General features: G+C 42.8%; 7 protein-coding genes across 18 annotated transcripts in view; 6 read left to right on the top strand and 1 right to left on the bottom strand.

Annotated features, from left to right (window-relative positions):
* The first annotated feature begins 71,499 nt into the window (after positions 1–71,499).
* Positions 71,500–81,743, top strand: pfkmb (phosphofructokinase, muscle b). Its single transcript, XM_015957048.3, has 22 exons — positions 71,500–71,714; positions 73,927–74,000; positions 74,347–74,424; positions 74,597–74,786; positions 74,900–75,065; positions 75,153–75,197; positions 76,698–76,806; positions 76,884–76,979; positions 77,281–77,373; positions 77,465–77,590; positions 77,697–77,761; positions 77,859–77,922; positions 78,026–78,172; positions 78,446–78,516; positions 78,591–78,678; positions 78,784–78,936; positions 79,018–79,182; positions 80,158–80,219; positions 80,315–80,426; positions 80,531–80,630; positions 80,728–80,833; positions 81,474–81,743. Exons 1-22 carry the CDS (start codon positions 71,630–71,632, stop codon positions 81,613–81,615), a joined length of 2,337 nt encoding a protein of 778 aa, XP_015812534.2. The 5' UTR covers positions 71,500–71,629; the 3' UTR covers positions 81,616–81,743.
* A 2,426-nt stretch (positions 81,744–84,169) lies between these two features.
* espl1 (extra spindle pole bodies like 1, separase) lies at positions 84,170–102,030 on the top strand. Its single transcript, XM_015957049.3, has 32 exons — positions 84,170–84,282; positions 84,417–84,517; positions 84,678–84,980; positions 85,068–85,817; positions 85,904–86,005; positions 86,123–86,234; positions 86,323–86,450; positions 86,610–86,803; positions 86,877–87,119; positions 87,239–87,383; positions 88,659–88,815; positions 88,967–89,106; positions 89,301–89,435; positions 89,539–89,655; positions 89,727–89,895; positions 89,987–90,115; positions 90,191–90,347; positions 90,589–90,698; positions 93,393–94,510; positions 94,588–94,981; positions 95,072–95,200; positions 95,296–95,509; positions 95,597–95,802; positions 96,337–96,464; positions 96,669–96,791; positions 96,898–97,047; positions 99,163–99,330; positions 99,428–99,532; positions 99,609–99,724; positions 99,805–99,888; positions 100,459–100,623; positions 101,355–102,030. Exons 2-32 carry the CDS (start codon positions 84,437–84,439, stop codon positions 101,554–101,556), a joined length of 6,474 nt encoding a protein of 2,157 aa, XP_015812535.3. The 5' UTR covers positions 84,170–84,282; positions 84,417–84,436; the 3' UTR covers positions 101,557–102,030.
* LOC107384037 (uncharacterized) lies at positions 96,433–105,014 on the bottom strand. 4 transcript variants are annotated; one of them, XM_015957052.3, is made up of 5 exons: positions 104,414–105,014; positions 104,193–104,317; positions 103,721–103,817; positions 103,211–103,635; positions 100,979–101,234 (listed from the first exon to the last, which is right to left on the bottom strand). In XM_015957052.3, exons 1-5 carry the CDS (start codon positions 104,933–104,935, stop codon positions 101,114–101,116), a joined length of 1,290 nt encoding a protein of 429 aa, XP_015812538.3. In that variant the 5' UTR covers positions 104,936–105,014; the 3' UTR covers positions 100,979–101,113. The 4 variants fall into 4 exon arrangements, with proteins under 4 accessions (XP_015812537.3, XP_015812538.3, XP_054595720.2 ...); XM_015957051.3 differs by lacking the exon at positions 100,979–101,234 and adding an exon at positions 96,433–96,542 and having other exon boundaries at positions 104,193–105,014; XM_054739745.2 differs by having other exon boundaries at positions 104,193–105,014.
* Positions 105,015–106,629: 1,615 nt separating this feature from the next.
* On the top strand, positions 106,630–110,049 carry pfdn5 (prefoldin 5). The gene is made up of 6 exons (XM_015957059.3): positions 106,630–106,818; positions 107,014–107,116; positions 107,661–107,692; positions 107,975–108,049; positions 108,139–108,244; positions 109,775–110,049. Exons 1-6 carry the CDS (start codon positions 106,645–106,647, stop codon positions 109,858–109,860), a joined length of 576 nt encoding a protein of 191 aa, XP_015812545.3. The 5' UTR covers positions 106,630–106,644; the 3' UTR covers positions 109,861–110,049.
* A 1,206-nt stretch (positions 110,050–111,255) lies between these two features.
* larp4ab (La ribonucleoprotein 4Ab) lies at positions 111,256–124,700 on the top strand. Of its 3 annotated transcripts, none has more exons than XM_015957053.3 (15): positions 111,256–111,445; positions 115,031–115,172; positions 115,379–115,622; positions 117,653–117,789; positions 119,067–119,170; positions 120,508–120,618; positions 120,744–120,797; positions 121,339–121,539; positions 121,690–121,793; positions 122,358–122,582; positions 122,674–122,725; positions 122,854–123,015; positions 123,105–123,238; positions 123,322–123,484; positions 124,167–124,700. In XM_015957053.3, the coding sequence occupies exons 1-15, from the start codon at positions 111,443–111,445 to the stop codon at positions 124,494–124,496; spliced, it is 2,166 nt and encodes a 721-aa protein (XP_015812539.3). In that variant the 5' UTR covers positions 111,256–111,442; the 3' UTR covers positions 124,497–124,700. The 3 variants fall into 3 exon arrangements, with proteins under 3 accessions (XP_015812539.3, XP_015812540.3, XP_054595706.2); XM_015957054.3 differs by lacking the exon at positions 111,256–111,445 and adding an exon at positions 112,044–112,174; XM_054739731.2 differs by lacking the exon at positions 111,256–111,445 and having other exon boundaries at positions 115,025–115,172.
* Positions 124,701–126,822: 2,122 nt separating this feature from the next.
* Positions 126,823–132,250, top strand: atf7b (activating transcription factor 7b). 4 transcript variants are annotated; one of them, XM_015957056.3, is made up of 13 exons: positions 126,826–126,926; positions 127,375–127,439; positions 127,746–127,807; positions 128,752–128,848; positions 128,985–129,112; positions 129,251–129,376; positions 129,454–129,605; positions 129,695–129,791; positions 129,897–130,016; positions 130,210–130,359; positions 130,781–130,969; positions 131,508–131,613; positions 131,738–132,250. In XM_015957056.3, exons 2-13 carry the CDS (start codon positions 127,427–127,429, stop codon positions 131,962–131,964), a joined length of 1,467 nt encoding a protein of 488 aa, XP_015812542.3. In that variant the 5' UTR covers positions 126,826–126,926; positions 127,375–127,426; the 3' UTR covers positions 131,965–132,250. The 4 variants fall into 4 exon arrangements, with proteins under 4 accessions (XP_054595712.2, XP_015812542.3, XP_054595717.2 ...); XM_054739742.2 differs by having other exon boundaries at positions 131,711–131,863; XM_054739737.2 differs by lacking the exon at positions 127,375–127,439 and having other exon boundaries at positions 126,823–126,926.
* A 3,603-nt stretch (positions 132,251–135,853) lies between these two features.
* Positions 135,854–142,703, top strand: part of dip2bb (disco-interacting protein 2 homolog Bb) — a 56,248-nt gene continuing 49,398 nt past the window's right edge. For all 4 annotated transcript variants that reach the window (XM_070549280.1, XM_070549278.1, XM_070549279.1 and 1 more), the window contains exon 1: positions 135,854–136,105. In XM_070549280.1, the coding sequence (XP_070405381.1) occupies positions 135,982–136,105 (124 nt within the window). In that variant the 5' untranslated portion in view covers positions 135,854–135,981. The remainder of the gene's footprint in view (positions 136,106–142,703) is intronic.

The raw sequence follows: 142,703 nt of genomic DNA, 5'->3' as shown, positions 1-142,703 counted from the left end.
AACTGCAGAAAACTGAAATCTGTGAACATTGTTTAAAGGGGCATTATGGAGGTTTGACAGCCAAAACATGTATAGAAATAATACATTTCTTCTTCATACATTCTCCTGCATTGCCCTGTAGAGCCCTGCACGGGCCTAAAATCTGAGCCCGTGTCCGGCCCGGCCCGAGGGGGTGGAGCCCCAGCCCGACCCGGCCCGAAAAGGTTTTTTGGATTATCTGTTCCGGCCCGAGCCCAAGCCCGACTTTTTTTAACCAACTAAATGAAAACAAAGCGCGTCAATCCTGACCAATGTGTTAAAAGACGTGCAGGATCCGAGCGTCGCAGAAGCGCATGCGGGAAGCTTCCTCCCACTGAAGCGAGTGTTTTCCAAACCCTGTCTCTCAGAGAGACTTGTCACTTAGAAAATGTTCCCTGATTTTGAAACTTTGGCTGTTCCTGTCTCCAATGTGCGACACATCCAGGAGCCGTCTGAGGAGAAGCCCAGAATCTCACATCCTCTTCAGCTCATGAGCGCCTATGATTACGCACAAGCGTGACCCAACACGGTCTCACAGTAAGACTGGGTTGTAACTGTTCAGGTTTACGCAGACAATCTTCACATAGAATTGACTTACAGATATAAAATTAATTCAGTAAAATATAAAGCATTTTATTTAAATGTCCATTCATTATTTTACAAGCACAGAGAGCGGCAGATAGATGGAAGAGCCGCGGGTTGCCGATCCCTGCTCTAGTTCAAGATATCATTAAAATTCCAAATGTGCTGAAAAGATTAAAAATGGGGCTTTCCATGCACATACAATACATTACGGTAGCCACCGGGATCCCCTGTCTTGAGCGCAACTAATCACAACACAGATTCAGAGACGTGCGAGTTTGTCATCCAAAATGCTCCGTTTTATAACTTTTGAATGGTTGATCAGATTCAAATAATTCCAACGGTTCCTAAAAGTACATAAAAGCAGCTTTCCAACTATCTATAGCATGAAGCAATCAGAGTTAGAGAAAATATCGCTACGAGGGGAAATCCTGCTGTACAGCCTGATTGTGTCATGGCTCGAGGTAAGTGCCTTACCCAAGACATGCAGAATCATCACACAAGTCCAAAGAATAAAGTAAAATGTCTTTATTATAAACGGAACTAAGAACTGCAACAGGGAAGTCCTGTGCTGAGGAGCCAAGACGGCTCGAGTCTTTGAGGTGTCGGTGCTGAGAGGAAGTGTAGCCGGGAAGGACGCTGAGCAGAGGATGAGAGATGTCGTAGGAGTGAGGCAGCAGAGGGAAATCCGAGCCGGAACGTCGGAGGAGGACGGGACGTGTAGAATAATCCAGAATTGGAGACAGCAAGGGTGAGATGATGATGAGGTGATCCTGAGCGAGACAAACAGGTATAAGGGAATATCCAAATCCAAATCCGAAACTACGATCCAAGGTCAATAATCCAATCACGAGTTAAACAGGTTTCAAGGTTCAAGGTCGAGTGGCTGGTGCTACCTGAACTGGTACAATCATCCGGCGAAATGAAGTGTCTCCGTCCTCCTTTTAAACCCGTGTTCCTGATTAGGGAATCGTCTGCAGCTGTAGTTCCCTCTGCTCCCCACCTGCGGAGAATGAACTCAGGTTCTGGTGAGAGGAGATGATGGAACTCACCTCTGCTCAGGGACATGGCAGTGCCCCCCCCCCCCCCCCCCCCTCAACGGACGCCCCCTGGCATCCCAGCACGGGATCTGGAGGCCTCGAAGTCGGAGATTAGAGAGGGATCCTCGATGTAGGAACGGGGAACCCAGGAACCTTCCTCCGGACCGTATCCCTCCCAGTCCACGAGATACTGGAAACCCCGAACACGGGGGCGGGAGTCGAGGATGCGCCGAACCTTGTACACCAGTCCCCCTCTGTAGAGCCGAGCAGGAGGAGGCGGAGCCGGGGCCGGGCACAGAGGGCTGGAAACGACGGGCTTCACCAGGGAGACGTGGAACACAGGATGGATCCGGAGCGACGAAGGAAGCTCCATACACACGGTCGTCGGGCTAGGAACCGCCAATACTCTGAAGGGACCAAGGAACCTTGGAGAGAACTTCCTAGAGGTAGCCTTCAGCGGTACATCCCTGGAAGACAACCAGACCCTTTGACCAGGAGAGTAAGTGGGAGCTGGGCGGCGGTGTCGGTCAGCCAGTCGCTGGTTCCTCTCCGCGGTCCGTTGAAGGGCCGATCTCGTGGCGACCCAGGTGCGACGGGCCCGACGAAGGAACTGAGGAGTGGTGAGGGTGGTCTCTGCCTGAAGGGGGAACAGAGAGGGCTGATACCCGAGGGAGGATTCGAAGGGAGACTGACCTGTGGCAGAGGAGACATGGCTATTATGGGCATACTCGACCCAAGCCAAATGCTCGCTCCAGGTGGACGGGCTGGTGGCACAGACGCAGCGAAGCATAGCGCCCAGTTCCTGGTTCATCCGCTCGCATTGTCCATTGGTCTACGGATGAAACCCCGAGGTCAGGGCCACCTGGGCACCCAAGGCAGTGGCGAATTCCTTCCAGACGCGGGATGCGAACTGGGGACCACGGTCAGAGAGGATCTCTGTTGGGATTCCGTGCAGACGAAAAACATGTTTTATTAACAACTGGGCCGTAACGGCAGAGGTAGGGAGGGCCTTTAACGGCACCAGATGACAGGCTTTGGAGAACCTGTCCACCACAGTCAAAATAACAGTAAAACCACGCGACGGTGGCAAACCACAAACAAAGTCCAAGGCGATATGGGACCAAGGACGGTACGGTACTGGTAGAGGACAGAGCAGACCTGCAGGAGGCTGGTTAGAGCCCTTTTGCTGAGCACAGACATGGCAGGCCGACACATACTCCTTCACGTCTTTGTAGAGGGAGGACCACCAGAAAGATCGCCTGATCAGAGCCACTGTGCGTCCCACTCCGGGGTGGATGGAAAATCTCCCGGTGTGAGCCCAGTGGATAACTTTTCCCCATAATCCTTGGGGAACAAACAGTTTGTTAGAGGGTCCGTTACCTGGCCCGGGATCAGTCTTAAGGGCCTCCAGGACCTGGTCTCTTATGGGCCAGGTTACTCCTGCGACAATGCAGGAGGTAGGCAGAATGGTGCAAGGAGCCGTCTCATCCTCAGCGGCGTACTGTCGGGACAGGGCGTCAGGCTTCACGTTCTTAGACCCCGGTCTATAGGATAGAACAAAATTAAAACGGGAGAAGAACAAAGACCACCTGTACTGTCGAGGATTTAGTCTTTTTGCCTCCTTTAGATGGATCAGGTTTTTATGATCAGTCCAAATGATGAAAGGTAGTTCAGCCCCCTCCAGCCAATGTCTCCACTCTTCTAAAGCCAGTTTTACAGCCAGTAACTCCCTGTCCCCAACGTCATACCTGCTCTCAGTGGGTGTTAAGCGCCAAGAGTAGAAGGCACATGGATGGAGTTTGTGGTCCTCCGACGATACCTGAGAGAGCACTGCCCCAACCCCGGTGTCCGAGGCGTCCACCTCCACGGTGAATTGCCGCTTGGGGTCTGGTCTAGAGAGGACGGGAGCCTCCGTGAACTTCTTCTTAAGTGTCCGAAATGCGGCTTCTGCTTCTGGAGACCAAGAAAAGGGCTTGACAACAGAGGTTAGGGCTGTCAAAGGGGCAGCGGTCTGGCTATAATTGTGGATAAACCGTCTGTAAAAGTTTGCAAAGCCCAGGAACCGCTGCAGCTGTTTCCTGGTGGTAGGGGTAGGCCACTCCGTTACAGCTTGGACCTTATCAGGATCCGCCCTCAACCGTCCACTCTCTAAAACAAATCCAAGAAACTTAACAACAGACACACGAAACTCACATTTCTCAGCTTTCACAAAAAGTCTGTTCTCCAACAGCCGTTGGAGAACCAACCGAACGTGTCTTTTGTGTTGGGCCAAGGACCTAGAGAAAATCAAAATATCGTCAAGATATACAGTCACAAAGTCATTTATGTAGTCCCCCAACACAGAGTTCACAAGTCTCTGAAACACCGCTGGAGCATTGGTGAGACCAAAAGGCATCACTAAATATTCAAAGTGCCCCAGAGGTGTCTTAAACGCAGTCTTCCATTCGTCACCTTGGCGCACCCTGACCAAATGATATGCATTGCGGAGATCCAACCGCGTAAAAACGGTGGCATCCTGCACAGGTTCAAAGGTAGATGAAAGCAGAGGAAGCGGGTACTTGTCCTTTACCGTTATTTGGTTTAAACCCCTGTAGTCTATGCAAGGGCGGAGCGAGCCATCCTTCTTGGCCACGAAGAAAAAACCAGCTCCCAGAGGCGAGGTAGATGGCCTGATAATGCCATTGGTCAAGGCCTCGTGGATGTACTGTCTCATACTGTCCTGTTCAGGTTTGGACAGACTGTAGAGGCGGCTGGTTGGGAGCGGAGCTCCTGGCAACAGGTCGATGCCAATATCAAACGGACGGTGAGGTGGTGACGTGGCTGCTTTATCTCTGCTAAACACCTGCTGTAAATCATGGTACTCACTAGGTACCTGGGTGAGATCTGGTGGCTCCCTAATAGTCCTTTCAGAGTCCTTAGATCCAGCTGCAGCAGAGGTTAAACAGGTTAGAAGACACTCCGGACTCCAGGTCTCGACACGGTTAGACCTCCAGTCCAGACATGGGTTGTGTTCCTTAAGCCAGGAATGGCCTAGAACTATTTGGTTCTGCGGAGAGGGAAACACAAACAGTGAGGTTGTCTCTGTGTGGTTACCTGAGACCTGGAGCTGGAGTGGTTCAGTTCGGAGAGTGATGGTGGACAGAGACCTCCCGTCTAGGGAGGACACAGTTAATGGTTCCAGCAGTGGAACTGTAGACAGACCCCACTTGCGGACCAGTTGCGGGTCCACCAATGACTGTTCACATCCAGAGTCCACAAGAGCAGTCGTCTGGTAGCGACGACCGTTAACAGTCAATGCACATTCTATAAGGAAACGGGAGGTTTCTTTACCTGTCTGACTGCCCACCAGGACTCCCGGAACTACTGGTGGGCACGCCCTTTTGACGCCGCAGGGCAGGATTGCACCATGTGTCCTGGTTTACCACAGTAAAGGCACAGCTCCTTGCTGAAGCGATGATGGCGTTCTTCCGGGGTGAGATGGGTACGTCCCACCTGCATAGGCTCCTCGGAGGCATCCAGAGGAGGAGACCTATAGGATGGGTGAGGTGCTGATGGTGGTGACAGATCCCTGGAAGATGTCTTCAGAAGCTCCCGATGTCTCTTGTCGATGGAGATGCATAAGGTGATCAACCCGTCCAGAGTTGGGGGTTCGGGGCAAAGAGCCAGCTGGGGCTGTCGTTTAAAGCCTCGATGAATACTGCTTTGAGAGCTTCATCCCCCCATGATGTCATCGCAGCCAAAGTCCTGAATTCCAGAGACATGTCAACCACTGACTTCCTTCCCTGCGAGAGGCGCAAAAGTCTCTTCCTGATGTCAGTGGTGGTCTCGGAACTGCAAAAAGTGAGTTTAAACTCCTCCAGAAAATCAGAGTAGGAACCAGACAGAAAATCGGAATTTCTACTCTTAGCCTCTGCCCACCTAAGTGCTTTTCCTCTAAGAAGTCCAATAATAAAAGAAATCTTCATAGAGTCAGTAGGAAAAGACTTGGGGGATTCTTCAAACGCTAGGCGGCACTGCAGTAAAAATCCAAAACAATCCTCGAACTCACCGGAAAAAGTCGGGCATTGCCGAGGAGGAGCCGAACGGCAGTGGGTGATTTCTGGAAGACAGCGCGCTTCCTGTCCGGGTGAAACCACTCCTCCAGAGGCGTGGGCGTGTAGTGCTGTTCCATACTCCGGAGCGGCGGCTGGCGCTGGAGCGAGGACGGAAGAGGAGAGTTGTTCCTGGAGCTGCTGCAGTACGGTCTCTAAACGTTGGTAACGTTGGTTGGAGATGGTGATCTGCTCCACGAGGACGGGGAGTGTCTGCTCCTGTTGGGACATCCGGGTAGCCAGATCCGTGAGTGCTGATTCCGCTGGGTTAGCTACGTGGCCGGATGATTCTGTCATGGCTCGAGGTAAGTGCCTAACCCAAGACATGCAGAATCATCACACAAGTCCAAAGAATAAAGTAAAATGTCTTTATTATAAACGGAACTAAGAAATGCAACAGGGAAGTCCTGTGCTGAGGAGCCAAGACGGCTCGAGTCTTTGAGGTGTCGGTGCTGAGAGGAAGTGTAGCCGGGAAGGACGCTGAGCAGAGAATGAGAGATGTCGTAGGAGTGAGGCAGCAGAGGGAAATCCGAGCCGGAACGTCGGAGGAGGACGGGACGTGTAGAATAATCCAGAATTGGAGACAGCGAGGGTGAGATGATGATGAGGTGATCCTGAGCGAGACAAACAGGTATAAGGGAATATCCAAATCCAAATCCGAAACTACGATCCAAGGTCCATAATCCAAACACGAGTTAAACAGGTTTCAAGGTTCAAGGTCGAGTGGCTGGTGCTACCTGAACTGGTACAATCATCCGGCGAAATGAAGTGTCTCCGTCCTCCTTTTAAACCCGCGTTCCTGATTAGGGAATCGTCTGCAGCTGTAGTTCCCTCTGCTCCCCACCTGCGGAGAATGAACTCAGGTTCTGGTGAGAGGAGATGATGGAACTCACCTCTGCTCAGGGACATGACAGATTGAAACGGAGCGCAGCGCTGCGGTGAAAGCGGATAACCTATAAAATGACATGTTGAGGACGCAAACTCAATACATCTCTTTTATTGTGAGGTAATAATTTCTCCGAGTTTTGCGGAGTAGACATGCACGCTGCAGGTGCGGGCGGGAGTGTAACCCCCAAATTCCACTACCTCCGCTCCGCTCCGCTCCGGTCCGCTCCCGCCTTCCGCAGCCGCTCGCTTCCGAACTCAATTTTTACTGGTACCCGCTCTACAACGGCTCCGCTCCGGTGCGGAGACCTGAGGGGGGCAAACAAGCATGCGCGGGACTTTCGAGATCTTGCGATACAGTCCGAGCAATAAGGAAGTTAGATCCAAACACCCGTTGTGTGGGAGAAGCATCGGCATGAACTGTTTAATCTGCCCATCAGTTGTGTTGAGACATCAGCAGTGTTTGGATCAACAAAGTGTGACTACTTTGATAGTAGAAACTGTATTTATGGCTTAGTTTTTGTGCATTTAAACTTCAGCCGCCACTGATAGTTGTTAAAAGTTGTTAAACCTGTGCATATGAAACAAAAAACGCCTTTTGTTTATCGATTTATTGTGAAAAACGGAAATTGTGCTTGCTCCTTTTCCTGTTGGGCCGTTGTGATTTTTGTCCATTTACTGCGGAGGTGCTCCGGCGTCCGGCAAAAATAGGATCGACTCTATTTTTGCCGGACGCCGGAACAGAGGGCGGCGCACGGCGCCGCACTGCCGGAGCACGGCCGCAGTAGTGGAATTGCTCTGATTGACTAGAACGGGACCGATTTTGCTCCGGCGTTTGTGTCGGAGCGGAGCGCAGCGGAGCAGAGGTAGTGGAATTTGGGGGTAACACACACGTTGCGGTTGCAGGCTGTAATGGTCAGAAATTCAGCGGGAGCGGAGCGGGATGAAGAAAACAGTCCCGCACAGGGCTCTACTGCTGCGTTTAAGTGTTTTAATTTTTTAAATGATTTCGAATAAAAATAAAGGCGCCCGGCCGGCCCGTGTCCGAGGTAATTACACAGTCATTGGCCCGAAGCCCGGCCCTCGGGCCGTCGGGCCGGGCCGACACGAGGGCCTAGGGCTTCAGTGCAGGGCTCTATTGCCCTGGTCCTGTAGAATGAGCCCTTGCATTTTTACTGTGATTACCTGTTTCTTTGCCTGAGTTAACCAAACTAGTTAACTCTATGAAGACCTATGCATGCCCCCTCGACATCTTACCCTCTTTGTTTAAAAGTGCTTTTCAGTCCATCGGTCCCAGTGTGCTCTCTATAATTAATGCTTCTCTGGTTTCTGGTCAGGTCCCTGCTTACTTTAAGAATGCTGTAATCCACCCGCTTCTTAAAAAACCGAGTCTTGACCCCTCTCTCCATAGCAGCTTCAGACCCATCTCTAAACTTCCGTTCATCTCCAAGATCTTGGAAAAGGTTGTGGCTAAACAACTCACAGCTGCTCTTGATGAACATAACATCTATAATAGCTTCCAGTCAGGTTTTCGTAGAGCTCATTCTACTGAAACAGCTCTTCTTAGGGTCTCTAATGACCTTCTGACTCACAGTGATGCAGGGGACTGTTCTGTTCTAGTCCTGCTGGACCTGACTGCAGCCTTTGACACTGTTGACCATCACCTGCTACTGGAGAGGCTGAGAGACTGGGTCCACACGTAGCCGGGGATCTGCCAAAACGTAGATATTTTTCTACGTTTTGGCCTGTCATCCACATGAAAACAGGGTTTTTTCACACGAAAACGGATCTTTTTAAAAACTCCGGCCAAAGTGAAGATGTGCGTTTTCTCCGTTTTGGGTGTCTGCGTGTGGACAGACAAAACCGGAGTTTTAAGGTCCGCAACGTCACTTTCCGCGACAAAAAATGCTGACATCACGTGTGCGACCTGTGTTTACACTAGCCGACAGCATGGATGACCTCAGAGCTGCGCTCGCTTTATCAATTGTCCAAGTGCTTTTTGCTTGTTTGTTTTTGCAAGCGGAATTACCAATAATACCTAGCTGCGGACGTAGCCCCGGCCAAACACGCCCCGGCCAAACACATTAGCACTGTTCTTGTGTTTAGATGAGAAGTCATAAACGGTCAAATCAATAGCCTATTGTTACGTTTATTTTGGCCAAAAGGCTTGCATGTAGCCCATTAAAAATTATATTAAAAAAATTTGCGTCCATGACGTCTTCCCCCACTGCCAATAATGCTTAGTTTTATATAAAAGTGTTTCAGAAAAAAATTACGAATGCGCTATCTCTCAAACTATGTCTTAAACGTTCAAATTTCTAGTACAAAATCTTCGCAAGTTGTAAAAATATAAATCTGTCTTTACCTGAACCGTCATTTCCATCTCTTGCAACACGCATGCGAGTTCTTGTCTTCGTACATGCACGCGTGTTTTGTACATAGGGGCGTGTTTGACCGGGGGCGTGTTTGGCCGGGGCTACGTCCACAGCTAGACCTTACTCGGAATTACTGCTCCTTGCGGCAGACCACAGACGACACTGACTGGATACAATTCGGGGGAAGTACTGCCGCCTACAGGTCTGGCATGTCCTTAACAACGTATTTATCCGGGTATGTGTGGACAGAGTTATTTTTATAAACGAGGTGGTGTGGATGCAAGTTTTTGGAGGGGCGGATATTTGTTTTTTAAAAAAACAGGCTACGTGTGGACTAGACCTTAGATCCTCATCTGTGCCCCAGACAAGCTGGTTCCCAAAGTCAGAGACTCTCTTGGTCAGCTTGCTTCCCACACCAAACCTTCTGTCAGGAATCGTGGCGTGACCTTTGACCCAGCTCTCACCCTGGATTCTCATGTCAGTTCTCTTGTTCGCTCTTCCTTCTTCCATCTCAGGAACATTGCTAAGCTGAGTCCCATTCTGTCTCGCTCTGAACTTGAGACAGTTATCCACTCCTTCATCTCCTCACGCTTAGACTACTGTAACTCTCTTTTCACGTGTCTGAGCAGAACCTCCCTTAACCGTCTACAGGTGGTTCAGAATGCCTGTGCTCGGCTTCTGACCAAGTCTTCCAAACACACCCACATCACCCCGCTTCTCCTCCAGCTTCACTGGCTGCCAGTCAACTTCAGGGTTCATTTCAAGATCCTGGTTCTGGTCTATAGGGCCTTACATGGACAAGCACCATCTTACATTGGTGATCTTCTTACCCCCAAATTCCACTACCTCCGCTCCACTCCGGCACGAACTCCGGAGCAAAATCGGTCCTGTTGTAGTCAATCAGAGCCATTCCACTACTGCGGCCGTGCTCCGGCAGTGCGGCGCAGTGCGCCGCCCTCTGTTCCGGCATCCGGCAAAAATAGAATCAATCCTATTTTTGCCGGACGCCGGAGCACCTCCGCAGTCAATGGACAGGAATCACAACTGCCCAACAGGAAAAGGAGCAAGCACAACTTCCGTTTTTCACAATAAATCGATAAACAAAAAGCGTTTTTTGTTTCATATGCACAGGTTTAACAACTTTTAACAACTATCAGTGGCGGTTGAACTTTAAATGCAAAAAGTAAGCCATAAATACAGTTTCCACTATCAAAGTAGTCACACTTTGTTGATCCAAACACTGCTGATCTCTCAACACAAATGATGGGCAGATTAAACAGTTCATTTCGATGCTTCTCCCACACAACGGGTGTTTGGATCTAACTTCCGCGTTTATTGCTCGGACTGTATCGCAAGATCTCGAAAATCCCGCGCATGCTTGTTTGCCCACCTCAGGTCGCTGCACCGGAGCGGAGCCGTTGTAGAGCGGGTACCAGTAAAAATTGAGTACGTAAGTGAGCGGCTGCGGAAGGCGGGGGCGGACCGGAGCAGAGCGGAGGTAGTGGAATTTGGGGGTCAGTCCCTGCACCCCCAGCAGGTCCCTGAGGTCCAGTGATCAAAGCCTACTGGTTGTGCAGTGCACCAGGCTAAAGACCAAACGTGACAGATAATTTGCTGCTGTGGCCCCCAGACTCTGGGACTCTCTCCCCCTGAGCCTGAGATCAGTGGACTCAGTGGTCTCCTTCAAAAAGCAGCTGAAGACTCACTTGTTCAAGCTGGCTTTTGTATGACCTTCTTCAACCCCTCCTTGTTCTGCTCTCCCCACCTATTCCACCTTCCTCAGGATCCACTGATTTCCCTCTTTCCTATTCACTCTCTCTCTTTCTTAACATTTTTTCTTTTAAATCCCAATTGCCTATTTTTGCTCATTTTAAATATATTTTTAAACATTTTCTAAATGCTTTTTTATATTTTTACTTTTTTGTTTTTGTTTTTGTGAAGCGCCTCGTGATTTTTATCTTGAGAGGCGCTATAGAAATGATGTTTTCTTCTTCTTCTTCTAGTGATGAACCTAGCTACATTTCTGAGGACCCTTAGCTACTTTCTTCAAGATATTTCCTGTAAATTAGCAACAAAATAGCCATTTTCGCTCCGAACCGTTCTTTGAACGTTGTTTCAGCTGTCATCAAGGATATAAATGTTACAGATACAGAAGACATCACTGGCGCTTCAGCTCACCTAGTAAGATGTCAGACTCTAGTGCAGAAGACCTGGGTTTGATTTTGGATGTGAACATAGTTTTTTATTTAGTTTATTTGTTACATTAATGGTATGTTTTTTTTTTTACATTAAGATACCCAAAATTTTATTTGAGACTCGCCGAACGGCATTGAATTCGCAGATAAAAAAGATGTGGGTTCAACTATCATTTTGGAACAATTTTTCAAGCAAGGGAAGGGAATGATCTGAGCATGCAGGGAGACGGACTCATCTTAAACCTTTGTCGGCTGTGCTGAAGAGAAAGGTACAGAACCAAGTTATTTAATTAATTAGCTGCGCGTTCTCCTGTCCTCTGCCCTTGCCCCCCCCCCCCACACACACACACACGGGACTGTCTCAGCTGTTATTTTCGTTAAGGAGTGTGCACGTACAGCATGCGTGCCTCGTGCACGAGCCTACTATTGAAGCTGCCATTACGCTTTTGACCTGAGGGGGCAATCACGAACATACAAATTCAAAACTCCGTAAGGCCCCTTTAAAAAACTGGACAGCTAAAATGTCTAAACACTAGTTATTTCAGTAGGACTAGTTTAACTTTTATCTTTTTGAACTATCTGTACTTAAAACTAGAAACAAGTTAAATTTGATTGACCATCAGAAGGTGGGAAAGTGCCCCGCTCCCTCCCAGCTCCCTGATTGGTTGAGAGAGGTCAATCCTCTTCTGGCTAAATGGAATTACACACCCACACATGTGAGACATCAAATCGATCGGCTTGGCCTAAGGAATCCATCCATAGACATATAAATCCATACATGCTTCTATCCATCCATCTCTCCATCCATCCATCCATCCAATAAACCATCTAACATCCATCCAACAATCCATCCGTTATTTCATTCATCTAACCATTCATCCATCCCATATCAAGTCTGAACATTTGTTAATCAGTTTCAGATATCAGCAAATATTTCTAAATTCACAGTTCAGCCAATTGTAAAAATTTACCCATTAAACTATTCTCAGAGCTTTATTACACTTGTTGGTGATTTTTGCTTCTAAATCTTTAAATACATTCAGCTCATTTTGACAGTTTAGCTTGGTTTCAGCTTCACTTCAGCTATTCAGCAGCTTCAGCAATCAGTTTCTGAATTCAGCATAAGATGCTCATTTCACAGTTAAACTAAATATAAAAATTAAACTGTTAAACTAGTCCTACTCAAACAACAAGTGTTTAGACATTTTTGCTGTCCAGATTTTTAAATAATGTTCAGATTTCAGTTTTCTGCTGTTAACGATTGTTTTCTCCATTCTTCACTTTTTGTGCTTTATTTACATTTTGGTGATATTTGCTTCTAAATCTTTCAAAACATTCAACTCATTTTGACAGTTTAGCTTAGTTTCAGCTTCACTTCAGCTATTCAGCAGCTTCAGCAATTAGTTTCTGAATTTAGCATAAGCTGCTAATTTCACAGTTCAGCTAAATGTAAAAATTAAAGTATTAAACTTGTCCTACTGAAATAACAGGTGTTTAGACATTTTAGCGGTCCAGTTTTTTTAAACAATGTTCACAGATTTCAGTTTTTTGCTATTTAGGATTATTTTTCTCCATTCTTCACTTTTTGTGCTTTATTTGCTTGTTGGTGCTTTTTGCTTCTACATCTTTCAACACATTCACCTCATTTTGACAGTTTTGCTTACTTTCAGCTTCAGTTCAGCTATTCAACAACTTCAGCAATCAGTTACCAAATTTAGCATAAGCTGCTAATTTCACAGTTCAGCTAAATGTAAAGATTAAACTGTCCAACTGAAATAACAGGTGTTTAGACATTTTAGCTGTCCAAATTTTTATACAATGTTCACAGATTTCAGTTTGTTTTTTGCTATTTGGGATTATTTTTCTCCATTCTTCACTTACTTTTTGTGCTTTATTTGCTTGTTAATGCTTTTTGCTTCTACGTCTTTCAATACATTCAGCTCATTTTGGCAGTTTTGCTTAGTTTCAGCTTCAGCTCAGCTGTTCAGCAGCTTCAGCTTACAGTTTCAGCTATCCAGCATTCAAACAGCATTTCTACAATAAATGCGAAATTTTCCAGTTTATTATTATTATTATTATTATTATTATTATTAATTGAATTGAATTATTATTATTATATACAGTATACCATAAAAACAGCCATCATGAGCTGTTGCTGATTCCTGGGGTCTTTCCGGATTATTTTAGATAGGCCTGCAGCATATCCAATCTCTTACTGTATCACTCGCACACACGCATGCATGCACGCACGCACACACACACACACACAGAAACACACACACACACACACACACACTAGCACCTTATAGATGTGGACCTTAGATGACCATATGATGTGCTGACATCTAATCAGATATAAATTTTTGAAAAGTCACCTAAAATAGAGTGAGTCAGTAATTTATTTATATCCACCAGCTGCCACCACAGCTGTACCATCTACAAATGTTACTGCCCCTACAATCAGCTCACACATGTAAAGAGAAGAATCTTTAACTCTGTGTAAGTCCTCGTTCCTTGTGCCGAACTGTTCTGCTCTGTGAGAACCTCACAACCCTCACTTCCACTGCTTACAAATAGATATAGGTGAGGACTATGAAAGTAGCACAAAAAAAAAATCAGTTGGTGGAATGCACAGTTAAATAAATAAAGAAAAATAAAACACAGCAACCCGTGACGAAGGAAAGAAAGACAGCCGGGTTAGAAGAGAGCACAAGGGATCATCCAGTATGGATGACAGGGGCAACAGAGAGAAAAGAGAGAAGGGGGAGAGATAGTGAAGCGAGACATCGATGACCTTCTTTTTCGCTCTAAAACCATGCTGTTCATGCCATTGCATCACTCAGAGACAAGTACACCTCCTATACCCTGCTACTGCGACATGAACATGACAGGGCTGTCTGATACACTGGACAATGCTCTCTAACACACACTCACACTGAGGCTTTGTGTGATTACATCTACAGAAAAACATCAGCTTTTTATGTTTCTGACCCACTTCCCTCATTAGAACAGGTAAATGAGCTCAGCCTTGTGGGATAAAGGCTGGTAGACTTCCATCTCCATGTTTCAGAGTAATTCCAACTTATCAGACCTGTAAATGTGGTTTAACTTCAACAAATGTGTTTAAGTAACACAAAACAGACATAAAAGTAGAGGTAGAAGAAAAATTAACGCACCTAGTTCTTAATGCAGCCTCCTACTACACAAAATGTATAGTAATGAATAAGTTATTAATTGTTTTATTAATAATATGTCATTAAAACAATGAAATTATGTGTCAAAACTGTTTTGTGTACTTACCAACTGTTTTATTTTATTTTCGACTGACCAGGTACAGCAACATGGAACAAGGTGGTTACAATGTGTATTTACCGTGTCAAATATTTTACAACAACCAACAAAAAAAAGGGACAAAGTCACTCATTATTCATCAATAACTGATTAAATAAAGTAAAGTCATAGCAGAAATCTTTGATTCTGTCTCCTGAGACCACACATAGCATGGTGAGAATCTGTGCTTTTACTGTGAGACTAACTGCTCATCCATCATCGTTCATTTGAGGTAAATGTGAGTTCTCGCTGAGAAGCCATCTGTCTCACACTCTGGACGTCTCACACTGATCTGTCCATCTGTGTCATTAATCTGAAGCTCCTACCTGCCTTCGCTGCTGGGTAAACAAGTGCTCTGGACACAATTACAGTAACAAATCTTCCCCCTCCTGCACAGTTTCTTTTTTCTCTTCCTCCCACACAGTCTAAACCGTTCTCCCTGTTTTAAAGCTCTACCTCCAGCTCTCACGCTCTTGATCTATCCACAAACCGAATGTGCGGTGGCCTCATTTGTTTTTATCTCGCGGTTAACACCGTTTCATTTAGCGTGTGCTCGGCTGCCCGGTCAAAAGAAAACTCCTCGTTTCTCTCTGTCAGATTGGGCACGGATGGGCAGGAAATAGTCACTGCTGAGGCGTATTCATGTTTTCATGTGGTAACATGGTTCTACAGCAGTTTGTGATTCAGAGACAGAATTAATCTGGTGATTTAAACACATAAATGGAAGCATGTGATGATGTCTGCTCTGTTTTCATGCTGCAGTCTTACTCATGATTTTATATGTAGGTACTAAGTACTTAACGATGGAGGTGTCATGGTGTTGGGTTCTGGTTTTTCGAGTTACTTCTTATTGTCAGGTTTTCATTTATTTTTGCTTTGATCGGCTTGTTTCCAGCTTACCCCTTTGACTGTCTTCTTCACTGTACAATCCCCTCCTAAGTGTGGAACAGAGTTAGAAAACCAACAAATATCCAAATGTTGTGCTTGCTCCACCAATTAATAAGAGACGTTTTAATCCAGATTTTCAGACTTTTGAAACTCTGTTTAGAGTGATTGCTTTTGTTCATTATATTCTGGTTATTAAAAGGCGCACTTGGCTGTGTTGGCTTGCTTTTAGCACCCTCTGGTGTCTGTTTGGTAGAACCAAACGCAAAACGTAGCTCCTCGCTGTGCTTTTGTCTTTTTACACCTTTAACATCTGAAATGTCTCCACAGCCTTTAGTAGTGTCTACACGAGCGATTCATCACTAAATTAAACAAAACAGCTGTGTTCACAATCTAAAACATGCAGGAAACGGGCTGGAAGCAGACTGCAGCACCAGGCAGGTCAGCTCAAGTCCAACAAGTGGCAGCCCACCAGTCTGAAGTTGCAAGTGCAGTATTCTGGCCACAGGGGACAGTGGGGGTCTGAGAGACTTTTCACTGACCCTGTAAATGGTCATTTTAGCACTGGATTCAAGAAAATTATTAAAACACATGAAAACTTTGCATAGTATCCCTTTAATAATAACAGTGTGTGTTATAATCTCTGGCCTTGACTGTGCTTTTAAAACCCTTTTGCAGTGGTCCAGTTCTTCAATAATTGCCCTTGTTGCAATTACATTTGCCAAATTGTCTTGATCTCAGACCTGCTTAGAGAAATGTCCCCATATGTGGTTTCTTATTTTGCAAACTTGCTCTTTTTCCTTTCCTTTCCTGCGACTGGTGGTCGGAGGGACAGATGGAGACTGTGCACGGTAGCCTCTGTCCGAAAGCCTTTAACTTGAAATGCCATATTTCCGAGCGTCCCCGAATGCATCATCTCTGAAGCCGACTCAAGCATCGGCTGCTCCGTTCAGCGTGGTCTCTCATGGCCTGTTGACCTAATACGGAGATTGACCTTGTTTATTGTCCGGTGTGCGTTCCATGAGTGAAAAGTAAGTTTCATTAAGTATTAATTCAGATTATCCTGTTTAGTTCTTGCCTGTTTCTTGCCAGCAGGCTTAATTATCGCTCGTTAAGACAAATTAGTGTCTATTAACCTTTGTATTTGGTGAGAAATGTTATTAGTTGGTTCAAATGCATGCTACTTAATGTTGTAAAACTATTTCATTTGTGTGGGATATTTCATTTACACTGGAATGTTGTATTCTCTTTCTAATCAGACCACCCCAGTTCATCAAATAAACTGATTAAAGATTCTCTGTCCATGGTGTCCCGACCTTAAAGAACCACTACAAATCCTGATGAACAATGGTCCTTTGAGCTGGATAAGGTTCCCATAAGACACTATGGAGTCAGCTCCAACAACCAGATCCTTCATGTAGACCTAAGAGAGACCATCATCCTCCAGAGCATCTACTGCCTATTTCTCCCTTCTCAGCTCCCTGTGGCTCAAGACTCCTCATTATCTGCAGGTCAAACCAGCCCAGCAAGAGCATCAATAGTAAGGAGTGTGCCTAGTAGTCAGGTGCGTAGCACCAAATTCTGGGCCCTAGGTACAAGTCTTCTAGGTGGGCCCCCATGCTCAATTGTTTAATATCTCTCTTACACATTTTTTGTCATGCTATAAGACAAGATAATAAATATGATCTTAGTTTAACCTCTATATTGAGCAAATACAAATGCCAGCATAATAAAAATGAAATGCCCAGACTTCACATATAATTATTTTTATTTGCCAACAATGTGTTCAAACAAAAATCCTGGAATTTATTTTCCAGTAAATGCCCACTGGCGGGTCTTCATGTTAGCAAAATCATTTGTGATATCTTTAAAGTCCAATCCTTTGGCTAATTGGCTTTCAATAGATCATGAATTAGGTCACCAAAATATAATCTAACATGTCCTTTCAGATAAATCTGCTACTAATGATTGCTTGTAAATTGAATAAATTAATTGTATAGTGAGCTCACCTTGTCTCATCTCCTCAGTACTTTCTGGAGACAATGAGGGCCCTGCTGCTGCTGCGTCTAAAGGGCCATGTGGTTTATGATGTTAAGCTTTGCTAATACTGATATACACTGCTGGACTGACCATAGGGCATAGCGGGCAACTGCCCGCTGGGCCGACCCTTTCATCTTTTATGGGCCGGTGTCTGTTTTTTTTTTTTTTTTTTTTCTGGCCTCTAGTTGTTGCAGACAACTTGTCCGCGCCGCCCCACGCGACGCCTCGTAAAAGTTGGTGGATTGGCCAATTGGTAATAATACACTCTGGGCTGGACCAATAGCCAGAGGTCTGATGCACCCGCCAGTTGTTTGTGAATCTCAGTAAACAGACAGACGAGCTTTACAAAATGGAGAACAAAAAACGGAAAGGAGGAGCGGAGAAAATTCGACTAAAAAGAAACTGGCCCTTCAGGCTGGCTGATGCTGGCACATGTGTTGAAATCTCACAGTTGTTTGGTAGTGAAGGTTCAAGTAAAATCAATTTAGGAAGTGATGGAGCCTCAGCCCAGCGACAGGTTGGAGAAGAAAAGAGGGAGGAGGAGGAGAAACCCGAGCCGGTGTTGTGCCATAAATTGACTCGCTGCCAAAAAATGATTAGCCACCGCGGGATCGCGCACGGTTAGGTAATTGCATTTCTAGACAAAATTCCCCAGGATTTCGCCCTAAAACTCAGCATATCTAGCAATATGGACATTCAGAAAGCAAAGATAACCTCTTCCGGTACTTAAACAGATGTTTATCGCGGATATTAGTGTGGCAGTGTTTGTGGCACCCTGCGCGGGAGCACGAGGACGTGCTTGTGGAAAGAGGGAGGAAGATGTGGCAGTGTGAGCATCCTGTCACAATGTCTTGATTGATCTTGCACCCTGTATAGTTGGTCAAGGGGATGTTCCTTTGGCTGACTGGTTAGAGCGTATGACTCTCACCCCGAAGGTCTAGGAATCGAATACAACCCGGGCCGTCGTTTATCCACCTTGCCACGTTAGTTTTTCCAGTTCGGAAGTTGTTTTCAGTGTTGCTAATTGTCTTAAACGTTCACAATGAGGATATATTAATCCTTTTTGCAATATTTGCGATTGAAAGATGGTTTGTGGTAAGAACTGGCTTTCTTTATGTTACAGCCTTGATACTAAAAAAATAAATAATGTAAAATGGCACCCTGTATTGAATGTAAACGTTGTATAAATGTAAATAAACAATTCTCCAGCGATTTAATTTTTTCCCCTTCCTTTCTTTAGTCCACTTGACATGGAGCCACAGTTAACTAGTTTGGGGCACATTTTTACTTGGAAAAATAGTATTTAAACTGATCAAGCTTTGGCTTTACAATGACACTGTGTAAGTTGCTAAACATTACGTTGGTCTATTTAAAAGTAACAAGATAAAAGCTCTTCAGCACATACAATTAAGATTGGTCACTTGCCAAATAGACTACACCCTCCCGTTTACCTATAAGAAATGCCTCAAAATATCTTTAAATTCTTTATTGATGATTTAATTGTAGACAACTAAAATGGCATTTTACTTGCCAAAAAGTGATTGAATCGCTCAGATTTTCATGGAGGCTAAAATTGACCAAATAAGGGTTTTATGTATTATCTGTTGATGTTACTGTACTCATACTGCCTACTGTCTCGTCTCTCGTCTCGTCTCGTCTCGTCTCGTCTCGTCTTCCTCCGCTTATCCGGGTCCGGGTCGCGGGGGCAGCATCCCAACTAGGGAGCTCCAGGCCGTCCTCTCCCCGGCCTTGTCCACCAGCTCCTCCGGCAGGACCCCAAGGCGTTCCCGGACCAGATTGGAGATGTAACCTCTCCAACGTGTCCTGGGTCGACCCGGGGGCCTTCTGCCGGCAGGACATGCCCGAAACACCTCCCCGGGGAGGCGTCCAGGAGGCATCCTGACCAGATGCCCAAACCACCTCGACTGGCTCCTTTCGATCCGGAGGAGCAGCGGTTCTACTCCGAGTCCCTCCCGAATGTCCGAGCTCCTCACCCTATCTCTAAGGCTGAGCCCGGCCACCCTACGGAGGAAACTCATTTCGGCCGCTTGTATCCGCGATCTCGTTCTTTCGGTCATTACCCAAAGCTCATGACCATAGGTGAGGATTGGGACGTAGATCGACCGGTAAATCGAGAGCCTGGCTTTCTGGCTCAGCTCCCTCTTCCCCACGACAGATCGGCTCAGCGTCCGCATCACTGCAGACGCCGAACCAATCCGCCTGTCGATCTCCCGATCCCTCCTACCCTCACTCGTGAACAAGACCCCGAGATACTTAAACTCCTCCACTTGAGGTAGGACCTCTCCCCCGACCCGGAGGTGGCAAGCCACCCTTTTCCGGTCGAGAACCATGGTCTCAGATTTGGAGGTGCTGATCCTCATCCCAGCCGCTTCACATTCGGCCGCGAACCTACCCAGCAAGAGCTGAAGGTCAGAGCTGGATGAAGCTAGGAGGACCACATCATCCGCAAAAAGCAGAGACGAGATTCTCCTGCCACCAAACTCGACACACTCCACACCACGGCTGCGTCTAGAAATTCTGTCCATAAAAGTGATGAACAGAACCGGTGACAAAGGGCAGCCCTGGCGGAGTCCAACCCTCACTGGGAACAGGTCCGACTTACTACCGGCTATGCGGACCAAACTCACGCTCCTCTGGTAAAGGGACTGAATGGCCCTTAACAGAAAGCCACCCACCCCATACTCCTGGAGCGTCCCCCACAGGGTGCCCCTGGGGACACGGTCATAAGCCTTCTCCAAATCCACAAAACACATGTGGATTGGTTGGGCAAACTCCCATGCCCCCTCCATCACCCTTGCAAGGGTATAGAGCTGGTCCACAGTTCCACGGCCAGGACGAAAACCACATTGCTCCTCCTCTATCTGAGATTCAACTATCGATCGGACCCTCCTCTCCAGTACCTTGGCGTAGACCTTTCCAGGGAGGCTGAGGAGTGTGATCCCCCTATAGTTGGAACACACCCTCAGGTCACCCTTCTTAAAGATGGGGACCACCACCCCGGTCTGCCACTCCCTAGGAACTGCCCCCGATGACCACGCAATGTTGTAGAGACGTGTCAACCATGACAGCCCTACAACATCCATAGCCTTGAGATACCCAGGACGAACCTCATCCGCCCCCGGGGCTCCGCCGCTGTGTAGTTGTTTGACTACCTCAGCAACTTCTGCCCCCGAGATCGGACAGTCCATCCCCAGGCCTCCCAGCTCTGGTTCCTCCTCGGAATGCGCATTGGTGGGATTGAGGAGCTCCTCAAAGTATTCCTTCCACCGTCCGACTATAGCCTCAGTTGACGTCAGCAGCTCCCCATCCCCACTGTAAACAGTGTGAGCGAGTTGCTGCCTTCCTCTCCTGAGGCGCCGGACAGTTTGCCAGAACCTCTTTGGAGCCGATCGATAGTCTTTCTCCATGGCCTCACCAAACTCCTCCCACGCCCGAGATTTTGCCTCGGCAACTGCCACTGCTGCACCCCGCTTGGCTATCCGGTACCTGTCTGCTGCCTCCGGAGACCCACAGACCAGCCACGCCCTGTAGGCCTCCTTCTTCAGCCTGACGGCTCCCCGAACCTCTGGTGTCCACCAGCGGGTACGGGGGTTGCCACCACGACTGGCACCGGCCACCTTACGGCCACAGCTAGCAACAGCCGCCTCGACAATCGCAGAGTGGAACAAGGCCCACTCGGACTCAATGTCCCCCACTGCTCTCGGGACGTGGTCAAAGCTCTGCCGGAGGTGGGAGTTGAAGACCGTCTTGACAGGTTCTTCTGCCAGGCGTTCCCAGCAGACCCTCACTATGCGTTTGGGTCTGCCAGGTCTACGCGGCATGTTCCCTTGCCATCTGATCCAACTCACCACCAGGTGGTGATCAGTTGACAGCTCCGCCCCTCTCTTCACTCGGGTGTCCAAAACATACGGCCGCAGGTCAGATGATACGACTACAAAATCTATCATCGACCTGTGACCTAGGCTGCCCTGGTACCAAGTGTACCGGTGGGCATCCTTATGTTCGAACATGGTGTTCGTTATGGCCAAACTGCGGCTTGCACAGAAGTCCAATAACAAAACACCGCTCGAGTTCAGATTAGGTGGGCCGTTCCTCCCAATCACACCCCTCCAGGTCAAGCTGTCATTGCCCACGTGAGCATTGAAGTCCCCCAGCAGGACAATGGAGTCCCCTGATGGAGCACTATCTAGCACTCGTCCCAGGGACTCCAAAAAGGGTGGGTACTCTGAACTGATATTTGGCCCATAAGCACAAACAACAGTCAGGACCCGTTCCCCGACCCGAAGGCGCAAGGAAGCTACCCTCTTGTCCCCCGGGGTAAACCCCAACACACAGGCAGAGAGTCTCGGAGCTAACAAAAAGCCAACCCCAGCCCTCCGCCTCTCACCCGGAGCAACTCCAGCAAAGTAGAGTGTCCAACCCCTCTCCAGGTCTCGGGTTCCAGAGCCAATGCAATGTGTCGAGGTGAGTCCGACTATATCTAGCCGGTACCGCTCAACCTCTGCCACAAGCTCCGGCTCCTTCCCCGCCAGCGAGGTGACGTTCCATGTCCCAAACACTAGTTTTCTTGTCCGGGGATTGGACCGCCAAGGCTCCCGCCTTGGTCTGCCACCCGATTCGCATTGCACCGGACCCTTCATGTTCCTCCTGCGGGTGGTGGGTCCACAGTTGGACGAGCCCATGTATCCGGTTCGGGCTGGGCCCGGCCGGGCCCCATGGGCGAAAGCCCGGCCACCAGGCGCTCGCTCACGGGCCCCAACCCCAGGCCTGGCTCCAGGGTGGGACCCCGGTAACCCTCCGGGCCGGGTACTCCGACTCTTCATTTTAACCGCCATGAAAGATCCTTCGAACCGTTCTTTGTCTCACCCTTCACCTAAGACCAATTTGTCATGGGAGACCCTACCAGGGGCACTAAGTGCCCCAGACAACATAGCTCCTAGGATCATTAGGGCACTCAAACTCCTCCACCACGATAAGGTGACGGTTCAAGGAGGAGACTGCCTACTGTATCATCAAAAACACCCCAAAAATGGCAACAAAAAAAAAAGATAATTTCCCTTGCCAAAAATTGATTACAGTGTCCTGGTCACCTGTAAAGGGTTACATTTACCTAAATATTACCTTATTTATTATCTCTTGATGTTATTAGTGCCATCACAGGTTGCTGGGTCTCTTCATAAACACCTCAAAAATGGCAACAAATGATCATTTCCCTTGCCAAAAATTCATTACAGTGTCCTGGTCACCTGTAAAGGGTTAAATTTACCTAAATATTACTTTATTATCTCTTGATGTTATTAGTGCCATCACAGGATGCTGGGTGTCTTCCACATTCATAAACACCTCAAAAATGGCAACAAATGATCATTTCCCTTGCCAAAAATTGATCACAGAGTCCTGGTCACCTGTAAAGGGTTAAATTTACCTAAATATTACCTTATTTATTATCTCTTGATGTTATTAGTGCCATCACAGGATGCTGGGTGTCTTCCACATTCATAAACACCTCAAAAATGGCAACAAATGATCATTTCCCTTGCCAAAAATTGATCACAGAGTCCTGGTCACCTGTAAAGGGTTAAATTTACCTAAATATTACCTTATTTATTATCTCTTGATGTTATTAGTGCCATCACAGGATGCTGGGTGTCTTCCACATTCATAAACACCTCAAAAATGGCAACAAATGATCATTTCCCTTGCCAAAAATTCATTACAGTGTCCTGGTCACCTGTAAAGGGTTAAATTTACCTAAATATTACTTTATTATCTCTTGATGTTATTAGTGCCATCACAGGATGCTGGGTGTCTTCCACATTCATAAACACCTCAAAAATGGCAACAAATGATCATTTCCCTTGCCAAAAATTGATCACAGAGTCCTGGTCACCTGTAAAGGGTTAAATTTACCTAAATATTACCTTATTTATTATCTCTTGATGTTATTAGTGCCATCACAGGATGCTGGGTGTCTTCCACATTCATAAACACCTCAAAAATGGCAACAAATGATCATTTCCCTTGCCAAAAATTGATCACAGTGTCCTGGTCACCCATAAAGGCTTAAATTGGCATAAATATTACTTCATTTATTATGATGCTGGGTGTGTTCCACAATCATATTCGAATAAACATGAAAATATTCCGTCCGAATATCTGTTTCTTGTTATAAATATAACAGCTAGAAGGATTTACAGTTAAAATAGGAGAAACATTTCAGGAAACTATTGTCAATTAACCACAGAAATAGGGACTAATAACATCAAGAGATAATAAATAAGGCAATATTTAGGTAAATTTAACCCTTTACACTTGACTCCCCAGGAAGGGTCGTAACACCACTTGCCTCATGCACATAAGTGACCAAAACAAAGCAGCATGGAGACACTCCGTCTCCAACCACCTCTCAGGCAGCAGCCTGCACTCCCAAGTTCTACACGTCACCAGAACATAAACAACCGCAACACAATAAAAGCAGTGTTATACAAAATGGAAGGCCTGTAGTGTTTATTCTCTTACAGTAACAACTTATCAATTTTTTGGAGGAATTTATTTAAGATTTTTTGGTTTTTATTAATTGTGCAATAGAAAAATAATCGCTAGATTAATCATCTAAATAGTCATTAGAATAGTTGACTATTCGATAAAATAATCGTCAGAATAATCATTTTAAAAATAATCATTTACCCCCAACCCTACTTTTTTAGAATACCAGGATAGGAAGGATGGTGTAGGTTTACGTTTATTAGATTGATACATAAATATTACCAATAAGAAAGTGTACGTTGGTGTGTGTCAGAAACAGCGTAAGGCTTAATGTCTTTTCCAAAAAAACCAGGTGATGGGCCGGTCTCCAATCAAAATGCCCGGGCTGAATTTTTGTCCCAGTCCAGCCCTGCTGATATATATATATATATATATATATATATATATATATATATATATATATATATATATATATATAAAATACATGTACATTGATATATTAAATACATATGACATTAAATAAACCAGGTTCTCTCTGTGAATGTAATGTACTCTAAATTTTATAATCCCTGCATTATCAGCCAAATTATAAGATTGTCCATTTTCAAGATCAAATATAAAGAAATTTAAAATAGGCTTAAAATATCTAACCAAGTCAATAACAATCCTCTAACACCAGTGTCATCATGCTATACGAAAAACAGTGGCAGCTTCACATTCCTGAGATTACCACGAATCCATCTATACCAAGTTTGTCCTGGTCCATGACTGGGAAGGAGCTGAAATATCCACACAGAGTGAACCTGTTTTTACTGCGAGGTCCGCAAATTAATTGGCGGCGGCCGCCCGCGATAATAATTCTGAATAATATATATATATATATATATATATATATATATATATATATAAATTAATTAGTGTTATCACTGATAACACTAATTAATTTATATTTTATCTCGATGGTGAAGCTAAAGGCGTTTAACACTGAACACCTAACATGAATGCAGCTTCTGAGAGCTAGCTAATATCAGCTAAAACTGTGTTCTGCTGCTGCTCACCGTCCTTCTACTTGCTTCTGTTCAATTAACTTTTTCTCCTTCTCCTTCTTTTCTTTTCTGGAAGCCAGATTTCCCTTTCTTGGGAAAAGACATGACTGACTCTCCTGCCTCCAGCTCTGGCTGTCGGCATCTACGATGTCTCATAGCTGTACATGCAGCCGTGCAGCTCCTGGCCGCTGGTGTGGACTAAACCACTTTGCACATTTTTAAGGGGTGATAGATGCCTCAGAGATTATTAAGTTATTATTTTAAGGCGAAATTCTGTTTCTTAACCTCTTTATCCAGGTAAAGGGAAGTTTATTAAGACATTAAGTAAGTTGGGGGGGAAAAACAACAACAATAAAACATTTTTATTCAAACCTGTCTCAGGGCCCCTCCCTGCAGTGGGCCCTGGGTAAACGGTTCCCCCCCCCCCCCCCAGTCCGACGCCCCTGCTAGTAGTACAGGTGCGAGCTCACGATGGTCTTGACGGTTATCACTTAGTCGAAGTCTTGTAGACTGTCTCTCTCTGTAGTGCAAGCAGTTAAACTGGAGGAGAAGATCAATGGTTTAGAGCTTTCAGAACTACATGAGTAAATTAAGGCTGAAAAACAAGCTACCGTAAATCCTCTAATACAGGCCGGTATTCAATTAAAGGCTGGGTCTCCAATGCAGGCCGGTATTCAATTAAAGGCCGGGTCTCCAATTCTGGCCGGTGTCGGAGTCAGCGGAGGCAAATAATGGCCGGTCTCTTATTGTGGCCGGATGAAATGTGGTAACAAGCAAGTACGAGCGTCCCAGCGGCAGGGTTGTAGTCCCCAAATCAACCAGCAAGAGGCAGTAGAAGTTCACGCAGACCTTTTTTAGTCTTTTTCTTCAATGCTTTGTTACGCTACAGACACGATCCTCTATCACGCTCCTACCACACAGAGTCACGGTGTTAGTTAACCATGCTAATTCAACCCGCTCCACAGAACACACATCACCTTCCCTGTGGCTTACATAACACTCACACAACACGCAAATCAGCACATAGGAACTAGCAGAACGATAGGAAACACATATAACACAATACCCAGAATGCACCTGGCTTACAACCCCAGCCAGGTCATTACACTATCAAGTTCAAAGAGAACGTGCTGATTATGCTGCAGAACACTCTGGAGAGCAGCAGTAGGGGGTGTATGAACTACAGCAATCCCTCGTTTATCGCAGTAGATGCGTTCCAGACCTGGCCGCGATAGGTGAAAATCCGCGAAGTAGGGACTCGCAGCATGCCCCTCGCGGGGATTCCCTTCACGTCGCACCTACGTCACAAACCGCGGCTATAAACGGAAGTCGCCTTTCCAGCTCACCACTCAGTCATCGTTTCTTCAGATTCACGATCAGAGTTTCCAACCTACCGATCAATCCAACGAACTATCAGCTCATAGTAAGTTATCTTACTTACTTCTGGAAAGCCCGGCATTTCTGTGTCACTTCGTTGACGCTCGAACGCTCGGGGGTTTCCTAGAGCACCGACGCTATCACTTCCGCGTCTGTGAAACCACGCTCCCTATTGAATTATCGTATGATCACATTCTCTTTTTGGGGGTAAAACTCAAGTGCCAGACCGTAGGTACAGACACGCGATCGTTCATGTCGGTTCATTTCCTTTAATGTTTTCTGTCTTTAATTTGCGCCTGATGTGTATCGCTGCTGTGGAGCGGGGCGCTTCACCTTGTCCTCCGACGCACAGATCACAGCAGGGAGCGCTCAGCTGTTTTCGCGGTCGGTAGATCTGCCTCCTGAGCACGGCCACAGTAACAATCAGGGGTCGCCACCTCAAAAACTAATTTAACACGCGATCGTTCATGTCAGTTCATTTCCTTTATTGTTTTCTGTCTTTTATTTGCGCCTGATGTGTTTCGCTGCATGCTGTGGAGCGGGGCGCTGCGCGCATCACCTTGTCCTCCGACGCACTGATCACTGATACAGCCGCCAAACAGCAAGCGCTCCGCTGTTTTAGCGGTCGGTAGATCTTTTAGAACTGCAGTTCAAAGGTAACTCATAAGGTGAATATATATGAACCCAGGTAGCAGTTTTTCTTTAGGATTGAGAGGAGATGCAGGAAGATAAACAGACAGGACAGAAAAATAGTCAAATAAAAACAAGTTAGTTTTTGTACCTGCTGTTGCAACAAACAGACACCATTGAAGGTCATCAGAAGTGAGGAACAGAAAATGAAATAATTATTTTAATGTTTAGAGCAGCAGGAACTCCAGAGGCTGCAGGCGCATCAGTGAGTTTGCGGCTGCTGCGCAGGGGGAGGGGGGAGAGGGCTGAAGCAGGAACTACCGTTGTTAAAAGAAATGTGTTTAACTTTGAAAATGTGGGTGCAATTTTAATTGTCAAAAACTCCAGCGAACCATTAGTTCATTTTGCTCAAATAGAAATAGAGGCCTGCCTCTAATACTGGCCCTCCTTCCAATAAAGGCCTGGAGCTTGATGAGCTTGAGTCAAATACAGGCCCGGGCCTGTATTAGAGGATTTACGGTAATTTGGAGGGTGCGCGGTTAGCAGCACAAGCTAGAGAAGGACAGAGAATGCAAGAGGAGGCTCATGAAGCCAAGGAGAATATGAATAGAGAATTAGGACGTTTCAGACGTCTGAAGACATTGGAGACAGATCTACACATCGCCACGTTGGTAAAAACTTCACTTATGGAGTTCGAATGTGATGTGTCCTCTAATGTCTCATCAATTCTAGCCGAGCTACCTACAGCTGGTAGAACCAATCAGAGCCTGCCTCTTTCCCTTCCATCAGATTTGCTGCAGAACTCAATCCCTCAGTGTCTGGAATCACATCAAGCTCTGCTCAAGCTACCCAACATTGTGACTCTTAAAGCTGTTACTGCTCCACCTGCACAAGGCTTCCTCATGTAGCAGACCACTCTGCTCTTCCGGCAGCACCACAAGGCGCTGTGCTCCCACATGCAGTAGATGACGCTCCTTTTACAGCATCTCATGATGTCATGTTTCCCTTTGCATTTGTTGCTCCCCCTCCTCCTGTACCCATAGTCAATATGCTTCCTCCTGCTGCTATCACCATCACCAGTGTCCATGCATCAGTCTTGCCCACACTGGCCTATACTAGGCCTGTGGTACCAGCAGACAGACTCTCTCTTGCTATGAGGCCTCCATTGTCATCGGTGCTTCAGTCTGCAGATCAAAGACTCTACAGACGTTAGTAGCCCATTAATGCCACAACCCAGTACAGCAGTTCCAGTATCACCATCTATATTGCATGCAAGCCCCAATACACCAAATGTGCCACCAGTACCCGGAGCTTTGGTCTGGGCTCCACCTGGAATAGAGACATTAATCGCCTCATCCTATGGCATTCCCAAACCCTCTCTTCCTACCTTTGAGAGTGGCCGTGAAAGTGATTTTGCTTTGCTAAAAATGGCATTGGACAATTTGATGAATAATCATCCACATCTTAGTGAGCATTATAAATATTGTAGTGAACCTGAATAGGCTCTGACAATTATGTAGAGTAATGGTTTATGCTCTTTTATGAAAGAGGAACCATTCTACATATTAATTTGATAGAAGACTCAAAGGTTGTTTTCATCGATAAACTGTCGATAATATCCGTGGGTCTGTGTTTCAGTTCAATGAAGAGACAAGTTTGAAAGTTAAAAGATTTAATTCTTCAAATTAAACTAATGATTTTGAAATGACAAGCATAGGAAACAACGATCAACATTGGCAACTTTGTTGAACAATCTTTTAGTGTTGTCAAAAAAATCGATACCCAGATATAAATCGATACTAAAAGTGGTATCTAAATTGGATATTCCATCCCTGTGGTATCGATATTATGGACTATTATACACAGCCTTCTTCAAGTACACCGACACGCACGACAGCCAGATGCCGTAAAGCAGCCTCCGCCTCCCAGACAAACAGAAGAAGACGCCGCATGGCTACATTGCAATTTCCCACGCGAGTTGTCTCCAATCCAAGTTTTTTCTGCCAAATAAATAAACAAAAACAAAAACAGTGAATTTGGGAGGCGCTTCACAGCCCAGCTTAATTAGCATACCAAGTCCGGCACGTAGTTGTATATTCACGCTTATGTGCTTAAAGGAAACTCCTGTTTATTGCAACCCGGACTTAATTTCTAGCATGCAGTACGTTTGTTTACTCACGCTGACAACTTTGGTGCTACTTGGATCCCCCGGGGTATTTAGATCCATCGGCGAATCACCGTCTGCGTATATATCCATATAACGGGTGCGGACGGGCATCCATGGTGCAGCCTCGAAATAAGACATTATCTGCACCAAAACATCTTCATGTCGAAAGGTTTTGTTAGGAATCATTAACGTGATTCCCCTGTTCGTTTGGAGCGGGTCTGGGATTTCTAGGCGTAAACAGACTAGCTGCGGCTAATCTAACCGGCGCTTTTAATGACGTCACTGCCGTGCGCCAGTCTGTTTTTATTAAGATTACCGGTAGATGTACCTTTGTCCTACTGTGGAGAAATTCATTTTCTCCCTTTATTGACCAACAGAGTTGTTCAAAAGTACAGAACAAAACATATGGCATTACATCTTATGACAAAAATGCACCTTAAACAGAGTTTAAGCAGCAAAACATCACTCTGCAAATAGAGAATATATAGTGAGACAATTCATGATTTAAAGTGTTAACTTTCACCAGTTTTTGTATGCACGTTTAAAAAAATGCTGATACTTGAAAGGTTTAAGCACTTAATACACTTAATTCTTAACATTTAATTTTTGTAATATAAATTGAGGAATGTTATTTTTTGAATAAACTTGTTCGATAAATGGGTGTTTTTAAATAGTATCGAAATCGAGTATCGAGTTTTTTTTCAAGTATCGAATCGAGTTTGAAATTTTAGTATCGTGACAACCCTACAATCTTTAACAGTTGATATTGTAAACTTGCTCAAATAGACCTTGTGTTTGATGTGCTGAAGATTGAGAGTGATGTGATTATGGACGCGTGTGTGCAAAATGTAGTGAAAATTGAGAATAAGGTGAGATGAATGCGATTTTGCTTCAGGAAGAAACAGGTGTCTGAGTGAAAAGTGATGGTTTGAATAAACTTAGGTTTTGTTGGAAAAGATGCATCAAACGCTATCTCTCGTGGACTGCCTCACCGTATTCGGACCCTCTTTTAGACCCGGGACGTCAAAGGACGATGTTTCATCCAGGGGTGACACCTTGGCTGACAGAGAAGACGAAGGTGTGCTGCGACCCGGTCCAGAGATGACCTCGGTACACGTGATGATGAATAGTTTGCAGATGCGCTTTCTTAAGTTTAAATTACTCAGAAAATCAAAGACTCTGGACGAGTCTGCGTTAGCAGTTGCAATTCAGCTATTCCTGTCTGGCTTGGCAGGAATAGCGTGGGGGGGAGACAGGAGCCGCAGGCTCCATTCCCCGGGTGCGTGTTCAACACGTCCGAACTCTCTCGTTGACAAACTCGAACTGAATCATAAGACTGAAACTTACCAAACCCAGTTCTCTTCTCAAAGCAAACGTGTGCGTCAGAGCAAATGTGTTTTGGAGTTTACTGTGAGAGTTTGTGTGTGTGTGAGTGTTTGAGTGTGTGAAGGTCACCACTAAAACATCTTCAAACATTATTTAATTAAGTATGGATTCATTATAGTTATGATTACCCAAAGCATAATAATCATTCATTTGATTAAAACACATTTATAATGAGTAAAATGGTAAAATGATTATTTTGCATTAATAAACAAAGGAAGCGTAAGACTCTATTATGACTAGCTTTTCCATGAGAACCCATCTTCTTGCACTGCAGGTGTTCAGATGTTATGGTTTCTCCCAGACTCGCTGGCGTTCAGGTCTTAATCTGTGGGTGCAAGTTCTCAGCGACCCAGCTCTTGACCCAGCCGGGCAAACTATAACCTTTTGCACAGAAAACCCATATTTCCTAACGTTACAATATCAAGTGTTATTAGGCCAACTTAGACTCCCAAGTGCCCTCCATCTAGCCAAGTCCTTCATGTATGACTCTAGACTATACACAGTAGCTTTAGGTGCTTTGCAAGACAAGTATGGTCAGCCTAGACAGTTGGTACAATGCGAACTGGGCACTATATTGAACTCACCTGCCATTAGATCGGGGGATGCAGAGGCATTTGACGCCTTTGCCTTTTCTGTTCAATCCCTGATAGGGATGCTGCAAACTCTGGAGGGACCCAGTGAATATGAGTTAAAGTGTGGTTCTCATGTTGACAGACTCTTAAGCAAGATGCCACCTACAAATCGAGATGGATTTGTGGAATATTGTTTGTGTCATGTTTTCCTTCAGCCTGGCACTGATCTCACTTATACTCTGCCTGATCTTGCTAACTGGCTTCAGATGAAAGCTCAAGCCAAACGTCTTGCTAATCGAGCTACTTCCCTTTATTATCCAGGAGGGCCTCCATCTGCAAGGCGAGAACAGTCTGGTCCACGCTCCAAAGACAAGGATAAAGCAGCATCAGTCTTCTTTTCAACGAAAGAGACCGCTGCCAAGAAGGATCTGACTCAGCCCAAATCGCAACATTCTAAACTAACCCCATATTGCCCATTCTGCAATAACAAGGAACATTACCTTAACTCGTGTTCTGACTTCAAGAAGCTGAATACTAATGAAGTGAAGAAGTGGATCCGAGAAGGAGACAGATGTTGGAAGTGTGGTTGTAACCATAAAGCTACAGCTTGTACATTCAAACGACCATGTAAAACCTGCAACGAACAGCACCTCACTGTTCTTCATGACTCTGTCCATGAATTTTCACAGAAAATCCTCATGGTCTGTAATCCTGAACCCACTATTTACCTTGAACAACCAAGTAGTCTACAGAGAGTCATGCTTAAAGTAGTAAAGGTTCTGTTATACCACGGTAATCGTACGCTAGAGACATTTGCAGTGCTGGATGATGGCTCGGAGAGAACGATTATCCTCCCAAAAGCTGTAGAGCAACTACAACTTGTCAAGGAACCGGGAGTTCTTCATCTGAAAACTGGTCAGCAAGAAGTCAAGGAGCTTCAAGGTTCGTCAGATGGTTTCCATGTTTCCCCTGTGTTTAAATCCCAGAAGAAATACAGAGTCAAACATGCCTTCACAGCTGAAAGCCTAAGCCTATCTGAACACACTCAACCAGTAGCAGCCCTTCCAGCATTGTTACGAACATCTTAAAGGCCTTCCTTTGCTGCTCATACACCAAGCTCAACCATTACTCCTTATTGGCTCAGATATGCATACCATCCATCCATACAGCACAATATCTCAATCCAAAATGACTTCCTATCTCTGGCTCCTTCAAAGGCAGTTCGAAATCTGGGTGTTGTCATTGATGAACCCCTGACCTTTAAAAATCATGTTGCCTCTGTTGCTCGTTCATGCCGCTTTGCGCTGAATAACATACGAAAGATCAGACCATACCTAACACAACATGCCACCCAGCTCCTGGTGCAATCTACAGTCATCTCCCACCTCAATTACTGCAATGCCCTTCTAACTGGTCTTCCAGGCTGTACTGTGAGACCTCTTCAAATGGTCCAGAATGCAGCGGTGCGTCTGGTCTTCAATAAGCCAAAAAGAGTACACGTCACCCCTCTGTTCTTTGAGCTTCACTGGCTACCGCTAGCAGCATGCATCAAATTCAAATTGCTAGCACTAGCATACAAAGTCTAAGATGGTACAGCTCCCATCTACCTGAATCCTCTTGCAAAGGCTTACGTCTCGGCCCGGCCGCTCCGGTCATCACAGCATCGTCGGCTAGCAGTGCCAACACCACGTTAGGACAATCCAGACTCTTCTCATGCATCGTTCCACAAATGTGGAATGACCTTCCAAGCACTACCAGAACAGGGGCTTCCTTTTCAATTTTCAAGAAACTCCTGATGACCCTGCTCTTCAGAGAGCATCTTCTTAACTAGCACCCTCCCTGCACCTGTCCCCCCTCTCTACTGTCCACTCCTTGTTCCCTCCTCTCCATGATTGATGTCAAGTTGTTGTTGTTATTGTTGTTGTTTGCCTCAAGGGCAACATGCCGATTATCACTTGTAAGTCGCTTTGGACAAAAGCGTCTGCTAAATACATAAACATATGCCTCACCTCCTTGTACCAATCCAGCCAGTAAAGGCAGGCCCACAAGGTGGCCCAATAGCTATGTGCACCAGACTCGGTCGGGCCCTACAAGGTCCTCCAGGATTACAGGGAGTGCAGAATTATTAGGCAAATGAGTATTTTGTCCACATCATCCTGTTCATGCATGTTGTCTTACTCCAAGCGGTATAGGCTCGAAAGCCTACTACCAATTAAGCATATTAGGCAATGTGCATCTCTGTTATGAGAAAGGGTGCGGTCTAATGACGTCAACACCCTATATCAGGTTTTCATAATTATTAGGCAACTTCCTTTCCTTTGGCAAAATGGGTCAAAAGAAGGACTTGGCAGGCTCAGAAAAGTCAAAAATAGTGAGATATCTTGCAGAGGGATGCAGCAGTCTTAAAATTGCAAAGCTTCTGAAGCGTGATCATCGAACAATCAAGCATTTCATTCAAAATAGTCAACAGGGTCGCAAGAGGCGTGTGGAAAAACCAAGGCGCAAAATAACTGCCCATGAACTAAGAAAAGTCAAGCGTGCAGCTGCCAAGATGCCACTTGCCACCAGTTTGGCCATATTTCAGAGCTGCAACATCACTGGAGTGCCCCAAAGCACAAGGTGTGCAATACTCCGAAACATGGCCAAGGTAAGGAAGGCTGAAAGACGGCCACCACTGAACAAGACACACAAGCTGAAACGTAAAGCCTGGGCCAAGAAATATCTGAAGACTGATTTTTCTAAGGTTTTATGGACTGATGAAATAAGAGTGAGTCTTGATGGGCCAGATGGATGGGCCCGTGGCTGGATTGGTAAAGGGCAGAGAGCTCCAGTCCGACTCAGACGCCAGCAAGGTGGAGGTGGAATATTGGTTTGGGCTGGTATCAAAGATTAGCTTGTGGGGCCTTTTCAGGTTGAGGATGGAGTCAAGCTCAACTCTCCGTCCTACTGCCAGTTTCTGGAAGAAACCTTCTTCAAGCAGTGGTACAGGAAGAAGTCTGCATCCTTCAAGAAAAACATGATTTTCATGCAGGACAATGCTCCATCACACGCGTCCAAGCACTCCACAGCGTGGCTGGCAAGAAAGGGTATAAAAGAAGAAAAACTAATGACATGGCCTCCTTGTTCACCTGATCTGAACCCCATTGAGAACCTGTGGTCCATCATCAAATGTGAGATTTACAAGGAGGGAAAACAGTACACCTCTCTGAACAGTGTCTGGGAGGCTGTGGTTGCTGCTGCACGCAATGTTGATGGTGAACAGATCAAAACACTGACAGAATCCATGGATGGCAGGCTTTTGAGTGTCCTTGCAAAGAAAGGTGGCTATATTGGTCACTGATTTGTTTTTGCATTGTTTTTGAATGTCAGAAATGTATATTTGTGAATGTGGAGATGTTATATTGGTTTCACTGGTAAAAATAAATAATTGAAATGGGTATATATTTGTTTTTTGTTAAGTTGCCTAATAATTATGCACAGTAATAGTCACCTGCACACACAGATATCCCCCTAAAATAGCTAAAACTAAAAAACTAAAAACTACTTCCAAAAACTTTCAGCTTTGATATGAATGAGTTTTTTGGGTTGATTGAGAACATGGTTGTTGTTCAATAATAAAATTATTCCTCAAAAATACAACTTGCCTAATAATTCTGCACTCCCTGTAATGCCAGCTTCTTCACATCAGCTCTCCTGCCTGCACATCAGTGCTGTCTCCCCACATACTGAGCTTCTCATAAATGTTGAACGCCTTTGGCAAATTGACACACTGCCGTATGTGAATGAGAAGACTGCGTCTCATTCTAAGCAAGACCAACAATCACTAAGCCTCTTGCAAACCAACTCACAACGTGTATCAGTAGAAGGTGTTCAGCGCTACGCAACTCCGCTGCTGCGTCGCCCACCAGCCTCCATACTATACGCACCTCCTGAATCTGTAATGGCAAACCTATGCAGCACTGAACGGAGGTTGGTCAAAGACCCTGACCGAGCAGCTTCTTACTACAAAGAAATTAATAAACTTGTCCAGGCTGGCTACGGGACTGAGATCTCGGCAGAAGAAGCAGCAACGTCCCAAGAATCATGGTATTTACCTCATCATATGGTACAGCACAATGGAAAAGACAGAGTTGTTTTCAGCTGTTCCTTCTCCTATAATGGCCTATCACTAAAAGATCAACTGTTGTCTGGTCCAATATTAGGACCAACAATGCTTGGAGTTCTCCTCCGATTCCGCCGTCACTCTGTAGCCATAAGTGGGGACATTAAATCAATGTTTCACCAGATCCGATTGCTTCCCAGTGACAGACCAGTACAGCGATTCATATGGCAAGATATGCAGGGGACATCTGCACCCAGCGTTTTTGAGTGGCAGGTCCTACCATTTGGCACCACCTGTAGCCCTTGTTGTGCAATGTTTGTAGTGTTTGTGCAACATGTTAGAGACCACAAGGCACCAGACTCTGCTCTTAAAAGTAGTTGAGCACTCGTTTTATGTGGACAACTACCTCTACAGTACCCATGACGAAGGAGAAAGCCAAGGCCCTGATCGACAGTCTGCGTGCATTGCTGATCAAAGGAGGGTTTGACATCCGTCAGTGGGCCAGTGAAGTTCCAGACGTGATTGCTCACCTGACACCTGATGCACAGTCAACCAGCACTGAGTTGTGGTTGTCCCAAGGAAGTGACAATCTCCAAGAGCCTGCACTTGGACCATGCTGGGACTGCTTAAATGACACACTGGGGTACAAACATCGTTTTACTCTGGCATCAGTGCCCACTTTACACCATGTCTACAGTGTCGTTGCCAGACTGTATGACCCTTTGGGTTATATGGTACCTTTCACCACCAGATGTAAGATTCTCATCCAAGACATGCGGAAGGCAAACATTGGCTGGGATGATCCCATTCCCAAGGATCTACAAGACAGATGGCTAACATAGGAAAAGGAGCATCCTACTCTGCACGACCTTAAGTTGTTTCATACCTATGCACCTCCTACTATGGACAGTAACAGTGCTATTACCCACGTACACATCTTCTGCGATGCTTCAGAACGTGCCTATGGTTCAGTGGCTTTCATACAGACTGTGGACATCAACTAGCAAATCTATGTATCTTTTGTGTTTGCAAGATCCCGTGTTGCACCCAGAAAGCAACTCTCTATCCCTTGTCTGGAACTCAGTGCAGCACTCACAGGGGCACAGCTGGCCAAGATCATTAAGAGTGAACTAGGTGTTCCATTTGAACAGATTACCCCCTGGTCCAACTCCACAACTGTGTTGCACTCGATTAAGTCGAAATCCTGTTGGTTCAAAGTCTTTGTGGGGACTCGAGTCACATGAATACAGGACTTGAAAGACTGTAATCAGTGGCGTTACGTGGATCCCATGCACAACCCCGCAGATGACATCACCCGAGAACTCACATCGCAGGAAATGCTCCAACCACATCGCTGGAACCAAGGAACACCTTTCCTCTTCCTCCCTGAAGATCAGTGGCCTACCGTGCCTCATTTGGGGTCAGAACTTGACAATACCGAGTAGAAGAAAAGTGCCTTTATTGGGACAGTGTCCAATGCCTTGTCCATCCATCTTCCAGATCCCAGTAAAGTTTCAACATGGAAAAAGCTCCTTCAGGAGACCATTAACTCCCTTCATGGGGCGGCTAATATGGACAAACCCTCCATAGGAACAGCTGGACAGTTCATACAAGCAGAAAAACTTGTGTTGGTGAAAGCTCAAAAGGAGTGCTTTGCAGGGGAATTAAAAGCTGTTAAAGCTGGACACCCTTTGCCATCAGATAGTCGACTAGGCTCCCTTTTACCAGAATATGATGAAGCCGAAGGGTTACTACGAGTTGGTGGAAGACTGCGGCATACGCAAGACCTGGATTTGGACACAATCCACCCAGTCATTCTGGAGCCAAGCCACCCTGTGAGGAAGCTAATCATACAAGATCCAGATGAGTCATTACTGCACCCTGGACCAGAGAGACCAGAGAGAATTCTTGCCGAACTCAGGTGCAGATATTGAAAGGCAGAGAGGCCATAAGAAAACACCAACATTCATGTATGGTTTGTCGCAAATGGATAGCAAAACCTGACATTGCTAAGATGGCTGACCTCCCACCATCATGGCTCCGACTTCATAAACCTCCCTTTTACTCGACAAGAGTGGATTGTTTTGGGCCTTTCCTAGTAAGGATTGGGCATCGCATGGAAAAGACATGGGGAATCGTCTATAAATGCAGGACCACAGGCTCAGTGCATTTGGACTTATTGGAGAATCTTGACACTGATGCTTTTTTAATGTCACTAAGACGATTAATCTCCCATTGCGGCAAGCCATTTGAACTTCTTATGGACAACAGTACCAACTTTGTTGGTGGAGAGCGGGAGCTACGAGAAGCATTCGCTGCCGTGGTCCCACAACTGAGGGATACATTGGCCGAGCAATAGATATCCTTTCGCTTCAATCCTCCCAGCGCACCACACTTTGGTGGAACATGGGAAAGGGAAGTAAAATCAGTTAAGACTGCACTGAGGGTCATTTTCAAGGATCAGACAGTCCCAGAGCCTGTACTGATGACAGCTCTGGTGGAAGTTGAAGGTATTATGAACTCAAAGCCTCTGGGCTATCTGTATTCTGATTCCTCAGACCTGGACCCAGTCACACCTAACCTCCTCCTTATGGGACAACATGACTCATCACTTCCCCAAGCCATTTATGATCCTAATGCTTTAGGAAGAAGACGCTGGAGGCACAGTCAAGCCCTAGCTGATCACTTCTGGTCAGCTTTCATTAGAGACTATCTGCCAGGTCTACAGGAGCGAAATAAATGGAGGAAGGATAGTAAAGCTCTATCTAATGGTCAAGTAGTCCTGATAATGGATCCTCAGCTCCCTAGAGAATCATGGCTTGTGGGTTGGATAACTCAGACATACCCCGGGAAAGACAAGCTGACCTGGACTGCTAGCATCCAAGTAAAGGATCGTACCTATATGCGTCCTGTTGCACGACTCATCCCACTTCCAGCTCTTGAGGACACTGATGATGACAGATTCTAATGATAGGCTTTCTTCCCGTACTTCAACTGCCCAAGAGTCAGTTGGGGCGGCTGTGTCCGAAAGCCTTTAACTTGAAATGCCATATTTCCAAGCTTCCCTGAACGCATCATGTCTGAAGCCGACACAAGCATCGGCTGCTCCGTTCAGCGTGGTCTCACATGACAGCCTGTTTACTGTTTAATTCGGAGGTTTACATTATTTATTGTCCAGTGTGCGTTCCATGAGTGAAAAGTAAGTTTCATTATGTATTAATTCAGATTATCCTGTTTAGTTCTTGCCTGTTTCATGCCAACTACAGCAGGCATAATTATTGCTCGTTAACACTAATTAGTGTCTATTAACCTTTGTATTTGGTGGTAGATGTTATTAGTTGGTTCGAATGCTTGCTACTTAATGTTGTAAAACTATTTCATTTGTTTGGATATTTCATTTACACTGGAATGTTGTAGTCTCTTTCTAATCAGACCACACCAATTCATCAAATAAACTGATTAAAGATTCTCTGACCAGAGCCTGTCCATGGTGTCCCGACCTTAAAGAACCACTACAAATCCTGATGAACAGCCTCCCTTCTGTCAGTAAGCCCTAGGGGTTGCATGACTTAATTTTTTTTAAAGTCGACAGTCAAGTAATGAAAATCGAGTCGACTTCGACTAGTCGTTGATGACGTCATACACCTGACTAGTTCATACAACCCCTAGTAAGCCCTAGAGCAGCTGTGGCTACAATGTAGCTCATCACCATCAGTGTGTGAATGTGTGGGGTTGTAATCAGACAAGTCTTAAATTTAATTGAAACTCATTAGTTGTTGATTTTTTTTATTTCAGTATTGAAAAGAGCAGTCCTTAAACATCTCACCTTTCCTCTTGTCTTGTGCAACATGGCTGCTATAATTTCTGTCTTTATTTTGGTTTCCTGAACCCACCTCTCTCAGTGTTCATGCAGATATATTAACATACACTCAATTGGGATGCTGAAGCTAGATGCACAGAGGCTTAAGCTCAGCTATGTCTTTGCTCACTGAGCAAAATGCTGCAATGGGTATCACTGCATCTGAATAATTCATATCTGCTCTGCCTTCGTTCATGTGTTTTAAATACTAGTTATAGACCAGGAAACGATGAATCATTCATCAGTAGCGATTAAAGTCTGCTGTTAATTGACCCTTATCCTTTCTGCAGTAGTGAAGGGTGGATGGGTTCAGTGATGGATCTGTGATTTGACCCATCAAACTACCACATATTTAAAAGTGGGATTTTGGGAAGGTTTTGTAACATCTACAAAAATGTATATTTTCTTCATTTGAATGGCTTGACTCACAGGACTATAACATACTGTTTGGGATAAGAGTGCACTGAGTATGTTAAATGTGTGTATGTGTGCAAGAATATGAGTGTGTGTGAGTGTAATTGCCGTGACGAGACAAGATGTTGAGAACTCAGCAGTGCATGTCGTCAGAGCGCTTGAACGCACCACGTATGGTCCATAGAGAGGGGGAATGAAGGAGAAGCAGAAGGGGGTAGAGAGATGAGAGGAAGGGAGAGAAGAGACAGATATAGTATACGTGAATTCACAATGTTTTATTGTTTAAGAGCATCAGAGAGATATGAGAGCAAGCAGCTGTGTTTTATGGATGTCACGGTTTTTGCAAAAGTGTCAGGTGTGTGAAATCAGATTAATCTAATTACACACCGTTCAAAATGTCATTCACTTGTAAATTACAAAAGAAAAAATGTTTCAGCATGCTGTACATAGCAAATGAATTGTGCATTTTTTTTCAGCAAAGGTGTGAATCAATGTTCTGCTGTAATTTAAACCTCTTGAGATGTTAGATCTTTATTTTATAAGTTTGTTTCAGCCAAGCAGCTCAAATCAGCACAAAGTCAAATCCCACACAAGCACAGCAAAGGATTACACACCACACAAAACCAATAAAAAGTAATTCAGTAAATAATAAAAATTACATGAACCAAAAATAGGGGTCAGAGATTCCTAGTACCTCCGGGTAATTTTACAGGATTGTGGCGTGTCTCAATTTCACCAGGCCGACTTGTAGAATCACTCAGTGAGACAAGCTTCTTGGTGATAAAGATGACGAGCCAAAGTGTGGACACAATCTCAATGATGCTCTCTTTCATTTTAACTACTCTAAAGATTATCTTGTCAGACATTATATGGAGCTACAATTGGGACAATGTTACATGTAACTAGTAGCAAGTTTTGTAACTTGTAACATGTTTTGTAACTGTAACTTTGATTTTGTAGTATGTAATTCACGTATTGTAACACGCAACTTTTGTTTTGTAACACAAAATTGTAACACGCTGATAAGACGAAGCCTGTCATTGGTTCTTTGGAAAAAAGACAAGCTATATTTGGGACAAAATGTTTCGTAACACATAGATTTAGCTTTTGTAACTTTACATTGAGATGTGTGTTTTGAGAGTTGTGATTTGAAACTTGGACTTGGACTTTTTTATGCAAGTTACAAAATGAAAGTACCAAAAGTTACATGTTACAAAACAAGAATTACGTGTTATATAACGTGAATTACAAGCAACAAAACAAAAGTTACAGTTACAAATTAAATAACTTGGTACAAGTTACTTGTAAAATTGTCCCAGTCCAAGCTCCATTGAGCTTTTCATGTACATCAATACTTACGTCAAATCCATGACACGGACATTCAAAACTGCATAAAGTCATATCAGATGGAAACAGAGCTTTCACCCTCTCGGTTATAGAGGCTTTTAACCCTCTGGAGGCAGGTGTTGCAGATTTGCAACGTTAAAACCTACCTACCTGGTTACTCCACATACGTATTTCATGAGCATTTTTTAACTCAGAAGTACCCCTGAAGGACTTAGTTGTTTGTCCTTTATTCAGAACTTATTTTGAGCCTGAGAGGGTTAACAAGGCTTCCCAGCATCACTCCCCTCAGTGTTTTTTGTAAGGACAGCAGGTATGTTGGTGGTTCTTTACGGACAGTATTTGGATGACAGAACCTGGAAGTGATGAGAGAGAGAGAGAGAGAGAGAGAGTGTGTGTGTGTGTGTGTGTGTGTGTATGTGTGTGGCTGGTAGTGGTAGGGAGTGACAGGCGGTGACGGTGGGTACACAGCATAACCTTTAGAGTGGAGCCACAATAGCATGACGGCCAGACTCCAAGGTAACAGAGAGACAGACAAGTAGAGGTGTTGTGGGGGTTGCAGGGTGGAGAAGAAGGAGAAAGTCGGCAGGTAGGAGAGGTAGAAACTTCTGTGTATCTGTGTCATCTGCCCTTCTGACAGGTTGCTTTGCAGTGCACACCTAAAAGACTCAAAAGTAGACTTGAAGGTTGTGAGAAGAACACTAAAGCAATTTAGAAAGCATGATGGTTTGTGTTCTTTATGGCAAGGAGATTAAACCTATCTGGTTGGGTCGGGGAACACTTGGCAATTTTTGGGGGGAGATTTTTTGCTCAGTTTATAGAGAGAAAGCTCATGCATGCAAATGATAATATGAATACTACACAAGCGCATTAAAGTTTCAAAACACATGTCTTAGTGTCAGAAAGCAGTGCTGACCCATTAGCCTAGACATCTAGACGGGCCATAGCAGTAGCAAAAAGGTTTGCTTTGCAGGTCGGTCACCACACTCCACAGGAGCAGCAGCAGGCCTACCCACACTCCACAGGAGCATCAGCAGGCCTACCAGTGGCCTGCTAAGTTTTGTGTTATGTCAATCACAGCGCTCTATCGGTATGGTGGGCTGGATGATGTGACGGAGGGGAACAACAAAGATGGCGGCGGCTTGTTTGAAATGGCTTCGGCATCAACTTTGGACTGTTTAGACTTGGATTTTTCTTTGAGTCAAGAGCAGATAGAGGTACATCGGTCCTTTATTTATGAAAAGGATTTATTTGTGTCTTCTTCTATACTGTGTGGCTGACTGCCCCGTCGACCGATATCCATAGAGGTCAGTAGATCATGTTGTTTATCGTCCAATAACATGAGGGGACAGTTTGGGAGACAACTGTAGATGTCGGTATATAGAGACACATAGAAGTGGTCCATAAAGGGGGGGTTAACGAACAAAGCTAGAGTATTAGAAAATAAAATGCGAGGGGAAAGATGTGCAGACAAGATGGCGTTTGTTTTTTTCATACAACTCTGCGCATGCTCAACCTAATTAATCTGACTGAATGCTTGGTGCATGTACTCTTGGCATGACTGGACCATTTCTGTTAGTGTCCATTTAAACAGAGATTTGGGATTTCTGATCAACCAAGATTTGAATCAAATAGGGGACATTTGGAGCATGTAAACATAGCTTTTGGCTCGTGCTCAGACAATATATTCACATGTACAGGATGACCCATGCCACCCAAAACAGAAACTATAACAGAAAAAGTTTATCCACTCTAAAAGTTATTGCTTCTATAGTGGTTCACTAAAGCACATTTTAAATTAAATTTTAAGATTCTGTGGGTGTTCTGGCCGAAGTGTTACATGCTAAATCACAAGTGCTTCAGGAAGCTAGCTCTGATCATTTTTACAGCCAAAAAAAATGTGTAAATAACTGTGAAATGCAAATGTACTGCGGTGTGATGTTTTTTCTAAAACATCTGTATGAACTGCCATAAAATGTTTGAGACTGGTGTAGTTTTGGGATGGTGGCAGTCCACAAGCCTTTAGCTGAGGTAATTCAGAGATGTACAAGTCAGATGTTCTCTCATGTTTTCAACAGAACCACCCCTGAGGATCTGATGGCTGTCTTCTGCTGCTGGTAATCTGATGTAAGGTTAGGTAAATTGAGTACTTTAAGAGCTCAATATATATTACCTCTACTTATGACCAATAAGCTGTGATGCTCTATCTAAACATAGAATATCAGCCCTGCTTGGTCTTTGTGTGTTTATCAGAAGATTCTAGGATTCTTTATTTATTGGGGGATTGTACACACTTCGTTTTGGTCAGGTTTATAAAAGTAAGAATTTATTTTACCAACAATTAAAACATGACAAATTAACTAAGCATTTACTGTGATGGATGGAACTAGATGTGATGTATGGACCCTATGTGTGAATGCGATGTTAGTCAGAACTTCCGTATCTAGGAGAGCTGAGTTCTGGAAGTAAAATAATTTGGTTTGCATTAAGCCATGAAGTTGATTATTATCTAAAGCACATCAGACGCTATCTGTGTGTCTACTTCACCCGTTTCAGAGACCCTCTTGGTGGATCCGAAGGTCAGAGAGGTCGGATGACCTCTGGCACCGGAGGGCTATAGAATACCCTGGCACCGACTCTTCAGTCCAGAGATGTCTCGGGTCACGACAGATGGATGGAACCGCGCATCTCTGGTGGACTCCGAAGGAGTCTAAACAATATCAGCTTGTTCTGCAGGAACTGTTTGCTTTATCAGCTTCGCAGGTGCAAAAACTTTGATGGTTAAAGAAGGTTTTGCTTCAGATGGACGGTCTGAAGCTTTCTCTAGAACTGAGGAATCACCAGTGATCTGGTTTTAATGTTCTCATGTTATGATTTGTGTAGCCAACCAGAGGTTGACAAGTTTGAGGAATGTTACCAAGAATCTCAGAAACACGCCTTCTTTGATCCGGATGCTCTGATCTTGGGTAAAGGACTATTTATGTGTCACGAGTTTAACTTAACTTTACTTTGTCCTTGTGTGAGTGCAGATGGTTATGACCTTGTCATATAAACATGCTGAAACATATTTCAATCACTGTAATCATAACATAACATTCATTTCCAACTTCAGTCATTGAGCACAGATAAATGAAACATTTCATTATATTATAATTATAAGTAGCAATAAACAAACTTTTATTTAATGATTATCTAGCTTATAAGTTGTAGAAGTTCATATTTGATTTAGAAAATCATTCCTTGATTTAGCCGGGCTGCAAGTGTTCCTTATATGAAGGCATGAAGAATCCTGAAAGATTGGACCTTGAGGAGAGAATGTTATTGTTGACATTTCGTTATCTGTGTTCAGAACTGCAGGCTCTGAGCTCCAGCTGGTGTGAGGAAGGCAGGCTGATTTAAAGGGGACACATGCAGTCTCGTGCCTCCTTTTTGACCAGATGTTGAATGGTCAAACAGTACCTAAAAACTGACTATTGCTGGACATTACACTGAGATAGCACCCACCTACTGAGCACAGCTCAGTGCATGCTTCTGTTAGACCTGAGAAGATACCAGTGTTGTTCAGAATGCATTCATTGAACAATCGTTTGTGAACTTGTTCAGGTTTTTTGTCAACATGAACTGAACTTGTTCATATTTTGTTTGAAGAACGTTAAAGTGAGTGTGCTCGTTCTGGCGTGCATGAACGGGTTTATGAACGCGTTCATTGGATGTTTGAGCTCCACAGAGCTAAAGCCTAGCTAAAACAATTTGTTAAACGTAGAGCTTTAAAAAAGTAGACCCTGAAAATGCATCCGCCATAGGCAGTAGCGGTTGGCGAGTGGCAACTCTTCTAAGCCTATGCTGTGTGGAGGACGAAAGTCATGGTGAGTTTTTTTTACCTCTGAAAATGCACAGCTGTACATAACACAGATTTTAGATGCACCCTTAAAAGTTTTATCTTGTAAATTAAACACGTTTCCACCACTGCTGCTATTGTTATTACAATGAGCTGCTATATAGAACATCGACGTTGAATTAAAAAACGTTCTCTGACTTTGGGGTTGTTGCAGTTCCTTATTTGTTCTCGGAAGGTGAAATTCACGAGTATGGAATTAACTGGAACGAACCGGGGTAAACAAAACCTAAAAACACCAGTCACAGAGTCGCGCCGGTAATTTTAACTATTTGTTTATTTAAGTATTTGCTTTGTTTTTTTACTAAATAATTTGGGTCTGATTGTTGCTTTTTATGACCCAAGCTCTATGTTTTTTCTCTGGGCAAACAAATTAGAAAATTCACTGATTATGAGAAGTTCCTTAATTTAAAGATAATCAAACGTTTTGCACTCTGAATATTGCATTTTGAGGTACATCCTTACTTCCTGTCTCAGCCTGGTTCTTCCCTGTAGTTGATTAATAATTCCGTTTTTCCTCATGTTATTGAGAATATACAGTATATATATATATATATATATATATATATATATATATATATATATATATATATATATATATATATATATATGTGAAAAAAAAACTATGGACTCATTTGTTTAACAAATGTATGAACTGAACTTTGAATGAGTTTGTCTTTTAAACAAACTTTCCCAATGCTGGAAGATACTTTGGATGAGATACATTTAAACGTACTGAGATTTGCACTGGATGACTGAGAACCATCACCAGAAAATCAGATACGTATCCACAAAATCTACTTTTCAAAAAGGAAACATTTTTTACCTTATCAAATATAACAAACCAAAATAGTGGTAGCTAGATACAAAGACTGAAACGTGTTACCTTTTAGAATTGGACGTTTATGAAGACTGGATTTTATAACGCAAGTCAAAGTTGTTCATAAATGCACAAATAACACAAACTTGGTGATATTCCCTTTAGTTTGCTGCTATTTTGAGCTTTTTATAAACAATTTTTTATCCAAAAATGTTTACTTGTTTACTTTATGAGTCATTAAAAATTATATAGCGTGTGGAGATCCAGACAACAGATGCACACCTACAGAGACAAATTAGTATCATTATCTTCACTAATTAATTTCACATGTACAGGTTCAAACAAAATACAGTATGCATTCACAAAGGCCTGCTGCTCCACTCACACACACACAACCACTCCCACTGTTTATACCGAGGCCTGTGACTATGACAAGCCCTGCTGTCTGCTTCATTCCTCTCCCAGGCTTTAGGAGAGGATGGAGAGGAATGCTAAAGAAACCAGGAGAAGCCAAGCATACAGTTCCACCATGGGGGGAGGGAGGGATGGTGTAGAGGGAGGCTTGAAGCAAAGGAGGGGTAGGAGGAGGCGGTGCTGCTTGCCACACCACAATACTCTTTCTCTGTTTCCCCTCCTCTGCTTGCATCCTCTCAGTCTGCAGAGACCCCATGTGTGTCAGCCAAGCAGCAGAGCATCCTTTCTGTCTATTTAGCCCATTCTTGTTGCTGCTTCTGCCATCTTTTCTTCTATCCCTGTTAGCCCTTTAATTCTGTTATGTTAAAGTTAATGTTCACATAGATTTTCAATGAAGGGTAGCCTTAAAATGCTATTTAAAACAAGTCAAAAACATAAATACAAAAATTACTAATACGAAATGTCTTAGCGAGCTTATGTAATGAGGAGAAAATGACAAAGAAAGGCTGAATGGTTTTGGAGAGACAGCTATGTGTCCGTCAGTTTCCTGTGCAGCTTCTCCACAGCAGGTGTCAGCTGAAAAAGGGAGCTTGGAGGCGGAGGGATGGTAGAAGAAGGCAATTACTGTTGTGCACCGTTTTGTTTTGTTTGTGGAAGCAGCATTGTGTGGCCCTGTGCTAATGAGGCTCGGCAAGCTCGTTAATATTGAATTGGAAAATAGGTGATATGGGTACCGTGTGTGTGTGTGTGGGGGGGGGGTCCGTCTCACCGGAGGGTGCTGACATTCTCTCTGATAGGCCTCCAGGACGAATATGGTGTCACAGCACTGCTTGGTATCGATCCGACCCCAAACACACTTCTCTTGTTTTGTATCCATCCAAACTTTGCAGCCGCTTGATGTCAACAATCTACAGGGTCAAAGTTTATTTTTAATATTTAAAACCCCGCATTTTCCATCACCACAAAGTGTTTACCGTTTCTGCAGTACAATGCACAAAAGATTTACTATTTTCAGAAACATCATCAAGAGTTGCAATAAATTGCGAGATTACGAGATATGAATAATAAACTTAAAATTTGCCAGTGTTGAAATTAAACTAGAGTCCAGCCATATAAGCACAAATCAGAAATGCTCTAGTGTTAACCTTTCAACAACAAACATTAATCTGAAAGTTTCTTTAGTTGACATGTAGCTAAACAAATCTGTTGTCTTTAATCCTGCAGACTCTTTAAAGTGATGCAGCTATAAGTGTTTAATTATGAAATAAAATCAGGAACCATAACCAGGAAGACACTAATCTTATCACACACAGACAATAATTTGTGTTTTTTAGCTCAGTTGAAAGTTTAGGTCCTGCATCTGTCTCGTTTTTTATTTCCTTTTCATACCAAGATCTGCTAAATGCAGATCTTTAGATGTCAGAAATAAATAATGTTCAGATCATGTTTAATTTGATTTACTTGAGGCTTATTTAAGGATATCGTGTGTGTCCTATTGTGCAACATTGTGCAAAGTTTGTGTTTATTTAGTCAAAAGACATATTGCTGGGTTTCAATAAAGTCGGTATCAGACCATGAGATGTCGAAGATGCAGCGGATCATCACATCTATGACAGAAGATTTAACGATCACGCTTTGAGTTTAAAGATGAAACAAAGCTCGACCCGCTTCTTTTCTAATCTATGGAAATGCTGCTGCTTGTACATTTGACCAATCTGTTGGATCTGTTTTTAACTTTTATTCTGCTTTCATGCTTTTAATCTTCTAATGTTTTACGTGTGCTTTTATTTTTTTATTCCTTTTACCTTTTTACTCCTTTGGACCGTATTTTGTCTGGAATAAAGTTTGATGATGATGATGATGATGATGATGATGATGATGATGATGATGATGATGATGATGATAATGACGACAAAGTGTTGTAAAATGAGTCATGTGACTGTATTAATTAAACAGCGGACCTGAGTTGGTTGTGTATATTTGGCTGTCAGATTAACCCCTGCTGCTCTAATTGCCCACAGCTAACATAAATGGCAGTGGCTGAAATGCTGAAGCACAGGAAGAGTGTTTTTCATCATGAAGAGAGAAGAAAGAGTTCATCTGATATTATCAACAGGATGATAAATATGATAAACGGATGTTTAACTCTTCAGGTTGGCCTTTACTCCTGACACCCTGAACTTCTGAAATTAAAAGGTTCTTTTCTCATTTTGTTAATGATCAGTGTGAAATGGGTGCCTTTTCCGTCTGCAACTGACCTGTGATCAGATTGGTAGAGGTGTTTGTCAGTTCTGGGTCGCTGTGAAGAGTTGAAGGATTTCAGTCGAATCTCAGGCGAGAGCTGACCACTGTGATCACAACACTCTCTGTTACACTCACCTGCACCGTGTTGACACTTCCTCCTCTGTGTGTGTGTGTGTGTGTGTGTGTGTGTGTGTGTGTGTGTGTGTGTGTGTGTGTGTGTGTGTGTGTGTGTGTGTGTGTGTGTGTGTGTGCGCGCGCGCGCGCGCGCTTGCATGCATGTGTTGGTTTGGGCAGGAATGAGAACTATTGCCACCCTCACTTTGGTGTCCAAACGACGACCCTCACATTCCTCCCGGCTAACACCTCCCCGGGGAAACAGGATCAGACAGCCTGCAAGTGGAATAAATCTGTGTGTTTGTGTGTGTGTGTGTGTGTGTGTGTGTGTGTGTGTGTGTGTGTGTGTGTGTGTGTGTGTGTGTGTGTGTGTGTGTGTGTGTGTGTGTGTGTGTGAAACCGGCAGTCATGATGGAAGGTTTGGGTTAGCATGGACCAAAGGACCAATGTGCGCTGACAGCTTCTCCTCCATTATGTTTCTTGTCTCTCTTTGCACTTTCCTTCTCTTTGTCGTCTTCCATCTTCATCGTGAATACAGTCTCATCTTTCCATTTCTCGTTCTCGTCTTTCAGTGTACCATCTGACTCCTAATAGCTTCTGCCAATGCTGGCAGTCTTTTCTTCCTGTGAGCTTTTTCTTTCCTCCTTACCCTTTAAAAGGTGGATACTTTTAGCATTCTGCTTTTGTCTCTGTAGCTGTCTCTTTTTTCACACTTTCTCCTACTGCTGTATGACCCCCCCCCCCACACACACACACACACACACACACACTTGTCTCTCTTCTCACCACCATGGAGATAGTCACCAAAATATACTGTCTTATTTTAAAAAGCACGCTTGTATGCTTCCCTCCATCCATTTAGCCCTTCTCTGGTTTTGTGTCTCCTTTCAAGCCCTTCTTTTATATCTGTTTGTCTCCATTTGGTGGGAGCAGGGATGTGAGATGCATTCTCCTCCTGTTTTAATCCAACTGCCTCTTTCCTTGTCTTCTCTAAACCAGGCTAATCTGATTTATTGGATGCATTTAAGTTTTAATTTTACACCCTCATGCTGTTGTCATGTGTCTCTTCTGAACTGGATTGTTATTCACTCACCTGTGGACCAGCATGTCCCTTCAGGGTGAGACGGAGGAGAACCCAGAGGACCTTGTCGTCTTCCATCTTCTCCTCGTTGACTCTCGATAATGACACTGGCGTCCCCACTGGAACCACAAGTGACCCCTTCAGTCGACTTGTGTCAGGCTGGCTGGCACCTGTCACTCAAACGTCGGCCCATCAGAGCGACAGGGGGATGTGTCAGAAGACAGTCGATGCATTTGTGTGTGTTTACACCCATCAACGATGTGCCTCTATAATTATGTGTCCATTCTTATTATGTTATGAATCCAATGGAAAATTAAGGCAAAAAAAATTTTCTTTTTTTCTTTGTTTCTGAAAGTGAGCCAGTTTAAAAGTTTGTACGAGGGATTGACATCCTTGAATTTGCATACATTTTGGCATTTTCACGATTTTGAATGTTTTGTTTTAGTAAACCCCTTGAAAGGATTTGAAGTTGCAACAGAAATTGATTTAATGACATTTGCTTTTTTAGACATGAAAGTATAATAATCATTTTGACCATACAGTTTATATGTAAAGTGTAAAGTGCTGGACAATCTTAAAAACTTCCCTTGAAAATGCTTGAAGCTTTCGTGACTATTATTTTGACAAAGTTGTAAGAAACCTGGTGAAGACTATTCATCATTCTCTGATGCCGCTTCCACTGTAAACAGCTTCCTGATTACCAAACAGTATTTATGTTTTAAACCACTGATGATCTACAGTTACAACGAATGCAGTAAACATCAAAGTGTCTTAAAACATGAAGATTACATTTTTACATTTATACATAGTTTTAAACAAGCTCAAATGTCAACAAAATGTGAACTTTCCATTGCATTCAACCCAGTAGAAATTTCTTATTATCCTGCTATGCAAAAATGATGCTTGTGTAAAGATTTGTTCAATAATTTTTTGAGGTTTTACCAGAACATCCATGAAATTCAGAAGATTGGAATTGCTTAAAGAAAGGTCACTGGACCTATTCAGAGCGTGGTGATAACCCCCCAAAAAACTGCTTGTTTGAAAAGACCCACACTGATTGCTGCCTCCAGGGGTGTCCAATCCTGGTCCTGGAGGGCCGGTGTCCTGCATGTTTTAGTTTGAACTCTGTTTCATCACACCTGATTTCAATCAGCAGCTAATTAACAGGCTTCTGCAGAGCCTGATGAGCTGCTGCACAGGTGTCTGTTGGAGTAGAAAAACCACAAAACCTGCTGGATACCGGCCCTCCAGGACCAGGATTGGACACCCCTGACGGTAGACATATCATTTCTTTGCTCAAAAAAAACATGTTGAAGTTCTTTGGCACAAAATCCAGCTCACATGAAGCAATTTCAAAAAATTTTATTCTTGACAATTTCATTACCTTCCAGAATGAGCCGTTTCAGGGCTCTGTCACTTTGAGAAACAAGCTGGCCACACCCACCCGTCACCCACTCAGGCTGCTATAAGCTGAGCTGCTCTGATTACTGGGAGGGGCTCCGAGTAAAAGCGATGCTCCTCCAGCAGCATCTCTCTTTTGCACCTTAGAGGTGGTTTATGTTTATGTTGGGGTTATTCGGTAGCGAACAATTAGTAAGCGTTAACTTACTTTTGGATTCTTCAATAAATTCTGTAAATATGAGAATATTTACTGATTTATTAATTAATTAAGATATTCTTAGACATCTCCAGGGCACCACCCCGTTCTACCGGGGAAAAATTGAATCCAAAACTCTTATCAGTCTTTCTTGAAGTTCGTAGAATCCTTGGAGCAGAGACTTCTCTTCGACACAACAAAGCTACTGGAGACGAAAATCTGAATTTTATAACGTTTAATTAACAATTTGTCAAATGAATAAACAGTGGCATAAATGAATAATAACCATGTGATATAATAAAAGGATGTATATTCAAAATAATGTTCAAGGTGTTTTATGTGTATGTATGTGTGTGTGTGTGTTTCTAAAATGGAGTCTGTATACAAGATGGCTGACCCCTTTGTCTGGCTAAAGTGTGGGTGGCAACTTGCACTTTAACTTCCAAGGCACTTAGAATCATAAGTAACTTAACCTTAAATTCACTCAAAACATTTCAAAGGATCATGAAACAACACAAAAGATTAATCACGAATAATATCTTTAGTTTAACCACGTGGCCAAAGCAGAAAACATTTAAAGATACCAAACAATGATCAATAAGCAGTTTATTCTTTCAAAATGACCCAACGGACGTATTGGGAGCGAAAGAGGAAAACACGAAGCTACTTTTTAAGCAATAGCGCGGTTTTATTGCTTATTCTGGACTATAGAGGAAACGGGAGAAGGAAAGAATGAGAGAGAGAAAGAGATGAGTTTATGATCACCAGAACAGTGAAGCGTCCCACACTGTTTGATCTGACGGTTCTCCGTGTTTCTCCGCAGTTTGGCGTCGTCCGTCGGTTTGATGGAGTTGTCGCTTTCTCCGTTGTTCTCGGCGTTCTCCGTGAGTTTGACGGAGTTGCTGATTTTTCAGTCCGGTTCTGTGTTCTCCCTTCAGCAGCTAGCGCAGCGAGCGGTTGAACAGACCTGATGGCTTGTAGCTTAGTTTTCAGCGGTTCCGTGGGCTCAACTTGGGCACTTAGAGCTTCAGCGTGCTCAAGGGAGTCGGAGCGTTCGACAAGCGTGTCCTTACCGCCAGGTATCCTGGGCAAAAGAACGAAGTTCCTTTGTCTTTCCTGATGATTTATAGTCTGAGTTCGCGGGAAAGCTCCGTGACTCCCGCACATGCACAGAATGTGTTTCTGGTATTAGGCGGTGACGTCATCACAATGCTTCCGTGTGCAAAGCATCATGGGAAATGAAGTTTCTTGGCGCTGATGTGATTATTTGCTTTTCAGAGCAATTTAAGCACAGTCATTTTGGAGAAAATCACTGCATAGTAATTTCCTCATGAGGTCAGACCCTCAACATTTAAGTTATGTTTATTTATTTAGCAGACGCTTTTATCCAAAGTGACTTACAATTTATAACCTATAGGGCATGTTGTGATCTGTGGGGGAAACCGGAGTACCCGGAGGAAACCCACGCATGCATGGGGAGAACACGCAACTCCACACAGAAAGGCCGCAGCCGAGCCGAGTTTTGAACCTGCAACCTTCGTGCTGCGAGGCAACAGTGCTAACCACTGCGTCACCATGCAGCCAATGGTTCTATTCTACTGTCCTCATTTGTGACATCACAAACAGTTTTTTAAACAGCTTGTTCTAGACATGAATTCCTAAAACCAAACACTGACATAAAATGAATGAATGTGTTTTTCAGTGTTTATAGAGGCAATAGAGACAAGCATGGCAGCACAAAGAGATGCAAAGGTGATTTTTGCATGATAGAACATGGTAAAACATTCAGAATCCTACAGGAACCAAACCCTGGTTGCACCAGAAGTGCTACATTTTGGTGATGATGATGTTGTTTATGCTTTTTGATAACCATCAAATACCATGTAAATAACTGTGCAATGTGAAACTGGCAACAGTGTAAAGGTTATGGTAAAGATGCATGAACCATTGTGAAACTGAGGAATTTGGAGCTGATCTAAGAACAGAGCCTTCCACTTTTATCTTGGCTTTGCTCAAACTAGCTGTTAGCTCATTAGTCCTATCCAATACAACTTCAGCTTCTCCAATCAGAGCCTGTTCAGGAAACTATGAGTAAAATATAGTCATTTGTATCTCTTTCACACAAAACACATTTTAAAATTCCTTTAAATCCATGGCAGGGGTCCTCAACTAGATGTGCTGCTAATCTTCAACTTCCCTCAATTAGGAGGGGTGTTAGTGCCCAAAGGGTTGGGGGACCGGGTGTTGCCCGTGGGCCGTCAGTTAAGTTTCACTGATCTATGGGATTAAAACGTTGGGTTATGCATACAACCACTGTTCCCTGAATCAATCAATCAATCAATCAATCAATCAATACTTTAGAAGGAGAGGAACGAGGTACAACGAAGGTACTATGGGACATCACACCCTCGTGTGGCCTGGCTGAAGACACATTTAATCACGCCCATAAGGCAAATGAAAGTGATGCTGCATGGAGGCCCCGCCCTCCACTTATAAGCAACCGCATCAATGTCAATCTTCAGTTCGATAGCCGCTCTTCATCAAGCTGGGTTGTGAAATGGGGCAGCCCTGCGTTGTACCTCGTTCCTCTCCTTCAGGAAACAGTGGTTATATACATAAACTAACGTTCCCTTTCAGTCGATTCACTCGGTACAACGAAGGTGCCATGGGACTTATCGAAACGCCCCACGAGCAGCTATCAAACCTGGGCTGAGATTGCAACATAAGATGGCAAGTCAGAACCAGCAGTGAGAACCGGATGGGCCACCAAAGGGGCCAAAATATCCAAGTGGTACAACCTCACAAAGGTGTGGGGTGTTGCCCAGCTCGCAGCTGAGCAAATGTCACCAACTGAAACATCTATAAACAGCACCCAAGAAGGTAGCCATACCTCTAGTAGAGTGTGCCGTGACTCCTAGGGGCAGCTGGGAGCCAGTGACGCTGTAACACAGGGAAATGGCCTCCACAATCCAATGAGAAAGTCTTTGCTTTGAAAAAGCTTTACCCATGGAGGGTTTGGCAAAACACACAAACAGTTGGTCTGTTATTCTGATACTCTGAGTGCGATCTATATATGTCATGGTCTGCGTCTGGGTCTTCCTTCATGTGTCTCCTGATGTTTCTCCATCCCTCTCTAGATTCCCTTCTGCGTCTCATAGCACCCTCATGTGTCTTTTGTCTGCTTCTCAGTTATGTGTCTTATGTTGTTTACTTTTTAATCATTCCTCCCAGGTCAGCTCCAGCCTCTTTGTCCCCAGCTCAGTGTATGTGTGTGTGAGTGCATGTGTGTGTGTGTTTGTGTGTGTGTGTTTGTGCGTGTGTGTGTGTGCGTGTCCTCCCCAACTCAGTGTAAGTATGTGTGTGTGTGTGTGTGTGTGTGTGTGTGTGTGTGTGTGTGTGTGTGTGTGTGTGTGTGTGTGTGTGTGTGTGTGTGTGTGTGTGTGTGTGTGTGTTATGTCCTCCTCCAGCTAGTTTGTGAGAGCCCTTCCCTCTGTCTTTAGATATTGTTGTTTAGTTTTGTGTTTAGGTATTTGCCCTCCTCTGTTTCTGTTTTCCCAGTTAGATTATTAAATTCACCTGTCTTCCCTCCAGCCCTCACTCCACACACCTGCTGCCAATTTCCCTAATTACTCCTCCCTGTGTATTTAAGCCCTGTCTTGTCTCAGTGTCTTGTCGGTCCATTGTTGTATTGTTGTCAGCGTTTGTTCGTGCTCTAGTTGAGCTTTGTGTCTCAGTCTTTTGTGCTCTAAGTGAGCTTTGGGTGTCTTGCGCTCCAGGACTTTTGGCTCGCTGCCATTTTGGATTTATTTTTGTTTCTTCCTAAATAAAAGGATTTTTACTTTTACCAACTTCTGCCTCGAGTCATCCTGGGTATCTGCATATGTGGGTCCTAAACATCCCCTCAACGTGACAATATAAGCCTGCAGAACATGAAGCGGGCACAGACAATGCAGTCTCCTCTGCTCCTCAGAGGCAAAAGGAGGACTACTGAAGCTCAAAAGCTCTATGGCCATGGAACCGTAGTTGAGCGGGATGACCTTAGGCAAATACGCAGCATTCAGATGCAGATCCTAAATCCATCTGATGACATTTTCGGACAGGAAGGGTGAACTGAAAGAGCATGAAGGTCTCCCACTCTTTCAGCCGATACAAGGGCTAAGAGCAGAGCTGTCTTATAAGACAGAAGCTTCATATTGATCGATTCAGTAGGCTCAAATGGGGGACCACACAGGGCCTCCAGCACCAAAGCGAGGTCCCGAAAAAGGACAGTCGATCTAATAACGAGTCTCAGTCTGCGAACCCCTTTCATGAAACGAACGGCTAAAGGGTGAGAGCCAGGAGAAACTCCATAAAAGATTCATGGCAAGCCGAAATGGCTGCCAGGTAGACCTTTAAAGTGGAGAATGACAAGCCCTTGTCCAGCAGATCCTGTAGAAATGACAATGTCCTCAATGGAGCTCTGTGAGGGCACTATTGACCTGCTTAGACAGCACACTTCAAAAGGCTCCCACATATAGGCAGACAAACCCCTAGTGGAGCATGCTCTTGAGCTCTGAATAGTATTCACCACAGCTGGGGGAAGACCTTTGGCTAACAGGTAGGACCTTTCAGTAGGTAGGCCTGCAGCTTCCACAGAGGAGGGCGAGGGTGCAGCACTTCTCCTTGTGCCTGTGACAGAAGGTCCTGTCTGATGGGGAGCTTCCATGAGGGGCTATCATCAGACTGATGATCTCCGGGTACCAAGACTTTGTGGGCCACTGAGGGGCCATCAAAATCAGAGACGTGCTCGACCTGCGCACTCTCTCCAGTACTGCTGGAATCAGTTCCACCGGTGGAAAAGCACAGAGGAGAACGTTGGGTGCGCCAGAGCATCCGATCTCATTGGAGCAGTCTGATCCATTAGGGTAAAGAACAGGGGACAGTGTGTGTTTGCGCTTGACGCAAACAGATCCACCACTGCCCTGCTGAACCTCAGCCAAATCTGGGACATCACCTCGGGGTGGAGCCTCCAATCCTTTGACAGAGGTCCGCCCCTGGAGAGCAAGTCTGCACCGTGGTTGAGGCACCCAGAGACATAAGCTGCTCTGAGAGACAGTAGATTCAGATTGCACCAGTGCAGCAATGTGTGGGTCAGATTCAGTAGAGGAAGAGAGCGTGTTCCTCCCTGTCTGTTTACATATGACACCACAGTTGTGTTGTGCGCACTAGTACATGTTGTCCTCTCAGGTGATGACTGAAGTGTTTCAGGGCCAGAAAAACAGTTAACAGTTCCAGAAAGTCGATATGGAACATTGACTGGGTCGAGGACCATAACCCCCTCACCGCTAAACCCCACACAGAGCCCCCCAGCCTCTGAGGGAAGCGTCTGAGGTCACCACTATGCATTCTGACACCTTCCTGATAGGGGAACCCTGGCAGAACAGCCCTGGCTCTCTCCATGGGAGGAGAGCTACCATGCAGGCTCTGGTGACCGTCAACCTCCGGCGGAGATGACGTGAAGGATGGAGATGGTGAGAGCCAACCCAATGCTGGAAATGTCGCATTTTTAGCAGTCCGTTAGGCACCACGGCTATGGAGGAAGCCATCATCCCCAGCAGCTGTAGAGCTGTGTGGAGTGTCAGTCTGGCTCCCAGCTGAAAGCGTGCTAAGCAACTGCGTGGCACAGCTAATCGCTGGTCCGAGAGATGCGCTCTGCTTGACCGAGAGATATTTTCCAGCCTGAGGAAGGAGAAACTCTGACTCGGAACTAGAGAACTCTTTCTATAGTTCACGGAAAACCCCAGGGCTTGAACATGGGAAAGTACCCGTGCAGTGTGAGCTTCTGCCTGTGTTCGGGAAGTCGCTACTAGAGCCCAGTCGTCTAGGTAAGCGAGGATCCAGATGCCCTCCTCCCTGAGGGGGGCTAGCGCGGCTTTCACACATTTCAAAAAGGTGCGGTCAAAAAGGTGACCCATATCTCATTGATGAGGGGGGTCAGTGGACTGTCGGGTGGGACCCTTGCTCCAAGGTCCGCCAGGCAAGGTGCTTGGTAGGTCTGGAGCATGGTGGAAGAGCTGAGGACGTGGGTAATGGAGGCCTGCTTGCGGTAAATCTTCTCCAGTTGTGCAGCTGAGAAGCGGCATGGCTTGGAGGTAGATTAGCTTGTCCACTTGCTCCGTTATTGCAGGTCGGGGCCAGGTAAGCCGCGAGAGGGCTACATCGGAGGGAGGTTAACCAATCCCGCCATTTCTGCCCCGTCGAGGTCCAAAAACTGACAGTAACCCGGGACCATGATGCAGGTGGATACCAGCTTGGCCCAGGATGACGTGAGCTCAACCACAAAATCCGAGTACAGTGGCAGAAAGTTCTTTACTTCCCGCTGGTTCCGATGGGAGGTAAAACCCAGAAAAGTGGGATCTCTTTTGTGCAGGTGAAGGAGCAGGCCAGTCCGCTTCGAGTCTCCCCACCGCACGCTGGCAGAGCGGGAGAAAAGAAGTGTCATCTCACAGCTCGGAGGCTGAGGTAGCAGCTGGAGCTGCACACTCCACCGCTGAGAACACCTCCTCGTCCTCGAGTAGGTCGTGACCTTCATGGCAAAAGTCCAAAATGTCTCCTTCATCCTCTTCCAGAGGATGAAACTGAGAAGCTCTAGGTCTGGTCTGGTTAAATTGTCTGGCATCTCCATCTGATCTGCCCAGCTGGTAGAGGGGACATCGATCACTAGGCTGTCCACGTCAGAGCCAGGCAAAGCCGGGGCCGAACGGGAAAGCATGGGGTCCTGCTGTGAAACTGCAGCGTCTCCCAGGAGACGTAGGAACTTCACGCACCGTTTGAGCATGGGATGGTGGAGTTAGCGATAGAACTTGCATGCCTCCAGGTCCACAAGAGCTCTCCTGGCGTGGAGAAATCCCAGACAAACCGGGCATGCTTCGTGTAAGTCCTTCTCATGAAGAAAGAATCCACAGCCCTCAGGACAGGGACGCGAAGCGGCTTTCCGTGAAGCGACGTCCAACACGGTGCTCATTGTGAGACACACAGCGGAGTGATACACCTGACGGAACGAAAGCAGACAAGCTGAAGAGCCATGAAAGATAGCGCTCAGTGGGCGGGAATGCTAGCCAAAAGGCAGTAGGGTCCAGTCAGCGAGCGGTGAAGCTATCTTTCAATAGCGCAACCAGTTTTTAGGTGTGTTCTCAGCGCGGTGAAGAGTGTAAGACTGAAGAATGACAGTGACGCGGTCACTTATAAGCGGAGAGCGGGGCCTCCACGCAGAGTCACTTTCATTTGCCTTACAGGTGTGATTGGATGTGTCTTCAGCCAGGCCCACACGAGGGCGTGATTTCCCATAGTACCTTCATTGTACCGAGGGAATCGACTGAAAGGGGATAGTTTTCTTCATCCAAATCAGCCTTTGTCTGTTTTGTTCCTGTGTCAAGAAAATACTTTAATGGTTGAACATTTTTTCAGCCAACAGATTCACAGCTTGTCATCTCTGTCAGTGTGGGAGAAACAGACATATCCGTTGTTTCTCTGCATTGTGATTCTGAACTGGATCCAAACCATTAATGGTGTGTAGCATTCAGATCAAAGCTTCTGTTGCAGGTTGATTCTCAAGTTACGTTCTCCAGCTGTGTGGACAACATAATGCCCAAACTGCTGTATGTGACATTATTATACACAGCAGGGATGGGGCGGGGGGGTTAACATTTGTCAACATGTGGCTTTAATATTCAGCAAAAAGACTCAGAGCCACTGAGTCAAGAATGACAACAAAGGGTTAAGAACAAATGAATAAAGTTATTGCAGAAAAATACTCTAATATTTTTCATATATAAAAAATGTATGTGATTATATTATTGATTAATTATTTGAAATTAAAAACTTTATTTTAAAAGTATGTCTCAGGTATTAACTGTTCGGTAAACCATCTATGGAAATACAGCAGCAAAACAGAATTACAGCCATAAAGCAAACACAGGTTTTAAGTTAATAATATTACTAATGCTGATGCTTTAATGTCAGAGAGTGGTACCATTACCATAGCAGCTGGAACCAGAGCATCTCAGAACTTTTAAAATCATTTTGTTGTTCTTTGTTAAGAGAAATCCATTCAACTGAAAAAAGATGAGCTTATTAAAAACTTCAAGCCAAACAAAACATCTGCTTCTATATTTCACCTGCTATTTATTTGTGAAAGAGTCAACCTTCAAAAACTGAAATCACCTGAGATTCCTTGACTGGAAAAAGCTATTTTTTACAGAAATTTAGTAAAATTGTGACAAAGTAGTTTTTTGTTTTTTTTTAAGGCCAAATAGTATTTAAACTGTTTAATTCCTAAAATATGTGTATTATGGAAGTTGGTTTAAATATTTAAAAGAAAGTAAGCAAAACCTCCCTGAACCGTCTGTCGGTGGTTCAGAATGTCTGTATTTAGCTTCTGACCACCCCGCTTCTCCTCCAGCTTCACTGACTGCCAGTTAACTTCAGGGTTCATTTCAAGATCCTGGTTCTGGTCTATAGGGCCTTACATGGTCAAGCACCATCTTACATTGGTGATCTTCTCAGTTCCTACACCCCCAGCAGGTCCCTGAGGTCCAGTGATCAAAGCCTGCTGGTTGTGTTGCACACCAGGCTAAAGACCAAAGGTGACAGATCATTTGCTGCTGTGGCCCCCAGACTCTGGAACTCTCTCCCCCTGAGCCTGAGATCAGTGGACTCAGTGGTCTCCTTTAAAAAGCAGCTGAAGACTCACCTGTTCAGGCTGGCTTTGGCGTGACCTTCTGTTGCTTCTTTATCACTAATTTCTCCTCCTTCCACTCCACCAATTCTGCCTATTTCCAGGATTTGCTGACTGCCTTTTTCTTATTCATTTTCTTTTTACCTTTCCTCAGTTTTTCATTACAATTTTTACTTTTCCCAATTGTAGTTATCTTTTCATTTTTTTTTCTTCTTGTGAAGTACCTTGAGATTTTTATCTTGAGAGGGGCTATATAAAAGATAGTTTCTTCTTCTTCTTTTTCTTCTTTTTCTTCTTCTTCTTCTTCTTCTTCTTCTTCTTCTTCTTCTTCTTCTTCTTCTTCTTCTTCTTCTTCTTCTCAAATGTTTTGAAGTTATAATAGTTTGTATTTTTTTATTTAATGGATAAAGTTACTTTTAACATATTTTACACCAAACTTTTCAAGTACTAAAAGAAAAGATGTAAATAAATTTTATTTAGAAGTTTCTTTTTTTAACTCATTAGGAAAAAATGAACTTTACAAGAAGATAACTGACAATTTATTAGCTTAATTAAAATATCCCTTAGACCATTTGTTTGTTTTTTGTCTGACTTAACCAGTACTCATATTAATGACACAAAAAGAAGTTTTGAGACACTGCTCCACAAAAATAATGTTTCCGGTCAAAAGGATCCAGCAGACGTAGCTTTTCTCGTTTCCATCCCAGATCAAACTTGATCAGACTTTATCCTAATGACGTCTACAGAAACAGACACATGCAACAATCCAGATGGAACGTGAAAGTGTTAAGCTGAAAAAAATCAGAAAAAGTAAAAAAGTTATAGTCGGACTCACCTCGACACATTGCATTGGCTCTGGAACCCGAGACCTGGAGAGGGGTTGGACACTCTACTTTGCTGGAGTTGCTCCGGGTGAGAGGCGGAGGGCTGGGGTTGGCTTTTTGTTAGCCCCGAGACTCTCTGCCTGTGTGTTGGGGTTTAGCCCGGGGGACAAGAGGGTAGCTTCCTTGCGCCTTCGGGTCGGGGAACGGGTCCTGACTGTTGTTTGTGCTTATGGGCCAAATATCAGTTCAGAGTACCCACCCTTTTTGGAGTCCCTGGGACGAGTGCTAGATAGTGCTCCATCAGGGGACTCCATTGTCCTGCTGGGGGACTTCAATGCTCACGTGGGCAATGACAGCTTGACCTGGAGGGGTGTGATTGGGAGGAACGGCCCACCTAATCTGAACTCGAGCGGTGTTTTGTTATTGGACTTCTGTGCAAGCCGCAGTTTGGCCATAACGAACACCATGTTCGAACATAAGGATGCCCACCGGTACACTTGGTACCAGGGCAGCCTAGGTCACAGGTCGATGATAGATTTTGTAGTCGTATCATCTGACCTGCGGCCGTATGTTTTGGACACCCGAGTGAAGAGAGGGGCGGAGCTGTCAACTGATCACCACCTGGTGGTGAGTTGGATCAGATGGCAAGGGAACATGCCGCGTAGACCTGGCAGACCCAAATGCATAGTGAGGGTCTGCTGGGAACGCCTGGCAGAAGAACCTGTCAAGACGGTCTTCAACTCCCACCTCCGGCAGAGCTTCGACCGCGTCCCGAGAGCAGTGGGGGACATTGAGTCCGAGTGGGCCTTGTTCCACTCTGCGATTGTCGAGGCGGCTGTTGCTAGCTGTGGTCGTAAGGTGGCCGGTGCCAGTCGTGGTGGCAACCCCCGTACCCGCTGGTGGACACCAGAGGTTCGGGGAGCCGTCAGGCTGAAGAAGGAGGCCTACAGGGCGTGGATGGTCTGTGGGTCTCCGGAGGCAGCAGACAGGTACTGGATAGCCAAGCGGGGTGCAGCAGTGGCAGTTGCCGAGGCAAAATCTCGGGCGTGGGAGGAGTTTGGTGAGGCCATGGAGAAAGACTATAGATCGGCTCCAAAGAGGTTCTGGCAAACTGTCCGGCGCCTCAGGAGAGGAAGGCAGCAACTCGCTCACACTGTTTACAGTGGGGATGGGGAGCTGCTGACGTCAACTGAGGCTATAGTCGGACGGTGGAAGGAATACTTTGAGGAGCTCCTCAATCCCACCAATGCGCATTCCGAGGAGGAACCAGAGCTGGGAGGCCTGGGGATGGACTGTCCGATCTCGGGGGCAGAAGTTGCTGAGGTAGTCAAACAACTACACAGCGGCGGAGCCCCGGGGGCGGATGAGGTTCGTCCTGGGTATCTCAAGGCTATGGATGTTGTAGGGCTGTCATGGTTGACATGTCTCTACAACATTGCGTGGTCATCGGGGGCAGTTCCTAGGGAGTGGCAGACCGGGGTGGTGGTCCCCATCTTTAAGAAGGGCGACCTGAGGGTGTGTTCCAACTATAGGGGGATCACACTCCTCAGCCTCCCTGGAAAGGTATACGCCAAGGTACTGGAGAGGAGGGTCCGATCGATAGTTGAATCTCAGATAGAGGAGGAGCAATGTGGTTTTCGTCCTGGCCGTGGAACTGTGGACCAGCTCTATACCCTTGCAAGGGTGATGGAGGGGGCATGGGAGTTTGCCCAACCAATCCACATGTGCTTTGTGGATTTGGAGAAGGCTTATGACCGTGTCCCCAGGGGCACCCTGTGGGGGACGCTCCAGGAGTATGGGGTGGGTGGCTTTCTGTTAAGGGCCATTCAGTCCCTTTACCAGAGGAGCGTGAGTTTGGTCCGCATAGCCGGTAGTAAGTCGGACCTGTTCCCAGTGAGGGTTGGACTCCGCCAGGGCTGCCCTTTGTCACCGGTTCTGTTCATCACTTTTATGGACAGAATTTCTAGACGCAGCCGTGGTGTGGAGTGTGTCGAGTTTGGTGGCAGGAGAATCTCGTCTCTGCTTTTTGCGGATGATGTGGTCCTCCTAGCTTCATCCAGCTCTGACCTTCAGCTCTTGCTGGGTAGGTTCGCGGCCGAATGTGAAGCGGCTGGGATGAGGATCAGCACCTCCAAATCTGAGACCATGGTTCTCGACCGGAAAAGGGTGGCTTGCCACCTCCGGGTCGGGGGAGAGGTCCTACCTCAAGTGGAGGAGTTTAAGTATCTCGGGGTCTTGTTCACGAGTGAGGGTAGGAGGGATCGGGAGATCGACAGGCGGATTGGTTCAGCGTCTGCAGTGATGCGGACGCTGAGCCGATCTGTCGTGGTGAAGAGGGAGCTGAGCCAGAAAGCCAGGCTCTCGATTTACCGGTCGATCTACGTCCCAATCCTCACCTATGGTCATGAGCTTTGGGTAATGACCGAAAGAACGAGATCGCGGATACAAGCGGCCGAAATGAGTTTCCTCCGTAGGGTGGCCGGGCTCAGCCTTAGAGATAGGGTGAGGAGCTCGGACATTCGGGAGGGACTCGGAGTAGAACCGCTGCTCCTCCGGATCGAAAGGAGCCAGTTGAGGTGGTTTGGGCATCTGGTCAGGATGCCTCCTGGACGCCTCCCCGGGGAGGTGTTTCGGGCATGTCCTGCCGGCAGAAGGCCCCCGGGTTGACCCAGGACACGTTGGAGAGGTTACATCTCCAATGGTCCGGGAACGCCTTGGGGTCCTGCCGGAGGAGCTGGTGGACAAGGCCGGGGAGAGGACGGCCTGGAGCTCCCTAATTGGGATGCTGCCCCCGCGACCCGGACCCGGATAAGCGGAGGAAGACGAAGACGAAGACGAAGACGAAGTAAAAAAGTTTTTTTCTATGTAAAATTTCTTGCTCAGGAAAACCAATTTTTATTGGTAAATGTACACTTCAGCTGGCTCAACAATAAATCATATACGTATGAAAATCCTAGAAACCCAGGCCAGTACAATTAAGTCTGTAATTTATTTAACTGCAAATTAACATATCAATAAGCCTTATAGGAAATGTCTCATTAATTAGTGCTCCTTAATTGGCCTTGAATGTCATTAGCGTGCTGCGTGTGTTAACCAAGCATTTATTAATAACATCACAGCCATACTCAGGCCCAAACGGCCAACCGTTAGTTGAGCTGTCTTCAGCTTTTGCGCGTGTGTGTGTGTGTGTGTGCGTGCGTGCGTGTGTGTGTGTGTGTGTGTATGTGTGTGTGTGTGTGTGTGTGTGTGTGTGGTGTGACCATGCTGATGCACAGACTGGTTCTGCTTTGACCAGTGGTGCCTGGCTCTGAGGGGAGGGGGTTTCAGGATGGGGTTTGAACCTCCCACTGGTGCTGATGAAGACAAATGAGCTAACAAGACGTGACGGAATTGCTTTGTGGGGGGGGGGGCTGAATGCTATGTATGGGTATTGTGTTGAGCGTGGCTAAAGGGGCAGGTTGATTTATTGTTGCAGCAGTGGTTAGCCATCGTTTTACCTCCCCTCCCTACTTAATTCAACAGGACCCTGTGGTCTTTAATTACAGCCCCCAGCCTCCTTCATTCTCTCATCCATGTCCTTATTAGAAGAGTCATGCCACACATCATACATCCATGCTAACAGATGACAACACAATATATGAATCAGAACTCGAGGGGGCAGAACAGGTGCGCTAAATGTCACACATTTAAACACAGTAAAATCAAAAGGTAATGAAACAAGATCAAATTAATGATTTTATAAAGATAGAAAAGAAAGAATGGGTCTTAAGACATATACTTCCAGTGAATAAGGGATTTAGAGTGGCAAATGTAAAAAATGCAATCCTCAGAGGGAGGATGAAGGTTAAAGTCATGTTAAACGGTGCAGCAGCCCTGAGAGTTCAGTGGAGCCCAGTGATTCTTGTAAACTACCTCAGCTCAAATAGGAGGAAGGGAAATAATAAGGAAAAAGATGAAAAGATGATGACATAATATAAAATACTGCAATGTACATGTTTGGTCAGTTTGTAATAAGACTGCTAAAAAGCACCATGGATCCTCTCTGTGTATAAAACTTGTCTGCACCAACAGGTGGACAGAAAGCAGCGCAGGTATCGGTCCTTTACTGTGAGACAAAACAAGACAGAGGAGGGAGAGGAGAGTAAAGTGTTAGCAGCTCTACCCCTCGTGATGTATCACTATGCTGCTGCTCTCTGGCTGAAATATCAGCCTATTAAAACATTCATTCAGCTGATTAAACTGCAATAGAATCTAACAAAATTTCCTCTCATACATGCATGGTATGATTTATTGGGCCGGAGCTCTCTCTCTCTCTCTCTCTCTCTCACACACACACACACACACACACACACACACACACACACACACACACACACACACACACACACTCTCTCTCTCTCTCTCTCTCTCTATCTGTTTCTCTGTGTAAGTCTGTGTGTGTGTGTGTGTGTGTGTGTGTGTGTGTGTGTGTGTGTGTGTGTGTGTGTGTGTGTGTGCGTGCGTGCGCGTGCTTTTCTGCAGAAGCAATAAGCTCAGTTGCTGCTGCCATCTCTTGGCTGAGAGGGAGTCTTTTTTTTAAAAAGCACAGGTTTTATATTTGAATAAAGACCAATTATTACTTTTGAGTTTTTTATTATATTAATATTAATTATTAATTATAATTTATTAATGTGCTGCTATTAATGTGCTTAATTAATTATTATTTTATTAGTAATAAAAATAACTAATTTGTGAGCGAATCAACTCTGAGAAGCAACTTCCTCCTGCATGGACTCAGGATGCTTTACTGTAGTGAGAAGACATGACTGATAGCAGTGCTCTCCTGATCTATTATCCAAATGCCCCAAACAATCATAGAACAGATTTGTCAGGAAAAATAATGCGTTCCTCCTGTCCTCAGTAGTCGGTTCTCTGGGCTTTATGTTTTTCCTGGAGAAAAGTGACTTCTTTGCTGCCCTTCACACAAGGGCATCACCCAAAAGTGTTCCTTTGCTGTAAATTCCCTCACTGCTGCCCTACCTGAAAGCCTTTCATCTAGTGGAGCCACAAGCCTAGATCTAAACCACCATTTGAAGACAATCATGGTGTCATGGATGCAGTTTTTGGGGGGAAAGAGGGGGGGGCTGACTGAATGTTTCAGATTATTTGTGGAGGGGTCAGGCTGTAATAACACCCAGTTAAATCCTCCGTGCATCAGCTGAAGTGGAAATGTTTTCTGTTCAACTGGTTGTTGTATTGATCCAGATGGTTTATTACAGACAGTGGAAGTGTTAACAGTGTCGGGGAGGATGGGAGCAGGGATTACCTGGAAATGATGCTATTGATCGGGGAAGGGGTCGCCTCAGGAGAGAGCTTCCTGTCACTCAGCCCACCAGAGGAGAATTGTTCTCAGACAGATGCTTCGTAAAGAGCATACATGTCACCTGAGGTCTGAATGTGTCAAGGTGTGTTTTAGATGCAGTGATGTAGAATCATGCTGTTAGGAAGATTTGATCTGAGCATAGGAATCTGTTCAGGTGGACCCCAGCTCCCTCCAACTCTAAAAAGATACAGGAGGTCTGGTTACGTCCTGTTTTATAGCTTGGCCATTTTGAGTAATTCCAATTAGTTCTTTCTTAAATCATTCTGAGGTTCTGTCTCTGCATTTTCCTTGTTTTCATTATACCAGTCTCTTCATGCTACTGTTTCTAACAATTTTGCCTTCCTTCACATTTTCCTTTTCCCCATTTTTTATTACGATATCTTTTTAAAACTCATTTTCTATTTTTTGTTCTTTTGATGCACCTCTGGATATTTCTCTTCTTGTTTTTTCTTCTTCTTCAACATTTGGTTCAAACCGTTTAGTTTAAAACTTTTCAAGTTAAAGTGGTGAAAGTTCTTTCACCGTGTATTGTTGCAAAAAATAAATTTTAAAATTTAAGAGAAAAAAGCCAAAAATCGTTTTCATATAGGATGATAAAGATTCTGTTTATGCAATTTGTTAAAACGTGTGTGTGTGTTCATTCATTTCTGTGTGTGCGCATGTGCATGTGTGTGTGTGTGTGTGTGTGTGTTCATTAATTTCTGTGTGTGCGCATGTGCATGCGTGTGTGTGTGTGTGTGTGTGTTCATTCATTTCTGTGTGTGTGCATGTGCATGCGTGTGTGTGTGTGTGTGTGTGTGTTCATTCATTTCTGTGTGTGCGCATGTGCATGCGTGTGTGTGTGTGTGTGTGTTCATTCATTTCTGTGTGTGCGCATGTGCATGCGTGTGTGTGTGTGTGTGTGTGTTCATTCATTTTTGTGTGTGCGCATGTGCATGTGTGTGTGTGTGTGTGTGTGTGTGTGTGTGTGTGTGTGTGTGTGTGTGTGTGTGTGTGTGTGTGTTTTCACATTGCAAAGCTGTCTGTGCTTCACGATTGTAATCTCATTCTGTTCTGGTATGACATTCACACCAGTGTCACTTTGCAGCATAACTATCTTCTGCAGATCGTCAGTGGCGTGAAAATCTCTGACTGCATTTTGCCCAACAGCCCCACTCTATGAGACCGCCTCCTTAGCCATTGCAAGGCTGAAGAAGATGAAAGAAGATCCGTTATTTCCCTGTTTGGTTTGTCATTGGGCTTTTAAGTGATGAAGCAGACGTTAAATACACAGTTCAAAAGTATTTTCTGATTCCATTCTATAATTATGACTTTTTCAACCTTTAACCCTCTTCTTTTTGTTTTATGAAAAAATATAATATTTTGATTCAAAAGAACTTTCTCTTTTAAAATGATTTAAATGCCTTTATTTATTATTTTGTAACCATGTAGACCAAAAACAAAATCCTCCTATGGGTTTTTGTCTACCAGCCTTCTTTAGCCCTGGCCCATCCAAAAAGCTGCTGGACTCAATAAAAATCCACCAAAAGCAAAACCTTCAAGAAACCCTTCTGTAAAATCTTGACGTTTGGACATCGATTATCAGATTGGTCCAGGCACTGCAGGGCTGTATTTGTGTACTCAACATGCTCTAACAATAAAGGTCATTACTCCGCAATGAAGAAATGATGTCAAGGCTATTAATACGAATCCGATCCACGGTGGGTTTCGTCGGACTGAGTCATTGTGAGGATGTGGTACCCTGGTGTCTTCTCGGCCCTGCAGTTCCTCTGTGTGGGGCTGTTTGTGGGTCTGCTGCTTTGGGTCAGAAATAAGGGTCAAGGTACGTCAATGTTGTGACTTTGTGTCCTAGTGGTATAGTGAGCCTCCCATAAAGTCTGCATTATGTGTAAATGTTTAAGTTCTGACCAACTCTGCATTATCTAGAATGCTGTTCTGAATGCATTTCTGAAAAGCCACACCTTTCTGGGTTTTACTGCTAATTTTGAAGGTTGTAGTTTATACACAGGCTTCAGATAAAAGTTAAGTTCCAGGGATGACTCTGCAGTTTTACAGTAATGGAGGCTAATAAGGGAAGGGCATTACAGTGAGTTTTTAAGACAGCTGCTTGTCTATCTTGAGTCTACAGTCAGTCTGCAGCTGCCGCCACAATCAGTGTCTGCTTTATAAATGCATGCATCAAACAACTACTTCTTTTGTCATGCTGTTGGACTTAAAAATGTAAAGTTATCTACCTGATAGCTGTGTCTTTGAGAAGCACCCCCCCCCCCCCCCCCCAAAAAAAAAACCACCAACCATGATGTGTACAAACTTTGAGTGTATCTGAGCAGTTTTAGCCTTGTGGTTGTTTTCTGATCAGAAAAAGAAAAGCAAAAATGTCTTTTAGGCACTTTTTTGTGCCTGATCACTCAGTAACCAACCCACAAACCAAGCTTGTGAAGCACAAGATAAGGCTAGTGGGAGTAGTAGACCAAGGTGCAATGAACAGATAGAGGTTGTATTTATTTCCATGAGAAACAATATGAATAAAAGAGCAACTTGTCTTATGTAGAGAAGGTTTAACGTGTAAGACGACATCTTGCAGGTTGGACTGAGTTATGTTTCGTTTGGGCAAATTAATGTTTTTTTTTCATTCTTCAGGTGGTGATGGCAACATCTCTGCAGCTGAATGTGAAGGTGAGGCCTGCTCAAATTTTGATTCAGCAGAGGATGCTGGTAAGTCAGAATACAACAACAGTAATATATATAATAATAATAATAATGCATTGAACTTATATAGCGCTTTTCTAGACACCCAAAGACACTTACACACACTCTCACATTCACACACTGCTAGTGATGGTAAGCTACTTGTAGCCACAGCCGCCCTGGGGAGGTCTGACAGAGGCGAGGCTGCCATTTGGTGCCGTCGGCCCCTCTGTCCACCACTAACACAGGCAAGTTGGGTGAAGTGTCTTGCCCAGGGACACAGCAGCAGGATACCCCTGGCGGGAGCTGGAGTCGAACCCATGACCCTCTGATCATGAGGCAACCCGCTCTACCACCTGAGCTACTGCTGCCCCATATAGCCAGCACACATATATATATATATATATATATATATAAAACAAAGTGCGAAAAGCCACTGGAACATCCGAATGATTTGGGTCAAAGTTACAGACCACATGAAACTGAAAAAAAACAGAGAAGTTTAACACCTTAAATGAATTTAAAACATACACAATGATACAGAGACAGAGCTTCATGATTATTGAAAGGTTTAAAAACAAAAAGATGAATTTTTTAAATAAACTAAAAATAAGCTTAAGTGGAAGCATATTTGAATTGACCCCAATCTAATAAAATATATTTAAAAATGTTTTGTTTTGTCTCAGTACTGTCCCATTAGTTGCATTAACAGACATTTGACAAATTACAATGATTGTTTGTCTTTTTTTCTTTTTCTTTTTTATTTTAAGGGATTTGATATAGGGCAAAATAATGATTTAAACACATTATTATGATAATAATAATTTTTAACTTTTTATTCAGACATCTCCATAATTTTAAGAAAGTTCAGTTAATGCATGTTCCAAACAGGTTTAAGGAACGTTAACATCTCATGACTATAGGTGAGGGTTGGAACGTAGATCGACTGGTAAATCGAGAGCTTTGCCTTCCGGCTCTACTCTCTCGTCACCACGACAGATCAGTACAACTCTTGAACAAGACCCCGAGGTACTTAAACTTCGCCACTTGGGGCAGGACGTCATCACTGTTATGGAGAAGGCATTCTACCCTTTTCCGACTCAAGACCTGGTCTCGGATTTAGAAGAGCTGATTCTCACCCCAGCTGCTTCACACTCAGCTGCGTACCTCTCCAGTGAGAGCCAGCGATCACGTTCAAATGAAGCCAACAGGACACCTGTCATATAGGGACCTAACAGCCCGTATTAGAGGACCTGGTACCCCATACTCCTCCAAAAGGGCCTCTCAAGGGACGTGATCGAACACCTTTTCCGAATCCACAAAACACATGTAGATTGGTTGGGCGAACTCTCACACAACCTCCAGACCCCCCTAAGGGTATAGAGCTGGTCCAGTGTTCCACAGCCAGGATGAAAACCACATTGTTCATCCTGAATCCGAGGTTTGACAATCTGATGGACCCTCCTCTCCTGAACCCCTGAATAGACTTTACCAGGGAGGCTGAGGAGTGTGATCGCCCTGTTGTTGGAACACATCCTGCAATCCCCCTTTTTAAATGGGGGACAAGTTTTCCGTCCAGTGAAACTGCCCCCGATGTCCACGAGATATTACAGACCCGCATCAGCCAACACAGCCCTATGACATCCGGAGCCTTGCCACCAAGGAGCTTTTGACCACCTCAGTGACTTCAGCACCGAAGATTGGAGAGCCCAACCCAAAGCACACACGACCCTGCAGCCACAGCTCCGGTCGGCCGCCTCAACAATGGAAGCGTGGAACATGGCCCACTCGGACTCAATGTCCCTTGCCTCCAGAGGAACATTCTGGAATTTCTGTCGATGTTGGAAATTGAAACTTCCTCTGACAGGAGACTCCGCTAGACGTTCCTAGAAGACCCTCACAATAAGTTTGGGCCTGCCAGATCTGACCAGCATCCTCAGCCACCATTGAAGCCGACTCACTACCAGGTAGTGGTCAGTTGACAGCTCCGCCCATCTCTTCACCTGAGTGTCTAAGATATCCAGCCGCAGGTCAGATGAAACAACAACAAAGTTGATCATTGAGCTGCGGCCTAAGGTATCCTGGTGCCAAGAACACATACTCCAAAAAGGGTGGGTCTGAGCTATATTCTGGTGCATAAGCACAAACCACAATCAAGATCCATCCCCCCCACTCGTAGGCGGAGGGAGGCTATTCTCTCGTTTACTGGGGTAAACCCTAACGTACAGGCACCAAGATGGGGGCAACTTGTACGCCTACCCCTGGTTGGCTCCTCTCAGAGTGGTAGAGTGTCCAGCCCTTCTCAAGGAAACTGGTTCTGGAGCCAGAGCCACGCGTTGTAGTGAGTCCGATATCCAGCTGGAACCTCAGGCTCCTTCCCCACCAGAGAGGTAACATTTCACATACTGAGAACCAGCTTCTGTAGCCAAGGAATTGCTTTAATATTCAAGTTTATTCTTCAGTCAGTGGCAGATTGTAATAGTTGTACAGTTGCACGCAAGGAAGGTTCACACTGAAAAAAAGTTTTAGAACTAGGGCTTGCATTAAGAATTTTAATTCCCATGCCTCAAAGTAGGAAAATATTACGTTCAGTAAATGTCATGTGGACCAGTTTTAACATCATCATTAATTGGTATTAAATTGAACATTTTCTGAGGTTTGAACACATTCCAACAATTCTTGTTTTAAAAAAATATCTTGAAGATAAAAGGTGGTAAATACTTTTGATAGGCACTGCTAAGGCCTGTGTGTGCATGCGTGCATGTGTGTGTGTGTGTGTGTGCATGTGTGTGTGTGTGTGTGTGTGTGTGTGTGTGTGTGTGTGTGTGTGTGTGTGTGTGTGTGTGTCTAAATGCGTCACAGCTATGTGTGCCTCCACGTTTGCCAATGGGGCATTTAAGCTGGGCACTTATGCAACTGCTCTGACTTTCCATAACAGGCAGGTTGAGTTACTGGAGAGATACCTTGTGCTCCCCCAGTTCAGCAGCTCTCACTGCCTCTTTCTATCAGTCAGCTTCAGCTCCAGGACCATGGCACACCAGGTTGCCGTCGACCCCACAAAGATGGGCGAAGGCCGAGCGATTGCTGTGCTGACTTCCGGGGGAGATGCCCAGGGTGAGTGGATGGTTTCTAAAGCGGTGTTAGGGGACAGCAGGACATTGGAAGGTGTTGAGAGTATTTAAACTCTTGAAATGATAATAGGTAGACCGACTTAGGCTGGCGTACATATCTGACAGTATTTAACCTACGAATGGTTAACGGGTGTCTAGTGTGATGATGTTCATGCTGATCTCTCTGGGTTGAAGGACTAAAACTGGCTCCATTTTTGAAAATTAGAAATGCCAACAACATATTTAAATCTACATAAATTTGACATTGACAATAAATATTCAACTGAATGTGTGTTAGTATATGTTCTCTGTGATGTATTTTAGCTGTCACAGAGCTGACTCATATAAAAGGGTGGTTGGAGGTGCTAGACTACAGACAGTCCTCTGACCTTTAACTTGACGTGGAACATGTTCTTGACCTTTGAAAGTTGTGCCAGTGACCCCACACCACTCAAGTCTAAACATGTGAGAACTGGAGCAATCCGCTTTTTACATTTCTTTAAAATTATGAATGGACGTATAAATAAATGCAAAGATAGCTATCGTTTTCTTCACTCATTTTTTCGAATTTTCAGTCAAATTTGCTCTAGATTACATTAATAATAACCACTAATTTTAGAGACATGACCTTTCTTTCATGTATGTGTAAATTAGTGAGAACGGCTCCCTCTTGTGCCTTATCTTTGCTTTGTAAGAGGAGATGTCTCTGGCACCCTTGACGTAAACCTATCCACAGCTTGTCCTTTAAGCGACCCCCCTACAAACACACACCTAGCGGGAAAGCACATGGCTATATAGTTGTGCCGACCTGTGTTGTGGTGCTTGCTGCTCTGATCTGGTGTTTAGTGAGGTAATATAAAACTAAGATTTTCACAACACTCATGCAGCTCAGCAAGAACCTGTTTAAGAAAATGTCATGCTGCTATCATGAAAACGTAAAGAAACTGTTGTGATCTTTCTAAACATGAGTTATGAGAAACTGATATCCCAACTGCTTCGGATGACTCTTTGATTTACCTCAGTTTGGAGGTTAACTCTGATAGACTGACATGCTAATGGCTAGTCAAAAGAATGCAGAGTCATAAATAGACTGCTGCCATCTTAAATGTATACTTAGCAAATTTTTCATATTTTTAAATCATTTTCTTTAGCCAGCATGTGCTAAAATCATTCTTTACAAGGTAATTAAAGGCCACCCAGCTGCAACTGCCCCCTGTGGCCAGATTATTCTACTTCCACGTTGACCATTTACAGTGGCAATGAAAAGTCTCTCAGACCCCCACTGTCCCCTGTGGCCAGAATCCTGCGCTTGCAACTTCAGAGTGTCGGTCCGTTCTGTTGGACTTAGAAGAAATTGAGCTGACATACTTGGTGCTGCAGTCGGATTCCAGCAGGTTTCCTGCATGTTTTAGATCATGAACACAGCTGATTTGTTTCATTTAGTGATGATTCACCCCTCTAGACACTAAGGAAGGCTGGGAGACATTTCTGCTGTTAGATTAAGGTGTTAAAACGACATATGCACAGCAACGAGGTAGGTTTTGGTTCTACAAACGCACACTAGGGAGTGCTAAAAGCAAGCCAAAACTAGCTTTAACACTTTGATGCATGAATTATGAAATCTTCAACCATGATTTTGTTAAACAATTTTTTTCATTGGTCTTTGGGTGTGAATGAAACAAATTTCAACAAATATTTTTTGTAAAATTTTATAATTTACAAATAATTTATTACATGTCAACCTCAGTGGACAGCGTGCATTCTGAACATGAAATATGTTGGCTTGACTTACTGAAGTCCAAATGGAGGGGCTCAAATGCAATAAAGTCTTCAACAGCTGTGCTTAATAGCAAAAACCAATAAATAACAATTTTGAGTACCTGTCCACTGTAGCGACCATTATGCATCAAAGGGTTAAAACAATCCCACTCAAAATCGTTTCACGTGTGTAGGTAATTAACAGCATACAGTGAAACCAACTACGATGTGATGAACTTTTAAAGTATGTTATGATAGCAACTCCTCTGTTTTGTCCTAGCTCTTAGCCTGTCGGTCTGTTTCTCCACGCTTCCTGTCACTGAATTTATTAAAATAAATCCCAAAACGGTTAAGATTTTAAAGCGTACAAAAATAATGTTTTAAAAGCAGGAAAAGACAGCTTCCAAGTGATGATCGCATATGCTGATGAGAAATAAATCCACAAACTCTTCCTGCAGGCATGAATGCAGCTGTGAGAGCCACTGTTCGAGTAGGACTGTACACTGGAGCTAAGGTGTTCTTTGTTCATGAGGTAAAAACCCTCTTTGTGATCTTTCAAAACAAACGCAAATAATTTTTTTGTTCAATCCAACAATCATAAACTGAGAGATGAATCCATTCTAATGCTCCATAACAAGAATGTGCAACTTGTGTTGGCTTCTTCTGCTAGATTAAGAATTATTTAATTAATCCCAATATTTGCTTCAGATAAACTATTTGTCCTTTACAGCTTTGTATGTAAAGAAAAATATTTGTGTGACTCAAACAGCTGCTTCTGTCAGGATGAATTCCTGCATGGTTAAACCTTGACCTTTTTCCTAGCAATGACCTTTTTTCCAGGAAGTGAGATTGTGTTACATTTTGTCGCATGCTGACAGGGTTACCAGGGTCTGGTGGATGGAGGGGATCATATCCGTCCTGCTACTTGGGAGAGCGTATCAATGATGTTGCAGTTGGTGAGAACCGGAGCTATATACAGTATCTGACGTGATCACGGTGTAGTTTTTTCTGCATGGTGCAGCTCTGTAGGTCAAACAGTCACTTAAATGCCAACGGTCATTAAAAAGTTTAATGGATCTTTAACTTGAGTTTAAAATTATCGTTCCTTTTTTGTTTACCTTCAACCAGGGTGGAACCGTAATTGGTAGTGCTCGCTGTCAAGATTTCCGCACCAAAGAGGGACGCACCAAGGCCGCCTATAACTTAGTCAAGCTGGGAATCACCAACCTATGTGTCATAGGAGGTGACGGCAGTCTAACGGGTGCCAACCAGTTCAGGACAGAGTGGAAAGACCTGCTGGCAGACCTCATTAAAGCTGGTGAGACTCAATTCTATGTGTAATATTTCTAATAAACCTGTAATTTTGTGATTCTCTTCAGTCAGCATTGTGTTGCACGGGTTTATCAGTCATCGTCACGTGACTCTGTCCAGGAAAAATCAGCTCAAATGAGGCCAAGAATTCCTCCCACCTTAACATTGTTGGCATGGTGGGCTCCATTGACAATGACTTCTGCGGGACAGACATGACCATCGGCACTGACAGTGCTCTGCATCGCATCATAGAAATAGTGGATGCCATCACAACCACAGCACAGAGGTACGCAGTCAGACTTCTGAATGTTTAAAGATGGAAACAGCAGGCAACCAAGTTGAACTTGTGTTTAAGTATCCTTCTTCTCTGCAGTCACCAGAGGACCTTCATCCTGGAGGTAATGGGTCGGCACTGTGGGTGAGTACACTGCTTGCACTTGGTAATGTTAAACATCACAGTGAAAAAAGAAAAAAGTTTTTAGATTTTATTTGAATTCACGTTGTATGAGGTGTGGTGGTCGAATGCCATCTAAAATATACATGCATTACAATAAGATCAGTAACAACCAACGCAGCCGAGCAAGTCTAATTCACAAAAAAATTTGACTTACGGAAGTAGGAAAAGTGTAAATTTATTAACAAGGGCTGCGTTCCATTTAGAAGACACCCTGTTCATTAGCAGCTGAAGGAATGGAATGGATGCTCATCTCAAGATGGACACAATAGCTTATTTCGAATCCACTGTAGGCTTTTTGATTTTATTTTATTTTTTTCCACACTACAATGAGAGGATGTTCCTCTTGCAGACAAAAACCCATTTTGGGGTTCTAGGCATTATTTAAACTGCAGATTAGGTTTAAAAAATTACTTAATCATATTTGTGGAAATTAAACTCCCTGCTAGAGTCCAGGTGTAAGTGTTTACAGTCCAGGGGTCTCATTATCAAACATCATGTAGAATACTTACTAAAACCGTACTTAAGCTCAGCAAAAAGAAATGTACTTATGCCAAGTAGGTTTGTGATCCATCAAACATGGTGTACATGCTCTCCATGTCCAAAATGTGCGTAAGCCAGGTCCTTAGTCAACTTAAAGTTGCGCACATTTTTCCGCTACGTTTTCTTTCATAAATCCCAAAGTTTGCATGGAAAGTTGCTTACGCAGTTTTCCAACCCTGTTTTGTGCGTAAGCAAGCTTGATAAATGAGGCCCCAGGGGAGGAGGTATCCAGACTCGATACTCCCTGTATAGGGAGAATTGGGTTGTGATGATGCAGCAACAACCACATCAGGCTGTCTGCAGCCTGCTGGACACACCAGCATAAATTTGCAGCTGAGGCATGAAAATGCACGTGTGAACCCGAAAATCGCTTTGAGGAAGTGAAATTAATTTATGTATAAATTTATGTGCAAAACAATAAAACATTAGCAACAGAAAATAGCAATGTAACATGGTCAAAGGCTCCAAAAAGTGGATTGTACATGAACAAGTTCAAAAGGAGTATGAAGAAGCCTACAGTTATTTTGTTGCACCCCGTTTCTACATTTATAACTAATATTAGGTTCAGTTACTCCATTAATTTAAAAAATATATCTTTCTCACAACTGTGTGCTATGGTCCCGGCCAAGTCTCTGAGCAAAGTCAAAATCACGATCAAAATCGCAGCATCTCTCCTTTACTTCTCAGTCTTCAGCAACCTCTCAAACAAAAAAAATGTTCATTTATTCAATCACCAAGAATATGTTACTAGAATGAAATGCAGCTGGAAACAATTTTACTAGCACTGTCTCAAACAAAGCTAGTGTTTTGCTTGTTTTCTATTATCCATCTTTAATTTCCAAAAAATGGTTATTTAAAATGTTTTCAGCTGACGTCTGGTTGGTGAGCGATGCTGACGCTGTTGTGATTTTATGTTTACAGTTACCTTGCCTTGGTGACCGCTCTGGCCTGTGGTGCTGACTGGGTGTTCATCCCAGAGATGCCCCCAGATGACGGATGGGAGGAGCATCTGTCCAGAAGACTCACTGATGCAAGCATCTTGCACTGAATCATCATCTTCATGATCAGTCTGGCTTCACGTTGACCCTGTGACCTTTTCCCTTTTAGCAAAGAGGCCGTGGCTCTCGGCTGAACATCATCATTGTTGCAGAGGGAGCAATAGACCGCAGTGGGAAACCAATCACCTGTGACATCATCAAACAGGTGAGTAACTAATTATAACACAAACTCAGTTTATATAAAGCCAGGGGCGTGTCCAGGGAGTGGCCTGGGGTAGCACATGCCACCCTTGGAATCTGATTGGCCACCCAGGGTGCTAACACACTAATTTACCTTTAAATATTCTTTTCATTGTCCACAAAAGGCTTGGGGGTAAAACAAAAAAGGCATAACCATTGGTGCCACCCATGCACAAAGCTGTGCCTCACCTGGGCCACCCCATTTTAAAAGATCTGGACACGCCACTATATAAAGCAAAGAGATAATTAACTTTGTGTTTTTGAAGTTGGTATCAACGAAGCTAGGCTTCGACACTCGAGCCACAGTCCTGGGCCACGTTCAGAGAGGAGGAACTCCCTCTGCGTTTGACAGAATCCTGGTAAAACCTTTTAACAGTTGATCTTATCATTAAAATTGTTTTTTTTTTAAGTTCTTCTAACTGTCTTGCTTTTTGTTTTGTTGTTTTTCAGGCAAGCAGGATGGGTGTGGAAGCAGTTATGGCCCTGTTGGAGGCCACACCTGATACTCCTGCCTGTGTGGTCAGCTTGTCTGGAAACATGGCTGTCAGGCTGCCGCTCATGGAGTGCGTGCAAGTCGTAAGTCAACTCAAACATTACCAAGGGAGGGACATAACCTGGCTATAGGTTTAACATTTTAAGTAGTGTTGTTTAAATGTGTTTACCACTTTGTTTTACATTCTAGACTAAAGACGTCACAACAGCAATGTCAGAAGGGCGGTATGAAGATGCAGTGAAGCTCAGGGGAAAGTGAGGCATGCACCTTTGCGTTGTTTATTTTTGAAGAACAAATCTTGTTCTGTGGTTTGTTGCAAATGGCTGCATGATGCTGTTCTTATTTTCCTAGGAGTTTTGAGAACAACTGGAACACTTACAAAATGTTGGCTCACGTGCGCCCACCAGACACAAAGGTTCAGAACTACATTACTATTGTTTCATTCAGAAAGATCTCCCTCTCAGCTATGAGTTTTGTGGTTGATCTGATGACATTTCCTGTGAATTTGTCTTCGTCAGAGTAATATCAACATTGCCTTAGTGAACGTAGGAGCCCCCTGCGCAGGGATGAATGCTGCAGTTCGTGCAGCTGTCAGGACTGGGCTCCTTCAGGGTCACCAGATGCTGGCGGTGCATGACGGATTTGATGGCCTGGCGCATGGGATGGTAACATATTTGCACATCAATACTGTGTGTGTGGTCTGGTGTTCAACATTAGCTTGGGTTATAAATGTGAAACGGTAAATGACATCTAAAATTCTGTTCAGTTTATTGATACATCACCTCCCAGTGGACAATCAAACAGGTCCAGTTCAAATTCAGTTGTATGCAATGCATTTAAATCTATTCATGCTAAATACTATTTTTGATAGTTTTTAAAAAATCACTGTTTTGTTTTATGACAGTATGTAACCTGCATGCATGCTCTCCCCTGCACAGATTGAGCCTATCGGTTGGTCTGGAGTGGCAGGATGGACTGGGAAAGGTGGATCCATGCTGGGCACAAAGAGGTACGAAACAGTTATTTTTTACCTTAAACTTTGCAGAGATGATATTTTATGTTTTGTTCTTTTTGTTTTTGAAGAACTCTGCCGAGTGAGTTCATAGAAGAGATCAGTCTGAACATCACTAAGTTCAACATCCATGCTATCATCATCATTGGAGGCTTTGAGGTGAGCAGGGCTTCATTCTGGTAAATGTGGCGGCAGATTTGTCTGGTTATCATTGCGTCTCTTTACAGTACCGGTGAGACTCACTTGTTCTTCTCTTCCAAACAGGCATTCCTGGGTGGTATGGAGATGGTGCAAGCCAGAGAAAAGTATGAGGAACTGTGTATTCCACTTGTTGTTATTCCTGCTACGGTCTCCAACAATGTTCCAGGATCGGACTTCAGTATCGGCACTGACACTGCCCTCAACACCATAACTATGGCGAGCTTCTGACTTGACATAAAACACAGTCAGGACTATTTTTTACTGTTTTAATATCCTATGATGGGTTTGTGTTTGCAGACATGTGACAGGATCAAGCAATCTGCTGCTGGAACTAAGAGGAGAGTGTTCATTGTTGAGACTATGGGAGGATACTGTGGCTACCTAGCAACCATGGCTGGGTTAGCATCTGGAGCTGACGCTGCATACATTTATGAAGAACCTTTTAGCATTCACGATCTTGAGGTGTGTGTGTGTGTGTGTGTGTGTGTGTGTGTGTGTGTGTGTGTGTGTGTGTGTGTGTGTGTGTGTGTGTGTTTGCAGTAAAAAATCCAGTGTCATTTCAACTCTAGGAGAGTTGATAACATGCAGATAACATTTGGTCCCACTCGAAAATAGTAAAATTTACTCTTTAGACAGTGTTACATTTTCTGTGTTAAATTTACTCAAATTAGTGTTAAAATTGCCATTGAAATGTGTAAAAATATTTAATGCTGCAGTTTGATAACACTCTCCGGTGTTATTTTCTATTCCTCCAGAGTTAAATCTTGCCTCTCCCCAGTGTTAAATTAAAGATCTAGTTCATGTATATATATATATATATACCAAAAGTAAACTCAGAGAAAAGGAAGCTGTGAATGCATTTACCATCAATGGCAAGATTACCATTCCCAAATACAATTGCAACATTGAAATCCACTGTCCACTTTCACAATACTGTGGGGGTTAAATACCCTGCATGAACATTAACAGCAGTGCTGAACAGCAAAACACCTTGTGATAGCAGACACGGTAAGGCCAAGAACAGACACTTCCCTCTCACTCCTGGTTCAGCCAGATCACATCTAAAATGCCTCTAAGCACTCTGGGAAATTAAAATAACTCTCTGTAGAGAAGAAATTAACACAGCATGTCCGCAGAATTTAATGCTGGCTTTTAACTCTGCTGTGAACTGGTTTACTCTGCAACTAGTTGTAAATACTCTATCTAGGTTAAACTAAGTTTACACTGCAAATTTAACACTCCGTTTTTTTACTGTGTGTGTGTGTGTGTGTGTGTGTGTGTGTGTGTGTGTGTGTGTGTGTGTGTGTGTGTGTGTGTGTGTGTGTGTGTGTGTGTGTGTGTGTGTGTGTGTGTGTGTGTGTGTGTGTGTGTGTGTGATGTATGAGAGGAAACCAATGACATCCATCAGTGATAAAGTGATCTGAGGTTTGTTTTTAGTTGAATGTGGACCATCTGGTGGAAAAGATGAAGACCACCGTGAAGAGGGGACTCATTCTCAGGTTAGATAGAATCCCTCCATTTATCGTCTTCATAATCATTTTTACATTTTTCATTCGGGGCTTCTCTTCCTTCTCTTTCTCTGTTATTGATTAAGAAATGAGAAATGCAACGCAAACTACACCACTGACTTTATCTTCAACCTGTATTCGGAGGAGGGCAAGGGTGTGTTTGACTGCAGAAAAAATGTTCTGGGCCACATGCAGCAGGTCTGCTGCTCACTTACCTTCTGTTGCTTTGCCACTGCTACATATGTCATTGTTTTAACAAATTCCTTGTCACAAGTGTAGTTTAATCTGTTTTTTCTGCTTAGGGTGGAACGCCCAGTCCGTTTGACAGGAACTTTGGCACAAAGATGGGGATGAAGTCTGTTCTTTGGCTGACTGACAAGCTGAAGGAATGCTACAGACACGGTGAGGACTCAAAGATACTCAAAGAACAAGTTGTGTTGTTTTATTCTGTTTTTGTTTCTGTGCTCATCAGTGTTGTGATTTCAAATCAAACTTCCAGGTCGCATCTTTGCCAACTCTAAGGATTCAGCCTGTGTGTTGGGAATGAGGAAACGTGCTTTAGTCTTCCAGCCGCTGGCAGAACTTAAAAATGAGACTGACTTTGAGTAAGACTTCATTGGCGCCCTCCCTAATTTTTTATCTTGACTCCTACTCTCAAACACACAACTAACAATGTTTAGAAAGTTACTTTAAGAGTGTTATAATGTATGACAACATAAAGAAATTGTATTTATTTCAGTACAATACTGTTAAGTCTAGATAACTGACATAATGCTGTTTTATTTCAGTCTGGGTGGGAAGATAAAGTTTACATCCAAGACCAAAGTGTATTTATGTCTTCTGGAAACAGCTTCAGTCCACAAACTGTCAGAGTGACTACTGTGATGTTGTAAAACTTCCGACTGCCATCAACTTCTTTAAAGCTACAATGGCGAATCTGCAAAACAAATTAGCTTAAAACATTTTTTAAGCCTCTTAATGATGTTCTAACAGAAAATCAAATAGTTTTTGAAGATAAAAAAATGCATCAGCTTAAGGTATTTGAATAGACAAATGTCGCAACACATAAATATCTGCTGCAGATAAGACGCGTCATAAAAACACACTTTCAAAACATTGATGAATTAATAAAAAACATGCAGAACAAAAATGACTTCATTTAGTTTTTCATCGGTGACTTCTGACAAACTTCATGTTTGTTTTCATTTTTGCCTTATTTCATTGTTTTCATGTTGTCTCCTGCAGACATCGTATTCCAAAGACCCAGTGGTGGCTGAGGCTGAGGCCCATCTTAAAGATCCTGGCCAAGTACAAGATCAACCTGGACACGTCTGAGCGGGCTGCAATGGAGCATGTCATCAAGAAGAGAAGCTTCGTTTCTCAGTAGCTTTTCAACATGGTGACTCTGGGCGTGGTCTATCCCTGAAGCGCCGTGTAAACTCAGCTTTAAGGAAAGTGCTTTAGAAATAAATAAATGATAACAAAACACTCTTGGACTCAAAATATGAAGTCAAATCCTGTGTGTGATTGATTTTGTTTACTGGAAATTTCGATGAGCTGAGGTGTAAAATATTTCTCAGTTGTCTCTAGCTTAGACAGTTAGTGCACTGAGGTTTTGATATACCTTGAAATGTTTTTAATCACTAATTTTTAGAAATTTTCATTGAAATTTAAATCCACCCACCTGTGTTCTGTGTATCATTTGAGTTAGTTGTACCCAAAGTCAAGCCACTGTTATTTATACAGACAAATAAACGTAGGCTATTTCAGATGCTTTTTAGCAGAATCCTGTCACTAAGTCACAGTCTCCTTCTTTCTTTTGTTGCATCTGCAAAAAAAAAAATAAAAATAAAATAAAATAAAAAAAGAAAGAAAATAAGAAAACACCCAAACTACAAAAGTCTGATTAACATGAGCATTGAGTTGAACTGCAATGAGCTTTTACCAGAGCAGGATTATACTGTATTTGCTGCTGCATCAAGTGCCTGCACTTTAGTGAGCCTTTTCTTATTTCTTGTTTTTGGGCATCTTGTAGGCTACATGGGCTACACCATCCCTCTGTGCCAAATTATGGGCTGAAGAAACTCATACTAAATAAGTAACATTACATTTTTTGATCTATTATTTTATAAAGTTGACTAGATCAGGATCATCTTCTGAACAAGCCGACAAAGCGTTGAAAGGTAAAGCTTTAAGTGTCTTTTGTACAGACGCAATAGTTCATTTTTGCTATGCAAGTCCTCATTCTCCTCTTTTCTCTACCTGCTACAGGTAGAAATAGAAGGAATGAATGTTTAATTTGATTAAAAGAGTTTTGTACATTGATCGGTTGTGAAATAGTTGAATCAAAATTGGAATGAGTTGAAGCCAAACCTTATTTGTCCATTCTCACGATGCATGAACAACTAAAAGAGATTCTAAAAATTAAACATAAAAAATAAACCAATATAAAAACAAAACACACATTAAAATAAAATAGTAGAATAAATATAAGAGAAAGGATGCAGGATAGGAAATGTACATTTTAAATAAGCTCTTTACAAGAGGGTCGTTAAGGTAATAACGGGTAGTAATCAAATAAAACGTTGTTTTCACACACACACACACACACACACACACACACACACACACACACACACACACACACACACACACACACACACACACGATGCATAACATTGTCATTAAATGGAAGAAGATAGGCGTGGCCGACGTGTTGGCTGAAGAAGAACAGAACCGGAGATAAAACAAGTTCTGGTTCGGAGCAAGAGTTTATAAAGAGGTTAGCGAGATCCAGCTTTTATTTTGGTAACCAACTTCCGCTTATTGGTAAGCAAATTTGCATATTAGCAAAATGTTTAAGTACCAGCTAAATATTTATTTTCCACGATGTTATTTAGCTCCACACTATATTTTATATTTTTGGGTCAGACTTAAATATTTACTTCCCAAATACTGATTTTGCAAAGTATATGTTTTGCTCTAAAATAAATATTTAGCTGGGATCTAAATATTTTTTTCAGAAAATAAATATTTAATTTACAAATCAAATATTTAATTTACAAATTAATTATTTAGTTCCAAAATAAATATTTAATTAGGAAATTAAATATTTAATTAGTGAATTCAATATTTATTTTACAAACTAAATATTTAGCTTAGACCTAAATATTTGGTTTGCAAAATAAATATTTAACTATAAATTAAATATTTAGTTTGCTAACTAAATATTTATTTGGAAACTTTAACATTTATAAATGTATGAATAACATGGTGAAAATATGACTTTGAAAAAGTGAACTCCCAATTTTTTTTCTTATAATATGCTAAATAACCAAAAATATTGCTGTTAGATTATGACTGTTTGACTTTACAAATGGCACCCCATAAGTAACTATGCTGGGAGAAGAGATTCTGTGGTGATGTCACACTTGCTAGAGTGTAGTTGTAATACAAAATTTTACAAGCTAATAAACCTTAACCCCCAGAGACCCAAATTTAGAAAACAACTGCAAAATCTTTTTTAACCTTTCACATGTTGTTACAGGAGGCCAGATAAACGGGCCTATTTACACATTTTAACAGCCAATAGTGTTGCAGAACTGAACAATAGGACCTATTGGCAATGTAAATGTGGTTTTAAAAAGAAAAAAAATGGGGAAGGTTTATTTTTGTAGACTTAAATCTGATGTTGTAATATTACAACCGTGGGTCTCTGGGGGTTAAAGTGCATAACAGACATAGCCAAAACACACATATTTGCCTTTCATTTAAAGTAGAACATATGTGCGATCATGCAGGGCATAAGCCCGCTTTGTTCTGGGGACCAGACCGGAAGCAGACCAACGCAGGATTCTTAAAAACTCCGACACCCATAATCCTTTGCGTCTCCTTGGAACCTGAATGGCTCAGGTCTGATTGGTTACTTTTCATTCAAAAACAGCGCGCGCGTTGCATTCGGGTAATAGTGCACGGATTTATCTTTAATGTTTGGCAGTACTTGGCTTTAAAGGAGTTAGTATGAACAGCAAGTGTCTTGTTTTCATGTTGTAGGGTGAGTAACCTAACGGTTCATAAGAATTCCAGCTGATGGCTTTAGCAAGTTTAACTGTTAGCCTAAAGCAGCGCATTTGGTCGGCGTTCCGCTAAGATTAGCCTCCCATTTAACCTGCTCTACTTTTTCTACAGTGTCTGCTACATACGTCAACATGAAGTGTTTGAAAGTGGACGAATACATCAAGCGGACCGCTTCTGTTAAAGAGACGGAGCTTTTATACCAGGAATTGGAGGTTAGCTTGTTTTTAGCAACACTACTCTAGTCCTTTTTAAAAATGCGTACCAGCCCAAGGGCCAGTACTTTGTTTGGCATTCATGGAATTTAAAAACTGTTTACATCTACGTGTATTTTCTTGCATTAGGACGTGAATATGTCTGTTTTACGTTTCTCAGACGCATATCCTGAGTAAACCTGGACTCCAGGGACGCACGCTGTGTGACAGGGTTATCAGAGCCTGTAACCATCACCTTGGAGTTGGATCTTGTCCCCTGGGTCACATCAAGGCCTTAGTGAATCTGGTGGAGCTTTCTCTTCGTGGTTATGATGTTTCTGCAGAGCTCGTGGCTCAGACCAGTCCGTTTTACATGGAAAAGATCATTTTCCATATTGTGAAGAAGCTAAGTTCTCTAGAGGTTCACACTCTTTGTAGCCAAGTGGCAGGGTTGCTTTATAAAAGGCTCTCCACAGCACAGCAGGTATGTATCACCAAACAGTTCTCGCATATGTCAACATCCCTGCTGTGTGGTCTTTGTCAGAGTAACTGTGGTTTGTAATATCTGTAGGCTCAAGATGATTTCCATGTTCTTGTGCGAAGCTGCTTCTCTGTTCTGTGGACTGGACTGTCTGCTTCCAAAGACAAAAAAATACTCAATCCACAGGACAAACTTCATTGCCAGTTTCAAGCTTTGAGCTTCCTGTTGTTGGACACAGAAAAGGCAGTTCCCACCTCTAAAGCTCTGATGTACACATATGATGCCATCACCGAGTTTGAAGATGGATGTGGGACAGTGACACCAGATGATGCTTCTTTTCTCCTCCAGGAAGTGCAGACACTTTTTAACACATGTTTTTCAAGTGTGCAGAATTGTGAACAGGGTACTTTCAGGCAGCCTATGGAAGCATCAAGTTTTTATGTGTTTTCTGAGATGGCGCTGCTCGCTGTGAAGGCCCTCTGTAAGGCAAGCCACCACGGTCTAGCCTCCACCCTCTTGGATGAAACTGAGAAGATGATTTTCGACCGTGTTGGCTCAAAGTGCATGCCTCTGGTGTTGGCCACATGGGGAATAGAGATTCATTCAGCGTTGACGGCCGGTAAAGAGTGCAGCCGAGTCTTGATGGAGTGTGCCAGGGTTTTGAGGTCTCTCTCAGCTGACCTGGGTAAAGGGGAGGGTCAGGCAGCTCTTGAAGGTGGTAATCTAGTGATATGGGCTGTTGAAAGTGGACACAGTAAAGGATTAAGTGGACCAGAACTTCTGGCGCTGTTTTCATTCCTTGAGGAGTATCAAGAATGGATAATGAAAATGCAAAAAAAGGTTAGTGGGACACTTTGGACAGTGAAACGTTTTTATCTAAAAAATAATAATAAAACCTCGCATGTATATATATTTTTTCTTCCCAGAGTTTGATGTGCCAGGCTGAGAGCAGCAGGCTGCAGCAGGTCCTTTGTGTCAGTATTTACCAAGGATTCCTATTTGCTTATGAGAGCATGCTTGCATCACAGGTGAGAACACATTTACACTTTCATGATGATGGTAAGTTAAGCATGGCCCCGGTGCAGCATAATGTTGAATTTTAGACTTGGATTTTAGTAATGATGCTGATTGTTTCTGGGTCCTAGCTGGAGGACAGGGACACGCTGGACAGAGTCCTCCTCTACTGCCAGTCCACGGCTGGGCTACTGATGACAGAACTTCACAAGGCGCCCAATGAAAACCTTTTGAACAAAACCGGTGACTGAAATGAATCCTAACATAAATGTTTCTTCATCATTACTGAATGCAGGTATTTATTTATTGTACACACTGTTGTGCCTCGTAGTGACTGCTGTGAGCAACGTGGCTTGTGGTCTTTACAACCGGCGTCTGTATGAGCAGGCCTTCTCTCTGGTGGAAATCCTTTGCAGAAGTTTATGCAAGAATCATCCTGTCTCACTTACTGCTGATAGAGTAAGTCGATCCAACTGATACTTATCCTGATCGAAATGTTGTTTTCTAATTAGTTCCTGCAGCTGAAGGTGTTTTGTTTCTGTTAGGTTGGTTTAAAACTGGTGTTTCTGAGCTTTTTGATGGTTTGTAGCTAATATTATTTATATCGTGACCACCCAGCTGAGTCGACCATTCATGCTGGCCGTGCAAACCTCGCGACGAGCCGAAGCGCTGGATCGAGCCCTGAAGTGGGTGATCCTGTGGCTGAAAGCCCTTGGAGACCAGGTGATGGCTCACATGGCTGAACCGGTCTCTCTGTGGGTTAAAACAAAAAGTGATGCTGCCCGTAATGATGATGAGGACATAAGACTCAGGTACAGAGAAGAACTATTTAGTGGCTTTGTTTTTGTTTGTGTTTTGCTTAAAATCCGTCGTTTCCTGAAACAGGACATTACGGGATGGTTTTGGTCCTGACGTTCCTGAAGAGAAATTCATGCTTTGCCTTTTGGAAGAAGAGTTGCGTGCGTATAAGGAGTTGGCGAGAGACACGACCCAAGAGCGCTACAACACTTTGTGTGACCTGTTGGACATCTGCCACGCAGAGAGTTCCCACACTCATCTACGGGCTGTCTACCTCTGTGAAATGGCCCAAGTGGTCTGTTTTCAGGACTTCAGGGAGCAAACTGACTGGTGACTCCATTTATTTAATGATTATGACGATTCTAACTCTACTGTCTAAGGGGTGTATTTGAAAGGTTTACACCCTCAGATGAACACTTTTGCTGTTTATTTTGTTTCTGTTTAAACAGCATGGCCGTTGATTTTACCCATGAAGCTTTGCGGCTTCTTGAAGAAGAACCTGAGGTGTTGGAGAATGCTGACAAGCTGAAGGATGACAAAGCTCATGCTTTACTTTGGCTTTACATCTGCACACTGGAGCAGAATCTCCAGGAGGTGAAACATCCTCTGTTATCTTACAAATTTTGGGGTGTTTTTTTTTTTTCTGTGTCATACTTTTAAAGGGGACATGTTATGCAAAACTCACCTTTTGCATCATTTTGTGCTGCCATGTGGGTTTCGTCTATAAACACTCCAAACATGGAGAAAAAAAAGTTTGGTTTTAGGAATTATGTATCTAAAACAAGCCATTTCAAAAGGTCCCTGTTTGTGATGTCATAAATGAAAATGTTATAATAGAACCATCTTTTATGTGCAAGAGAGAGCTGCTGCTGAAAGAGCAGTGGCTCTACTCCGAGCCCCTCCCGGATATCAGAGCTTCTCAGCTTATAGCAGCCTGTTTGACTGATGGGTGGGCATGGCCAGCTTGTTTTCTTTAAAGTGTTTATCAGTCACTGAGTTTTTCATGCAGGCTGAACATGAAAATTGTCTTCTACACCTATCTCCTGTATTTCCTGTATTAGCTTCTGATAGATAATTGCTAGGATTTGAAAAGTCTGACAGATCTGTATCACACTGTCACTGAACATTCACGGACTCATCCGTGATGACTAGCGATGGGGAAGGCTGTTGATTTGGCGTCCAGGAATCAGCAGAAAATGTGTTAACTAGTGGAAGCTAACCATTAGCATTAGCGATGCCCCATGACAGAACTCCTTCAGGCTTGTTTTATCTCCACAAATAACACAGCAACGTTGCAGAGCAAGAGTCAGTGGTGGAGTCACATTGCTTTTATCCAATCAGAGGCGAGATGTCCAAATATCAGGAAGGGACTCCAAATTTTATCATCTTAAGCTAGATTCTCCTTTAGCTGACTGGTACTTCCTGCAACAGGCACAGCTGAGCTTGCTCCCTCCTCTCGAGTATGACTTGCAAGGCATTCGTTCTAGGGGCCACTGCAAATGTATTCATTAAATGAGTGACCTCCATTTTTTTTAAGCGACAGAGCCCTGAAGCGTCTCATTCTGGAAGGTACTGAAAATGTCAAGAACAGAACTGCTGAGATTGCTTTGTGTGAGGCTGGGATTGTGCAAAAAACATGAACATGTTTTGTATAGACCTTAGAACAATTATTCCCTAAGAAAAAGTCATGGCATGGCCCCTTTAATTGTAATATTTGTCAAAAAAAAATTACTAAACAATGAAATGTACTTCAAACTGTTGATAAAGCAGAGCCATTTTAATCATGTAAGAAAAAAATGACATATTTTACTCTATTTTTGTAAAGTCGTACTTTTATACTCATCACATCTTGGCAACATTTTTTTCCAGGCTATTGAAAATGACAGAAAACGAAGAGAGCTGCATGAGAAGACATCGTGTGTGTCAAATCTAGTTGGCAATAATGATTTTGATTATGAAGACAAGCAGAAGACGCAGGACAGTCTGGTTTATGAAGGGCTTCAGTTCAACATGGCTGCTGAAGATAGTAAGGATCCACGTTTTTTATTTGGTCAATTAATCCACTTTATGAAACTGATTTGTTGATTTTAAACATACCAATGACTCTAAGCAGCATTTAGAATTGAAATCTGTGGTTATTCAGAACATAAATATCAATAATTAATCTTTTTCTGAAGAGGCATGTCTGCCGTTGGAGAGGGCTCTGAATGAATGGACTTCACTTTTTACAAATGGATCCCTGGCTGCTGTCAGGAACGCCAAGCAGACCTGTAGCTCCATCTCTACGGCTGCAGCTCTCTTCAGACTCACGGGGAAGGTAACGACCATGCTTGGTTTCTACTTTCTCCTCTGTAGCAAAAGATTTTAGGTTTATTATTTTTGATGGCTGCTTCAGTAGAGAACAGTCATTTAAAATACCACAAATGTATGTTAGGCTGAGAGTTTTTTACGGTGTCTCTCAGGGTCACACATTTGCATTAACTAAAGTCTCTTAATCTTTTGTCATCACAGCCCCTAAAGGCTTTGGAAGCTTACCAGCTTGGGGTTAAATTTTCCCGTGAACTCGCCGATGTTCGGAGTTGTGCTAGCGCTCTCTGTCAGTCAGCCAACATCCTCCTGGATTTGGGCAGTCCTGAACTGGCTCTGGTAATTTTTGTTTGGTTTGGATTTCTCTGAGTAAATTCAGTTGAACCTCACTTTATTTTTTTTAATCAAATATCAGTTTTCTAATTCAACTTGTGTTCTTTAGGCTCAGATAGAGGCGGCAGAGCAGATCCTGACTTCAGATGCATCAGACGACGAACCTTCGTCTCTCTCAATGATGCTTGTTTTATTAAAAGCTCAGTACTACTTCAGCACAGGACAGGTATGTATAGCTGCAGCACTTCTGCTAGTGGCACGTCTCACATTTTGATTTAATGCCTGCTTTTATTTCAGGTTGACCATGGAGTTCCTCATCTCTGCGAGGTGCTTAAAGTTAGTGAGCAAAGACAGTCAAAGAGCTGGTATCTGCTACGCGCTCGGACACTCCAGGCCTGCAGCTGCTACCTGAATCTAGACGTGGCTCTGCTGCCCAAAACCAAACGAAGCCTAATCACACAGCATGGTTAGTGAGAACACTTATTGTTTTTATTTTGAGTGTTTACATAAGTAAATATGAGTAATGTCCTGTCTTGTTTTTTTTTTTTTTTTTTCAGGTATAAATACTCCAGATTCTGCTCTTTATGAGAGTTTGAAGCTTCTCTGCAGCTTACTGGTCACGTTGGTGGGAAAAGGCCTTTATGGGACTCAAGGCAGCAACTCAGACGTGCGCTTCGTCCATCAAGGTATGGTTGTTCCACCTCCTGAAGCACCACTGCTTCTTGTTTGTTTTCTTAGAGTGAGTCTGTCACTTTTCTCAGGAGATAACCTGATGCTGAAATGGCAGCTGCTCTCAGAGCTGCTGAACTGCGCCAAGAAGATGGTGGCTGTGCGGAGCAGCTGCGGCGCTATAAACGACGCAAGACTCCAGTGCCTAGAAGCCTTAAAGTTGGCCATCAAGCTCCAAACACTCAGCCAGTATGTACACCCACTATTAACATAGGATCAATAAAGGAGCCCCCCCACCCCCACCCCAGATATAATTGGCTTGATGTAATAAATCTTACTGTTATCAGTTCTGTTTGGTTTATGAAGACAATAAAAACTTGATGTAATGTGTCTTAAGATGCTGAAAACATTACAGCAAAGAACACCTCAGACGAGTATCATGAACCCAGGTAAACACAACGGAACACTTAATGCTTTCTTTTACTTTCAGATGTGCAGAATTGCTGGTGATGAAAGCAGAATTGGAGCTGATGCACGGGGAGAGAGAGGAGAGTAAAAGTGACTTGAACATTGTTCGAAATCTTCTGGAGTCCTGCACAGGTTGGATTTCTGATGCATCATTTAGATTACTCTCTCCATCATCTTCCAGAATCCGAGAAACACCAATATGGTCCATTTTCTTTTCTTTATTAAAGGTTTTATGGAAACACTACAATCTCTCTCTCCATCTGACCTAGTTTCCTTCTACAACGATATCCTTGAGATTTTAAATTCAGTGGCACCACTTAAAACCAGATCATTCACCTTCCAGCACACTGCACCTTGGTTCACACCTGCACCGCATACTCTTAAAGCTAAAGGTCATCCACTTGAACACCAATATAAAAGGTCCAGACATTTTCACAAGGGACTGTATTCATGTCACATGCTTTTTTACTGGGATGGTATAAAAATGGGCTAAAACTAGCTATTTCAATGCCATAATATCCTCCAATAAAGTCTGCTCTCTCTGCTAAGATCATTAACAAGTCCTCCTGGTTCCTTACTGTCCCAAATGTCATTTTTAATGAAAAAAAGCAATCTGGGTCCTATCACTGATGTCAATGAGTCCTTTTCTATGTTCGCACTCCCATCTACCTCAGAAATCATGGATCTTATTCTCCACCTGCCAACTGGATCCTATCCCTCCTGCTCTGGTTAAAACCTGCCTTCTGGCCTTGATTCCTCATTTTATCCATTATTACGTCTTCACTCTCTACTGGCATCGTCCACCAGCCTATGAAAACTCCAGTAATTCACCCAGTGTTGGAGAAAACCTGGAGCTGACACTAGTAACTTAAATAACCAATCCCTAATCATCCTTTCATTTAAAAGATTCTAAAAAACAAATTAACTTTACAGCTCCATCAGTTCCATCTTTCTACCAATAGCTTATATGAACAATTTCCATCAACTTTTCAGCCCCATTACAGCACTGAAATGGTTCTGACTAAAATCTCCTAATTGCTGCTAATTTGGGCCTAATTACCATCCTCCTGCTCCTTGATCTCAGTGCAGCATTTGACACGGTCCTCCTACTCTAATGACATGATTATCTTCAGTAGAAATGTCATGTTCTCCGCTTAATTGGTTTAAATTGTATCTCGCAGACCAAACTCTGTTAATTCAAATGAAAACACTTACTTCCACACCCACAAATGTAACCTGGGGTTCCTCAAGGTTGTGTCCTTGTCCCCCTATTTGATATCTCTGGGGTCCATCTTTAGAAGACTTAACATCAACTTTTATTGTCATGCTAATGACACTCAGTTATGTCTCCACCCCTCTCTTTGCTTCCGCCTCTTTCACTCATTGACTGCATTTCAGAGAGAACTCCAATAAAACTGGAGTCCTTATGGGTACAAAATCTGCACTAGGGAGGGCTGGAACCTTCTCATTGGCTGTTGAGAACACTAGTTTCCTGTTTGGATACTTAAATGACAAAATAACTTTTTGGATAAAATGTCTTGGTAGCGCTCTAGACTGTGCCCTGTCCTACCATTCACATATCAGTGCAGTTACCCGTTCAGCCTACTATGACCATCGAACTATTAATTGCCTGTGTCCGTCACTCTAATCACGCCACCGCCATCTTGGTAAATAATCTTGTCCCTCCTCACATGGACCACTGCTCTTTGGTCTGCCACAGAAGCCCTTGTATAAACTTCAGTTGGTTTAAACTCTGCAGCTCATATCATTACTAGAACACCCACCTCTAATCGCATCACCTCCGTTTTTCAGCAGCTTTGTTGAGGGGGCTATCGCTGCAGACCCGGAGACCGCAGATTCAGGCTTGTGCTGTTTTTGAGACGGCGCCGCCCACTGTTTGCTAGCATTCCAAGATGGAGTACGATCAGAGAGTGTGTATAGAACGTGGAGAACAGTATTTGTTTAATTAGTAAGAAAGAAGAAAACCAAAAACATAATGGACCATCCAAAGGACCAGTAATAATGCAGCTAGGTTTTAAAAAAAAGTTTTACTTTAATAAAATGTGTTCAGTTCATCATTGCAAAGTTCCAAAGCATTCTACATTGAATTAATGAGCCATATGTGTTTTGGTCCATCATGGTGTTACGAGGTGGCTGATCTAAGGATGTCCAGAACCAGGAAAATTGGAAAAAGTTTAATTTTGTTTGTTTGTTTGTGTCTACAACTTCAATTAAATAAATATGATAAAAGCTTTTATTATTAAAAGTTACTCAGGAGTTTCCAAATTTGTATTTGGAGAACTACTTCACTGAAGCTTTAACAACGAATAAATTATTTTTAATAAGCTTCACCGACAATTACACATAACTGTTAAACGGTAGAAGCTTGAATCTGCAGCAGGCGTGAATCTGCGGTGTCCAAGTCTGCAGCTTTGAATCTGCAGTTGCAGTTACACGTTGGTCTTTTAGAGGTCGCTGTCTCAAAAACATTACAACCCTGAATCTGCAGTCTCCGGGTCTGCAGTGATATACTGTTGGCTTTGTGGGCTGCTGATAAAGTTCAGGAACATTTACATATTACTAAGAATTAGGGCCATTCACATCCCCCACCCCCACCCCACCCACCCACTACCACCACCACACACACGTATCTTTTTCAGTTCCTACAAACAGCCACACCTCCCGTATGCTCAGATCCTCTATCAACCTATACAACCCCCCTGTAAATGTTTGCTTTTAGTATTGTTTCGTAAAATAGTTTCTATATCGAACTTGGTTTATTTTTTTGGTTTAAGTCTTAATAAAGCTTGTTTGCTTCCTTCTTAGATTTTTCTGCTCAGGTTCAGAGGACTGATGTGAAAATCAAGCCGAGAAAAGGTTGTCCAGTGCAGAGAGCCCGTTCCCCTCCTCCCACCCTGGATGATGATCTGAAGGAGATCCTGAGCACCAGGTGGATAACCAAAGAAGCTGTGATGGAGGATGTGGCCAACTCTCCTCCACTCAAAGCTCTGCCTCTCCACTCGCTCTCTTCTCTGACTCATGAGCCCAGCTGTGCGTTTCCTTGCTGCTCTGAGCCCAGTTTGGCTCGAGTCACTGCTCGCTGGGCAGCCACACAGGCTGATCTGGTTCTTCAGTTGGATCCTAGCGACCTCAGCGCCTCTTCCAAACTTTACCGAGCGACTTTAATCCGTTGCAATTGCGTTACCTTGCGACTTAAAGAACAATTAGCCAAACTCTTCCCTCCCTGTATTTCTGCTGGAGAGGTCTCCAAACCCTCCCTGATGCAGGACATGGTGGCTCGTGTGTACTTGAGCATGGCTGTGACCGGGCTGCAAACAAAGCCCAAAAAGATCAGTGGTCTATGGAAGACTCTAGAAGCAGGTTTAGTATTTGTAGACTCCACCACCTCTCCTGTGCTAAGGCCTTTTAAAGCAGGCCTAATGGCAACCAAAGCTATTGCATCACTAATGATTCTGGCTTCAAAAGAAGGCTGCAGCCCAATGGAGCTCTTTTCAGACGCCTGGAGCTGGAATGCACCAAAAGAGTTCATCACTGATCAAAAGTCAGTCCCTCCCTCTTCTGTGCTCAAAAAAACTACTAAAAACTCTAATCCCGACCGAAAAAAGGAGAAAAAGAGAGTTAAAGCTGTGAAACCTAAAATTTACATAACGAGCACCTCAACCAAAGAAAAGAGTCTGGTTCCCATGACACCAATAACAACAAAGTCTCCTCGCGGAGATCTCGGCACGTTTGACTTTAACACCATCGTGCCCACTTTGGCCTTCACCCCAGTTCAGAAGGTGAAGTGCCCTGCTTCGGTACAGAAAGCATCAAGGACTGCCTCTAAGCTTCAGTTCAACGTGTATGAAGAGTTATCACCAGATCAGTATAAAGGCCAGCCCGTGCCTGCAGCTCCTAAACGGCCCAATAAGTCACGTTTCAAGGCAAGTAGAGAGTTAATGTTGGTTTAGTACTCCCATACCCTGACTGGGCAATGTCCTAACGGCTTTCTTAAACACAGGTGGAGTTCAGTGATGAAAGTGATTTGGAGCCTTCGTCTCAAGCAGAGCTCAAAGTAAAAGCAGATGCTACTAAAAAGCAACCGTCAAGGAGAGGTGGGCGTGGTGCCAAAGCGGCTGCAGATCCACCTGCAGAAAAGATCCCTCTAAAGAGGCAAACCAAGGGGAGGAAGAACACCTCAGGACCACCTGCTTCTTCATCTGAGGATGATCAGACTTTGCCCCGGCAGCCTACCTCCACCAGAAGACCGAGAACTAGGAAGCAACAAGCTGAAGAACCCCTTGAGGAGCCGGACACCATGAGGACCATTGTGGAGGAGACGAATGAAGTTCTGGACATAAGTACTGAGAAGCTCAGGACATCAGACACTGAAGCCGAGGATTATTCTGCTTCAAGTAAAGATATGAATCCGTATTTGTAATAATTTATGTGTGTGGATTGATGACTTGATCGGCATTTTAACCTGTAACTAAAATGTTTTGTAGACGTCGACTTTGAGGTGCTGAGGCGTGATTTGTGCTGTGATTTGGAGAGAGGCAAGCCATTTTCTCCGAGGAGCAAAGATCATCAGACAGAAGATCGGACTCTCATTTCTCGTTCAGACAACAAGCTGGGTAACTCCGATGCGCGTCACACGAGTGGTATTAGGTTTCAGAACAGCTGCAGAAACATCAAGTTCCTGATTTTCTTTGTGTTTTTTTTTTCTTAGGTGACCTTTCACCAGAGGACATTCGGTCTTTGCTCTGCTCAGCCTTGCTGACTCTTCAGCACTTCCCCTGTCCCACCACCTACCCACTCCTATGTGGCCTTCTAGCCCTGACCATGGGACAGCGGAACCCAACAGGTACAGCCATGCTACACGCCGAGTCACTGGGAGTCACGAGTCGTCATCGCACCATCCGACACTTGGGCAGTTCCCTCCTGTAGGTCCAATGGTCATTCTTACACCTTGTCTCCATTTTTGCTTTTGTTTTTTTGTTTTTTTAAGAATGAACTCTGGTTTCTTACAGAAAGCTAAAAAAGGCATCCAGTGACCTGTCAGACCAACTGGAGTCTCTGAGTCTGAGCTGGTCCAGTAGAGATGTGTCTGCTGGTTCTACTGAACAGAGGTTGTCTCAGATGGAGAACATGTTTTCCTTCCCCATGTCAGATCCTACCTCTTTCCCCCAGAACCAGTCTCAGGAGTTCATGCAGAAAATTCAGCACCTTCCTCCAGGTAGAAAATGTCTATAGACACATTTATGTTTTGTTGGTTTTGTAGTTTTCCCCAGAATCTTTTTAAAGGGATACTATGTAACTTTTTCATAATTTTAAATCATTTTTGAGCCAGTATCTGCTTAAATGACTTTTTACAGGGTTAATGAAATGTCACTCAGATTCCCACCGCCCCCTGTGGCCAGAATATTGCATTTGCAACTCCAAAGTGCCGGTCTGCCACCTGAGCTGACATACCTGGCGCTGCAGTCTGCTTCCAGCACGTTTCCTGCTTGTTTTGGATCATGAACACAGCTGATTTGTTTCAGTTAGTGATAAATTGCTCCTGTAGACACTAATGAAAGTTAAGGAGACATTTCATCTGTTGGATTAAGGTGTTAAAAAGACAAATGAGGAGATGGGTTTCACTTTTGCTTTGACCACAGATAATTATTAACGGACACTGGGGGTTGCTAAAAACAAGCAATACTGCCAAGTGTGCCTTTAAATGAAGCATGAGCTGATCTAAATAATAGTTTCTTTGTTCTCTGTTCAGGGGTGACGGTGTGTTTGATGTCTGTGCTCGGAGTGAAACCAGGAGAAATGGGGGAAAGTATAATCCTTTCACGGCTTGGAAAGGATTCTCCTCCCATCACTGTTCATATCTCCACATGTAGACAGCAGGTTGGTGTGATCAGATGGATCTGGTATTAGCAGAAGCAACGAGGAAACGGGAATTCTCCGGATGGGTTTCACGTAGATCTGTTAAACAACAGAAATGAGGGAGAAACTAGTGAATTAGTTTGTAAAAACTACAGTTAAACCGTTTAAGTAAGGCTCTTGTAATTCATGTTTATTTGAGATATTGACTTTGTGTTTGTTGTGCAGCTCAACATCAGACGTCTGGTGCAGGAGATGGAGAACATCCTGGTGGAGCAAAAGGTTGTGAGCTGCGTTGCTGAAAAAGCAAAGTGGTGGGAGGGTCGACGAGCTCTTGATGCTCGAGTTGAGGTAAACGACCACCAGACCTTCACTTACAATCAGTTATGACTTAAGTCGGTGTAGAAACGGTACAAAATGGCATCAAAATGTGCTTAATTACTCTTTCTTCTTACAGCAACTGTTGAGAGAAATGGAGGAGTCACTTGGCTGCTGGAAGAGTTTTCTTTTACCCCTGTCGGAGGATCCTGAGCTCTCCCTGGAGGCCCAGGAACTCTGCAAGGCCTTTTCCTCAAGAAGAGTCACAGTGAATGAGCAGATGCTGAAGGTCTGTTGGATTATTTAAAGGTGCCATTTGTAAGAATTATACAGTGAAATGATCACAAAATGGTCTAAATGTAGTGTTTACACTCGTGAGGTTTCCAAATCTGTAGCGAGCAAACGCTGCATCGCCGGCATTTGTAGTTCGACACTGACAGGAAATATGCTCCAGAGAACCAAAGCCAGTAAACAGGAGTGACCCAGAAGTTATTTCTTGTAACTCTAAGACGCCACATTCTTTATTTATAATAGCTCAGTGACCTAGTGGTAGATTGTACTCCCTGGGACTGGGAGGTCAGGGTTCGATTCCTGGTCGTGTCATACCAAAGACTTTAAAAATGGGACCCAGTGCCTCTCTGCTTGACACAGCTTTAAGGGGTTGGATTGGGGGGGTTAAACCACCAAATAGTTCTCGAGCGCAGCCACCGCTCCCCTCCATAGGGATGGGTCAAATGCGGAGATGAATTTCACCAGTGTGTGATGATGACTATGGGACTTGGACTAATATCAGGTGAAGCAGGTTAGAGGCTAACATTGAGCTAACAATTCTGCTGATGAATTGTTGCAAATAGTCTGCTTTTTAAATGACTCAATATTAGTGTGTGTGTGTTAGGGCTGGGGGTAAACGATTATTTTTAAAACGATTATTCTGACGATTATTTTATCGAATAGTCGACTATTCTAATGACTATTTAGAAAACTAATCTAATGATTATTTTTCTATTGCACAATTAACAAAAACCAGAAAATCTCAAATAAATTCCTCAAAAAAATTGATAAATTCTTACTGTAAGAGAATAAACACTACAGGCCTTCCATTTTGTATAACACTGCTTTTATTGTGTTGCGGTTGGTTATGTTCTGATGACGTGTAGAACTTGGGAGTGCAGGCTGCTGCCTGAGAGGTGGTAGAAGATGGAGTGTCTCCATGCTGCTTTGTTTTGGTCACTTATGTGCGTGAGGCGAGTGGTGTTACGGGTTAAACCAAACTCAGGTGATATTTTACACTAAACCGAAAACCCACAACACTCTAAATGTAATAAAAGGGAGATCTACACCACAAAAAAGATGAACTCTAAACCAAAACGTAACAGCTTATCCCAACGCAAGAAGCTGTTAGCGAAGATGCTAACAGTAGCTTTACCAACGTTAAGTTCAAGTTACCAAGTTTAAATAAACCAAAAACACCCAGCAGCAAACAGACTAGCACGGAGGAGAGACTGCTACCACCAAAACAGCTCTCCTCATGTCTGAAAGAAGCTCCTTAATGAAGGGAGAAACGCTCCCGGTGATTTTCTACATCTGCGATAGACACGAAGCAGCGCATCTGACCCCGGAAGTTGTTGTCCGTTGCCGGGAGACGAAGGCGGGCAAAACAGGAAAGGAATCTAGTAGTGGACGGACATTGTTCCGGGTCTTCGGTATTTGGCGGAGATGTTAGTGAAGGTGGAGAAGAGGGCGAACTAGAGGAAAAACGGGCAGATTCCTCCTCTATTTACAAACTCCTGGGGATGCAACAAGTGGGCGCGGTGCGTCGACTTCCGGATCTGACGTCGACAAATTTTTAGAATCGAGCCGTCGACTTCGTCGAGGCTTCGCTACAGCCCTTGTGTGTGTGTGTGTGTGTGTGTGTGTGTGTGTGTGTGTGTGTGTGTGTGTGTGTGTGTGTGTGTGTGTGTGTGTGTGTGTGTGTGTGTGTGTGTGTGTGTGTGTGTGTGTGTGTGATGAGTCAGTTGAGGCATTTTACTTCCTTTGACTTGTTCAGAACTAAAACAGCAAGCTAATGGCAAGACAGCAAACAACTGCACTTCTAGTGCCAGATGTATATTACCGTAATAAGTGTAGTATGTACTCCCTACCATAAAACACCCAGGAGTGCCAACACAAGATATGACTGTGTTTATTGATCAACTTGTTGTGTATGATGACTCGTCTTCGATTGTCATCTAGAAGCTTCTGGTGCTGATCTGTAACTGTCAACAGCCATATAACAAGGGTGTCAGAGTAAATGAACTGTAGTAACCACATTTGACCACAGGATGTCGTTCTTACACCTTCAACATCAACCTTTGTTTTTGTTCTGAAAAGCTAAAACTAACAACCACCAAAACACGTCTCTTAGGTCATCTTGTCAGCATCTCACGAGCTTTCTAGTGAAGACCTGCGAGCATTTGCACGAGGCTCCTCTCCACACTGGGACGTTGACTGCGATCAGATTCTTCGTGTAGCAAAATCCAAATTCTCAGGGAGAAATGAGACCCGGGGTCATTTGGTTTTAATTTTGGACAAGGTTAGTTTCATTGTCACTTCATATTTATTTGCTTTTATTGATGGTGGGATGCGGGCCTTGCTGTGGGAAGCTACCAGCTTGTGTTTGGTGTTCACAGTACCTCCAAAAGCTGCCGTGGGAGAGCATGGCTGTGTTGAAGTCTCACTCTGTGAGCCGAATGCCTTCATGGCACTCGGTCCTCGGACTGAGCTTTCAGAAAGAGGTGAGCCCCGTGATCGTCTGTACGATGTAACGTTACAGTTGAGATTTAAACATGTTCTCTGAATTTCCCACATTAGATGGACTCCCAGTCCATACTGAGACACGGTGTAGACACGAGCAACGTGTTTTATGTGCTGGACCCCGACGCCAACCTAAAAAACGCTCAGGATCGATTCAAGGAGTGGTTCTGCAGGTACCGCCGATAAATGCATTTCTGTTCCTGGTTCTTATTTGTTCTTGTTGTTAATTTACTATGAAACTGTTATGTTAAAGTAAACCAGACTGGGAAGGTGTGTGTGGAGTGGCTCCGGACCCAGGTCAGCTAGAAGGAGCTGTGGCAACCAAAGATTTATACATGTGAGTTTGACTTTTCTCTGCAAACGTCTGTTTGATGTTAAAGTAATAATAATCAAACCCCTTTGCTTTATTTCCTGTTTACGTCACAGCAGTGATGCTTCAGAGGCAAAAACCAGAGTATTGTTGGAGGTTTTTTTTTTTTCTTCATCTTTGGCAAAAACACATTTGTTAAACTTTCAGACAAGTTTTGAAGAAAATTGATCAGGTTTTTTTATCTCACTTATAAATTTCCTGCTGTTGGAATATGGCACTTTAAAACCTCCCTTGGATTGTTCAAAGCAAAAGTTTGCCATTTGTAAAAAAAAAATAAAATAAAAAAATAAAGATTTTTTTGTTCAGTGGAAGAGATCCAGTAAAGAACATTTATTATAATAATAATAATAATTATTATTATTATTTATACTTTATTGATCCCCTTGTGGAAATAATTTTCTGCATTTGACCCATCCTCACCATTCGTAAGCAGTGGGCTGCAATTTGTATCGTGTCAAGGAGGCACCCTCAGCATCTAGGTATCTTCCCCAAGGATACGTTGTTTTTTGATTAATAATTTTCCTCTCTGTGCTAAAGCTATGTGGGACATGGAGCCGGAGCGAGATTCCTGGACGGCCAGTCGGTCCTGAAACGGCAGATGAGAGCTGCCTCGCTGCTCTTCGGCTGCAGCAGCGCCGCTCTGGCTGTGAGAGGCAATCAGGAGGGACAAGGCATCATCCTCAACTACCTCATAGCAGGATGGTGAGACCTCTATTTTCACACTCGTCTGTCTGCTGCTTCATTTAAAATGTGCATCGTAAGTTACAGAAGTGGTAAGTTCCTCTAGATTATTTAATTTGATCACATAAAATGTATTAATTTTATTTATTTATACATGGTAGTATCTTAATAGAAAAGGGGTCTCCGATTCTATTGCTTTTAACAAATTAGACTTTATTTTAAAAATCAGCTGCTTTACACTGGAACCTCGTGGAAAACCTATTACTCCTCTGATTAAAGCAGCCTTCCTGATGCATTTAAAGGTTGAATATGGAAATTACACTATGTTTTCTTTTTAATAATTCCTCCACGGGGCGTTTAGAGGTGTGCAGAATGAAGGTGCAGTATTTCCTTTAAAAGCTATATTTGAATTAAAAAACAATCAAATATTTATTTTGACGGCACAACACTGGGTTTATGTTTACATCTACCAGCCACTAGAGGGCACTGTTGTGGGTTGCCAAACAGTCCGCTAGTCACAGCCAGGCTGGCGCTGTGGAGAACAGTGGACTGGGCAAGTCGAGCAGCTTCTTCTGAGCCCAGAAGATGTCATTATCCTTCTCAGAAGAGGAGTGACCATCAAAGATCTTACTCTTAAAAAGAAAAAATAAAAAAACAAGCTTTAGATTGACTTTTAATAAATGTTCCTCATTAAAAAAAATGGTTTAAAAAAATAATAATAAAATTATAATTTCTTTAATTTTTTTTTGTAGCCCCTTTATTTTGGGCAACTTGTGGGACGTGACCGACCGGGACATTGATCGTTTTACTAAAGCCCTGCTGGAGTCCTGGTTATCAGCTGGGCCTGGAGCAGCTCTCCTGGACCACATGAGTTCATCACGCCAGGCCACACACCTGAAATACCTCATTGGAGCGGCACCCGTCACCTACGGCCTACCTGTTCACCTGCTCTAGAACAGGAAGTACTCGACTCCACAATAACAAGCGCCTGAGACGGCCTTAGTTTTGTGGAAGTTTAATTTTGGCATGTTGACATTTTTTCACGTAAACCGGCTTTTCCTTTTTAGTTTTTTTATCAAAGTATTGTACATTTTCATTGCCTCATATTTTGGACTAATGTGTTTAATGTTTGGAAATAATTCTAAGGCAAAGCCTGAGAAATGTTTGTATTGAGAGAATTGGTGTGAAACACGTTGCTATTTTCTGAGTGAAGATGTTTACTTAAAAGGTTAACACCTTTTATTCACACTTAGATTCAAGTTTAGGTATCTTGTGTTTTTAACAGGATGTATTTTCCCAGGTCTGATTACTTTTGTCAGGCTTCAGAAATATTTCTGTAAGAATTTCTATTTTTATGATTGAATTAGCTGGAATGCGTCGATTTTTAAATTTCAACACCATAAGAGAGAATAAAGACGTTAATATAGACATTTTGTTTAGTTCTCCTTAATATTTGTTTGTCTCAATTAGGGCTGGCAATAATCAATAACGATACAAATATTGATAGATGTGTGGGGCAATAGATAAAGAAAATGGGTCAATAAAAAGGTTTTTTTTCCCTGTGTAGCCCATCGGCGAGCTAAATGGGTCATTACTCACTCCCAACCAATCAAAAACGCAGACCCAGTCACGCTCTGTCACCAAGACCTCCCCTCTAAGCCAAAACAGAGCAAGTAACTTAAACTGTTGCACAAGGAGAGATGGAGGAAATGGTCCCAAAAAAAGTTACAGTAGTTCACCAGCATGGTGAGATTTGGATTTTCATAAGTCTGACAAAAAAGAAACTAGTAATTTGCAGAGAATCTATAAAAACCAGGTCTGCTAATACAACCTGTTTTATCATAAAGCAATGACTTGGTGACCAACGCTGCCCCTGAAATATTTCCTACATTTTATATAGTTATCAATAATTGATATTGATCACTTTACATGTTTTTAATCTATATGCTTTATCGTCTAGCCCTAGTCTTACTATGGGATACGCTCTTCTGCTGATTCCTCAGCATTTATTTCACAACGCCAACCCTGATTGGTCGGTGTCCGTGACTCTCGTTACATGCTACTATAAAAGCAAGTGTCCCTATGAACCACTTCTTGCTTCAGTGGTAGTTTATCTCCCAGCTAAGTTAGCTCAACTATTTGCAGATGGAGGCAAGGGCTCGCTGCTGTATCTGAGGAGCAAGGATCCACATCATGTCTGCTCGGGCTTCCTCAGACTGGAACATGCCCGGCTGGCAGCCGAGGTTCCCAGGTCACGCGAGCACTGTGCTTGCTTCACCGTGAAGAGCCTTTGTGGTCGATTAACCTGCCATGCTAGCTTGATGGTGAGGGACCAAGGGGGCAAACTTAATTTGCCAAAAGTGAATCAAATGCAGTAGCGACATTTTATTCCAACCCACATTCAGCAGCTATTTTGTACATATTTGGTACCTGGGCTTTTTTCCCCTTTTTACTTAAAATGTTCTGCAGTTTTTGGTAACTGCTGTGATTTCTAATCTGTTTTGTATGTCTTACATAAAGTCTTTTGCTTTAATTTAGTCTTTGTTGAATAGGCATATAGTTACTGGGTGTTTAAAGCAAAGGTCTGCGCAGAGGGAAATTTACTGACATGTACTCCGTTAAGGCAAGCCTGGCTCTCACACCCTCGCTGTCCTCCGCAGTACTGTAGACTTGCACAGCGGGCTGGGGAAACTGGTGTCCAAGACGCTCAGATTCAGCAGTCCAGGCAGGAACAACATGCTCTTCTTCACTCTCACAGAAATTGTGTAGAGCACAACAGGTGGCGATGACATGAGGGGTGAACGTATGGTGAAAATCGCTTCTCTTCATCAACACCTGCCAGCGTGATTTCAGCCTTCCAAAAGCAATCTCCACTGTAGTTCTAGCACAACTTAGGTAGACATTGAATGACTCTTGTTCAGCTGTTATATGTGGAGAGTGTGTGTATCCTTTCATTAGCCACTTTGTGAGTGGATAAGCAGGTTGTCCCAGCAGGAAGAGGTCAACTGCTGTGCCGTGGATGTCTCTGGGTTCCTAAGCAACACAAAAAGAAACTATATAGTTAAACATTTTAACCGAGTTCAGGTGCAATGACTTAATGGAAACATTCCCTAAATACCTTTGGTAGCCGATGTGCCTGGGAAAACAAGGCAGATTGTCTGAGGACATTTGCATCATGAGCACGTCCGGGCATCTTGCAGTTTATGTTCCAAAATCTAAAGAAATGCACACGGGCACATGAGCCTCATATTCAGTATTAAAATTGAACACACACACACACATATATATATAGTTATTAAAAAAGATAAATGTGTGTAGATTGGCTACAATTCTTTTTAAGAAGCTGTACCACCTCAAGTCACATGACCGCGTGACTCAAGTAATACTTGAAACAGCTCCATCTAGTGGACAATTTGTTTTTGTGCATACATATCGTTACCAGGTGAAATCGTCAATATACCGTGATATTATTAATCAATTTCCCTCTGGGATTAATTAAGTATTTTTGAATTGAATTGAATATCGATTTTAGGTCGTATCGCTCTGCCCTAACACACACATATATATATATATATAAACTGTCTTCTCACTGATACAAGTCATCCACCACCGCTTGCAGTACGTATGACGGCCATCCTTTTTGGTTCACAAAGTCCTGGTAGCGATCACTCGGTGGCACTATAGGGATGTGCGTTCCATCGATGCAGCCGAAGACCTGTGGAATGTAAAATTTTTGTTCGAATCTGTGCGCAATTGTCAGCGCTTCTTCTGGTGTGGGCACTTTGATAAAGTGGTGGATGACGCTCGTTACCATTCCTTTGCAGAAGGCGTACACAAATTTCTTCACGGTGGACTTATGGACACCAAACTGATTGGCGACAACTCTGTACTCCGCGCAGCTTGCGAGTTTGTACAGAACAATTGCAACCCTCATCTCCAGTGGTATCGGTGCTCGAACAGTCTCATCCTGGGGGCTCAAAACTCCCTCCATGTAGCCACACAACTTGTGGAATGAGCTGCGTGTCATCCGAAAACTCTCCTTCCACTCAGGATCGGAAAACTCTTTCATAACCACTCTCTCCCACCAGTCTTTGCTCCGGACCCGCATCCAACACGAACGAGTGACCTGTGGGAGTCGAGACAGTTGGAACTGGACCGCTGCAGCGACTGTGTTGCTAGCATTCCTCGCTATCATTTCACGACGTCTTCTGCCCTCTGATAATATCATCACGACAAGACTCTGTGCGCATCTGGTGTGTAACACCATCGAGCAGTACAGTACATAACAGATGAACTGTGCTAAAGCGGTGGCGTTGTCTGTATCTTCGGCCATTGTTTTTACTCAGGCGGCTACACCACATGCAGCACACTCCCGCGACTGTTTGTTTACTATGACGTGACTGTGACGCTGCAGGACAACCGGAAAAACGACATGAAAAGGGCTCGTTTCGCCACCTAGCGTATAGGAGTGGAACGAACTGCCTTGAAAGTAGTTTTGAGTTTTTTTTTTTGCTTTTGTTTTTTTTTTTTTACTTTATTTAACAAACAATGAGTATACAACATAGAAACGAATGAAGTATACAAAACAACAGAATATGAACACACAAAGCCAGGGGTAAAAGAAAAAAGTAACAATTATAAGAATGTACGCAAAAATTCACATATATATACTGTTTTGAGAGCCTTTTTGTTGATGGATTCTGATATTGATTTGATGTACAATTCGAATCCACATCCTTAAAAAATGACAGAAATATGGTGTTCTGTTAGTAAACTTACATTTATGAATAAAGAATTTAGCTAAGAGTATTAACATATTTATCATAAAAAACATTTATCATTCTTCATGGGGAACTTAAAGAAACAGAATAAAACATTTTCCCATCGTAAAGAAAACTCCCTTAAAATATGGACAGTAACAAACCTGCTAAATTCCTTCCAGAATCTTTGTGTAAAAGAACAGCACCAAAAAAGATGTGTCACAGTTTCTGGATGATCCCCACAGAAAGTACAATTAGTATTTATGTCCCTTAGTTTTGAGTTTTAACCACAGTGACACAAGTGAACGTGAACTTTCTGTTGTGCAAATGTCGTCCTCCTGTGGCTGTTTGGTGGCACTACATCTGGTTAGCAATGGCTTCACAAATTTTTCCATTAGTTGCTAAAAAATGAAGAAAACGGAACATCTGTGATATGAAAGGAATCAAAATAAAAAACATGACTCAGTAAAAGTATAGATATGCAGCTCATGTTTGAAAGGTTTTGTGTTTTATGACTCAAGTTGATTAAATTTGGTTGTTTTAAAATATCACAAATCAATTTGTATATTTAAATATATACATATTAAACATAGATAAGCAGGTTTTCTTAAGGATTGAAAAAAAATTGTGTTCTAATGAAAAAGACCCAGTTCATCTACCTGGTGTGAAAATGATGACATTGACGGTGTATCTTTCTTTTTTTTAGATCACAGATGCTCGAACAAAAATTATGATTTTATTCAATTACTTCGATAGAAGGAATTTTCATTTAAATAAAATGTAGCAATTAACACATATTAATTATGACCAATAAGATGTGATATTCCATACAAATATGAAATATCAATCTGATTGATCTTTGAATGTTTAATCAGAAGATTCTAGGGTCCTTTGCTTATTCAGGGACCAAAAACACACCTCGTATAAATTCAGAGTCAGTGTATAGTTTATAAAATGAATTTTATTATTGCATTCATTATTAGGGGAATATTTCATATAAACTCCCATAAACAGAATATGTTGCCACCAAGTCAAATTACCGATTACAAATAACTGTATATTAAAAGTTTATTTAGACAAAAAAAAGTTAAAAACAACTGCATTTGTTGTTATTTTTGTGAATTTGGTTGACTTTTATTTTTATTTAATAACTTAAACATTTACTGCTACATCAAAATGCATTACTTATTTTTGAAACAAAAATGTGTATCCTTTAAAAATAAAACGTCTGTAAAAGGATGAAAGAGATGGCCATAGAGGTACATTTCTTTCCGGTTGCGTCATGGACAAATTTACATTTGTCCACATGGGGGCGGTAATGAGACCGTATTCCATCGTATTAGGCGGAAGCAGAACTGCGTCAGTGCAGGTTGGTCATCACGCTTTCAACATGGCGGTGAATCTTTCAGACCTCTCCATGCCTCAGTTAGAAGGATTAAAAACCCAACTGGATCAGGTATTATCATCAGTAACATGCTGTATTGGAAGTATTTGTATTTATGTAGCTAAATGCACGAGGTATTGTTAAATAGGAGACCGATGCGGGCTAAACACCCCCGTTAGCGTTCTGTGCCGTAGACAACCGGTGGTGTTGCTAACGGTGTTTCTGTCCCGGGTTGAATCTTTTTGTACATTTTGATGTTTCTTTCAGGAGGTTGAGTTCTTGACGTCTTCGATAAGTCAGTTGAAAGTTGTCCAGGCCAAGTATGTTGACGCGAAAGACAGCTTGAATGTACTGAACCAAAACAATAAAGGTGCGTTTTTAAATCACAATCTGACACAAACTGTTGGCTCCCGAAATGTTTATCCATACCTCTCACAAGAACTACTACTATAAAAGAATGACATTTAAAACAATCGGTACGATTATGATTTTTCATTGTGGTCTGGTGATATGTAGAGTTTAAAAAGTAATTCAATTCAGTTTAATAATACTTTATTAATCCCAGAGGGAAATTAGAGTTTCAGTACACACAATTCTGAGATCAGACATACATACATACATACATGACAAGAATTGGTCGCACAAGAGGGTTTATATGAGGAGATATGCACACAGACTTCAGACATTACACAACATAAGTGTCCACTAGGTGGGGAGGTAGGGTTGGGACTTTCCTCAGGTGCGTGCAGCCGCATGGGGGACAGAGGAGGGACATTAATGGGTTGGAGAGCACAGTGACTCCTAGAAATGGTTCCTTCACTGTGCCTTCACCTGTCAGTCCCGCCCAGGCTGGGAGAGGGAGAAAGAGTTGCCTATTTATTTGGATTGTGACCCATTTCTTTTCTCACAAACAGGAAAGGAATTGCTGGTGCCTCTTACAAGCTCTGTATCCTTTTTAAATTATCCAACATTCATTTTATTTAACCACTGGCATAAAATACATATATGAAACATCCAGGTGAAAGGAGCTGTAAGGTTTTGTCCATCGTTGTGTTATTTACTATCTTCCATCTACTTTCGGTTTCTTTTTTCTAACTTGAAACAGTTCTTCAGCAACACGTTGTTTAACATCTTTACACATTAAAATCATACATTTATTCACACAACTTAGCATCTTAGTGAAGGTGGATTCTTTTAGCATGTTTGTCCTTTACAGTTTTCTCTTCAGATGTATGTCCCTGGAACATTAAGTGATGTGGAACATGTCCTAGTTGACGTGGGGACAGGATATTATGTTGAAAAGGTAATATATATTTAGATATATATTATAAATAAATAAAACAGATTTTAATTAAGAAGAAGCTATTTAAACATGCGTGTTTGCTTCTTTAGAACGTGGAGGACTCAAAAGCTTTCTTTAAGCGCAAAATAGACTTTCTCACAAAGCAGATGGAGAAAATTCAGCCGGCTCTTCAGGAAAAGCATGCTGTGAAACAAGGTAAGGTTAATTGTGTGAATTTGACATTTAAAATCTTTTTTTTTCAGCATTTATAGATGTTCTGCAATCTGTTAGCTCTTTGATTATGTATTGGGAATTAATTGCTGTCAACTACTAACATTTTAATTGATCTCAATAGCTGTAAACCGACTGAGTTATATAGTCAGTTTTGTGTTTGCTATTGTTTATTAGCTGTGGTGTCAGTTGAATCAGAATGTTAAACAGTTTGAGACACATGTACGTTGATTATGTTTTATGAATTCTGTGAAGATCTGATTGTTTAAGAATTTGCGAACAGATGTGAAAACACATGTTTGATAAAAGATAAAAGGGTCAGTGTGTAGTTTTTAATCGTTAATCTCTGGAAATATCCTTCAAAATTAAGCTATTTATAAAACCAGATAACGTATATAATTTCAGATACAAACGTAACTTTAGGCATACATATTTTAGAACAACATTAAAGTCATTTTGTATTTCTGTTACGGGTGTAAGAGTTTGGAATAAGCTAAGTGGGGATCTAAAGCAAAGTCCCTCATTGCATACGTTTAAAGATAAGTATAAAACAATTATACTAACTAATCACATGGAGGAGGAGGAAAAGTTGTAAGGGTGCTGCATTTGATTGTAATTGTCTATGAACTGGGAGCTGTGAATATGGGGGGGGGGGGGGGGGGGAAACATAAAAAATGTAAATTTTGCTTGTGTGATTGAGGATAAAACATGTTATAAGAAAATGGCTATGACAGTGTAGGGAAGAGAATTTTTTTGTTTTTATCTTCCTTGAAATTTGATTTTGGGAGGGGGGGGGGGGGTGATTATACAAGCTACCAGAGCTTTTTTCCCTTCCTATTGAACATGTTTCTATATATATATATATATATATATATGCATATACATATGTATGGGTTCCTTTTTGAATACTTTAATTTGTCTATTGATTTACATGTTCAATAAAGAAAGAAATGAAAAAATGTTGACAATGACAAAGTAAATGATACCCAGTAGTTGATTAATATTGGTGGCTTCTCAACATATAACCATATAAATCTGGGGCCGGGCCTAAGTCTCTGGGCGACACCATATTAGATGCCATGTTTCCTTCTACGGGAGCCCTTAAGGACAAAATGCAATTACTGATTTGTAATAAACGATTACAAAATTTTCACCATTCATAAACATTGTTTTACACATTTACCTCTTCACTAGTTTCCAGTGATGAAAGGGAGGCTGATCTGCCTGTTATTTTGCTGAAATTTGCCCTCTCTAGCGCTTTTTGACTCTTAATGGGCACCTGTTGCAAGGTCTTTCTCCAACACAAAAATACAGCTTGCTTGCAACAATTTAGGTATCTCTTGCCCCACATTGCCAGGAAAAATGCACACTGTCACTTTAATATGGAATTTTAAAAGGTTACTGTTAGATTTAAGTGTCTTAATTTAAATTTAGTCATTTTTTATTTCTGCAGTTAAACATTTTTGAGCATGACACAAGCAAATAGAATTCATACTTTGTGCTTTGTGTTTACAGCTGTAATTGAAGTAATGACACTGAAGATCCAGCAGTTACAGCAGAGCCAGCAAGCATCACAGATGGTTGGAACCACCAAGGCCTAGTCGGAACAATGGCTTTATTTAATCACGACTCGACGTTTTTTAAGTTTGTGTGCACAAAAGACCGGAAACTAAAATGCTCAGACCTCATTAGATCTAAGTGGACTATTGTCTCAATGAAGAAAATGTGTACTTGTGTCAATTTTAAATTAAAGAAATTCGAATAAGTTTGATTAAAGAGGTCAAGTTGGATTGAAATGTGTTTTTCCTTGTTTTTCATCACCAAGATCAACTAAACTGTTATTATGAAACTAAATATGCTGTTTATTTTTAGGCAAGTCACATTTTAGCATTTGAGCTACAGTTTCCACCTAAGTAACTAAACTACATATGAGGTGAGTATTGGAAAGGCCCAACATTACAAACTGATCAGCATTACTGTAGGAACCTCCTGCAATGTAAGTATAATTTTTTCAGTGAGGTTTTCCTAAAGGAGTGAGGTCACATTGACGACAGAATTTTGAACTTGTAGGAGTGAAAGGGCAGCTGGATATTGCCACTAACTTGGAATGGTAAAGTGAAGTCCGTCCTGCTGGTGTGATGTTATGCATCAGTTTGGCTGAAGCTAAATTTTGCAGTTTGAAAAGAAAAAATGTTTTGCCAAAGTATATGTCGTGTTTACATAAAAAAGGGATACATCACAATAATTAACTTCTTTTGAATGTTTCTGTAATTTAACATTGTCAGAATGCTGGAATCTGAAGTTTGATCTTTTTCTTTTGACTTTCCGTGTTTATAAACATCAGTTGGTTTGTACATAGGCAGTGTCGGTACTTGTAACCATAGGCATGTTTGTATACATATCTGTGCTTGTAACTATTGTAAACATGCAAAACTGCATACACACACTGGGGAGGGGGTGTCAGCAATCCTTTTAGTGAAAGGTTAATATTTCCTGTTTAATCAAAGGCAAATGTAGTACATTTAAATATTATGAATAAATGTGTCGTATATTAAGTAAAAGTACCAAGTGACATGACCCAACTTGGGCTGTATTCCTTCTATTCGACCATTTTGACACTGCCCATGGATGGGGCTGGGTCGTTGTAAAGTTTGCAAGGACGTGTAATGGAACTTGAGCGATCGAACTTGACATTTTCCAACTTTCTTCACTGTAAAAAAAAGTTTAACTTTCGGACGTTTAAGGCAGGTCTCATTATTTTTCTACTGATTACATCAACCCACATCAGAGGTCATGCCGGCTGCGCCGATAAAGTCGACGCGAGTGGGGTGCTGCTTGCTGTTGGGTCGGACGCCGGCGGTTGAGACCAAGCTGTCACATGCTGCGGAACCGCTGCGAGAAGCGGACACACGGGATGAGGAATTGAAAAGACGAAAGTAGTTAATTATGTGGGAAACGTTTTTCTACTAAACATAGTGAAAGCATATAGTATTTTTTAAGTTGTGGCTCGTGAAGCACGCGCTGGACTAACCTTACCATTTGACTGAGGCAACATTTAAAGCCGACCACGGACCTGTTACTGTTAGGTGCGGCCGATATTGTTTTAACAACTTAAGGCTCTAACAGGAGGAGAAACCCGTCAGGTCATTAGACTACCGGATTTACGGCTACCATCAAGTAATCATGGTAAGTACGCGGACTCGAAGCGTTCACCTCCGCTAACCTGTTGTAGTTACTCCAGTTGTGACTTGGGTGTACAGACGCATGTTTTGTGAAGGTTGAATACACAACACTAGTCTGTTGTAACCATTATCCGTAATGTTTTAGTTAATTCATTGAAGTACACGTTTTATTTAAATTCTCAATTGGTTATTAAATGTTACGTAAGCATATTAGGTAAATTATCTTAGATTAGCGAAGCAATGTAAGGCCGGTTTGAACTGGTCTGCTAGTAACCAAGCTAGTTAGCTCCACGTCGCCGGTAGTTAACATATGGCAGCGAATATGTTCCAATGAAATCCTAATCTGGCGTTGTGTGTTTACATCTGTGTTCGTTTGGTCCAAACTGTGGCGTCTCAGCCCGAATTTAGCTGTGTGAAGTAGAGATTGCTTGGTTTATGTCGCACGTGCTGCGACTCCAGCACGTGATTAGCCTTTGTACCCGTTTAGTTATGGTGGCAACTGAAGATAAAGGTTAATTGGAACGATACATGAAACGGGACATTTTTTCGGTTCTTTTGAGTTAACGAATGGCCACCAATACGTTTGTAAAGAATTGGCTGACATTTCGCCCTTTTCGATAAAAAATATGGCGTTAAAACAGCCTCGACACATTGGCGCCACGTGCTCCCGAACCTCGGACTACTACGTGTAATCGCGGAGCTGCTGACTTTACACAGGCAGACTTATTGAACGGTGAGGATACATGACTTCAAATGCTTTGCTATGTTACTTTAATCGATTATCGTGTCATATTCGTGGATTTTGCCATGGATGACGGTAAACAGCGCCTAGATGAAGGCAAACTGAAGTTTAGAGGCGGATCTACGCCATGTATGGATTCAAGTTGCAGTCAGAGAGGCGAGGAAGAGTGTTAAAGAAACCAATGAAAACTTTGCATGCCTGCATTAAACACACTAGTATACAGTTCTGCATCCAAAACCTTATTAAAAAATCGAAGTCATACTAAACCATGGTTTTGTATGACTTCAGTTTTGCAAGCTTTGAAAGTAGCGGTGCTATCAGACAGGCTGCCACAAACTACTATTTTAATAGTCAACTAATCACGAATTTTGTTGACAATTAGTCGACTAATCATGTCATGCATAAAAGTATAGTTTATTACACCAGGGTGCTCTAATTTACTCATCATTAGCGTCTAGTTTGAAGTGTGGTCATTTATGTGCCATCTAATAAAGAGATCATTTATCAACAAGTTTTAATTAACTTTGTGACATGTAATATGGTACACAGTCAAATGGAGGTATGCACCTACAACCAAAAATAAATTGTACACAAGAGTGACTTGTGCTCACAAATGTGTCCAGCTACAGTCAGGAAAGTTGGCATTTCCACATGGTTTGGAAAAAGGCTTGCTCTCTTTTGAGAGCAGATGTTGCCAGCTGCAGATAAGATGCAGTCTGATGGGATGGAAGTGGCAGGGAGGCACAGAAAAGATTTGGCCAGCTGAGCTTAGTGTGGCAAAATCTTTTCTGTGCAAGTGTGGGGAAATCACTCTCATTTTCACTCCTCCATCTTCACTTGCATGTTCCAATCTTCACTCAGGAAATGGCAGGACACACCAAGGTACTGTTGCACGGCTGGTCAACACATCTGCATTCAGGGAGCAATTGACAGCTCTGAGAGCCTGCTTTACCTTAAATATAAAGTGTATGAAAGTTTTTTTTAACCAAATTAATAATTATTTTACATCTAATAAAGTAATTACATCTAATAAAGTAGGCTAAGATTTACCACAGAGAAAAACATGCTTTAACCAATGTTAGTTTCTTGATTGCTCGGTCAGCAAACCTTTTATTAGGGCTGCACATTATTAGGAAAACCTGGGATATGCGATAACGGTGATTTAATATTGTGATGATGATATTACTTGCGATAAATAAAACTTAACTCAGGAACAAATAATCAAAAACAAAACATTTTAAAAATGAGCAAAAGATGTGAGGAAAGGGAAAAAGAAAATGAACAAAAAAGGCTATCAGTGGATCACGGGAAAAGCAGAAAGAGCAGAACAAAGCTAACTCGGGTGTTTGCTAACCATCAAAATTAAGTGCCATCCACCTCGGGGGCGGGTATCTAACCTATGAGATCTAAGGTTGGGCGATGGGACGAATAAATTGACCATCAGCAATGGGCTGAGCCGTTATGGTTGTTTTTTTTACAGGAGGCGATTTGTTTATTTATTTGTTTGTTACTGACAAATATTTTACATGTTACGCACAGTAACATTCAAGAAAAGATCTCCATCAGCGCATCTTGCCTTCTCTCACCTGCTCCGCCTCTGGCTGCTGACAGTGCGTGCGCAAGCGGCGCGCTGAGGAGGGGTTTGGAGAGCGTCTGTGACGCACTCGAAATCATGCACTACAGCACATGTTTCAGAGTCTGGAAGACTTCTGGTTATTTCATTTGGAGAAATGTTTCCTGATTTAAAACTTTGGCTGAAGTAGCGCTCGTCGTTATTTAGCACCTGCTTCGAGTGTGTCAGCAGTGCACGGATCCATCCAGAACGATATTTAAACAGCCATGAGTCTGTCTGAGGCAAACGTCTAGAAGCTCATAACCTCCTTAACAAGCTCCCCAGAGACATTTGATTACACACAAGCTGCAGGTGACCAGCCAGACTAAGACCAGTTAAGGTTTGCGCGGCGCAGAAGGAATGTGCGTTCGAGCCGCAGCAGGTTACATGTTCCTAATTTGAGTGAAATCGATTAATTGCATTGTTCATGTTACTGGGGAATTCTGATCAGCTTGGTTGGCCTAAATATAAATTAAAATGAATGGAAATTTACCGAATGATTATTCATTATTTAAAAAATGAAAGCGACTGGGATACATGGCTCATGTGACCTCTGGAAGTGAGTTGTCTCCTCAGAGTGCGTCCGAACGCAGCAGCGATTCATTCCATCCCCCAGAAGTTTTTGTTCAGAAAGAAACATTTTGCTGAAATAAAATGCCACAACAGTGGCCACCATAGGGGAAACAAAGACGAGGCTTCTTTTTAACATTTTAACCGTGTTTAATACGGGCCGTTTATACGTCACTCTACCAAACTACAAGTACAAAATTAAACAAAAAGAAAAATATCAATTTCTCTTCAAATGAAACCGAAATGGGTTTCTTTCTTTGAGGTGTGCGTGCACTGAAACACATCACAACTTCTCCTGCTACTTTTCTTCCATGGGATGACGATTTTTATTATTTTACTAGAAAAAAACAGAAAATTAAATGTTTACCTCTCATCCAGAAGTTTACATCCACTGACACCACAAACAAGAAAGCCAAAAATGTCCATTATGCAGAGATGTGGAAGAAAAACACTCAGCAGGATTAGAGGCCCATGCAGAAGTAACTCAATTGACCGGATTGGATAAGTTATATTTAGGTTTCAATGTATTTTTATTAAGCAAAGTGGCAATTACTCCCATCAACAGTATTTGTGCATCATTTCAGGAACATTTGCATTGCAGGTTTTAGCAAATTATAGAGCACAATCTACTCTCTAACTTGTGGTTTATTTGGATAATTATGCAGGTTACCACAAAGGGAACAAGTCTTAACCCCAATGCCAAAGTATGGCAGGAGATCCCCGCCCAACAGAATGACGTCTCATCAGGACTACAGGATTCTTCTTCTTGGATGCAGGCATACTCCTCTCCAGCCGAAATGACTGAAGGTACGAGGGTTCTTTGGAATAGTGAGCAGACATTTATTTTTCTTTCCATTGTCTGTGTTATATCAATCTCCTGCATTTTTTTGACTGTGATGAATGCAGGGATGAGTAGTTCAGACATAAAGTTACAAGTTGTAACTTTTTTGAAATTGCGTGTTACTGGTCTGTAGACATGAAAGGAGTTTCACAATCACTTTTGTTGTCTCTAGGTTCCACAGATGGTTCCTCTCCAGACACTAAAGGTTATTACTCTGACTATCTGGATAGTACTGGTGACTTTTCTGCTGTACTCCCTTGTACCATGCAAAACGTGGAACAGCCTGGCTTGGGTTATTTATTGTTTGACGCACAAAGCAACTCTGCCACAGATATTGAAGTGTGTAAGGAACAAATTGTGACAGAAGAGAGCTTGCGAGATACTTTAAAGGAACGACTGGAGTTCTGCTTTTCTAGGTAAGTGCTGTGGCAATCTTATTCAGTAATGTTAAATGTACGCACTGTGACCCAACTGTTTCAAGCTATGACAGATTGTTTTAAAGATAAATATTTCACTCTTACAACGTAACTGTAACTAGGGCTGGACGATAATTCAATAGTTCAATACATATATCGGTAGACATGTGGTGCGATAGATAAAAAACTGGTCGATAAAACTTTGATAAAAAAAGTTTTCTTTTTTCATTATAACCTATCAGGTAGCATCAGACTAGACTCACTACTTACTCCTAACCAATCAGAACCACAGACTCGGCATGCTACGTCACCAGGCCCTCTCTTCTCAAACCAAATGAGAGCGAGAGGCAGCTGCAGACGTTTTACACTATTTGTTTAAAAAGGCTATTTAAAGAAGTCGGATCATGTTGTTTTAAATCTTCGAGAGCAAAGGTGGGCACAATGTATGGTAAAATATTACATCACCCTGAATTTATCTTTCATTGTAATTTCTGTTTCAGTTAAGCTCTACCCACGCCCACTCTGACAAAACACTCCTACAATAGTGTCTTAGGCTAGTTAATTGTATTGGCTATGGTGGTCCATCGGTTAAAGAGTCCACTTTTCATTTTGCGCCATGTCCTGATGCCGGTTTGACTCCAGGTTTCAGCAGAAATATTTTTTTAGCCAGCTGAAGCAGATTTTATTTCTTTATATTGTAGTTTTATTGACTATTTTCTGCAAAATATTTTGTGTGTCTAGAGATCTTTGAATTTGGACATTTCCAAGCAGCATTTTAGTTGATCTACTCTGCTCACCCCACATGGACTCACACTGGCTAAATAAACATAGAAAGTAAAAAAAAATAATAATCCAGATTAGCCCTTATATTTTAAACAGTTTACCAACACAGGGTTGAAAGCATAGTACTGGAAAGTATGGCAAAAAAAAAAAAAAAATGCCAAGGCCGGGAGTCGAACTGGCGCAAAACTACATGCAAGGTAGTTATTCTATAGAGATATGATTTATGGCTCCTTCATGGGAGCCATTCATTAGTCGGTCATTTACCTCCAAGAGCCGTTCAAAAGACCGGCTCCTTTGAACGAGGTGAAGTCAAGAGAGCCGGGGGGTGGGGGGGGATTAATAGCAACGTGTCCCTGCAGTGTCCGTGAGGGCGCATGGGGTTGGTTAGGGTTCCTCTTATGTCCGTCACAGTGGTGGGTGGGGTTTGAGCGGGTGCGCTTTACCGACTTCCGGGGTAGTTTGTTACTGGAAGACAAGATGAACGGCTCTCTACAGGGACTCTGCTCTCATCGTTCACTTTGAAACCCCCTTCAAAAAATTTGATTCGTTCGTGAATGTCACATCACTATTACTCTTAAACACTGGGCTACCAAGTCTGATACAAAACAATAGTTGGACTACTTTGTCCTAAATGCAGACCTGAACTTAAATTTGGAAAAAAATTAAACTTAGGCAGGAAAATTCATAAATGCAGCAAAAAAAGGGTTTGGGGGTTTTCTCATGAGGAAATGACAAAATCACATGGTAAAAAGCTAAAAAATAAAAAGCTGGATTTTCATGATATGGAACCTTTAAATCTCAGTAGTTTCTGAGACATGATCCGTTTATTTAAACTTTATTGTAATGGTCTCAGCTGTGATTGTCTGAAGGACTTCGTTTATAAACATTTTTGCACAGAAGATGTGCTATATCTTCCAAAACAACTAACATCCTTGATATGCTATTGACATTTCCACTTAGTTATTTATACAAACCAAACAGAGGTATTGTTACACTCTACAAGCATGTGTTTGCACATGGTATTGCAGAATAAGCTAACTGATAACTGGGTTAACTGATAACTGGGTCATTGGTAAAAACACTGAGTTGCAACAGGCTCACCAAATTCAGCCCCATCCCCCATCCTGCTCCTCCATGATTTGTAAACAAGTGATGTACAACAAAAACATCACGTTTTAGCTGGTATTGTGTAAATGGCTGTTTGTAACTTCATTTACTACCAGATGTTTATAATTTTGTGTTCACAGAGAGAACCTGTCTAAGGACCTGTACCTGATTTCCCAGATGGATAATGATCAGTTTGTTCCTATCTGGACTGTTGCTTGCATGGAAGACATCCAAGCTCTCACTACTGATATGGATCTAATTCTGGATGTACTTAAAGGTACTTGTGCTATTCTTTGTTTTTGTGCATTGCTCATTCAGACAGGATCACTTAACATATGAAGTAAATATTGTAATAATTAGTATTCAAAACTGGTACATAAAAATAAATTTGTGTTAAATGGGGTGAGGGTGGGGGTGGGGGTTGCACACGTTCCGCTGCTGTTTCTCACCAGTATCCGCTGATGGAGGGCTCTAGTTTCGTTGCGCTGTTCGTGTCAGCTGACACTGTAGGGTTGGGGAGGGGGGCGGGGCATGACGCTTAGCCTGGCGAGTGGCCAAGCAAAGCCTGGGGGGCCTCCAGGCTTATAAAGCGCTGGGGGAAACCCTGCCGTTGTTAAATCGTGCTTCCTCCAGTTACGTCGACCCTCTGGGATTAACATGACTGATGTCCTGACCACACTTGGAGACAGTTATTCATGTTTCACACTCTGCTGCGAACTGCTCCAGCTAAAGCTGGAGATCATGGTCTGATGAAGCCAACAGGACCACATCATTGCAAAAAGTAGAGACCTGACCGGACGGATCCGCTCACCACCTTTGCTGCACCTAAAAAATCTGTCCACAAAATTTATGAACAGAATCCATGACAAAGGTAGCCTTGGCGGAGTCCAACTCTGATCGGAAACAAGTCCGACGTACTGCTGGCAATGCGGACCAAGCTCTGACACCAGGTGTACGGGACCTAACAGCCCGTATCAAGCAGGACGAAAACCACATTGCTCCTTCTGAATCCAAGGTTTGACAACAGTAGCTCAGAGGGGTAGAGCGTGTTGTCCAGTAATCGGAAGGTTGCGGGTTCAATCCCGGCTCCCACCAGAGAATGTTGCTTTTGTGTCTTTGGGCAAGACACTTAACCCACCTTGCTTGCTGGTGGTGTTGGAAGAGACCAGTGGCGCCAGTGTATGGCAGGCCTCGCCTCAGTCAGTGCATCATCTCCAGTGTCAATGTGTGTGTGTAAATGGGTGGGTGACTGGTTGTGTTGTGAAGTGCCTTGGGGGGTTGTAGAAGAAGGGGGTATACAAATACAGGCCATTTACCATCAGACGGACCCTCCTCTCCAGAACCCCTGACTAGACCTTACCAGGAAGGCTAAGGAGTGTGATCCCTCTGTAGTGGGAACACACCCTGCGGTCCCACCTTTAAAAAAAAAAAAAAAGTTAATTCTGTAGCTTTTTAATTCTGTTTAACTCTAATTGAGTTTAAACTCCACAAACTCATCTTGACAAAATGCCTGTAGGTGGCACATTTATATTTTCTTTCTCTGTTTGTTTGCAGCTTCTCCCCTGGTGCAGGTTGATGAAGCAGGTGAGAAGGTCAGACCGAACCACAGTCGCTGTATCATTATTCTGAGAGAAGTGCCAGAAACTACCCCACTTGAGGTAACGATTATCTATGACTCAGCCTACTGGATTGTGTAACTTAACAGTAACATTACAAATGCAGCATGTGTGAGAAGGACGTTTGTGTATTTTGGCTAGGGCTGCAGCTATCTAATATTTTAGCATTTGAATATTTTATCAAATCCTCTGTTGATTAATCAAATATTTTGACAATGTTTCAAATGAAAAGAGAATGTAGTCTGCTGCTAAAAATATAAAAATTAAACAACAAAATTTATGAAAGGGTCAGTGTGTATTAAATTCTAGTCTAGGTTCCTCTTATCTGATATTTATAGTTATTAAAATTTTCATGGAAAATGTTTGACCTACATTTCATTAATATTTTAGGTTTGTATTAATGTCACTCATCTTAATCTAAATAACATCCAAATACATCCACACATTAAAATTAATTATTTAATTAACATGTTCAGTAATAAGCTACCGGAAATGCTAACATTTAATTTCTACTGGTAACAATGTAATTGAGGCAAATGTGCCTTAGTATTTCTGTGTCCTTTATGCTGCATAGTTCTGGACACACAAGTTTTCTTTTAAGTGGTTGACGGTTACAATAATAGCTTATTATCTTTGTGTGTTTACCTGTAACCTTGTTATTTTTCTTCATTTTCTCTAAGTGTGTGTGCTGCTGAAATAAGTGAATTTCCCCACTGGGATCGATAAAGTCTAATTTTATTCTATTCTCTATATTTTATTATGTACGGGTTAGCAACATAATCCACTCCAGTCTAAATTGTATTTAAAAAAAGAAGCATTTGTGGATTACATACTACAACGGCTTGCCATACACTGCAGCAGTGTGTGGAGCAGACTGGTAGCAACAACCTGACTACAGGTAGCTGCTATGGTTCTGTTACTTACCACTGCAGCTGCAGACATCCACAAATAAGTGGGGTTTGGGGGATTTTTCTTCCATTTAGAGTTTAGTCGTTCACAACTATGGTGTTGTTTCTGAACCCCACTTGATCGTGAACCTGCTACATGCAAGCATTAACATTAGCCAATCTGCTCGTAGTTTAACTCTGATCCCAAACTTTGGACTATTTCCACCTTTTACAATGGTTTGTGTATTTGCTGGTTCCTCTGTTTTACCTCCACAGCTCCTAGATTACTGCGTGGAGCACCAGTAAAATATGTTTAGACTGTGGTGCGCACCTTTAACGAAGCTTCTAATTACTAAAAACATGATTAGAGGAATTTAATGAATTTAACCATTCAATGATTCATTTCAGCCCTAATTTTGGCTTCCTCTCAACTTACTACCAAACAGCCGATGGCTTTTCATGTCTAACTTGTTCTTTGCTTTCTTTTTACAGGAAGTCGAGGCTCTTTTTAAGAATGAAAACTGTCCAAAAGTGCTAAGTGCTGAGTTTGCTCACAACAGCAGCTGGTATATTACATTTCAGTCAGACATGGATGCTTTAAAAGTAAGTTTATTAGAGACCACTGGACTCGTTCGACCCAGTTTTGATCAGTAGATGATTCACATCTTCAAAACAATGTTGATTTAGTAAAGTGAACATTTGTTCCCTTTCTGTTTCTCCTTACTCAGGCATACAGATATCTACGAGAGGAAGTTAAGACGTTCCAGGGCAAACCCGTTATGGTAGGTTACTTGAAATGGCCCTTTTTGAATCTCTGGGAATTATCAGTCATAAATAAAATGCTATAATTGGAACAAAAGATGGTAAATGTTGCCCAAAACTAAAAGTATATCAGTCCTTCTTGAGCTATTCCCATTTACCTTATCTTATATTAGTTTAATATATCTGATATTTTATAAATCCTTGGTTTCCTTTTTTCACCTTAATAAACAAACAAAGCTGCGGTGTATAAATGTTCCCATGTGAACCCCAGTGATGATCAGTATCGCGCTTGGAAGGACCCAAACACACTGTCTAGCTGGGAGGAACTTCCTCTAGCTTTCCTTAAACCTGTACCTCTCATCTGTACCCTCACATTTTCCTCATCCTCCCTCTACCCTTTGCTCCTCTCCTTCCCCCTAATTAGTTCAGTGTTTTATGGCCTGGTGACCGTGAGATTATGAGATCTGAGGGGACTTGAGGATTTAACAATATTCCGTACTGGTACTCTGGAACCGTTGCTTCTTCACCTGTAGAAAACGTTTCTGATCATCTTGTTCCTAGGCCCGCATTAAAGCCATTAACACATTCTTTGGAAAGAATGGCTTCCGCAGCGTGGACTCCGGCGTGTACCAGCAGCAAGCCCAGTTTGCCTCCCCGGTTTACATGCAGCAGGTGTATAGCTCTCAGCAGCAGTATCCGGTTTATCCTGTGGTGTCTCCTACATGGAGTCCTCCCATCATTCCACACTTTGAAACTCCACTGGTGAGAATAATTGTTTTATTTTTAAGGTATTTTATGGATAAATGCAATTATTGTAATTTTGACATGACTAATTTGGGATATTTGATTCCTAAAGCTTTAATTTTTTTGCATCATGTAAATGAATTTTTGTTGTGACTTGTTTCTATGTAGGCAACTTTCCCCAACAATGGATTCATGAATGGCTACAGCAACAATGGAAGCTACAAAGGAAACTCGAGCTCTGTCGGTGGGCCTCGTTCCACAGGAAGGAACAGGTAGCTGAAAGTTATGTCATCTGTTCAGTCTTAAGTCCATCCTGTCATGGTATACTGTCTAGACATCACTTCAGTTGTTATTACACTTAAGGTGCTGCTTTAGTAGTCCATTCTGTGCTTTTATTCAAATGTGTTTCTATCAGAAAATAACTTGTTTTGTCCTTTTCTAATGTTTTCTTAAAATAAGAGATTTCAGATCAGATAAAAATCTCTATCTTAAATTTCAATGTTGTAAATTTTTAACAAACATTGATAATCTTGTCACTTTACTAATGTTTACACACTATTACTCTCCACATTATATCAACTCTGACACACTTGAGTCATGCTGTGGGTACTGATGCTGCAGAGCTTTGTGGTCCTCAGTGTTTTGTGGTGATTTGAGTTCTGTCTATATTCTTTGTGCATGTTATTGCTTTTAAAGTCTCAGTTGTATGTTATTAAAACATTTTGTCCCCACTCTCTAAATGCATTGACACTGTTTTTATTGTATGCAGAGCCTATTCAAAACGTAGTTCATTCAACTAACATTTATTTAATTACCCGTTCTTTGTTTGAACCCAGAAACCATCTAAAGGGTCCTTCCAGACCCGAGGATGTCACCCCTTCTACTGTGGCCCCAGCAACAGTGATAAATTGCATTTCTGGTCCCTTGAGTTCACAGGACCTCTCATCATCAAAGACCCCCTCTGTTGCTACGTCACAGTCTGGCTCGCTCTCCCCCTTTGATCTTAAAGCAACTTCGTCCCTGGCCTCCATATCAAGTAGAGATCGGATGGGACGGGACAGGTGAGCTATGATAAGTCCTTTTAGTGCATATTGCTAGTGTATGTTTTCAAATGTTCTTGTTTTTTTTAATCATAATTGTGCTTATTTGAAGGAGAAGCAACCATAGAGGAAATCGGAGGAAAAGAGAAGATGAGCAGACCTTGGTAGGCGTATTGTCTTTTTTTACATTTGAGTATCTTTCTTAAAGATAGTCTTTTAGTGTTTTAATGGTCACTTTTTTGGTTTTCACATCTCAAGTGTTTTGCTCTTTTCTTGCTTAAATGAAACTCAGAAACCCGTCCCTCTGATGGAGGTCAAGGCCCCCCCTCCTAACTTTGACCTGGCAGCTTCCAGCTTCCCTCCTCTGCCAGGATCAGTGGTTGCTGTGCACGGAGAGGCGGTGGCAGAGGTGCGCCTTTCTGATGTAGTACGTGGCCTAAAGACTTCAACCAAGGTGAGTTATACTGTTTATAACTATTGATATTTTTCCTAATAGTTAAAGGTTTTGACTCTTAAGTGTATTTTTCCTCCTCCTTACTTCAGACTGGGATAAAGGAGGACAAGTCATCACAAAATACCAAAGACTCAGAAAGTCATGGAAACACACAAGATTCTGTGAGTTTGGAGGCTAAACCCACTCCTGTTACAGTTCAAACAGAAGCTCCACAAGCATCAAGGTAACTTTTACTTCATGATTAAATGCAAGAAAAATTACAAAAGATACGCATTAAAATCCCTTTTCTCTCTCTTACCATTTCAGTACTAGAACACCTGCAGTAAAAGAAGACAAACCTGAACCTCCAAAGGAAGAAATCTCCACGTCCACACAACCTGAATCTGCTGCAGCTTCAAAACAAAGTCCCACAACATCGAATCAGTCTGTCACAGAAAACCCCGTTCTCTCATCTCCAACATCAGAACAGGTGGGGCCCTCTCCTCAGATCTGGATTCACACACAGTCATAGATCAACGACTTCACAAAGGGTTTGTCCACTGTGATAGTGTCAGTCGACAAAAGTAATCAGATTCACTATGCAACATAATTTACAAGGATTACTGTCTAAACTAAATATTAATGCAAAAAATAACTAAAACTGTTATTTTGACTCCTGGATGTGTGGTGTGCTCCTGCTCCATTAGCAAATAGTAGAAAACTGTCAGTTTAGCTTAGCCTAGCTTCTGTTTGTGCTGTTTTTATTTTCTGTGCAAATTAACAGTTCTCAGGTTGAACCCCAATTAAAGGAGTCTGAAGAAGCAGGGACGCGGGTGATTTTCTCACTCCGGAAGAAATCTACTCTCCTTATTTCACTTATAGATGTGTTTAAATACTCTGACTGGAGAAGATGCTGCTTTGATTAACCCTTTATGACCTAGTTTACACCTGAATCCTGCATTCAGATCTGCACAACTGACTGAGTCATTTGTATGCTGGATCAAATTATTGACCTGTAGGTAAAGCAAAAACCAAAATGAAAAATCCACTTGAGCTTATTCCATTCTGTCAGGATTTTGGCTTTCAGTGAGGAATTGTCGCGTGAAACTTGTTTTTAACCCCCCCCCCCCACCCACCCCCCATTTTGATGTCCACATTTGTCTCTTTTCCAGGCACAAAGGAAGCTCAGTTATGCAGAGGTGTGCCAGAGACCAGCCAAAGACCTGCCTCCCGCCCCATCAGACAACCAACCACTACAAGAACTCAAGGTCAATACTGTTGAGGAGGTTCGACCCACTTTAAGGCAAGCTCCAGAAAAGTCTGGAGATAAACGGCCTCCCCGACAGCCTTCACGTGCCTTCAGAGGGCCTCCTGGCCACACCAGAGCGAGAGGTTATGGGATGAAGATGAGGGAGAATCAGAGGGGGAAATGGTTTTCTTCACAGCAGGGAGGCAAACATAGTGGAAAGGAGCAGAACATTCCCCCCACCTCACCAAAATAACAGAAAAAATTTTTAAGACAACCTCAAATCAAATCTATATACGTGTAAATATATAAAATATGTAAATAGACAAATGAATATATTTTGACAGGTGTGGTCAAAGAATTGCTGCTAATTAGAAATTATTTCTTCAATGAAAAAACATTTGGACAGACAGGGTTTCCTGAAAAGATCAATGCTCAACATTTATCAGGTCTTTGTTTAGCAGCCCTACTTTGGTGTTTATGGCATCTGGTTGCAGTTTATTGCAGGAATTTCTTTTAGTCTGGAATAGTTGCTCAAATTTTTGCTGCAGAAATTTATTTGACTGTAAAAAGTTTGTATGTTGGAATCCTTTAGGATCATTAACTTTAGAAACTTGAAGGCGATGCTTGGAGAGAAAAAAACTTTGAGTCTTGTACAGAAATTGCTGGCCATTACTTTGGCAAATGTTTTGTTTGTGTACTAATCTGGTGTTCTATAGTCATGCTGATGAATATTAGACGAATATGATTAACATGATGGTTTACCTCTACTGGATCCGCTGTAGTGTTGAAAGTTTGTGAACCTGTCATACATCTTACCAAATTCTGAACTAAACAAAATTTCTAAAAATTTGGAAAATCCTAAAAATAACTTATTGAAAAAAACAGTATTTTTTTTAAAGATAGGGATTTAAAAAAATATATTTTGACTTGGTTGTTTAGTCTATTGAAACTTTTCATAGAACAGCGTGAGTACTTAGTCTTATTCCAAGTGTTTTATTTCTTTCCCTTCACCTCCATAATTGAATGCATCAAGTCTAAACTATGACACTGCCATCACCGTGTATCAATACCAGAACACAGCTCTAATGCTGGAAACTAATCTTTATTTGTGTTTAACCGTTCTCACTTCAAGAGAAGTTTTTTTTTTTCTTAGTTGGAATTTCATTTTCATAAACTTTAAAACATTTACGTTAATGATCTACTGCTCAGGAATAATCCACTGTAGCAATGTACCCTACGATGGTCAAGTCTTTAACTTGACCTGCTAACTTGTGCTGACTTTGACGGTAGCAAAACCTTTACTGGGATGAAAAGGGACAACCAAACAGCTCATACTGTAGTCAGCTCTCAAGATCTCTGAAACTTATGCCATGGACATTTTTGGACTGGAAGGAAACTGGAGTCCCCAGAGAAACACGGAAAGCGCCCAGCCAACGTTTAGTCCAGACGTTATTTTATTATTATTTTTTAATCAAAACCTTTTAAGGTAGACTAGCGTCTATAATTGAATTAGTGGTATTGCTTTTTAGTGTGTTTCTTTAGATGGGACATGAGCTCTACGAATGTAACCCTTGAAAAGCTTCAATTATACTTTTTGTCCTTTGTTCCTGAATGTGTGTAGGGGTGAACTTGATACAACTTGTGTTCTGGATCGTTGTGTTGAGTGTCAAATGATTGTACAATTAACCAACTTTTTTTTTGTTACCGTATTCAGGGTTTCTTGCATATCTGTAAATTGTGTTGACTGGTTTGTGTGTAACAACTGAGGTGGATAGAACTGTTATCCTGCATGTAGTGTCTGTAAATGAAATGCACTTAATTTGATCTTGAGACTTAGAATGGTTAAACAAGTAAAACAGAATATTGCACGTGAATGTTGTGCATATTTTTTCCTCATCTGTGTTATGATAATCTGTTTTGAGTCATTTTATTTGTGGGAAATTGGCGTGCAGTGCAGCCTTTTGTGGATGTCTGCCCTAACTCCCAGTGCCTTTACAGGGTGTCCTTTTTGTCCAGTTTAGAATTGCAAGTGAATATTCATAAATTACTGCAAGGCTTTTTAATTTGGTGTTTGATAACATTTATTCTAGTTAAAATATTTATTGCACCCTGGAGGGCTCACTGGCATCAGTTAAAGTAAGGCATCATTTGTGTCCATAGATGTGCATCGTCTCCATGACTTATTTTGGAAATTTGTCAATTCTAACTAAACTGATAACTGAGGCTGGAGAAGAAAAATAAATTACGTAAACCCCTTTAAAAATGTTTGTTGGGATTCACTTTCTGAACTCCGTGGATTGGAGTGAGCTCTAATGACTTCTTCCTATATTGTGCTGTTCAGGGCCAGAATGAAACACACTGTAAACATCCGGAAATAGCTTTAAAGATTATGTAACTTGTTGGAACTAAAGTAAAGAACTTTGGAAGTTTTATTTGTTCTTTACGTTCACAGAACTAATAATTTATGTTCATGTAAAGATTTTACAAATAAGTAGAGTATATATTGAGACTAGTCGTGTACTATTACATTTTAATGTGCATTAATCGTGTTACGTAATATTGGGTTAAGTTCCAGGTCTCGCGAGATTTGGTCAATGGCAGTGTCAGAGTGTCAACAACGGGTAGGCAGCAGCAGAGCTGTCGGGAGCAGGGAGGGGGAGTGAAGAGGCAGTTTAATCATCCGGTGAGTTTGGGCATATTTTGAATCATCTACCTTGATTGTTGACATTAACTGAGGTATTCTGTGTCAGTGTTAGTGGAACATTAGATACCCCTGCCTCTCTGCAAGAGTGAATGAACAGCTCTCCCTTAGCATTAGCTGCTAACGGTAACGCTAGCTGCTGACTTGGTGAACCTGTAAATGTTAAAATTCCTAGATAGCTAGTGGACCTTCGTTTAGCGTTTAGCATAGCTAGCAATGGTGAAACTGCATGTTACTGTTAAGCTCGCGTTACGTGATGGTTTCTCTTTGCTTTTCTGAATGGTTCTCTGACGTTGGCTTGAGATGTACAGTGGCACATCTTATTTGAATAAAAATGTGGTACGGATATGAAAACTCGCGGCCCATCTTTGAGAAAGTCAAAGCAAGCAGAGATTTGGCTGTTTAGCTCTACCCTGTGTGCTGTCCGCAGAAGAAGATTACTAGCTAGCCTGTGAAAGCAGGAGCCAGCGCTGGACGGTTCGATGACACCACAGGGTAGGTTGCATGTTAGCTTCCTCTGGTTCCGCTGCCTCATCGTTGTTCGCGTGTCCCTGCTTTATCCTCCACTGAACCCATAGCAGACCCTTCAGATAGGCCTGTTGTGTTCGGCCTGTGTCCCTCCCTCTTTTACCAGCTGGTAGAGGGACTAGTTTAAACGCTCTTTGATGACAGGTGAGCACATGTGCTAACAGGTGCATGGCATTCATCATATCCAGATACTAGATTCTCTCTTCCATCCTCCATTTGATTGATTGTTGCCAGTAACAGCCTGTGAAGTGCTCTGTTGTGCTGTTTTTCCAGATAATTTGTCTGAGATGGGGGATGATAGACCCTTTGTCTGCTCTGCTCCTGGATGTGGACAGGTATAATCTCTCAACATGACACATATTGCTTATGTTAATCCCTGAAACGTGTCAGAAATACTTGACCTTCTGGCAGAAATGATCTAGATTGACTGACCAGAACAGGTTAACATTCAGTTGTGATCCTTGTTCACTGTCACTTTGAGAAAACAGCAACTGCAGTTTGCTCGGAGTATTTTCTGTTGGTATATGAGACAACAAATAAACCAGCCTCTCCTCCACGAACTTGAAGTGCATTGCTTCTCACAGTAAGAGCACCTTTAATCAACACATCAGAGCAGAACGTCTCTGAAGAACAAATCAATGTTTTCTTAACATTAATAAAGAGGAAACTACAGGAAGAAGAAAAAAAAATTTTTAATTGGATTTAAAAAAATGCCAGCTTGTTGAGAGAATACATGAAAGCAATCTCCATCCATTTTCATCCGCTTATCCGGAGTCGGGTCGCGGGGGCAGTAGTAAGTCGAGAGGCCCAGACTTCCCTCTCCCCATCCACTTGGGCCAGCTCCTCCGGGGAAATCCCAAGGCGTTCCCTGGCCAGGTGAGAGACATAGTCCCTCCAATGTGTCCTGGGTCTACCTTTAGGTCTCCTCCCGGTTGGACGTGCCCGGAAAACCTCATCAGGGAGGCGTCCAGGAGACATCCTGACCAGATGCCCGAGCCACCTCAACTGGCTCCTCTCTATGAAAGCAATCTATTAAATGTAATCTTGAAATGAAAAAATAAATAAAACATTTCCTCATCCAATTACTTTGATAAAACTTTGTGTTTTAATTTCTCCAAATAAGTGATGAGTTTCACTCATGACCATTTGTCAAGTAGCAGGTGTTGTTTATCTAAAATCTGTTGTAAATCTATTATTTTAATGTGGTTTTTGTCACGCTGTTGTTGCATCTACTTACAAAATCCTTTATACTGACCCAAAACCTTTCTTCTTTGTTCAGAGATTCACAAATGAAGACCACCTGTCAGTGCACAAACACAAGCATGAAATGACATTAAAATTTGGTCCCGCCAGGACAGATTCTGTCATCATTCAAGGTAATTTATTTTATTATTATACTTTTACAACTAGAATTAGAAATAGTTATATATTTGCCGTTGTTCTGCAGGCACAGTGGTGTGTCCGCTTGGCTGAAGATGATGCCCTTACACATATAACTAACTTTTTTTGCAGACCAGACCCCCACCCCCACCCGTTTCCTGAAGAACTGTGAGGAGGTTGGTCTATTCAATGAGCTGGCCAGTTCTTTTGAACATGAGTTCAGCAAAGCACAGGAAGACGACCAGAGAACAAAACACCCAGTAAGGAAAACGGACCGATGTTGAATAATCACATACTGTTGATTCTCTTAGATTATTTCAGCAACAGGCTCTCTTTTTCAAGGTGCTCTGAAATGTCTAACCTTTTAATTTTTGCTGTTTTTGTTGGTTCTTTTTAAGCCTGTGCCGTTACAAACACCATCTGAAATAAAAGAAGAAGAAGAGGCTCCTTTAGAGGTAGATTCTTCTCCTCCTGAAAGCCCCGGCTCCTCGTCCAGCATGTCTGACAACAGCAGAGACTCGAGGGTAAGAATAAAAACACTTTCTCTACAGAGTTAGTGTTTGTTCATGTAGTTAAAATTCAGCTATGCTTTTGTTAACAGGAGATTCTCACAAAACCTTTGGTGAACTCGGCTCCAACTATTGTGCGTCCAGGTTCTCTCCCCCTGCACTTAAGCAACGACTCACTACAACCGACCCTTCCTTCTCCCACATCCGTAATCACACAAGCTCCACCTTCCAACAGACAGCTGGGGTAAGTTGCATGGTGTTCTTTTCTGTAATTATTGACGATTGTTGTCTTGAGGCAGTGTTTTTGTTTACATTGTTTCATTTTCTCAACAGATCCCCCACGAGTGCATATCCACTGGTGAGGCATCTCCCAAACGGGCAGACTGTTCCTCTTTTGCCCAGCCCTGTGCAGCTTACCTCAGTTATTTCTGTACGTCTCCGTCTAGAAGAAATCTACAGCAGCTTGTGTTTGAAATGGTACTTTACCCTCCTGTTTGTTTCTTTTCCCCTTGTTGACATTTGCTGTAATGTGAAGATTGCGAGGCCCATGAACACAGTGCCTAACATCCCTGGGATTCCAGGACCCCCTGTTGGAGGAGCCAGTAGTGGTTCATCCTCCCCATCTGGCTATGGTCTTCATTCTGAGGCTAAACTGGTGAGATCACTTCATTTTCTTGTCGATAAGCTCCAGCAAAAACTGTCAAATTGTTATTATTAAAAGAAAAAACAATCAAAATGCACACCTTTCCTTCTTTATTTCTTTCTTGACATCATTTAAGCTAAATGAAGAGTTAGTTATTTTCTTTTTATTTATTGATTGATTTATTTATTTTTTGGTGTCTTTGCAGCGATTGAAGGCCGCTCTGTCACATCAAGGCCCGGGAACACAAGATGGAGCAGGTGGTGGATCAGGATCCATCCCTGCTGTTCCCCAGAGGCAGGAACAGAGTCAACAGCCCTCTCAAAACTCGGATGCTCTATCACCCGCACAACCACAGGTGCAGTAACACATTCCCCTCATCGATCAGACCTACAGCCACACCGCGATGTAGAAGAAGCTTTTGTTTGACAGGGAAGAACGTGGTTCTTTTGTACATGTTCAGTGCAGCCTTGGACGTGTAGTATATGAGAAAAAGTCAGAAGCTGCAGCCAGCTTAGTGATTGAGGTTCAGGCTTAGTTAATATTATTATTATTATTATTATTATTATTATTATTATTATTATTATTATGTGCACATCAAATAAGAAGTAACTGCAAATAAGGTTTTCTTAGTAAAAAAGGCTATTGAGTTGCATGATTAGGAGGTAAGTACTGTTGTCTCACTGACAGCAGTATGAGAGATGCATATTACAAGCCCCAGTGCATGATCATATGTCTGAGTAGCCCACTTTACCCCCCCCCCCCCCCCCCTTCTCCAGGTGTCCCCTGCTCAGCCTACAGGGGGACGGCGGCGGCGTGCTTCAGAGATGGACCCTGATGAGAGGAGGCAGCGTTTCCTGGAAAGAAACCGGGCGGCAGCGTCACGCTGCAGACAAAAACGAAAGCTGTGGGTCAACTCGTTGGAGAAAAAGGCGGAGGACATGGCCAGCATGAACGTCTCCTTAACCGTGCGTTGCTTTTCTAGGTTCTAGTCAGAAAAGATCGTTTTATTGAAGGGGAGAAAAAACAACCTTAAGAAGAATAATGGTGTGGGTTTTTTTTTTTGATATCTTACGTAATACATTTTAATAAAGCGCTTTTAAAAATGTGATACTTTACACTCTAGAATTTTACAAAAAGATTTTATGGCACCAAAATACAAGAAGTTTATTTGCTTTATTTCTTACATGTTTGTATATTTTTCTTTTGGATTGTTGAAGTTTTATTAATTTATTATATAATAAGTAACTTTTTAGATGATGAGAAACACCATAAAACATGATTTTAGAAGGATAAGAAGGGAATAGGGGGTAATAATACAGGTTTGCTATTCCGCTGTGGTATGAGTTACAAAATGTAGGGCAGCACCAAAACAGATGCAATAATGTTAATTTGAAACTATATGTTGCTAATAATGAAGATCAAACACTATTTTTCTCCATTGCACCTAGCTGTAGGCCAGACCGTCTAAAGATGGTGTGGTGTGTGTGTTCATGTCGTCATCAGAATGAAGTCACTCTGTTGAGGAACGAGGTGGCACAGCTGAAACAGCTCCTCCTAGCTCACAAAGACTGCCCCGTCACCGTCATGCAGAAGAAGGCAGCTTTCCTAGGTGAGAATTCCAGATCAAGAACACACTTGTTGTACCAGGTCTCATCCATCACCTCCTCCATCTAATGTGCTATTTTTACTCGCTCACCTCTCTTAAGGGTGAATGTTGCTATGTCTGTCTGTAGCTGCAGGAGGAGACGAGACCTCCAGGGACGTTTCCACCGAACCCATCGGCTCCCCGGCGGCAGTCATTCAGCACAGGCCGTCGCCCCCAGCCTCGGCTTCCAGCCCGGGCGCCACCATAAACGGGCTGAGTGTCCGCGCTGCAGAAGCGGTGGCCATGTCGGTTTTAGCCGGCATGGGGTCGGGAGGGGTTGTCTTGGCAACGCAGCCACAGCCAGCCCCAAGATGATGTGTGTTGGGGAGAAAGGGACAGCTAGAATGAACTTGGGTGGTTTTCAGAGGACTTCAGACCGGTGCAAAGTCTTTAGTGAAGGACCCACCCTCACCCCATAACTAGGATTCTCTCCCTCCACAGCTTACGATAATCACACAAAAACTTGGCGCAGTCTCCCTCCCTCCCTCCCTCCCTCCCTCCCTCTCTCTCTCCCCGTTGTCCCCTCCCAGCAGTCTCCCTTTTCAGAGAAGCTTCATCGCTCTGCGTATGTAAATATGAAATAAACATGTCCAACACTCTCTCTGCAGGGTTCGGGGTCGTGTCTTGACAAGGTTTTAGATGAGGAAGACGGATGGATTTAGTTTTTATCAGCTAATCATTTACTTTTGTTTCAGTTCATAAAGCATCAGTCCAGTTTTATCCCACACACTGGCTGTGATGAGGTTTTATTATTGTATTTGACAGGCTGGCTATTGAACTTTAAATGTGTTTTTTTGTTTTTTTCCATTTATAAAAAAAAATATTTTTTATTCTTAAAACATGATGTTCACATGATGTCTTGCTTGTGCAGTTCAGATCTGGTGCAAGATGGACTGACTGCAGTTAAAGGTGGTCTTGGATGTTTCCTTCTGTTTACTGTTCAACCTGTTTCTTTTTTCTTTGTGTTTGTTTGTTTGTTTGTTTGTTTTTAGATTAAAAAAACACGTAATGGTTTAGTCAGCTGCCCACCCTGTGGTTGAAAGACCTTTTCTTTTTAATCATGTATTTCGACCCATTTAGAATGGATGTTGTGATATTTCTTTTCAATCGAACCCTTTTGACTGCATGAACTATTCGAGGCTAAAGAATACCACTGATTGTATGTAAATCAATATACAGTTGCTGTTCTGTTCAATAACAGTTGATTGGTGCAGTCATGTTCTAGGTGTGTAAGAGTTCCACACAGGTTCAACTTTTAAATCATGCTAGTCCAACATAATGGCTTTTACACCCTTCTACCCTGCCATTTCAGATGAGCAAAGAATAGTGCAATATATATTTTTCTATTGGATATCAATGTTTTTGTTTAGAGATGGCATGTCTGCTCCAGATACTTGGAGGGGTTTGGTCTGTTTCAGTCAGAATCTACTTCTAATGTGACCAAAGCAAATGTAAAGATGGAGTACTTGAGTTGTGGATTAATTAGTGCACATTTAGAGTTGCAGATGCTCTGTTGTTGAGAACCTTTCACCATAAAAGTAGTCTCGTGTCACACACACACACAAAAAAAAAACTCATATTTGGTGCAAGGTGCTTCTTATGTTTTAAGTGTTTTTATTCATCAAACTTGCTGGGTTTTTTGTCCTTCAGTTTCTTTAAAGGGTTTTATTTTTTTCTGTGGGAAAATTGAGGTTTTTTTCTGCCACCTTAATTGTCCAACGGGATATTGTTTATTTGTTTTTGCTTTGTTTAACTGAGGCTTATCTAAACAAGAGGACGTGAATGATGTGTTTGTGGTATGTTTGGACTTAGTCTGCCCAATACTCAGGCCTCAAGATGAGAAAAATATGTGTGTATAGTCAACTAATTAATAAATTAATGTAAAACATTTGTTAGGTTTTTTTTTCTTCTGTTGCTCTGGTTGGAGTCTCTGTAACCAGAGATTATTTTGAAATATGAATTCTCAATTTCTTAACAACAGCATACACTACCCAGCTAAAAAAGTCACACACTCTAATATTGTGTTGGACCACCTCTAGCTTTGATTACGACACACATTGTCTGTGGCATTTTTTTTCACAAGCTGCGATGTCACAACATTTATTTCCATCCAGTGTTGTATTAATGTTTCACCAAGATCTTGCATTGATGATTTTAGTCTGAGCGCTGCCTAAAGCCCTCTCCAGCATATCCCAAAGATTCTCATTGGGATTAAGGTCTGGACTCTGTGGTGGCCCATCAATGTATAAAAAATGATGCCTCATGCTCCCTGAACCACTCTTTCACTATTTGAGCCCAATGAATCCTGGCATTGTCATCTTGGAATATGCTCGTGCCATCAGGGAAGATGGAATAACCTGGTCATTCAGTATGTTCAGGTAGTCAGCTGACCTCATTCTTGGAGCACATCCTGTTGGTGAACCTAGAACTGACCAACTGCAGCAAGCCCAGATCATAACACTGCCCCCACAGGCTTGCACAGTAGGCATTAGGCATGATGGGTGCATCACTTCATCTGCCTCTCTTCTTATCCTGGTGCACCATCACTCTGGAACAGGGTCCATCTGGACTCATCAGACCAGTTTTTATTCATGCTTTGGACAGTTCTTAACCCGGTTTTAGTCGTTTCTGCAATCTCCTTAGATGTTTTCTCTGCTAGATGACTGACCCTTCTCAGACACAGAATAACATCTTTTCCACGACCACCAGATATGTCTTTCCACATGTTTTTTTAGGAAATGAGAAGCAACTCGTTGCCAGCTGAACGATAATAGTGCATGCAGTAATTAACCAATAGGAGGCTTGCACCTATCCACTCTGACAACAGTTGTTGTTTTTTTAGAAGCCAGAATGGTTGGTGCCCCTCTGGCCAACGAAGCACTGTCCTGAAGTGAAGCACGTAAAGTTAAAGTCCCATTAGTCATCACGTTAAACGTTAGCAATGCACCCTTTTGCTTCGGGGATGCTTCCAAAATGTGACGCTGCATGGCTGGGGGGAAGGCACCAGTCCACTATAATGGCGGCTAATTGCCGCCCAATACATTTCTAGGCCATTTCACGACGCCTTTTGCATCTGGTGGAATTTCAAAGACTCTGACAAAGACCTTCCTGATGAAGGACGACAATTAGGGGCAGATTACCCCAAACTGCCCCCTCGTGGAGCCATCCTGGGAGGGGAGCTTGTTGACTCATCCCTTTGGTGTGTTAACATTAAAATAAATTTTGGTTATGCAACCTGTTTTTCCTTTTTGTATTTTTGATTTGAGACTAAATTAGAAACTGTGAAAAACAAGACCTTGTAATTCAAAAACAAACACAAAAAAACTTTTAGTTTTCTGTTTTCTTTTTGGTTTTCAATTGAAAATGAAAGAAAGACCATAAGACAGTTGACCTTCTGTATGCTAATGTAAAAACGCATACAATCCCACTACCCTTCCCCGCTCAGACAACAATCACATTAATCTGATCCTCAAATACACACTCAGGGTGATTAGGGAGCCTCAGAAAAAAAACTGTGAAAGTGTGGACTGAGGGAGCCACAGAAAGGCTGAAGGGTTATTTTAAAAGACAGATTGGGAGACACTCTACAGCGCTGGTGATGACCTTGACAGTCTGACCCATTGTGTCACCGATTATGTGAATTTCTTTGGAGAATAGGTGTTTCTCGAGTATTAAACCCTGGTTGACCCCTGAGCTGAAATTCCTGCTGATGCTGAACCATAAGCAAAAAGCTTTTATGGCTGGTGACAAAGACGAGTCCAGAAGGAGCTTAAATATAAGATCAGATGGGCTAAAGACAGCTACAGAAAAAAGCTGGATAAACAGCTGGGCAGAACAATGCTCGTGGTACGTGGAGAGGCCTTAGAAACATCTCAGGTCACAGTGGACAGAGTGGTGCCAGTGAGTCTGACCAGGTGAGGAGAGAACTGAAGCGGGAAAGCTGCAGGTCCTGCAGGTCACATACGTTTAACCTGAGCCTTCGGTTGGAGCAGGTCCACATCCTGTGTGGTTCCGTGGTTAGGGCACAACCCCAAATTATTCCTAACATGACAGGCCTAAAATATTGCTGGTTACAGCGGCACCCCATACATCCCTGATGTTTCCCAACACAACCAAGTACAGGACAGCAGAGGGAGCAGGAAGTCCGGTTTTTATTCCCCTGTTGTGGTTCTCATCCTCCTCGGTCACGTGACCGAACGACTCCTCCAGCTAGCTGCTCCCTTCTACAGTCATGGCGGTGTCGGGGAGCCGCGGAGATGGAGTAAACAACACATCTTCTGCATCCTAATAGCTGCCGTAGCCACCGGACCTGGACCTGCTGCTGCCGTTTGAATGATCACAAACATCTCGAAGGCTGCGGCGCTTCCAACGATGACGGACCGCGGTGTGGATCTGTCGGCTCTGCCTAAAGAGGTCAGGGACCAGCTGGCGGAGCTGGACCTGGAGCTGTCCGAAGGTAGGCTGTCTGTCTGGAATAAACATTGTGAGGTGGAGATGCGACGAGATTCGATGTGAAAACGCGGCATGTTTGCAGCTTGTTTGTGTGTCATCGGGTTTAGACCCACTGCAGTGGATTGAGTCACGATTACAAATAATTCCCCATAATAACACTGATCTCTGCTGAAGCCATTACATCCCTGTCGCGTTACTTTAAATCCCAAAGGAATTCCTGTTTGTGTGTTCATCATTCACCAAGCAGTTTTTCCTCGTGTCATCTTCATCACACATTTATTACACGCATTTATTTGACTCATTTAGATGGATGTGGGTCAAGCCAGTCATCCCTCATGCTGTGTGGAGACCAGTGGACACTGATGCTGTCTGTCCCATCCTCACAGCCTGAACCCAGATCTGCAGCACTCATAATGAGATGTAATAAACACTAAACTACAGCAACAGACAATATGGATCTGGCTGTTATGCAAGTCTATTCAAGCTGTGAATCACTGTGCAGAGACTTGATTTGAGCTGTGCACTTCTCTGGTGCCTGGAGGTGGGTGAGTAATGTTCTGTTTCACATAAAGCTAAGCACTGTGCCACTAATAATGTCTCAGGCCTTCTTGCAGCACACATGCACACACAAACACACACAATGAGCTGAGCCCAGGTAGGTGGACAGGTAGAGCTTTACATCATAGGTAGAAGTGTTTCCTGCTGGCTGTGCACATGCTAGATCAGTTTAATCACAACTAAAGCAGTGTCACATATGTAATTCTGAATTTATTTGTATCATATCAAAGTCTTTAGAGGGGAGTTTTAGAGTTTGCAATGTAGGAGATTTGAGGAAGGAAGGCCTGTGGACTGACGGATTTGGTCCAGTTTCATCCTGCAGCAGGATAATAACCAGAAACACGCCGCTGTGTGTCTGCAACATTTAAAAAATAAGCAGTCAGTTTGTATGTGTAAGGCCAGAGTTGTCTCCAGTCATCTGGATCTATATTGAACTGTGTGGTAACAGCTCAACAATACGAGGAAATCTCTATCATGTCAATCTGTGTAATAGGAAATACTTCAGGAAGTAGTAAAATCTAATCAGATCATCTTGAAAAATTGGCAACTAGAATACCAAAGGTCTGCCAAGCTGAAAAGTTTGAAAAAAAAAAAAACACATCTTAAATATTTCCATTAAAATAAATTCATGTTTCCATGAAAATATTTTTTCATTGCTAAATGTTGGCACGGTAGTATACGCTCATCAAAATATTTTTTTTTATCATTTTCTTGAGCCAGAATGTGCTAAAATAATATTTTAAAGGTTAATAAAAGGCCACCCAGCCCCGTTGCTACAGTGTTCCACTTGCAACTTCAGCCTGGTGAGCTGCTCTGTTGGGACATATCTGTCGCTGGAGTCTGGCTCCAGCACATTTCCTGCATGTTTTAGATCATGAACACAGATGATTTGTTTGCTTTGGTAGTGATGAATCACTCCTGTAGACACTAAGTAAGGCTGGGGAGACATTTCAGCTGTTAGATCTACGTGTTAAAAAGACAAACGCACAGCGAGGAGATAGGTTTTACTTTCCGTTCTACAAATGGACACTAGGGGTGTGCTATAAGCAAGTCAAAACTGCCTAGTTCCCCTTTAAGGAGTTGCTGCAAGTCGTAGATAATTTACAATAATCTCATTTAAAATTAAGATAAAAAAAAAAGATCCTTCATTTTGTTGGGAAATATAGTGTTCACAATTTACACTTACATGTATTACATCAGCAGGCAAAATTACTTTTATCATACCTAAAATTAATGTTGATGCATAAAATGCTCAGGCATAATTAGGATGAATGTATCAAACTATTTTTCTTTAAATATCTTTGGTGTGTTCTTGCTGTGTTGAAATCCTAATTCCGTCTTTTAGTTCTTTTTAAAACACAAAAAGGTTTTATTTACCTGCAACATTTCAACAGAATAAAACTTTTACTATTATTTTGGCAGCCTGACGAAGTTTGCAGCTGCATACGAAAGGTTACAGGTAAATAAAACCTTTCTGTGTTTTAAAAAGAACTAAAAGATGGTATCAAAATATTTTTGTGGCATTTAGGTATTTTTTTAAAGGGGATCTAGAATTCAAAACTGCAAATATACTTTGTTGGTGGTGGCGGTAATGCTAGCCTGAGCTACTGCTAATGCTAGCCCGAGATCCTGCTAGTGCTAGACCAACCTAGAGCTAATTTCCTTGCTGTACGAGAGACTAACACATTCTCACACCCTTAAGCCTGATTTATGCTTCTCCGTCTGCGTCAGTGCGGAGACACGCAACGCCATTATCCGTCCTTGCGTAGGGATCCGACAGGCACGCAAGTACGTACGGAGTCGAGCCCACTTTTTTAAACATCCGTCGAACGAGACGGATTACGCAAGCTTGTGATTGGTCAGGACGCCGCTGTTGTTTACAGCGCCGCCATTGCAAAGAGAGCCGAGGATAACAAGCGGCAGACACGGAGAAGCTTGAAGAATACCTCGCGAAAAAACTCTAAAAATATGAACGTTTCATCCTCCCGTGACTGGAGGAGTGAAAAGATGCGCAGCAAGCGTTTTATTTGTGGACGGAAATGACAGGAAACGTGGGTTTAGAGGTGAGGAGCGCATGAAGCGGTGGGAGAATGAGAGACAAATATGTCCGTGTTAAAAGTCTCTTATACACACAAAAAACACAATATAAACAAACGATCTTGGACCGGATACATGACAGGATACCACAGAACAGCGCCACGCCCTCTGTGGTCCTGCCGGGCAATTGCTTTGCAACACTCTCCAGGAGACGGAGAAGTAAAAGAGCAAAACGCTTCCGTCAATCCGTGCGTATCTGTCCCTTGCGGAGCTGACGGAGAAGCATAAACCAGGCTTTAGCGTCGAAAAATGACGCGTGACCAAGCGTCAATATATGACGAGCAGGGTGCCCCAGAGCGTCGGGAGAGGACGCGCAGGGACACGCGGCGTCACGCGATGTGCCGCAGGGTCCATATCCGACGCCCGCGGTCACACACACATTTAACCGACATTTCACCTCGAACCTCTAGTGATTTAACCTTCTCCTCACCCCATCCAATCTTAACCCAGTATGTCTGTGTAAACTGTCAATTAAGCGTGTTTGAGAGGAACAACGGAACGCAAAACAAAGCCTTGCATGCGCACGCTGGTTAAGGTTAGAATGGGGGTGAGGGGAAGGTTAAATAGCAAGAGGGTTAAGATCACAAATCGGTCAAATGTCCGTGTGACCGCGGGCGTCGGATACCGACGCTCTGGGGCACCCTGCTCGTCATATTTTGACGCTTGGTCACACGCGTCATTTTTCGACGCTTAGGGTGTGAGAACATGTTGGAGAGACGAACAAAGAATGTCGGAGCATATTTGTAACATTACAGGATGCACTGGAAATATCCAAACTTTAAATGAATGTCAGACAGATCCACAGCTTTGAATTATACAGTATTATTCTGAATTATCCAGATACACCTAGTTTCAGGCAACATATGTAGACGTCGTAGTAACATGGCCAATCAGCACGTAGCTACTTTAATAGTCATGTCCTGGCTGAGTGAGCGGGGAAAACCAGTGTTTCCGTTGTAGGGCTTTATTAGGCATGTTTCCATTGTCAAAATTTCAGGGAAATTTTTGGGAGGGAGATATTGACCAGGAGATACGATGGCCCTGTCCTCTCATCTGTTGTGTCTCCACGCAAATTGAGCCCTTTCAGGACTTTGCAAACGTCAGCATATCGCGACTGCTTTGGCCGTGAGTTATGTTGCTGATCAACTCAAAAAAGCGTCGAAAATAACAGTAAAAGTTTTATTCCGTTGAAGTACAGCAATTTAATCCATTCGTAGGACTGGAAGAGCAGCTGTGTGATATAAAATGTGGCATTCAATGACCAACATAAGTGCTTTTTTCACAATGCTCTGAAAGACAACAAAGCCACGTAAATTACGTCATTGTGGGGGGAATTCCACTGCATTTTTGGTGTTGGAAGTTTATTAACGGCGATTTTAAAGCAGTGCAAATGGTGCTTACATGCTTGAGCTTCCATTCTGGTTCACAAACAACTCTCTTTCCCACTGAGTTACAACCAATCGGGGAGTTAACCAAAAGTTCAGTGCAGCTACTCTGCCAGGCCTTCCCGAGTACCTACCCCTTTTCAAGTACTCTGTTAGTTCCTGAAAAAGGCCCCTGTAAACAGCCCATTCGGTCAGGCCAGTGAAGTGGAGACACGTGATTGCCAGGAAGTTCCAGTAAAATTACCCAGTAAGTTTTAATAGTGGAAACATGCCTAATACAGGGTTGTATTTGGCCGTTTAGCACGGCTCCTGGGCCATTGTGAGCCCTAACAAGTTTTTTTTTTTGGTTCTAGAACTAGGGCAGGGCAATAAATTGAAAATTTATCGTTATTGAAATTTCTAACTCTTACCAATATCATTTTTTCCATGCCATTACATTAGGTAATAAAGATAAGGGAAAGGCGTGTGGGTTGGCAACATTTCTGGCTTTAAGAAGCTGTTCCACCTTGAGTCACATGACAATGTGACTCAAAGTAATACACGTGACAGCCCCAACTAGTGGACAACTCTTGTTTTTGCACATATATGTTGTCATCATCTATTTATTGATATCGAGGTGAACTCCTCAATTTACGGTGATATTGATTTTAGGCCGTATCGCCCACCCCTGTCCAGAACCCTAAGAATTTTATACTTGACTAGTCAGTTAGATAAGCCAGGCATGGTTCAAGAGTTTTGCCGTAAAAGCAGAGAAGAGCTTCAGCAGGAGCCTGGAACAGGAAATCAGTAAAAAGAAGATTTCAAGTAGCTTAGAAATTAAGATAAACGGTAGCAGTTGCATAAGATTTTGGTCAGCGAGTTTGTTTAGCAAGGCTCCATTGTAGCCTCAGCAGGTCTAACATTGGTTAGAACAATTTTAGGTCAGCCCAGCCCAGGGAGCCCAAGTCATGCCCATCTGCTTCTGGACCGTGGGTCCCCGAAAGAACGAAAAAATTTATGCAAGTCCATGGGGCTAAAAAAGCTATTTTCTAATCCTGTTATGTGCTATGGATGGTGTCCGTGAATTTTACAGACACATTCTGATGCTAAGAAAGTGCTTATTTTCAAACAGGTGGAAATGTTATTTTAGTTTTTGTGTGAAAATACATCCAGGACTACAAATGCGCATCATCAAATTGACGTCATTAAACCAGACACGGAGAAAAGCAGAGGAAAAATAGCTGTAAATTTTGCGAGCTCTGAATCCTTCATCCAGGAGGAAAGAACTATCATAAATCATGTGGAAAGTAGAAGCTACGCTGGGGGAGAGGATATTCTGTGGTGACGTCGCATATGCAATATCCCAACGTCTGCTTTGTAGTCATAGTAATTACAAATTTTTACAAGCTGATAAATCTCAAAGTTTGTGACAGGTATGGTCAAAATTACTTTTACTTCATTACTTTTCATTCAAATTGAAGTACAACATATGTACGATTCAGGGCAAAGTGGAATAGAAAATAGCTCTTTTAGCACCGTTGATTTGCATATATGTTTTTGTTCTTCCTGGGAGCCATGAGCCGACCGGAAAGGGAGGTGACTTAGGCTTCCTATATGTATGTAGAGAGATGCTGAGTAGGCTTAGCACAAGGGTTGTGATGGAAAAAAACTACAAAGATGGTGTTGGAGCATGAACGGCACTGGTTTGAAAATGCTTTGGCATCAAGTTTGGATAATTTAGACTTGGGCTTTTATTTGAGACATGAGTGAATACTTAAGTGGTTTATTTCAATGTATTTGCTTCTTCTTCTCCTCGTTGCTGTTGCTATTAGCCAGTCTGAGGCAAGATGTTAAAATATCAGTGAATAAGACTCCAAATCCTGCCATCTTCAAAACAACTCTGATCTGGCTCACGTCTAGTTCCTGAAACAGATGCACCAGAGCTTTTGTCCTCAAAGTAGGACTAACAAAGCATTCATTCCAACTAGAGACCACTGCAAATGTATATAAATATGAGTAAAGTTGACCTTTAAAAACAGAGCAATATGAAAATATATTGTTAGACACTGCTGCACACTGTGTGTGGTCATAGTAGTGAAAGTGTATTTTATTGACATGTCATATGCTGTCAGTGTGTTTTGCCTTCACTCTGCCATTTTTATTTAGACTGAATTAATAGTCTTAGATACATCATTGCAGTATTATTTCAGAAAGTGAAAAAGTGGGTGGCCTGTTGTAGCATCACAATAACAACTCAAACTGTAAATTCTCACTAATCTACATTTTCCTTCAAAATGTACATTTATGGCAGTCTGACACAGTCACTCATCTATATGTTTGCCGCTGTTTCTATCTACCAAACCCCCAATAAGCACGCTATTGAGGTATCAGACACTATAGATGCACTGATTCTGGTTTAAGGGCCAACACCAATTCACAATTTTATCTCTGACCTGCCGATACTCATTTGACTGATTCAAATTTTATCTGAGATTTAAAAAAATATCTTTATCTTGCTGCAAACAAGTAAACTGAATTAAATAATCTGGAGTGAGCCTTATAAATTACTAATAGGACCATGTG

Source organism: Nothobranchius furzeri, chromosome 3, assembly GCF_043380555.1.
Source record: "Nothobranchius furzeri strain GRZ-AD chromosome 3, NfurGRZ-RIMD1, whole genome shotgun sequence".
Classification (NCBI taxonomy): domain Eukaryota; kingdom Metazoa; phylum Chordata; class Actinopteri; order Cyprinodontiformes; family Nothobranchiidae; genus Nothobranchius; species Nothobranchius furzeri.
Note: the sequence above shows the minus strand (reverse complement) of the source record. Positions and strands in the feature narration are given on the sequence as shown.

Coding starts and splice junctions, on each gene's coding strand:
- pfkmb (XM_015957048.3), top strand. CDS start 71,630: ATGGCACACCAGGTTGCCGTCGACCCCACAAAGATGGGCGAAGGCCGA. Junction 77,923..78,025: donor TGCGCCCACCAGACACAAAG/GTTCAGAACTAC, acceptor TGTCTTCGTCAG/AGTAATATCAACATTGCCTT. Junction 80,427..80,530: donor TTCTGGGCCACATGCAGCAG/GTCTGCTGCTCA, acceptor TTTTCTGCTTAG/GGTGGAACGCCCAGTCCGTT.
- espl1 (XM_015957049.3), top strand. CDS start 84,437: ATGAAGTGTTTGAAAGTGGACGAATACATCAAGCGGACCGCTTCTGTT. Junction 84,981..85,067: donor GGCTCTCCACAGCACAGCAG/GTATGTATCACC, acceptor TAATATCTGTAG/GCTCAAGATGATTTCCATGT. Junction 87,384..88,658: donor TGGAGCAGAATCTCCAGGAG/GTGAAACATCCT, acceptor ATTTTTTTCCAG/GCTATTGAAAATGACAGAAA.
- LOC107384037 (XM_054739745.2), bottom strand. CDS start 104,935: ATGGCCGAAGATACAGACAACGCCACCGCTTTAGCACAGTTCATCTGT. Junction 103,818..104,192: donor GTGGTGGATGACTTGTATCA/GTGAGAAGACAG, acceptor GCATTTCTTTAG/ATTTTGGAACATAAACTGCA. Junction 101,235..103,210: donor CTTGCCTTAACGGAGTACAT/GTCAGTAAATTT, acceptor TTTCTTTTTAAG/AGTAAGATCTTTGATGGTCA.
- pfdn5 (XM_015957059.3), top strand. CDS start 106,645: ATGGACAAATTTACATTTGTCCACATGGGGGCGGTAATGAGACCGTAT. Junction 108,050..108,138: donor CAGGATATTATGTTGAAAAG/GTAATATATATT, acceptor TTGCTTCTTTAG/AACGTGGAGGACTCAAAAGC. Junction 108,245..109,774: donor AAAGCATGCTGTGAAACAAG/GTAAGGTTAATT, acceptor TTGTGTTTACAG/CTGTAATTGAAGTAATGACA.
- larp4ab (XM_054739731.2), top strand. CDS start 115,025: ATGCAGGTTACCACAAAGGGAACAAGTCTTAACCCCAATGCCAAAGTA. Junction 115,623..117,652: donor CTGGAGTTCTGCTTTTCTAG/GTAAGTGCTGTG, acceptor TTGTGTTCACAG/AGAGAACCTGTCTAAGGACC. Junction 121,540..121,689: donor CACACTTTGAAACTCCACTG/GTGAGAATAATT, acceptor GTTTCTATGTAG/GCAACTTTCCCCAACAATGG.
- atf7b (XM_015957056.3), top strand. Junction 129,606..129,694: donor CCTTCCAACAGACAGCTGGG/GTAAGTTGCATG, acceptor TTTTCTCAACAG/ATCCCCCACGAGTGCATATC. Junction 131,614..131,737: donor GAAGAAGGCAGCTTTCCTAG/GTGAGAATTCCA, acceptor GTCTGTCTGTAG/CTGCAGGAGGAGACGAGACC.